Below are 121,896 nucleotides of genomic sequence, written 5' to 3' on the forward strand. Positions count from 1 at the left end.
GGAAGAAACACACAACACTATGTGTGGAGAAAAAGAGGCACAGCACACCAACATCAAAACCTCATCCAAACTGTGAAGTATGATGGTGGGGGCATCATGGTTTGGGGCTGCTTTGCTGCATCAGGGCCTGGACGGATTGCTATCATCGAAGGAAAAATGAATTCCCAAGTTTATCAAGATATTTTTCAGGAGAACTTAAAGGGAACCTGTCACCAGTTTTATGGTGTCCTAACTAAGGGCAACATAAATAAGTGACAGATTCGCTTAGCAAAATGCTGGGTCACTTTCTTTAATTGACCCAGTCAATCTGCCAACATCTTGTATTGAAAAGCTCCAGCTGATAATGATGAGTAATGAATATTCATGAGCTCCTGACTCTCCCCGCCCACCTGCTGCTGAATGACAGTTTGTTTCCATATGAACCAGCAGCAGGTGGGCAGGGGAGTGGCTATAGCTCTGAATTATATATACACTGGACTCCATGACATCACGCTGGACTCAAATCAGCTCATTAGCATGCAGCATCTTTGTGTGTATATTATGAGGTAACCATCTGTCACACCAGTAAGTGAATACATCTAAGGCACTTTTTAGTAGTTAATGATTGTATATAATTAGTTAGATTATAATCAAATATCCACATGACAGGTTCCCTTTAAGGCCATCTGTCCACCAACTGAAGCTCAACAGAAGATGGGTGTTGCAACAGGACAACGACCCAAAGCATAGAAGTAAATCAACAACAGAATGGCTTAAACAGAAGAAAATACGCCTTCTGGAGTGGCCAAGTCAGACTCCTGACCTCAACCCGATTGAGATGCTGTGGCATGACCTCAAGAAAACGATTCACACCAGACATCCCAAGAATATTGCTGAACTGAACAGTTTTGTAAAGAGGAATGGTGTCACGGATGGTGTTGCAGAAAGCTGGAACTTATAAATAAACATCCGACTGGCTTGATCCCAAACTAAGGAGCATATGGGTGAGCCCTATAAAACCCCTGGAGCTCTCCCCGACTGCTATGCCCATGCAAAGGTCTTTATGGTAGACGATTGCATGCCCACGTACCTAATACTATGTGACACCTGAAAACCCTATAATAGTGAGGGGACACGACCACCGGCTCCCTGCACTTAATATGGACGGAGTCAGGGTCACCTAGAATCAAGGCAGCAAGGAAACACAAATAAAGGAAAAGGACTTATCTGAGAAATCAGCAGTAGCAGCCTCCAGCAGTGAACAACTCATCCAGGAAGAAGTATAAACCGCAAAGTGAGGCAGTATGGGAGGGAATATGAAGGGAGACAATTAGTGTAAATAGGTGACAGCTGGGAGAAGGAAAGGAGATGACAAAGTGAAACCAAAACAAAGAACGTCATGCAAGAGGTAGAGAAGAATGTCTAACAGACCTTCTCATAGTACTGACGGTGACAAATGGTCAAGAATTACTCCTGATCGTTGTGCACGTCTGATCTGCAACTACAGGAAACGTTTGGTTGAAGTTATTGCTGCCAAAGGAGGTTCAACCAGTTATTAAATCTAAGGGTTCAAATACTTTTTCCACCTGCACTGTGAATGTTTACATGGTGTGCTCAATAAAAACATGGTAACATTTAATTCTTTGTGTGCTATTAGTTTAAGCAGACTGTGATTGTCTATTGTTGTGACTTAGATGAAGATCAGATCACATTTTATGACCAATTTGTGCAGAAATCCATATAATTCCAAAGGGTTCACATACTTTCTCTTGCAACTGCATATATTTAGAAATGAGTTACTGTCTGTCTGTTCTTTATGCGTGACTGAACCGATCTTCTCCAAATTTAGCACACAGGTACAGTACAGACCAAAAGTTTGGACACACCTTCTCATTCAAAGAGTATTTTTTATTTTCATGACTATGAAAATTGTAGATTCACACTAAAGGCATCAAAACTATGAATTAACACATGTGGAATTATATACATAACAAACAAGTGTGAAACAACTGAAAATACACTGTTTAAAAAAAATATAGGGAACACAAAAATAACACATCCTAGATCTGAATTAATTAAATATTCTTCTGAAATACTTTGTTCTTTACATAGTTGAATGTGCTGACAACAAAATCACACAACAAAAAAAATATGGAAATCAAATTTTTTAACCCATGGAGGTCTGGATTTGGAGTCACCCTCAAAATTAAAGTGGAAAAACACACTACAGGCTGATCCAACTTTGATGTAATGTCCTTAAAACAAGTCAAAATGAGGCTCAGTAGTGTGTGTGGCCTCCACGTGCCTGTATGACCTCCCTACAACGCCTGTGCATGCTCCTGATGAGGTGGCGGACGGTCTCCTGAGGGATCTCCTCCCAGACCTGGACTAAAGCATCTGCCAACTCCTGGACAGTCTGTGGTGCAACGTGACGTTGGTGGATAGAGCGAGACGTGATGTCCCAGATGTGCTCAATTGGATTCAGGTCTGGGGAACGGGCGGGCCAGTCCATAGCATCAATGCCTTCGTCTTGCAGGAACTGCTGACACACTCCAGCCACATGAGGTCTAGCATTGTCTTGCATTAGGAGGAACCCAGGGCCAACCGCACCAGCATATGGTCTCACAAGGGGTCTAAGGATCTCATCTCGGTACCTAATGGCAGTCAGGCTACCTCTGGCGAGCACATGGAGGCCTGTGTGGCCCTCCAAAGAAATGCCACCCCACACCATTACTGACCCAATGCCAAACCGGTCATGCTGGAGGATGTTGCAGGCAGCAGAACGTTCTCCACGGCGTCTCCAGACTCTGTCACGTCTGTCACATGTGCTCAGTGTGAACCTGCTTTCATCTGTGAAGAGCACAGGGCGCCAGTGGCGAATTTGCCAATCTAGGTGTTTTCTGCAAATGCCAAACGTCCTGCACGGTGTTGGGCTGTAAGCACAACCCCCACCTGTGGACGTCGGGCCCTCATATCACCCTCATGGAGTCTGTTTCTGACCGTTTGAGCAGACACATGCACATTTGTGGCCTGCTGGAGGTCATTTTGCAGGGCTCTGGCAGTGCTCCTCCTGTTCCTCCTTGCACAAAGGCGGAGGTAGTGGTCCTGCTGCTGGGTTGTTGCCCTCCTACGGCCTCCTCCACGTCTCCTGATGTACTGGCCTGTCTCCTGGTAGCGCCTCCATGCTCTGAACACTACGCTGACAGACACAGCAAACCTTCTTGGCACAGCTCGCATTGATGTGCCATCCTGGATAAGCTGCACTACCTGAGCCACTTGTGTGGGTTGTAGACTCCGTCTCATGCTACCACTAGAGTGAAAGCACCGGCAGCATTCAAAAGTGACCAAAACATCAGCCAGGAAGCATAGGAACTGAGAAGTGGTCAGGTCACCACCTGCAGAACCACTCCTTTATTGGGGGTGTCTTGCTAATTGCCTATAATTTCCACCTGTTGTCTATCCCATTTGCACAACAGCATGTGAAATTGATTGTCACTCAGTGTTGCTTCCTAAGTGGACAGTTTGATTTCACAGAAGTGTGATTGACTTGGAGTTACATTGTGTTGTTTAAGTGTTCCCTTTATTTTTTTGAGCAGTTTATGTCATATTCTAGGTTCTTCAAAGTAGCCACCTTTTGCTTTGATTACTGCTTTGCACACTCTTGGCATTCTCTTGATGAGCTTCAAGAGGTAGACCCCTGAAATGATTTTCACTTCACAGGTGTACCCTGTCAGGTTTAATAAGTGGGATTTCTTGCCTTATAACTGGGGTTGGGACCATCAGTTGCGTTGAGGAGAAGTCAGGTGGATACACAGCTGATAGTCCTACTGAATAGACTGTTAGAATTTGTATTATGGCAAGAAAAAAGCAGCTAAGTATAGAAAAACGAGTGGCCATCATTACTTTAAGAAATGAAGGTCAGTCAGTCAGCCGAAAAATTGGGAAAACTTTGAAAGTAAGGGCTATTTGACCATGAAGGAGAGTGATGGGGTGCTGCGCCAGATGACCTGGCCTCCACAGTCACCCAATCGAGATGGTTTGGGGTGAGCTGGACCGCAGAGTGAAGGCAAAAGGGCCAACAAGTGCTAAGCATCTCTGGGAACTCTTTCAAGACTGTTGGAAGACCATTTTAGGGGACTACCTCTTGAAGCTCCTCAAGAGAATGCCAAGAGTGTGCAAAGCAGTAATCAAAGCAAAAGGTGGCTACTTTGAAGAACCTAGAATATGACATATTTTCAGTTGTTTCACACTTGTTTGTTATGTATATAATTCCACATGTGTTCATTCATAGTTTTGATGCCTTCATAGTCATGAAAATAAAGAAAACTCTTTGAATGAGAAGGTGTGTCCAAACTTTTGGTCTGTACTGTACATCAGGTGTTCGGGTCTCAGCTATCTATGATGTTCCGTTCCTGAGATATTCCCCAAAAATGACCTGCATTAGCAAATACAAGCCTGCAAGTCTTTCTCTTCAAAGCCCAACTGCCATACACACAGTTTTACTCCAGGTTTCCATAACAACCCAGCCATTTTTCTTCACTGTTGTAGGTCAGCTTTAGGCTAGGAGGGCTACAGGACGACACATAGGGCACAACTACGCTGCTACATGCATCCATCTTGGATGGATTTTTTGCAACTGTCGTGTCTCAGTCGTAGCATGTCGCATGTCGCAGTGCGACACCATAGCCTATCATTCTAAAAATTGTTGACACAAAATTTTGCGCGACACATGTCGTCGTGTAGCCCTAGCATTAAAGAGGCAGGGCGCTGTGGAGGTCACTGTTAAATGGGCGGGCACTGTGGAGGTCACTGTTAAAGGACCGGGCACTGTGGAATTTCACTGTTAAAGGGGCAGGCTCTGTGGAGGGCGTTGTTAAAGAGGCGGGCACTGTGGAGGTCACTGTTAAAGGGTCAGGGCGCTGTGGAGGTCGCTGTTAAATGGGCGGGCACTGTGAAGGTCACTGTTAAATGGGCGGGCACTGTGGAGGTCACTGTTAAAGGTGCGTTCACTGTGGATGTTACTGTTAGGGGGGTGGGCACTGCGGAGGTCACTGTTAAGGGGGCAGGGTACTGTGAGGTCACTGTTAAGGGAGTGGGGTACTGTGAGGTCACTGTTAAGGGAGCGGTGTACTGTGGAGGTAACTTTTATAGGGATGAGTGCTGTGAGGTCTCTGTTAGGGGGGCAGGGAATAGTGGAGGTCACAGATAAGGGGAAGGTCCCCTATGGAGGTCAGTGTTAAGGGGCGGGGTGCTGTATAGGTCACTGTTAAGGGGGCGGAACCCTGAGGAGGTCACTGTCAAGGGAGTGGGTGGGCTGCTGTGAAGGTCAAAGTTAAGGGGATGGGCTGTTGTGGAGATCCCATTTTAAGGAAGCGGGGCACTGTGTGGGGCTCAGTGTTAAGGGGTGGGGGGCTGTGGAGTTAACATAGTATATTAGATACTACTGATAAGCTATTTTTTTTGATTAGGCTTCATGCACATGACCGTGTCTGTAGTGCGGGCTGCAAACGACGGAATCACAAAATACGGAAACCTTTTGTGTGCAATCTGCATTTTTCTCACTCCCATTACTTGAAACTACTATTCTAGTCCACAATATAGACAAGAATAGGACATGTTCTATAAGTTGAAGAATGGACTCACGGATGCGGGCAGCACATGAATGACATCTGTGCTGTCCCGTTTTTTTTGTTTTTTGCAAACCCATAGAAATGAATGGGTCTATGTGCAATCTGTGAAAAATGCAGATTGGACACAGATATAAAACACGGTTGTATGCATGAGGCCTTAGACTGGGGCTAGATGGCGATCTTGGCCGCTACACAGACTGCAGAACCAATGATAGCCGTGTAGCAGTGCAGCCATTGAACTGAATGTGGTCGCAACGCAACTCGCCATGACCCCTGAATTTTAAAAAGTCCAGCGCTTTTCTCTAAAGAACCCTATATCTGAATATCTAAAATATCTAAAACCTTTATAAAGATTTGAGTTCTACTGAGTAATAGTGAATGATCCTGTTTAAAAGAACAAAGTGGACTGTTAGGGCGTATTTACACCTCCATGTCCGTTTTGAGGACGCAAACACTTGAACTGTATTGCTTCAGAATTTTGCATCTGTAACGTTTTGAGGTCAGAACATGTCTCAATGTTTTCTCACCATGATTGATCTGTCTGCAAAAAAAAATTAATTTCACATTTATTAATTTTCTATGCAGTGGATCAGCGAAAAACAGACAGAACATGGATGCTATCCATAGACTCATAGTGTAGTGCCAGTATATAATGCACACCCCTCCTCCCTGTAATGCCAGTATATATGCAACCCCCTCCCCCCTGTAGTGCCAGTATATAATGCATCCCCCTCCCTCTTGTAGTGCCAGGTATACATTATGCTCCTCAACACCCTTCCTTTGTGCTCCCAGTACTGCTTAGAGGGGGGAAAAAACACTTACCTCACTCCCGTTCCCCGCCGCTGCCTGAGATGGATGCAGGCCACAGGCGGAGCTGTGGCCTGAGTTGCCGCTCCTGCGTCGGGTCTCATACAATGACGTGATCACGCGCGACCTGGAGGTTGCGGTGATGTCATCGTGACCTCTTGTGCCACTCTACTGTCTCATAGGCTTCAGGCCCAGCAGCCTGAAGTCTATGAGATTGAAGGACCGCAGATGTGACCATAATAGCACCCCCTCATATAGGTATCGAGGTGGAACCCTAGGAAGGCACCTACCCTCACCTACCCCTCGTCCTGGCGCTGGGATCCTAGGTTCGAATCTGACCAAGGAAAACATCTGCATGGAGTTTGTATGTGGTTTGTATGTTTGTATGTTTGCGTGGGTTTCCTCCGGGTACTCCGGTTTCCTCCCACATTCCAAAGACATACTGATAGGGATTGTGAGCCCTATTGGGGGACAGCTTGATGCTAATGTCTGTAAAGTGCTGCAGAATATGTCAGCGCTATATAAGAGCATAAATAAATACATATTATACCTGTGGTTCTAGGCAGGTTTTATTTCTAATAAAAGAGACGGATGAACTGTCACAGATCTCCACTTTCTGGCACATTAAGGGCTCATGCACACGAACGTATTTTTCTTCCATTTCCATTCTGTTTTTTTACAGGTCCATATGCGAAACCATTCATTTCAATGGGTCCGCAAAAAAAAAACAACTGAAATGACTTCTGTTTCCGTATATATCCGCATGTCCATTCCACAAAAAAAATAGAACATGTCCTATTCTTGTCCGTTTTGCGGACAAGGACAAGCATTGTTACAATGGATCCGCAAAAAAAACGGATGCAATACAGATGTCACTCGGATGTCATCCGTTTTTTTGGCAGATCGGTGTTTTGAGGACTGCAAAATACATATGGTCGTGTGCATGAGCCCTTATAGAGGTCATCTATCGAGAAAGATTTACTATTTCTAGTTCCTATGAATTACAATATTTAGGCCCCTTGCAGACAAGCGTTCCTCCCGCAGCGAGTCCGCATCCCAGCACCCAGCCTGACCTCCCAGCAGTGACGGATTCACATAGCATTATATTGATTTATGATGCTATGTAACCCTTACAGTTCTGGAATGTATTGAATAACACTGGCAGCATTATGCCAGTGTTATCCAATACATTCCAGAACTGTAAGGGTTACAAAGCATCATAAATCAATATAATGCTATGTGACCCCCGGCAGCGGTGGGAGGTCAGGCCGTGAGCTGCGTGGCGGACTCACTGTGGGAGGAAAGCTTGTCTGCAAGGGGCCTTAGTAGTTTAATAAGTTGCACTACCTTTGTCATGGTGGCTTGTGACAAACGTTTTCCTTAGACACTAATGCAACAGCACCCCCCACCTGTGATCTAAGGGTACTTTCACACTTGTGGCAGAGGATTCTGCATCAGTTTGCATACAAATGGCATCAGTTTGCATACGTTTTGACGGATCCGGCAGGCAGTTCCGGCGATGGAACTGCCTGCCAGATCAATCAAAACGTATGCAAACTGATGCCATTTGTCAGACGGATCAGGATCCTGATCCGTATGACAAATGCATTGAAATGCCGGATCCGTCTCTCCGGTGTCATCCGGAAAAACGGGTCCGGCATTTATTTTTTTCACATTTTTTGCGGTCTGAGCATGCACAGACCGCAATGCCGGATCCGTTTTGCCGGAACAATCGGGCCAGATCCGGAATTAGTGCATGTCAATGGGAAAAAATGCCGGATCAGGCATTCTGGCAAGTGTTCTGGAATTTTGGATGGAGATAAAACCGTAGTAGGCTGCGGTATTATCTCTGTCCTAAAAAGGCAAAAAGACTGAACTGAAGACATCCTGATTAGTGTTGAGCGAACTTGTGTTTTAAGTTCGGCGTCTAAAGTCCGGGTTTGGGTTTTTGAAGACCGCTACCACGGACCATAACGGAATTTAGAATCGATAACGCGATTTTTTCGATAACCCAAACTTTAGACGCCGAACTTAAAACACAAGTTCGCTCAACACTAATCCTGATGCATCCTGAACGGATTGCTCTCCATTGAGAATGCATGGGGATAAAACGTATCAGTTCTTTTCCGGTATTGAGCCCCTAGGACGGAAAAGAATAACGGTAGTGTGAAAGTACCCTAACTCATCTTCAAAGTATTCCATAGTACCATACGTTTGGAATTGAAATTAAAAAGCAGAGAAAATCAGTAGCACAGTCAGTATAAGTAGAGTAGGTGCAATCCCCCGGGACCAAAAGTGAGAGGTCCACTAGATAATCCAAAGTAGCAAAAAAAACTAAATAAATGACACAGCACCCCAAAGTTAGGTGAAAGCCCACTTTATTGCCTGCATTTGCATAGGGAATCTTAAGCACCCCTTTTCACCTGATTTTGGAATGCTGCCTCATTTTTAACTACTTTGGATTGAAATAGGCTTTCCTGCTTCTACAAAATCAAAAGAAATTAACAAAGGTACCATTACATTCATGTATAGGTGTGCTACAGGACAATGTAAGCGCTGTATATGGTCATATAGTGGTGACAGACTCCCTTTAATTACTGATAGCACACGGGTAGTAAAAATCTATGTGCTGTCCGCATCCGCACTTCCGTTCCACGGCTCCGAACTTCTGTTCCGTGGCTCCGCCAAAAAATAGAACATGTCCTATTCTTGTCTGCAATAGCGGACAAATAGGCATTTTCTATTATAGTGCAAAACACTTATGGACGTGTGAATATACACTAATGGGATCCATCCGCTTTCCCTCAAAATGCCTGTTTTTGGACAGACAATAAATTGTAGATGCCAGACAATCCTGCCAGATTTGTAAATGCCTATTTGAATGTAGCATAAGCTGAATTCTGATCAAATCAAATCAACTTTTATTTGATCAGAACTCAGCTTAGGCCTTGTTCACATCTCAGGTGAACGTTTCGGCAAGCTGTCCTGGCAGTGGACATCCTGCCGGAGTACAGCGGATCTGGCATTGCCGAATTCTACAGATCATCGCCAGATCTATAATGGGATTGGGGGTGATCAGCCCATTTTTCGACATAAATACTGGGTTTCAGCTGGACAACAACCAATGCATGCAACGGTTTTTGGTCCGTCCAGCTCCCGTGCCTTTAGATGACTCTTCAGATCAAGACAGGAGGGGCTGAAGACTGAGCCGGCCTGTCATAATAGTGAACAGCATCAAGCAGCTTGCAATATATTGATTAACATGCAGGCTACAGGAGCCGATCAGTGCAAAATTTAAAATAAAAAAACGTTTTAGTTCCTTATACAGGCAATAAAATAAAAAAATTTACCCAAAGATGAAACGCCCAACCAGTAAGTCTATGGAGAAGATTTATCAAACTGGTGTAAAGTAGAACTGATTTAGTTGCCCATAGCAACCAATCAGATTCCACTTTTTATTTTTCAGAGCTCCTTTGGAAAATGAAAGGTGGAATCTGATTGGTTGCTTTGGCAACTAAACCAGTTCTACTTTACACCAGTTTGAAAAAGCTCCACCTATGTTCCTCAAATACACAGACAGGAATCTGAATGGAGCAAAATCGCAAATGTACACCGTTTTCTGATATTGCCTTTATGCACCAATTGTAAAGTATGCATGGGGCCATGGTTGGACCAAATGTCATCTGAGCTCCCACAATGCCCTTCTTTCTGGTAACAGGAAATCAACAGAATTAAAAACAGTAAAGAATAGTATTTGCAAAGCCATTCAACCTTTTATGTAGGTTTTAACAGTGAATAATTGTAAATTGCTCTTCAGAAAAGGAATTTCTCTTTAAACCACATTAATCTGATGATAAGAATCCTGCAACCAATATTGCTTTAATAATGATATCATTATAAAAACCTAAACATAGTGACTAAAAAATAAGATGGGTATCTTACACTTCCAGAGAACCAGCAGCACAACAATGGTCCCCTACATCACCTGCACCTCCAGAAGTGATGTCGCTCTCCTGTCAATCCAGCAAGGCCCGGGGCAACAGGTAATACACGTGAGGGATGCAAACTGGATTCCAGGGATTATTAGATCACTTTTTTAAACCTTGGTTGTTATATGCTTTTAAAATAGCAAGAGCACCCCCTAGTGGAAACTACAGGATGTATTTCCTTTTTTAAACTTTTTACACTGTGTGCCCTCACCTCCAGTCCTCAGGACCACCTGCCGGTCATGACATTGAGCAACTAATATAATTAGTGTCCATCCATCAGCACTTACCACAGGTATTCATTCTGTGGGATATTCTCAAATCATGACCGGCAGGTGGGCCCTCAGGACTGGAGTTGGGGAACCCTGCCCTATAGGTTAGGGGCAAAAATAAAATCTAACCAAACAAGTTTATATAGCATTTGCTGAATATGTTTAAATTGAAGCTGTCACCTGTACTATGCTAGCATAGTATAGTGGCAGACCCACTCATTTCAGTGGTCACTACAGTGATGGCAGTCAGTACTTTTACAGCTGAACCCCACAATGCGCACCAGCGATGTAGGGAGTTGAGTCCGATGAGACTAGCTGCTGAGTGACAGGACAACAGGAAAGAAACCTGTTACTCATTGTCTGGAGGCAAGGGAGGGCAGGGAGCAGCATTGGACTCATTTCCCTTACAGCACTGGCATATACTGCGGAGTAATGCTAAGAACTGCCTTAAAGGGAGTCTTTCACCTATGCTGACCATTATAGAACACTAACACCATTATCAGCATTATAGTCCCCATATTGGAATGCTACTTACTGTTTAGCTGTCCGTCGCTTATTTTCTTAAAAAAACACTTTTATTCAATATGCAAATTAGGTCTGAAGGTGCCCAGGGGGCAGTGTTCAAGCGGCCGGTGCCCAGACCCCTCGTCGCTATTCATATGAAGCCCCTCCCTTTTCACCCCTCTGGCCTGCCCTAGGTTTCTCAGAAATCCAGCGCCAGCGTCGTTTACAAGATTTGCCGCGCCTGCGCACTTCATTCCCCATTATGGGCAGAGACACAAGAACGTTTAAAGGGTTTCTACCATCAGAATTACTGTTATGTAGCTGACTGACATTAGCGATGTGCTAATCTCAGCACTACATAACAGTGTGTTTTTTACATTTGTCCCTGCAGCCGTTTTGCTAAAATACACACTTTTATAATATGCTAATGAGCCTCTAGGTGCTATGTGGGCGTAGATTCAGCACCTAGAGGCTCCGTCCACTCACCCTTTATCCCACCCAGGTCCTCCGTTCTGCCCGCCCCGCTCCTCTTGATTGATGTCCAAGTTCCATGCATCGTTGAGGAAATCCCACGCCTGCGCCGTTCACTTCTGTATTCGGCGCAGGCGCAGTGAGTGAAGACCGCGCTCCTGGTGCGGTCAGCTACATAACAGTAATTCTGATGGTAGAAACCCTTTAATGCGCATGTGCCAGAATGGGGAATGAAGTGCGCAGGCACGGCGAATCTTGTGAATGGCGCTGGCGCTGGATTTCTGAAGAACCTAGGGCGGACCAGAGGGATGAAAGGGGAGGGGCTTCATATGAATAGCGACGAGGGGTCTGGGCATCGGCCGCTTAAATGCTGCCCCTGGGCCACCTTGAGACCTAATTTGCATTTTGAATAAAACTGTTTTTTTTTAAGAAAATAAGCGACGGACAGATAAACAGTAAGTAGCATTCCAATAGGGGAATATAATGCTGATAATGGTGTTAGTGTTCTATAATGGTCAGTATAGGTGAAAGACTCCCTTTAAGGAGTCTTAGTAAATTGTCCATTTAACCACCTCAGCCCCCAGTGCTTAAACACCCTGAAAGACCAGGCCACTTTTTACACTTCTGACCTACACTACTTTCACCGTTTATTGCTCGGTCATGCAACTTACCACCCAAATGAATTTTACCTCCTTTTCTTCTCACTAATAGAGCTTTCATTTGGTGGTATTTCATTGCTGCTGACATTTTTACTTTTTTTGTTATTAATTGAAATTTAACGATTTTTTTGCAAAAATTTTTTTGCAATTTCAGTTGTAAAATTTTGCAAAAAAAACGAGATCCATATATAAATTTTGCTCTAAATTTATTGTTCTACATGTCTTTGATAAAAAAAAAATGTTTGGGTAAAAAAAAATGGTTTGGGTAAAAGTTATAGCGTTTACAAACTATGGTACAAAAATGTGAATTTCCGCTTTTTGAAGCAGCTCTGACTTTCTGAGCACCTGTCATGTTTCCTGAGGTTCTACAATGGCCAGACAGTACAAACACCCCACAAATGACCCCATTTCGGAAAGTACACACCCTAAGGTATTCGCTGATGGGCATAGTGAGTTCATAGAACTTTTTATTTTTTGTCACAAGTTAGCGGAAAATGATGATTTTTTATTTTTTATTTTTTTTTCTTACAAAGTCTCATATTCCACTAACTTGTGACAAAAAATAAAAAGTTCTATGAACTCACTATGCCCATCATGAAATACCTTGGGGTCTCTTCTTTCCAAAATGGGGTCACTTGTGGGGTAGTTATACTGCCCTGGCATTCTAGGGGCCCAAATGTGTGGTAAGGAGTTTAAAATCAAATTCTGTAAAAAATGACCTGTGAAATCCGAAAGGTGCTCTTTGGAATATGGGCCCCTTTGCCCACCTAGGCTGCAAAAAAGTGTCACACATCTGGTATCTCCGTATTCAGGAGAAGTTGGGGAATGTGTTTTGGGGTGTCATTTTACATATACCCATGCTGGGTATATGTAAAATGGAATAGTGGAATATGAGACTTTGTATGAAAAAAATAAAAATAAAATAAAAATCAGCATTTTCCACTAACTTGTGACAAAAAATAAAAAATTCTAGGAACTCGCCATGCCCCTCACGGAATACCTTGGGATGTCTTCTTTCCAAAATGGGGTCACTTGTGGGGTAGTTATACTGCTCTGGCATTTTCCAGGGGCCCTAATGTGTGGTAAGTAGGTAAATGACCTGTGAAATCCTAAAGGTGCTCTTTGGAATATGGGCCCCTTTGCCCACCTAGGCTGCAAAAAAGTGTCACACATGTGGTATCGCCGTATTCAGGAGAAGTTGGGGAATGTGTTTTGGGGTGTCATTTTACATATACCCTTGCTGGGTGAGATGCAGAAGAAGAAAAAAAGATGAACCTTTGGATGGCGCTGTCAGCAGGAGTCAGGAGCCGGTATGTATTGGTAACACAATACTTTTTTTATTTTTAGTCAACGCGTTTCAGGGGCGGAGAGCCCCCTTCATCAGGACAGTATACAACATAAAACAGCATTCACATGTGGCGGTTATTTAAACACAAAAAAGGCGCGTGAGGCCAAACAGAGGTGGAGCAAGGGGAGGGGGAGGGGGGCGGGGAGTAAGTATGTATCAACAACTATAGAGAGCTGATGTCGGGCATCACGCTACTTGCTGATCCTTTTAGATATATATATAAAAAAATGGACCCAATTTGTTTTTGAAAAAAGAAAAAGGATATAATTTCTTTTAAGTTGCTATGGGATAGGGCATTACTGTAGTGGTTAAAAATTTGGCCGTATTTACATTGCTTATGTTAAAATTTGGCCGTATTTACATTGCTTATGGATTGATCAGTCTAGTATTAATGATTATTGGGAAAGAGACTGGGCATGGAGTGGTATAAAGCATGGTAGCAAAGGCTACCCAAGGAAACTTATAAAAAATGCCTACAGCAGAACCATCACCGACACACAAGAAAACTGTCTACAGCCAACAAACAGACAAGGGACACACACAGAAATGAATACAAACTTTGTCACACAATTCAATACATCAAATAATAATATACACACAATTTTCTCAAAATACTGGTATATCCTACTACAGGATCCATACCTTGCAAAACATCTGCCCCCTAGGCCTAGAATGATTTACAGGAGAGCCCCGACGGTTAAGAACCTCCTTGCCCCTAGCAAGCCGAAACAACATAAAAAAGCTAGTTCGGCTGGCCCACCGTTACCACCCAAAAAACTAGGCAGCTACAAATGTGAAAAGAGTCGGTGCCTATGCTGTAAAACTATAACAAACAAATGCACACATTTTTCGTCTAATAAAAATGGGACCACATTCATGATAAAACATCATCTTACATGCCAGTCTAGCTATGTAATTTATTTGATTGAGTGCAGCTGCGGGCTTCAATATGTAGGCCGCACCACCCAGGAGTTACACTGCAGGCTTAACCAACATAGGCACAACATCCGAAAACACTATCAAAAACATAGCCTCTCCAGACATTGTGCCTCCACATCAGAGAAAGAAGAACATCCTATCAAAATCACACCAATTGATTATATACCAGAAAACCCATACAATCGGTTCAGTACATTACAGCGAAGAGAAGTCTACTGGATGTACCAATTGGATACCCTTGCGCCCCAAGGGCTGAATGAAATAAATGAGACCATCCTCTAGTATAAACTTTTTCAAAGGACATCCATGAAAAACTTCTAACATCCCGCCATTTGGTATTCCATCTTGAATATTAAAAGATTTTTTATGCAAGGGGCCCATACAGCCGAATACTCTAAAATTTAGGTTATTATATCTATATATCCCTCTGAATGTTTGGAGTTGACCGGGGCATAGGGCGGCCTCAGTTTTATATCCCAAATACTATCTTTATGTGGCCTCAGTTTTATATCCCAAATACGACCCCCATGTAACAAACATCTGCAGTCCTACAGTATGCCCAAAAAATCTCTGCTAGCTACATTTGTGAAACTGTGTCTATAATGAACAATTGATACAGCCTCATGAAATAACTACAACATTGTATCAGTAGCCATTTCCCTTGGATTCGAATCAGGTTAATCTCCTGATATTGCCCCCCCCCCTATTCTCTTGAAAAAAATCAGCCACCAACCCTTTTCCCCCTCCTCCATTTTTATCTACCAATATATGAAATTTTATTTACAGTAGGATTTTTATATATATTCTTATATAAATCATGGTAAAAGTTCATGTATGTGCTGATGTATATGTGTGTATGGGCTCGTGTATATAGGTGCATACATACATGTATATATATAATATAATTTATTTATTTATCTATTAAGATGTACGTATTTTATATATAAAAATTCTTTTTATCTTTAATCAATGTAACCACCATGCTTTACACCACCCCCTGTACTATTTATTACATTTCATCCATTCATTTTGGATATAGGATGTATATTATCATATATATGTATTTTTTTATATTCCCCTTTTTATTTTTATTTTTTTTATTTTTTTTTATTTTTTTATATACATATGCTTTTGTATTTTTATATACTATATATGTTTATTTTTATATGTATATATATATATATATATATATATACACACTTTTGTTTATCGGTATCCTATTATATATATTTTTACTTTCAATAATACCACCATGCTTTATACCACTCCATGCCCAGTCTCTTTCCCAATAATCATTAATACTAGACTGATCAATCCATAAGCAATGTAAATACGGCCAAATTTTAACATAAGCAATGTAAATACGGCCAAATTTTTAACCACTACAGTAATGCCCTATCCCATAGCAACTTAAAAGAAATTATATCCTTTTTCTTTTTTCAAAAACAAATTGGGTCCATTTTTTTATATATATATCTAAAAGGATCAGCAAGTAGCGTGATGCCCGACATCAGCTCTCTATAGTTGTTGATACATACTTACTCCCCGCCCCCCTCCCCCTCCCCTTGCTCCACCTCTGTTTGGCCTCACGCGCCTTTTTTGTGTTTAAATAACCGCCACATGTGAATGCTGTTTTATGTTGTATACTGTCCTGATGAAGGGGGCTCTCCGCCCCTGAAACGCGTTGACTAAAAATAAAAAAAGTATTGTGTTACCAATACATACCGGCTCCTGACTCCTGCTGACAGCGCCATCCAAAGGTTCATCTTTTTTTCTTCTTCTGCAACGTACTTCTCCCCGACGAATGCTTCCAAGGCACGGGGCTGGAACCTAGGCAGCAGCGCAGGCACCCCGCACGCTGATCGGGAAAATCAGCACAAGCTTCATATAGATGTTGTGACTCTTCACAACATCTTCTGGTAAGAGTTTTCACTTTACCTTTTTGTACCTATCATTAGACTACACCACACATGAGGCGCTGCCTCCTATCTCTCTTTTATCTTGCTGGGTGAGAGAAATATCTTGGCAAAGGACAACTTTTCCCATTTTTTTATACAAAGTTGGCATTTGACCAAGATATTTCTCTCACCCAGCATGGGTATATGTAAAATGACACCCCAAAACACATTCCCCAACTTCTCCTGAGTACGGCGATACCAGATGTGTGACACTTTTTTGCAGCCTAGATGCGCAAAGGTGCCCAAATTCCTTTTAGGAGGGCATTTTTAGACATTTGGATACCAGACTTCTTCTCACGCTTTGGGGCCCCTAGAATGCTAGGGCAGTATAAATACCCCACATGTGACCCCATTTTGGAAAGAAGACACCCCAAGGTATTCAATGAGGGGCATGGCGAGTTCATAGAATTTTTTTTTTTTTGGCACAAGTTAGCGGAAATTTATATTTTCATTTTTTTTCTCACAAAGTCTCCCGTTCCGCTAACTTGGGACAAAAATTTCAATCTTTCATGGACTCAATATGCCCCTCACGGAATACCTGGGGGTGTCTTCTTTCCGAAATGGGGTCACATGTGGGGTATTTATACTGCCCTGGCATTCTAGGGGCCCTAAAGCGTGAGAAGAAGTCTGGAATATAAATGTCTAAAAAATTTTACGCATTTGGATTCCGTGAGGGGTATGGTGAGTTTATGTGAGATTTTATTTTTTGACACAAGTTAGTGGAATATGAGACTTTGTAAGAAAAAAAAATAATAATTCCGCTAACTTGGGCCAAAAAAATGTCTGAATGGAGCCTTACAGAGGGTGATCAATGACAGGGGGGTGATTAATGACAGGGGGAGTGATCAATGACAGGGGTGGTGATCAATGACAGGGGGGTGATCAGGGAGTCTATATGGGGTGATCACCACAGTCATTGATCACGCCCCCTGGAAGGCTCCAGGGAGACGCCTGTATGTGTTTTGCGGATCCGATCCATCTATCAGTGGATCCGTAAAAATCATGCGGACATCTGAATGGAGCTTTACAGGGGGTTGATCAATGACAGGGGTGTAATCAATGACAGGGGGGTGATCAGGGAGTCTATATGGGGTGATAACCACAGTCATTGATCACGCCCCTGTAAGGCTTCATTCAGACGTCCGTATGCGTTTTGCGGATCCGATCCATCTATCAGTGGATCCGTAAAAATCATGCAAACATCTGAATGGAGCTTTACAGGGGGTTGATCAATGACAGGGGTGTAATCAATGACAGGGGGGTGATCAGGGAGTCTATATGGGGTGATAACCACAGTCATTGATCACGCCCCTGTAAGGCTTCATTCAGACGTCCGTATGCGTTTTGCGGATCCGATCCATCTATCAGTGCATCCGTAAAAATCATGCGGACATCTGAATGGAGCTTTACAGGGGGGTAATCAATGACAGGGGGGTGATCAGGGAGTCTATATGGGGTGATAACCACAGTCATTGATCATGCCCCTGTAAGGCTTCATTCAGACGTCCGGATGCGTTTTGCGGATCCGATCCATCTATCAGTGCATCCATAAAAATCATGCGGACATCTGAATGGAGCTTTACAGGGGGGTAATCAATGACAGGGGGGTGATCAGGGAGTCTATATGGGGTGATAACCACAGTCATTGATCATGCCCCTGTAAGGCTTCATTCAGGCGTCCGGATGCGTTTTGCGGATCCGATCCATCTATCAGTGGATCCGTAAAAATCATGCGGACGTCTGAATGGAGCTTTACAGGGGGTTGATCAATGACAGGGGGGTAATCAATGACAGGGGGGTGATCAGGGAGTCTATATGGGGTGATCAGGGGTGATCAGGGGCTAATAAGGGGTTAATAAGTGACAGGGCGGGGGGGTGTAGTGTAGTGGTGCTTGGTGCTACTTTACTGAGCTACCTGTGTCCTCTGGTGGTCGATCCAAACAAAGGGGACCACCAGAGGACCAGGTAGCAGGTATATTAGACGCTGTTATCAAAACAGCGTCTAATATACCTGTTAGGGGTTAAAAAAAACACATCTCCAGCCTGCCAGCGAACGATCGCCGCTGGCAGGCTGGAGATCAACTCTCTTACCTTCCGTTCCTGTGAGCGCGCGCCTGTGTGCGCGCGTTCACAGGAAATCTCGCGTCTCGCGAGATGACGCATATATGCGTGACTGTGCGCAGCGCTGCCACCTCCGGAACGCGATCCTGCGTTAGGCGGTCCGGAGGTGGTTAAAGGAGTTATCCCACTGCATACACTTTTTTTTTATTAACTTATCTGATTATGTGTTGTACCTTCTTCCCTATCTGTAGGTGGGGAGAAGCTCATTAAAGAACTGCATTTCTTAGGATACCTTGCATATAAAATAGTCATATATAGCTTCAGGAATACATATGGTATGCAGTACCCCCACAATTTTCCTCTAGACTGTCTAGGGATATCTAATATATAAAGCCGAGTGTATGTGTGTATGTCCGCTAAAGGAATCCGCAGCGTCGCATTTACAATCACAACATTTGATACACAGGTACATCAGGTGTCCGGGAAGGTTTTAGACTGGGTCTCAGCTCTCTAGCACGTACCATTCCTGAGGAGCCTGGTCACATGACCCTTATCAGCCAATAAAAGCTTGCAGGCCCTTAGTCTCCACACAGTTTTACACCAGGTTTCCATAACAACCCAGCCATTTTTCTTCACTGCTGTAGGTCAGCTTTAAAGGGGCAGGGCGCTGTGGATGACACTGGTAAGGGAGCGGAGTGCTGTGGAGGCCACATTTAAGGGGGCAGGTAGGGTGGCCATTCAGGCCACCCTCAAAAGACAGACTTAAAAACCCCGCCCCCAGGTTTGCTAAGCCACGCCCTGACCCAGTTAGGCCATGCCCCCTCCCACTCCACAGCTGACAGGGATTGAAAAAATGAAGGTAAAAATCAACATCTGTCAGCTGCAGGGGTGGGAGGGACGGTGACTTTCTCCCTGCAGCTCACGCTCAGACAGCACAGTGCTGCTGCCTGAGAGTGAGCTGTTCAAAAGGATATCAGTCCAGGCCCTGCGCCGGATGGAGGACAGGGAGTCTGAAAGCTCGACTTTCCAGCCTACAACCGGACCTCTGGCCACCCTAGGGGCAGGCTGCTGTGGAGGTCGCTGTTAAGGGGACGGGGTGTTGTGTTAATCTCTGCTAAGGAGATGGGGTACTGTGGAGGTCACTGTTAAAGGGGCGGGCTGCTGTGAAGGTCACTGTTAAGGGGGCGGGATGCTGTGGAGGTCACTCTTAAGGGAGCAGGGAATGGTGGAGGTCACAGTTAAGGGGACGGTCCGCTATGGAGGTCAGTGTTAAGGGGCGGGATGCTGTAGAGGTCACTGTTAGGGGGCGGGGTGTTGTGGAGGTCACATTTTAAGAGAACGGAGCTCTGTGGAGGTCACTGTTAAAGGGGGCGGATTATTGTGGAAATCAGTTAACGAGACAGGGTACTGTGGAGGTCACTAATAAAGGGGCGACCGCTGTGGAGGTCACTGTTAAAAAGGAGGGCGCTGTGGATGTTACTGTTAAGGGAGCAGGCCGCTGTGGAGGTGTTAAAGGGGCGGGATACTGTAGATGTCACTGTTATAGTGGATGCTGTCGATATCTTTTAACGACACACACAAACATTAAATGAAATAGATGAAATATACCCATGCGAAGCCGGGTCCTTCTGCTAGTATATATATATATATATATATATATATATTCCTATGAATTTAGAATTAAAGAGGTGTTCTGGGTTCAGAGCTGAACCCGGACATCCCTCCATTTTCACCCCGGCAGCCCCCCTGACATGAGCATCGGAGCAGTTCATGCTCCGATGCTCTCCTTTGCCCTGTGCTAAATTGCGCAGGGCAAAGGCATTTTTAGGAGTTCCGGTGACTACTAGGAGTACCGGGCTCTCCATGGGGCTGACAGGAACCCCGGTGACGTCACCGGCACTGATGGGCGGGATTTAGCTCTGCCCTAGCCAGTAAAATGGCTAGGGCAGAGCTAAAGCCCGCCCCTCAGAGCTGGTGACGTCACCGAACACAATGCCCGGCGGAAGTTACCACCCGGCAGTGTATTATTGAAAACAAAAAGCCTGTGCCTTGCGCGATTTAGCGCAAGGCACGGGAGCGCATCGGAGCATGAGATGCTCCGATGCTAGCCTCAGGGGGGCTGTCTGGGTGAAAATAGGGGTATGTTCGGGTTCAGCTCTGAACCCGGACAACCCCTTTAAGAATGAATGAATGTCAGGTGTCTGGGTCACATAATCTACTTCACTATAATACCACTATACCAGCACTGAGGAGAGGGGGAGCAAGCAGGGAAACTACTTTTTAGTCCACCTCTGAATGCAGGAGAAGGTGAACAAGAAGGATAAACAGCAGGGGCGCTACCAAAGAGGAAAAGTAAAGTACATATTTTTATTGTATGTATACTGCAATAGTAATTCATCTGTATCAGAGAAAAGGTGGCTTCACACAATGTTTTGTTAGGCTTTAGCATAAAAAACGGCAATGGATTTAAAAAATAAATGTGCGTGTGTGAAACACACAAAGGTAAGGAGTTTTCAAACGTCTAATTATACTTTTATACTTTTATTCAAATCTAGAGTGGTATTGTCTAGTTCAAGGTGCTCACAAGTTTTTCTAGGGGACATTCACACGACCGTATCTGTTTTGCAGTCCACAAATTGTGGATCTGCAAATCACCGATACATGCCATGGGAGTTACGTATTTTGCGGATCAGCACATTCCTCCCTTTGTTATAAATGTCTATTCTTGCCTGCAAAACAGACAAAAATTGGACATGTTCTATGTTTTTTGCGGGGCTGCGCAACAGACATATAGATGCGGACAGCACACGGTATGCTGTCCGCGGCTTTTGCAGCCCCATTGAAATGAGTGGGTCCACATCTAATCCGCAAAAATGCGGATAGGATGAGGACAGAAAATATGGTCTTGTGAATGCCCCCTTAAGCTGTATCAACACAGAGCCCTTTATGTGCTCAGTTCAATAGAACCATAAGTTGGGTCCAAGGGTTTGTGTCCATAACTAGGATTCTGAAATGAAGCTGTAAAGCAACAATGTGCAATTAACCTTAGGGCTCATGCACATGGTGCTATTCTAGCTCTATACAACCAATGATTTGTATAGACCCTTACGGATACACTATAGACCTTTGAGCTCTACTCTACCTCAGTATTCCTCCAATTCCTTTCTTTATAAATCTGACATAAATAATAATTGAGCCATCGGAAGTCTTTTTCTTACTGAGGCAGGGGCGGACTGGGAACTTAAAGTGGCCCTGGAAAAAATACTAAAAGTCACCCCGTTTTGTAGTTGGGTCCAAACTGATAGAAGGCAGGGCCAGCAATACCATTCTGTGGCACATTATACCACCCCAACAGAGCCAAATACCACAGCCCATCACAAAATACTGCCAGCAGCACAAAATACATCACCTAAATCTTCCACTTGCCAGCCACGAGGAAGGGCCAGGTGCCCCGGTGGGCATTGGCCCACCGGGAAATTCCTATGTAAGGTTTATGGCCAATCCACCCCAGCCCAGAGCTATTCTCTTCTAGAAGAATAGATGGAGACTAAATTCGTAATATGATGCATTACACCACAGCACAAGGAATGCCTATAGCTCCACGGTACTGAGCCACAGGGCTGCATAAGGGCTATGATACGGAATGAAGCAGTGGGGATCCAGGGCACATGCAATGTGTTTTACAATGTGATCTCACATTAGAGTGTACTGCAAAATCATATGCTAGAACAGGGATCAGCAACGTCCGGCACTCCAGCTGTTGTGAAACTACAATTCCCAGCATGCTCCATTCATTTCTATGAGAGTTCTGAGAAGAGCAGTGCAAGTATGCATGCTGGGAGTTGTAGTTTCACAACACCTGGAGTGCCGGAGGTTGCCTACCCCTGTGCTAGAAGAACATCACAATTTGCTGCAATTTAGGAGGAGTCTTCTTTCTGAAAGTAAAAATAAAAATTTGCATTATTTTGTACTATTGCAGTTCCATATTACTGCATACACTTTCAGTCAGGGTGATTTGTGATTATTGCAAAAGACGCACATAATTTCATGCAACCCTATAGAGATAATCCATGTCTGTTTAGTAGACCTGGGCTAAATGTGATCTATGCTCTCCTTGGTGGTCACACTGTTTATTCAAGGCCAAGCATGATGGGGATAATGTAAATATGTGGTTTGCTTCACTGGGTCTTCTTTTTCTTGTCCTAGTGATCTATTTTAACGGGTTATCTCACTGACGACATAGAGCTAGGGTATGCCGCCAGTGTCTGACTGCTGGGGGGCATATCCTGTCGATATACCATCAGTGTCTTGAGTAATAAAAAAAGACTTAAAGGGGTTGTGTCATAAACTTCTTTTTACTCTAAAGTGTATTTTCATCAATTTCTCTAGCTCCCAGTGCTCAGATGTTTTTTCCAACTTTACCTCATTTGCAGTTTTCTCTTATCCTCCATGCTTGAATCCTAGTTCCTGGTTTGTCATGTGACTGCTGTTCCATCATGCCTTAGAGCAGTGAAATGAGTCCTGACATCAGATTATGTGACACTGACCACACCCCTTGTCTCGTCTCCAATGCAGGACGTAACCAATAGCAACTGAAAATCTAACTGATTTGCGCAATGGTAGGCTAATAACTTTACAATAAGGCAGTTTTGATAAATGGTGGCATTTGGGGAAGGTGATATAATGCAATATCTGTTGGACAGGATACATTTATATTAGTGGCACTACCCCTTTAAAGCAAACCTTTCAGGAGATTTCTGCTGTCCTGTCAGGAGCAGGATTTATATAATGATGCCAGCTATTTGGAAGACTGCAGAACTTGATGAGGCATATATCAGAAACAAATACAGAATAATAAAGTCACCGACAGAAAACTGGATGATGATGGCAATAGATAAGGAAGTCTGGTAATTGATCAGATGGCAATGTTGTACAGGAGGAGAGCAAACCTAGCAGAAACTGACCCTGAACGTACAAGTCCAGCAAGACAACCAGAAAATCAAAACCCTAACAGCAAACAAAAAGTTGAACCCACAGCAAACACAGCTATAATACAGACAACAATAAGACCCTGAAACCACAAATCCCAGGGTGCACTGAAAGAAAGCCAGCGGACTAGGATTAAAGACTCTGGAAACAAACTGCACAGAGCTTTTCCTATATCCGGCAAAGAGGCACATAACCTAAACGTATTTAAAGGTATAAAAATCCTCCAAGCAAATGTCAGACTTAGGCCTCATGCACACGACCGTTGAGTGCATCCGTGGCCGTTGTGCCGTTTTCCGTTTTTTTTCGTGGACCCATTGACTTTCAATGGGTCCGTGGAAAAATCGGAAAATGCACCGTTTTGCAGCCGCATCCGTGATCCGGGTTTCCTGTCCGTCAAAAAAATAGTTTATATCAAAAAACCACGGCACTCTATAGCTGCTTTTAAGTTGCTTGTTTTATTTCATTATTTCATTATATATCTTTTTAGTATCCATCCAAAAATAAGCCACTGGCCAACGTTTCGGTCTAGTCTTAGACCTTGTTCACGGCCTTAGTCTGCATAGTAGGGAAGTCCCAGAGACTTCCCTACTATGCAGACTAAGGGTCCATTCACACGTCCGTTGTTTCTTTCCTGATCTGTTCCGTTTTTTGCTGAACAGATCTGGACCAGATCTGGACCCATTCATTTTCAATGGGTCCTGAAAAAAATCAGACATTGAGCTGTCCGTTTTTTTCCAGGACCCATTGAAAATGAATGGGTCCAGATCTGGTCCAGATCTGTTCAGCAAAAAACGGAACAGATCAGGAAAGAAAAAACGGACGTGTGAATGGACCCTTAGGCCGTGAACAAGGTCTAAGACTAGTAAGAGTTAAGTTAGATGCACAGGGAGGTTGATGCACCAAGTAGGGTGCTCTCAGTTTTAGCAGCGTCACCCCGCTGCTAGAGTGGGAAAAATGTAGAAAAGAGATAACTGGGCACACCTAGGATATTGGTAATTGGTATTTAATAGTTAGTTATATAAGTTATTAAAAGTTTATTAAAGGTACTTGCGATAGTTTAGAATGTAAAATCACTGACACACTATTAGGTAACATACAAAATATCAATTCTGCGTCCCAGTGGCCGGAGTGGAGCCGCAACAGTCACTGCCGGCAATTGAGCAGCCTCACTCCAATCCCTGCGCAAGCAGAACGAATATGGAACATATAGGTTACATGCGCCAAAATAACATTAAGTTGGCGGATTACTGTAGTAATGACATATAGAGGTGATAAAAGTGATAAGATAAATGCAATCTAAAAGGAATAATGTCCCGGTAACGTTATAAATAGAAATTCGTTTCTCCTGAAGGTTAGCAAAAATGTCCAAATGTGCCAGAGGTACCAACAGGTGGTGGTGTGTAGTCTATTCACAATGGTGCGGTAGTTTGGTTCATTCAATCATTAGGCCAGCGGCGTCCCGCTTATGGTCTAAAGTTAATCCGACAGTTGGACAAAAGGACATAGAGGAACAGTCTTACCGGTGATGGAGGGTTCTCACAATAAGGAGAAACCTCTGCCGTCTAACGAAACTCAATCCTGGTTTTTGTGCAGTCGGGTAGGGCTCGCGGTAGATGCTGTAAATCACCTGTTCGCAGTCGAATCACTGCACGAGGTCCCGCTTGTTTGAGTCCTAATAGAATATCCCAACCTTTCAGATGGATGTTTCAGATCGGCTGTGCGTGACGAGTCGGCTCAAGATTGTTCCTTTCTTCAGTCGATGCGGTGCACTCGCATATGCTTGAATTTGGGGGGTCAGACCAGACGCGTTTCGGGGTTAAAGTATACTAAGACTAGACCGAAACGTTGGCCAGTGGCTTATTTTTGGATGGATACTAAAAAGATATATAATGAAATAATGAAATAAAACAAGCAACTTAAAAGCAGCTATAGAGTGCCGTGTTTTTTTTATATAAATTATATGCACCTTTACCACTGAGCACCGCCAACTATCTAAAGGAGTGCCGCTCAACCACCTTTTCTCGTCAAAAAAATAGGACCTGTCCTATTTTTTTGACGGACAACGGTTCACGGACCCATTCAAGTCAATGGGTCCGTGAAAAAACACGGATGCACACAAGATTGGCATCCACGTCCGTGGTCCGTGGCGTAGGCTACTTTCACACAGACTGATCCGCAGATCCGTCTGCATAAAAGCTTTTTCAGAGCTGAGTTTTCACTTTGTGAAAACTCAGATCCAACTGTATATTCTAACACAGAGGCGTCCCCATAGTGATGGGGACGCTTCTAGTTAGAATATACTTTGAACTGTGTACATGATTGCCCCTTGCTGCCTGGCAGCACCCGATCTCTTACAGGGGGCTGTGATCCGCACAATTAACCCCTCAGGTGCTGCACCTGAGGGGTTAATTGTGCGTATCATAGCCCCCTGTAAGAGATGATGTGCTGCCAGGCAGGAGGGGGCACACCCCCCTCCCTCCCCAGTTTTAAATTCATTGGTGGCCAGTGGGCCCCCCCTTCCTCCCCTGTATTACTGTCCATTCATTGGTGGCCAGTGGGCCCCCCTCCCTCCCCTGTAGTACTGTAGATTCATTGGTGGCCAGTGGGCCCCCCCTCCCTCCCCTGTATTACTGTCCATTCATTGGTGGCCAGTGGGAGCCCCCTCCCTCTCCTAATTAAAATCTCCCCCCCTATCATTGGTGGCAGCGGAGAGTTCCGATCGGAGTCCCAGTTTAATCGTTGGGGCTCCGATCTGTAACCATGGCAACCAGGACGCTACTGCAGTCCTGGTTGCCATGGTTACTTAGCAATTTTTAGAAGCATTATACTTACCTGCGAGCTGCGATGTCTGTGACCGGCCGGGCGCTCCTCCTACTGGTAAGCGAAAGGTCTGTACGGCGCATTGCTTATAGCACAGACCTGTCACTTATCAGTAGGAGGAGCGCCCGGCCGGTCACAGACATCCCAGCTCGCAGGTAAGTATAATGCTTCTAAAAATTGCAAAGTAACCATGGCAACCAGGACTGCAGTAGCGTCCTGGTTGCCATGGTTACCGATCGGAGCCCCAGCGATTAAACTGGGACTCCGATCGGAACTCTCCGCTCCCTTCAATGATGGGGGGTCGGTCATCTTAATTAGGGGGGGGGGCGGCCGCACTGGCCACCAATGTGTTAAATACAAGGGAGGGGGGGCCGGCCGCACTGGCCACCAATGTGTTAAATACAAGGGAGGGAGGGGGGGCCGGCCACACTGGCCACCAATGTCTTAAATACAAGGGAGGGAGGGGGGGCCGGCCGCACTGGCCACCAATGAGTTAAATACAGGGGAGGGGGGGAGAGAGGGGGGTATTCTGCCCCCTGCTGCCTGGCAGCACCTGCCAGGCAGCAGGGGGCAGTCATGTACACAGTTCTTTTAATATATTCTAACCTGAAGCGTCCCCATCACCATGGGAACGCCTCTGTGTTAGAATATACTGTCGGATCTGAGTTTCACGATCTAACTCAAATCCGATGGTATATTCTAACATAGAGGCGTTCCCATGGTGATGGGGACGCTTCAAGTTTAAATATACCATCGGATTGGAGAAAACTCTGATCCGATGGTATAAAAGTGACTCCTGACTTTACATTGAAAGTCAATGGGGGACGGATCAGTTTGCAATTGCACCATATTGTGTCAACGTCAAACGGATCCGTCCCCATTGACTTGCATTGTAATTCAGGACGGATCCGTTTGGCTCCGCACGGCCAGGTGGACACCAAAACGATTGGATCCTCCAACGATTGGATCCTCCAAAAATCAAGGAAGACCTACGGATGAAAAAACGGTCACGGATCACGGACCTACGGACCCCGTTTTTGCGGACCTTAAAAAAAAACGGTCGTGTGCATGAGGCCTTAGTAAGTTGATAACCAGATTCAGGTGTAAGGCTAGGGCTACACGGCAATACTGGTCACGGTCACGATCGATGAGTACTGCTGATCCTATAGAAATGCATGGGATCGCCGTGGCAGTTGCAAGAAATCCAACACGGCTGGATTTCTTACGACTGCCGCGGTGATCCCATCAATTTCTATGGGATCACCGCTACTCAGCAATCCTGGCTGTAACAGCTGTCGAGCGACCAGTGTCTCCATGTAACCTACAGCCACTGCATCAACAAACTTAGTGAAAATCAGACAAGAGAAGCTGAGCTCTGTGATATATTAGTTTATCTGATTTGGAGCAGGATTTCTGAGTAAATCCTGAAAGGACTCTAAGAAGACAGTGAGAGTCCTGATTATCCTACCCATACATGACGATTGGCAGCTTCCACTGTACACAGAAGACTGTCAATCATTATATGTGGGTGTGGCAAGCAGGACTCTCAGTGTCTCTCCTAGGAGTCCTGCAGGGATTTACACTGCTTTTTACTCAGAAGTCCTGATCCAAATCATATAAACATTTGTATCACAAAGCTTAGCATCTCTCCCTCGTTTATATTCCAATCTCAGATTGGGCATCAGAAATCATATGACCCGTTCCGTACAAAACATAGACATTAATGTTTTGACGGCTCCTGTAGAAATCCATAGCCTATGGGGACAAAAATGTATGGTCTATGGCTAGCTCTAGTTAAAGGGGTTGTCCGGGTTCAGAGCTGAACCCGGACATACTCTTATTTTCACCCAGGCAGCCCCGCTGAGGCTAGCATCGGAGCATCTCATGCTCCGATGTGCTCCCTTGCCTGCGCTGGGCACGGGCTCTTTTGTTTATCATAACACACTAACGCCCAGCAGTGTGTTCGGTGACGTCACCGGCTCTGATGGGTGGGCTTTAACGCTGCCCTAGCCGTTTTACTGGGCTTCCTGGCACCGGTACATCACCGGATCTCCAGAAAAATGCTTTTTCCCTGCACAGGGCAAAGGAGAGCATTGGAGCATGAACTGCTCCGATGCTCAAGTCAGGGGGGCTGCCGGGGTGAAAATGGAGGTATGTCTGGGTTCAGCTCTGAACCCGGACAACCCCTTTAAAGAGGGCCTGTCAGTTCTCCTGACATGTTTGTTTTAGTAACTACTTGCATTCCCAATGTAAGAACAATTCTAGAGCATCTATTCACAGAACTCTATACTGTTATTTCTTCATTATTCCTGCTAGATTTATAGGAATAAGGGCCCATTCACACGGCCATATCCGTTTTTGCGGACTGCAAATTGCGGATCTGCAAAACACGGATACAGGTAGTGTGCATTCCGCATTTTTTGGATCGGAATGTCCTTCTTCATGATTGAAATGCTTATTCTTGTCAGCAAATACGGACAAGAATAGGACATTTTCTATCTTTTTTGCCCCATTGAAATGAATGGGTCCGCATCCTCGTCATTACACTACGTCTCTTCTCCTGTGGAGTGGTGGCATAGTGTAATTACAAGCACTCGCTCCATTCAAGTGAATGGAGCAAGTACTTATATTACACTGCACTTCTGAGACGAAGTGCAGTGTAATGTTGAGGAAGCGGCGCTCGCATGGAGAACCGCCTCCTTGTCAAAGAGCTGATCGGCGATCAGCTATTGATGACCTATCCTTACGATAACTGAGGTGTAAAAAAAATGCATCATGCTACAGACTGTCCACCAGAGGGAGCTAATGATCCACATAGCACTAACCATCAATGTACCAAATACAAATTGTGATCCTTGCATTGTACCATAGAACCATTGATAAGTGTGCCTTCTGCGTGTGCACCTTTTACAGCTTCTCCTTCACAAACTTCTTGTTCCATTTTACTTCTAAATTGATCTATATTATCGTCTGTCCATCTGTCATCGTCTGTGCAGGCTACAAATTTGATCTTTATAGTTCTTTACATTTGAATAGGTTTTCTGGTACTGTAAAATGAATGATGATAGATCATCGATATTTAACCACCTCCGGACCGCCTAACGCAGGATCGCGTTCCGGAGGTGGCAGAGCTGCGCAGAGTCATGCATATACGCGTCATCTCGCGAGACGCGAGATTTCGCTCAAAGCCGGCCCGCGCATGCGCATCGCGGGCCGGCAAAAGTTAAAGAACAAGTTCGTCACCAGCCTGCCAGCAACGATCACTGGCTGGCAGGCTGGCGATTTTCAAAAAATCCAATCACAAGCCATATAACAGATCATATTAGTAAATATGATCTGTTATATGGCTTCTCTGCTCCTCTGCTGGTCCTTTTCGTCGGTTGGATCCAGCAGAGGAGCAGACTGAACTGTGAGTACACCAAACACTTCACTGTAGCCCCAGATCACCCCCCTGCACCCCAATTAACCCTTTGATCACCCCTTTGATCGCCCCTGTCAATCACTAGTGAAAGACAAAAAGTGATCAGTGTAAACTGTCACTTTTTTTTTGCACTAGTATTGGCTGTTAGGTTTTAGGGATAGTTTAGGCCCCTTGGTTAGGTAGTTAGCGTCAGTTAGCGCCCACCCCACCGCACCGCAGTCACTTTTATTCGCTGAATAGCGTATCGCTAATCAGCATTTGTACTTTTATAGTATCTGTAAGTGATCAAAACTGATCACGGTCAGATCTATAATAGTATTAGTGTCACTTTAGTTCGCCCTCCACCCAAAACGCAGTGTTTGCCCGATCAGGCCTGATCGGTCGCCCACACGTGCGTTCACCCACGCCGCCCCACCGCAGTGACAAAAAATTATTATTTTTTGATCACTGCACATTCACTTTACACGCACTGCGGCGATAAAAAAATCAGTTTTGATATTTTTTATCAACCGCAGCGGCCTCCGGTACTTCGCTAGCCTCCCCTTTGTAAGACAGGCTTGCTTTTTTTCTTGGGTAGTCTCAGGGAATACCCCTAAATTTAGTAGTCCAAAATGTCAAACAGGGGGTATTCTTCTGAAGAGGCCTACAGGATTCTGACCCAGTCGGATGAGGAGTGGGAACCCTCATCTGACGAATCTAGCGGGTCAGAATATGAACCTGTGGAAAGCAGTGGCTCTCTGACCCAAAGTTCGGACGAGATGGTGGAGGTCCCTGATAGCACCAGGCGTACCAGGCCCTGTGTCGCTAGACCACAGGTTGCGCAGGATCCGCTTCAAGAGCAGCAGAGTGGGGCTGTCGCTGCCGGATCACGTGGTGAGGCATACACCAGCAGCGCAGCCCTTCTGGACCTAGTACCAACACTGCCGTACAACCTGGTGAAGTAGCGAGCACCAGAAGGGCAGTTGAAGCTGGTACGGTGGCACGTGCAATAGTTACCCCGTCGCAGCCACCGCACAGACAGGCCCGTAGAGCCCCTAGAATCCCTGAGGTGCTGGCAAACCCTGATTGGCAGTCACCAACTTCAGCCGCACCAGTAGTTCCCCCTTTCACCGCCCAGTCTGAAGTTTGGGTTGAGACGGCTCAAATCGGTTCGGCCCTGGGATTTTTTGAGCTGTTCTTGACTGCGGAGCTCTTGGACTTAGTCGTGGCAGAGACAAACCGGTATGCCACTCAATTTATAACCGCAAACCCGGGAAGCTATTATGCCCAGCCTTTCCGGTGGAAACCAGTCCAAGTTTCCGAACTTAAAATTTTTCTGGGCCTTCTCCTCAACATGGGCCTGACAAAAAAGCATGAATTGCGGTCATATTGGTCCACGCACCCGATTCATCACATGCCCATGTTCTCGGCTGCTATGTCCAGGACACGATTTGAGACCATCCTGCGTTTTCTGCATTTTAGCGACAACACCACCTCCCGTCCCAGAGGCCACCCTGCTTTTGACCGGCTCCACAAAATTCGGCCCCTCATAGACCATTTCAACCAGAAATTTGCAGATTTGTATACCCCTGAGCAAAACATCTGCGTAGACGAGTCCCTAATACATTTTACCGGGCGCCTTGGCTTCAAACAATACATCCCAAGCAAGCGTGCCCGGTATGGGGTCAAATTGTATAAGCTCTGTGAAAGGGCCACAGGCTATACCCACAAATTTCAGATCTATGAGGGAAAAGATCAGACCCTGGAGCCGGTCGGTTGCCCTGACTACCTGGGGAGCAGTGGGAAGACAGTCTGGGACTTGGTGTCACCCTTATTCGGCAAGGGGTACCATCTTTATGTGGACAATTTCTACACAAGTGTGGCCCTCTTTAGGCATTTGTTTCTAGAACGGATTTGTGCCTGTGGCACCGCGCGAACTAGTCGCGTGGGCTTCCCCCAACGGATTGTAACCACCCGTCTTGCAAGGGGGGAGAGGGCTGCCTTGTGTAACAAAGAACTGCTCGCGGTGAAATGGAGAGACAAGCGTGACGTTTACATGCTCTCCTCCATTCACGCAGACACAACAATCCAAATTGAGCGAGCAACCCGTGTCATTGAAAAGCCCCTCTGTGTCCACGACTATAATGCGCTCATGGGAGGGGTGGACTTCAATGACCAGATGTTGTCTCCGTATTTAGTTTCCCGCAGAACCAGACGCTGGTATAAGAAGGTGTCTGTATATTTAATTCAATTGGCGCTGTATAATAGTTTTGTTCTCTACAGTAAGGCTGGGAGAACACGATCCTTCCTCAAATTCCAGGAAGAGATCATCGAGAACCTCCTGTATCCAGAAGGTTCCGTGGCCCCATCCACCAGTGTAGTTAGCCGTCTACACGAGCGACATTTCCCCAGTGTCGTTCCTGGTACCTCAACCCAACCGTCACCCTGAAAAAGATGTTGTGTCTGTAGCAGGAGTGGAATAAGGCGTGACACCCGCTATTTCTGTCCTGACTGTGCTGACCACCCTGCCCTATGCTATGGAGAGTGTTTCCGGAAGTACCACACACAGGTACACTTAGCATAGGGATTGCATCTCACAGGACAGGCACACAGGGCTATTAGGGCCCTTTTACTCACAGCTGCTGCAAACCTCTCCTTTCACCTGGGATAAAGTGCATAACATACTTTGCCACATCTTTGGGCGATTTGCGCTTTGCACATTGTCCCAAGGGGAAGGAGAGGTTTGTTCTATAAAGGTAAAAAAAACTAAACAAAAAAAAAATTACCGGTAAGTAAAAAAGTTAAAAAAGTTAAAAAAAGTTAATATGTTCTGTTCTAAAGTTAATAAAGTTATTGCGTTGCGGCCTGTTTTTTTTTTTTTTTTTTTACCTTCCAGGTGGACCAACCGATCGACTAGCTGCAGCACTGATGTGCATTCAGACAGAAGCATTGCGCTGCTGTCAGATTACACGCAAGTCGGTGTATGCGGCGCTGCAAGACGAGATTTCTCCTCTGCAGTAAAAGATACGTTTGCCGAGGCATATGAGCTGAGGAGGTGGCGGTGTTCATATACTTTGGCAAACACTTTGTATATATAAAAAAAAAAAAATCCCGGCAATGATTTATTCATCCACATCGATTGATGTGAATGGAGAAATCTGGTTTGCCAGGGCATACGAGCTAAGTGGGTATGGATGTTGGGCGGAGCTCCTATGTCCTGGCAGACCCCTTTCCCCTCCTTTTTCTTTTTTTGGCAGAGATTTTTTCATCCACATTGATCGATGCGAATGAAGAAATCTGTGCCGTTCATTTTTTTCTTTCAGCCCAGAGGCTGAACGGAAAAAAAAAATCTCATTACCTGTATGCTCAATATAAGGAGAATAGCAGAAACTCCTAATGCTGGGCATACATGTAATGATTGCGGAGACCCTCAAATGCCAGGGCAGTACAAACACCCCACAAATAACACCATTTTGGAAAGAAGACACCCCAAGGTATTCGCTGAGGGGCATATTAAGTCCATGAAAGATTGAAATTTTTGTCCCAAGTTAGCGGAAAGGGAGACTTTGTGAGAACAAAATCTAAAAAATCAATTTCCGCTAACTTGTGCCAAAATTTTTTTTTTTCTATGAACTCGCCATGCCCCTTATTGAATACCTTGGGGTGTCTTCTTTCCAAAATGGGGTCACATGTGGGGTATTTATACTGCCCTGGCATTTTAGGGGCCCCAAAGCGTGAGAAGAAGTCTGGTATCCAAATGTCTAAAAATGCCCTCCTAAAAGTAATTTGGGCACCTTTGCCCACCTAGGCTGCAAAAAAGTGTCACACATGTGGTATCTCCGTATTCAGGAGAAGTTGGGGAATGTGTTTTGGGGTGTCATTTTACATATACCCATGCTGGGTGAGATAAATATCTTGGTCAAATGCCAACTTTGTATAAAAAAATGGGAAAAGTTGTCTTTTGCCAAGATATTTCTCTCACCCAGCATGGGTATATGTAAAATGACACCACAAAACACATTCCCCAACTTCTCCTGAATACGGCGATACCACATGTGTGACACTTTTTTGCAGCCTAGGTGGGCAAAGGGGCCCACATTCCAAAGAGCACCTTTCGGATTTCACAGGTCATTTACCTACTTACCACACATTAGGGCCCCTGGAAAATGCCAGGGCAGTATAACTACCCCACAAGTGACCCCATTTTGGAAAGAAGACACCCCAAGGTATTCCGTGAGGGGCATGGCAAGTTCCTAGAATTTTTTATTTTTTGTCACAAGTTAGTGGAAAATGATGATTTTTTTATTTATTTTTTTCATACAAAGTCTCATATTCCACTAACTTGTGACAAAAAATAAAAACTTCCATGAACTCATTATGCCCATCAGCGAATACCTTGGGGTCTCTTCTTTCCAAAATGGGGTCACTTGTGGGGTAGTTATACTGCCCTGGCATTCTAGGGGCCCAAATGTGTGGTAAGGAGTTTGAAATCAAATTCTGTAAAAAATGGCCTGTGAAATCCGAAAGGTGCTCTTTGGAATATGGGCCCCTTTGCCCACCTAGGCTGCAAAAAAGTGTCACACATCTGGTATCTCTGTATTCAGGAGAAGTTGAGGAATGTGTTTTGGGGTGTCTTTTTACATATACCTATGCTGGGTGAGATAAATATCTTGGTCAAATGCCAACTTTGTATAAAAAAATGGGAAAAGTTGTCTTTTGCCAAGATATTTTTCTCACCCAGCATGGGTATATGTAAAATGACACCCCAAAACACATTCCCCAACTTCTCCTGAGTACGGAGATACCAGATGTGTGACACTTTTTTGCAGCCTAGGTGGGCAAAGGGGCCCATATTCCAAAGAGCACCTTTCGGATTTCACTGATCATTTTTTTACAGAATTTGATTTCAAACTCCTCACTACACATTTGGGCCCCTAGAATGCTAGGGCAGTATAACTACCCCACAAGTGACCCCATTTTGGAAAGAAGACACCCCAAGGTATTCCGTGAGGGGCATGGCGAGTTCCTAGAATTTTTTATTTTTTGTCACAAGTTAGTGGAAAATGATGATTTTTTTTTTTTTCATACAAAGTCTCATATTCCACTAACTTGTGACAAAAAATAAAAACTTCCATGAACTCACTATGCCCATCAGCGAATACCTTGGGGTCTCTTCTTTCCAAAATGGGGTCACTTGTGGGGTAGTTATACTGCCCTGGCTTTCTAGGGGCCCAAATGTGTGGTAAGGAGTTTGAAATCAAATTCTGTAAAAAATGACCAGTGAAATCCGAAAGGTGCTCTTTGGAATATGGGCCCCTTTGCCCACCTAGGCTGCAAAAAAGTGTCACACATCTGGTATCTCCGTACTCAGGAGAAGTTGGGGAATGTGTTTTGGGGTGTCATTTTACATATACCCATGCTGGGTGAGAGAAATATCTTGGCAAAAGACAACTTTTCCCATTTTTTTATACAAAGTTGGCATTTGACCAAGATATTTATCTCACCCAGCATGGGTATATGTAAAAAGACACCCCAAAACACATTCCTCAACTTCTCCTGAATACAGAGATACCAGATGTGTGACACTTTTTTGCAGCCTAGGTGGGCAAAGGGGCCCATATTCCAAAGAGCACCTTTCGGATTTCACTGGTCATTTTTTACAGAATTTGATTTCAAACTCCTTACCACACATTTGGGCCCCTAGAATGCCAGGGCAGTATAACTACCCCACAAGTGACCCCATTTTGGAAAGAAGACACCCCAAGGTATTCCGTGAGGGGCATGGCGAGTTCCTAGAATTTTTTATTTTTTGTCACAAGTTAGTGGAAAATGATGATTTTTTTTTTTTTTTTTTCATACAAAGTCTCATATTCCACTAACTTGTGACAAAAAATAAAAACTTCCATGAACTCACTATGCCCATCAGCGAATACCTTTGGGTCTCTTCTTTCCAAAATGGGGTCACTTGTGGGGTAGTTATACTGCCCTGGCATTCTAGGGGCCCAAATGTGTGGTAAGGAGTTTGAAATCAAATTCTGTAAAAAATGACCAGTGAAATCCGAAAGGTGCTCTTTGGAATATGGGCCCCTTTGCCCACCTAGGCTGCAAAAAAGTGTCACACATCTGGTATCTCTGTATTCAGGAGAAGTTGAGGAATGTGTTTTGGGGTGTCTTTTTACATATACCCATGCTGGGTGAAATAAATATCTTGGTCAAATGCCAACTTTGTATAAAAAAATGGGAAAAGTTGTCTTTTGCCAAGATATTTCTCTCACCCAGCATGGGTATATGTAAAAAGACACCCCAAAACACATTCCTCAACTTCTCCTGAATACAGAGATACCAGATGTGTGACACTTTTTTGCAGCCTAGGTGGGCAAAGGGGCCCATATTCCAAAGAGCACCTTTCGGATTTCACTGGTCATTTTTTACAGAATTTGATTTCAAACTCCTTACCACACATTTGGGCCCCTAGAATGCCAGGGCAGTATAACTACCCGACAAGTGACCCTATTTTGGAAAGAAGAGGCCCCAAGGTATTTCGTGATGGGCATAGTGAGTTCATAGAACTTTTTATTTTTTGTCACAAGTTAGTGGAATATGAGACTTTGTAAGAAAAAAATAAAAATAAAAAAATCATCATTTTCCGCTAACTTGTGACAAAAAATAAAAAGTTCTATGAACTCACTATGCCCATCAGCGAATACCTTAGGGTGTGTACTTTCCGAAATGGGGTCATTTGTGGGGTGTTTGTACTGTCTGGGCATTGTAGAACCTCAGGAAACATGACAGGTGCTCAGAAAGTCAGAGCTGCTTCAAAAAGCGGAAATTCACATTTTTGTACCATAGTTTGTAAACGCTATAACTTTTACCCAAACCATTTTTTTTTTTACCCAAACATTTTTTTTTATCAAAGGCATGTAGAACAATAAATTTAGAGCAAAATGTATATATGGATCTCGTTTTTTTTGCAAAATTTTACAACTGAAAGTAAAAAATGTCATTTTTTGCAAAAAAATCGTTAAATTTCGATTAATAACAAAAAAAGTAAAAATGTCAGCAGCAATGAAATACCACCAAATGAAAGCTCTATTAGTGAGAAGAAAAGGAGGTAAAATTCATTTGGGTGGTAAGTTGCATGACCGAGCAATAAACGGTGAAAGTAGTGTAGGTCAGAAGTATAAAAAGTGGCCTGGTCTTTCAGGGTGTTTAAGCACTGGGGGCTGAGGTGGTTAAAGGGGTTGTGCCAAGTTTTGAAGTTATCCCCTATTCACAGGATAGGGGATAATTAACTGACCGGTGGGGTCTGACTGCTGGAATCCCCACTGATACTAAAAACAGGGGTGTCTACAATCTGATGAAGCGGCAGGTTGAGCATGTGCCATGCTGCTCTATAAATTCTCCATGGGCCTGCAAAAGATAGCTGGCAGTTTCATAAAGAATGAATGAAGCACATTTCTTTGCATCGCCATATTCTGACCCGCATAAATTTTTTTTGTTATGTCTGCAGGGCTGTGTGAGGGCTAATTTTTGGCGGGGCAATCTGTAATTTGTATTGATACCATTTTGGGTGCGTATCACTTTTTGATCACTTCTTATAAAAAATTTTGGGCAGGTGAAGAGACGAAAAAAAACAGCAAATTGGCCACATATATTTTATAATAGTACGGGCGTATGGTGGCGCAAATGATAATTATTTTTAATGTGGAGAAGGTGATTTGAATTTTTAACCACTTTTTTAAAGCCTCCCTGTCCACCCAGGGGACTTTAAGGTGCGATCATTAGATCGTTTCTCCGATAGATTGCAGAAAACTGCAGCCTATGGGAGATTTAAAAATATTTCTATTGAGCACTGCCACCTGCAGGCCTCCATAGGAATCTTTACTGTGGTAGGCATGGCAGTCTTGAGCAGGCTCCAGGGTACCACCACCAATGAACAGCTTCCCCTATCTCAACGCGAGGCAGTAATTCATGCCCCTGGAGAAAAGCCGACTCAGTTGACGGCATCTGATTGGTGATAACACTGATCGCAGACGTTTAACCAATCACAGACAATAGCCCTGGGTGCCTGCTGTTTAAAACAGCAAAAACCTGATGGCTATGGAGCCCGCTGCGCTTGTGAACAGAGGCCATTGTTAAAGACCAGACTTCCGCTGTACATGTACAATGGAGGTCCAAAAAGGATTAAAGGAGTTGTCTCACTAGAGAGACAGTTTAGCTGTGGGCAAACGGTTTGGTGGGTGAATGCTGCGACCAAGCCATGCTCTAAAGCAGCGGTCTCCAACTGCCGGGCCGCGGCCCAGGACCGGGTCATGGAAGACTGTTTGCCGGGCTGCGGCAATCAGGGCCGTCTTTAACGAGGTACTAATTAAGCGCTTCCATTATGGAAGCGCTTTATTAGTACTGGAGGACCAAGAAGCGGTGAAGGATCTGAACTCACCGCTTCCTGGTCCTCGGCTCAGCTGTCGGCTTTGCAGGGCTGCGCACAGCATGAGGGTGCACTGTGACCTCACACTGTGCGCTGCGATACACAGCTGACAGCAGGATGAAGAGGATCGCGATGGTGAGGAGCGGTGGCATCCAGGAGCAGGAGAGGTGTTTTTTTTTTTTTTATTTGCGCTGCAGGCTGACATAAGGGCTGATGGCTGACATGAGGGCTGGGGGCTGACATGGGGGGCTGATGGCTGACATGGGGGGCTGATGGATGACATGGGGGCTGATGGCTGACATGGGGGTCTGATGGCTGACATGAGGGCTTGGGGCTGACATAAGGGCTGGGGGCTGACATGGGGGGCTTATGGCTGACATGGGGGGCTGATGGCTGGCTGACATGGGGCTGATGGCTGACATGAGGGCTAATGGCTGACATGAGGGCTGACATAAGGGCTGGGGGCTGACATGGGGGGCTGATGGCTGACATGGGGGGGCTAATGGCTGGCTGGTAGATAGTTAAAGGTTGGGAAGTTGATCTGAGGCATTGGGGGTCTGATCTGAGGTCTGACATTGGGGTCTGTTTAGGGCTGTCAGAGGTCTAATTAACATTGCTGGTCTGATCTAAGGTGTTATGGAAAATATTTTTTTCTTATTGTTCTCCTCTAAAACCTATGTGCGTCTTATAGGGTGAAAAATACGGACCAGTGCAGCAGAGACCCTAGTCAGTTTATATAGTCGTTATATAGTGTTATATATTTTAATATGCACCTTGTGTTTTGTTATGCACGTGAATCAGTCAGCGTTGACTAGCACCCCTAAGCCCCACCCACCACCTAAGCCCAGAATCCCTTCCTCTACCTTTTATTATACAGCTAATTGTACACCTTTATTTGTATCCTTTGGTATATACAACAGGATTTGACTATTTTGGCAGTGGCTGGCGCCCTCATGCACTTTTTTTTCCTGCTCTCTTTACTCCCTGGCACACAGATAGCAGAAAATGTGACAAATTTGTTAAGAGGCAAAAATTGGTAGGATCTTCCAGCAATGGGGTATTTACTAAGAGCAGCGTGTAAAGCAACAGTCTTTAGTAAATGACCACCACTTTGTACAGCTCTGGAGACCTCACCCACAAAAAAACATTGGTAAATGGGTCTAAAGGTGGGCCACTTAAATGTTAGGGGGTCTTAAACACTGTGGACAACTTTGGGGAAATTTTTTTATTATTGCATTCTCTTATTTTGGGCTAAAAATGATTTCTCGCTCGTATCATTGGGGGACACAGGACCGTGGGTATAGCTGCTTGCTGCCACTAGGAGGCGACACTAGGCTGAAAAGTGTTAGCTCCTCCCCTGCAGGCTATACCCCCTCCAGCCTGGAGAGAGCATGTCAGTTTTTAGCTTAGTGACTGTAGGAGGCAGACCTCCCTGCTTAATGCAGGGCGGCTTACGTTTATTTTTATTTTTTTTTGCCTTTTAGGTTTTGGGAAAGATTGTCGCCTAGCCACTCTGTCTACCCGGAGTGCGGCCGCTGTCGGTTTCCCTCACCGCCCAACCTCTCCTAAGAAGAAAAAGAGGACCAGGGCAGCCTCGCTCCCCTGCTTCCCGCCAGCCAAGGGGTCACCTGAATCTGACGAGACCCCCCCCCGCCATTCCAGTCTGCTGCCACTTCGGGTGCCAGCTGCTGAAGAGGTGACCCTGCTGGAAATCTGAGGAGGGTTGAAGAGAAGAGGATGAAGATGGGGTGAGTAGTCCGGATTGGGTGAGTATTCTTGGCACCATCCCCTCCCCACTACGGTTTTGGGCCTCTGCGAGTCCATGTCTGAGGGGAAGCAAACACAGGGCCTGGGTCCCCTATCTGTGTCCTAAGTCCACTTGCTCCTTAAGCACGCGCCGATTCTTCCCGGCCTGCGTGGTGGGCTCCCGCGTCCAGTAACTGCAAGAGGACACCTTCCGCACTCCATTCCGGGTCCCCCCCATTCTCCGGCCGACCGAGCTTGCTCCCCGGTTGGCCGGGCGCTGCACTTTATTCGGCCCGCAGGGTGGGCACCCGCGGCCAGTATGCACACCCGGGCGCCGCTCTGGGTCCTTCCATTCCCCGGCTGGCTGAACGGACATCCGGGCGCCCCAAAACTTTAGGCCCCGACCTACTAGGCCGCAACTTTCATTCTCAGGTATGGGGAAGCAGGTTCATCTCTCTAGCGCAAATTCTTCCTGCCTAGCTGTCCCCCTCCCCCAGGAGCCTGCTGAGCTTCGCACCCGGTCCTCAAGGCAGTTTTAACCCTTCCTGGCCAGCCACCTCTTTGAGGCCAGCACCAGTTTATCTGGGGTTTTTATCTGCAGGCAATGTGCCTTAATATTGAAGAATTCAACCCCTTCCTGCCTCTTGTCCACTTGAGGCTGGGGCATCACCATTTCATAAAAAATAAAAAAAATGTGCGCCCATACAGGTCCTGCCCCCCTCACCGCAGGACCACCCTGACTGTGTGGTACCAGACTGGGCCCATGCCCTATCCCGGACAGTGGAGGATCTCTCACAGTTTCCCAATCTGCCCTCCGGGGCCGTTTGGTTGATAATGCTCCACCTGCGCAAATCCAGTGGAGGACAGCGGAAGGATTCCCAATCCACCCTCCTGGGTCGTTTGGTTGATATTTCTCCACCTGCGCAATCCAATGGCGGACCTCTGGAAGTTCCCAATCCACCCTCCTGGGTCGTTTGTTTGATAAAGCACCGCCTGCGCAATCCAGTGAGTGGACCTTTAGAAGTTCCTGTTCCACCCCCTGAGTAGTTTGGTTGATAACTCCCCACTGGCGCAGCCTGCAACTGCCATGGGCAAGATTCTGAGGGGTAAAACTGCGCACAAGCGGGCCAGAGCAGGACATATTCCTCCTCGGTCACCTCTGCTCCCACACCCTTCCTCCCTAGGGTCATGCTCAGATGCACCCTCCCTCCCTGGAGAGGTTCGGTCCGAGGGGGAAGGGGAGATCAGCAATTCGGACTCTGACATAAATCCGGTAAAATCTTCCAAGATTGCGTCCATGGTAGCCAGCAGTACTTGTCGTATGCATTCCCCCCTTCCATAGGTGGAATATTTGAACTACTGCTGGATACAGTACTTACCTTATGCATTACCTCCTTTAATAGGTGAACTAACTGCACTAGCACTGGTTTTAGTGTCGGCCGTAGGCATTCCCCCTTCCGTAGGTGCCGGAATTGCATTTCCACTGGGTACAGTACTTTCCGTATGCATTAGCCTCTTCCATAGGTGGCGTTATCACTGGTTACAGTGTTTACCGTATGCATTACCCCCTTTCTTAGGTGGAGTAATTGCACTCCCACCGGGTACAGGACCCGCCAGAGGCATTACCTCCTTCCATAAACTGCGTAATTTCTCTACCATTGGATTCAGTTCCTGCCATATGCATTACCCCCTTCCATAGGTGGTGTACTTGCACTACCTCTGGATACAGTACTTGCCGTATGCGTTACCTCCCTTCATAGGTGGAGTAATTGCACTACCACTGAGTGCTGTGCTTGCCGTAGGCATTACCCCCTTTTATAAGTGGGGTAATTACACTACTGTTGGATACGGTTCTGACTGCTGCGCTACCCCCTTCCTTAAGCGGACTATTGCCCTACCACTGGATGCTATTTCATCAGTCGCATTGCCACCACCAGGCTTCCTGTTGCATTACCCCCTTCACCAGTTTTTTGTCACTTCACCTCCCCAAAAAAATTTAAGAAAATGTGCAACAGATCGCCCTGCAAAAAATGATCCCCCACACATGTAGACTAGGAGGCTGCCATAGATTTAAAGGGGTTATTCAATACTATAAACTTCCCCCCCATATGCCAGGCCCCTCACAGGGAATATACTTACCCTGCTCCCCGCACCGCCGCTTCTTCCGGTGCGCGGATGAAAACATCCAGTGTCAGGGGGGAGCAGTCAATGGCAGGCGGTGATGGGGACGAGCCTCCATAGCATCGCGGATGACACTAGGGAGGCTCATCCCCCATCCCCGCCTGCCATTGGCTGCTCCCCCCCCGATAACGGATGTTTTCATCCGTGTACGGAAAGAAGCAGCAGCGGCAGTGTGGAGACCAGGATCGGAGTAAGTATATTCCCTGTGAGGGCCCCGGCATATGGGGGGACAGTTTATAGGATTGGATAACCACTTTAAAGAGGACCTTTCATTACAATACAAAAACTAAACTAAGTATACAGACATGGAGAGCGGCGCCCAGGGATCTCACTGCACTTACTATTACCCCTGGGCGCCGCTCTGCTCTCCCGGTATAGGCTCCGGTATCTTCAGATTTTCAGCTCAACTGGGAAGAGCCTGCCGGCGTCTCCTTCTCCCAGGCTGTAGTGCTGGCCAATCGCAGCGCTCAGCTCATAGCCTGGGAGAAGGAGACGCCGGCAGGCTCCTCCCAGTTGAGCCGAAAATCTGAAGATACCGGAGCCTATAGGGGGAGAACGGAGCGGCGCCCAGGGATAATAGTAAGTGCAGGGAGATCCCTGGGCGCCGCTCTCCATGTCTGTATGCTTAGTTTAGATTTTTTATTGTAATGAAAGGTCCTCTTTAAGTCTGTTGCACGACCTGCTGGAGGATGCCACAAACCTATGAGAGGCCCGCTTCTCTGCATAAATTCGGTGCATCCTCTGGCTACAAATGCCAGCCTTTATAATTGTCCCCCTGTTCTTTAAGGGCTCTTTCAGACAAGCGTGTCCTGTGTGCGTGTGATTCCTTGTTATAGACACTGCTGGTTTCTCAGGAGCCCACAGCATTATACAGGGTGGGCCATTTATATGGATACACCTTAATAAAATGGGAATGGTTGGTGATATTAACTTACTGTTTGTGGCACATTAGTATATGTGAGGGGGGAAACTTTTCAAGATGGGTGGTGACCATGGCGGCCATTTTGAAGTCAGCCATTTTGAATCCAACTTTTGTTTTTTCAATAGGAAGAGGGTCATTTGACACATCAAACTTATTGGGAATTTCACAAGAAAAACAATGGTGTGCTTGGTTTTAACGTAACTTTATTCTTTCATGAGTTATTTACAAGTTTCTGACCACTTACAAAATGTGTTCAATGTGCTGCCCATTGTGTTGGATTTCTCAATGCAACCCTCTTCTCCCACTCTTCACACACTGATAGCAACACCGCAGGAGAAATGCTAGCACAGGCTTCCAGTATCCGTAGTTTCAGATGCTGCACATCTTGTATCATCTGAAGGCAATCGTCTATACTGTGAAGATACGAGATGTGCAGCACCCGAAACTACGGATACTGGAAGCCTGTGCTATCATTTCTCCTGCGGTGTTGCTATCAGTGTGTGAAGAGTGGGAGAAGAGGGTTGCATTGACAATCCAACACAATGGGCAGCACATTGGACACATTTTATAAGTGGTCAGAAACTTGTAAATAACTCATAAAGAATAAAGTTATGTTAAAACCAAGCACACCATTGTTTTTCTTGTGAAATTCCCAATAAGTTTGATGTGTCAAATGACCCTCTTCCTATTGAAAAAACAAAAGTTGGATTCAAAATGGCTGACTTCAAAATGGCCGCCATGGTCACCACCCATCTTGAAAAGTTTCCCCCATCACATATTAACTTCCTGTTTGTGGCACATTAGTATATGTGAGGGGGGGAAACTTTTCAAGATGGGTGGTGACCATGGCGGCCATTTTGAAGTCAGCCATTTTGAATCCAACTTTTGTTTTTTCAATAGGAAGAGGGTCATTTGACACATCAAACTTATTGGGAATTTCACAAGAAAAACAATGGTGTGCTTGGTTTTAACATAACTTTATTCTTTATGAGTTATTTACAAGTTTCTGACCACTTATAAAATGTGTCCAATGTGCTGCCCATTGTGTTGGATTGTCAATGCAACCCTCTTCTCCCACTCTTCACACACTGATAGCAACACCGCAGGAGAAATGCTAGCACAGGCTTCCAGTATCCGTAGTTTCGGGTGCTGCACATCTCGTATCTTCACAGTATAGACGATTGCCTTCAGATGATACAAGATGTGCAGCATCTGAAACTACGGATACTGGAAGCCTGTGCTATCATTTCTCCTGCGGTGTTGCTATCAGTGTGTGAAGAGTGGGAGAAGAGGGTTGCATTGACAATCCAACACAATGGGCAGCACATTGGACACATTTTATAAGTGGTCAGAAACTTGTAAATAACTCATAAAGAATAAAGTTATGTTAAAACCAAGCACACCATTGTTTTTCTTGTGAAATTCCCAATAAGTTTGATGTGTCAAATGACCCTCTTCCTATTGAAAAAACAAAAGTTGGATTCAAAATGGCTGACTTCAAAATGGCCACCATGGTCACCACCCATCTTGAAAAGTTTCCCCCCTCACATATACTAATGTGCCACAAACAGGAAGTTAATATCACCAACCATTCCCATTTTATTAAGGTGTATCCATATAAATGGCCCACCCTGTACTAATTTATAATACTGTGTGTCTCTGACTGACTTTACTTACAGCATTGTGTCAGTATAATTCAGTAGAAGTAAGGTAATGCAGAGACACACAGCATTATAAATCCGTGTAATGCCATGGGCTCATGTGAAACGAGCAGTGTCCATAACGGGGAATTCCCGCACAGGACACGCTCTGGTGTGAATAAAGAGTAATGTTTAAGACTTGCTGGCCCGCTCCATTTTCTCATCACTTTAGGAAAATGTCTTGAAGTGCAAAAAGTCACAAATGTTGTTGTATGCACTATTGTGGTGTACAAGATTTAATAGATGCCCCCCTTCATTTATATAGCCTGCAGGAAAGAAAAGAAATGGGCAACATGATCAAAACCTTTAAATATTAAAGGGGTAAATAAGGATCAGGAGGGAAGTGTTTTTTTAATACAAGAAGGGGCACAATCCGAAATTACTTTGGGGCATGAGCAGGAAGCAGTCTCAGAACATATTTTACTGAAAGAGTGGTTGAGGCTTCGAACAAACTTCCAGAAGATGTGGTTGGGAAATCCAGTGGGGGCAATGTGCTGCCAAGGATGCACTGAATTTATATAGTTACATACTTAATACGGTGTAAGGGACATCCGATACGTGGTTTTATGTGTGCTGTCCACATCCATAAGTCCGTTCTGCGGCCCTGCAAAAAATAGAACATGCCCTATTCTTGTCTGTTTTGAAGACAAAAGGACATTTCTGCAGGAGAAAAAAAACAAACATGGCGGCATGCACTTGAGAACCGCAAAAATTGATACAGTGGTGTGCAGGAGGCCTAATCAAAGGATAGGTGGGAATGTGAATTTTAGAAAAGGGGAGTGAGACTCAGATTTCTACACGTTTTCATAAGCATTAATGTTGTTTACTTTTAAGAATTCATCTAAACCCTTTTTTGAAACTGTCCACTGTTCCTGCTGTGACCACGTCCTGAGGAAGTCTATTCCACAGATTCACCGTTCTTACAGTAAAGAAGCTTTGACGCTTCTGGAGACTGAACTTTTTCTTCTTCAGTCGGAGGCAGTGCCCCCTTGTCTTTTGAGGGCATTTTACATGGAACAGTTTTTCACCGTATTTTTTGTATGGCCCATTTATATACTTGTACAGGTTAATCATGTCCCCCCTTAGACGTCTCTTCTCAAGACTAAATAAATTCAATTATTTTAATCTTTCTTCATAACTAAGACCCTCCATGCCCTTATCAGTTAAGTCGCTCTCCTGTGTACTTTTTCCAGCTGCAGTGCATCCTTTCTATGGACTGGTGCCCAGAACTGAACTGCATATTCCAGATGAGGCCGCACCAACGCTTTGTAAAGTGGTAGTATTATATCCCTGCCCCGCGAGTCCATGCCTTGTTTAATGCATGACAATATCCTGGTGGCCTTAGAAGCAGCTGATTGACGTTGTATGCTGTTATTTAATCTATGATCTTTAAGTACACCCAAATCCTTCTCTATAAGGGACTCGACCAGTGTTACTTGCTCTCATAGGACATATGAACCACAAAGATTATTACTAGGGATGAGCGAATCGACTTCGGATGAAACATCCGAAGCCGATTCGCATAAAACTTCGTTTTGATACTGTACCGTACAGTATTAGAATGTATTGGCTCTGATGTGCTGAAGTTATTGCTTCGCGAAGTCTCCGTCATAACTTAATTTGTACTGTAAAAAAAAAACATTTCCCGAACTCGGGTTTGGTTCCAAGGTACCATAACTTTACATTTATCCACATTGAACCTCATTTGCCAATTTAATGCCCAAACACTCTTCCATAGATGAGGCGCATGCCTTGTCATAAATCAGGCTAATCCTCCACCAGTCCATGTGCCTGGAGTAGATTTCAAGCTTCATTTATGCCATGTTCGTGAATTTGCCTGGGCCCCGGCTACTCCCCAGTGTCAACGGCGGTGTGAAAACACGTGCGTTTGAAGTATCCACCAGAAATATCCTGCCAGAGTTCATTGTATAAGGCCAGAAGCACTGCTAGACCCCCACTGACTATAATGGGACCTGGCAAGGATTCAGCCTGTTTGCACTAGTCTTTGTCTGGCTAAATCCCAGCATGAAACCGTCTGGATCCTCGCCAGGTCCCATTATAGTCAATGGGCATTGGCAGTATCCAGCCCCATTGTAGTCAGTCGGGTCTTTTAAAGGGGTTGTTTAAAGTTTTTAATGGGGACCCCATTCTAGAAGCCAGTGGGAGTCCCAGTGGTTCGCCCACCACCAGTCTATCCATGGAGAACCCCATACACATTATGCCAAGTGGACCTCTGTGAAGGAGACTCCCTTGGGAGCTACTACATCCTGCGCTATAATCCCATAAAAGGACAGGCAGCAGGACGGCACCCTGACAAATTCCATTATAGATGCGACGGACGAAATCCGCTGATGTGCCCTCGTCACATTATTATACATTCTGGATTATCGGACGCCGGACTAAAGCAATGTCCTCGCACGACTATGATCGGGCATAGAACGCTCAGCACTGAGCCCCGCATCTACAAACGTTCCGAACGCTCCAAGTCCAATGTCACGTCCAGCAGCCGGTGGGCGGGGCCTAGCCATACGTATGACATGGGTAGAACTAGTACGTGCTGCCGTCGCGTGGGCGTGGCTAATCTTGTGCGTCTTGCGGGGGAGTGGGCGGAGTTTCGGAGAGGCGACACTCGTTCCCGCAGACGCAGGAAGATGGCCGCGGATAGATTCTCCCGATTTAACGAAGACCGAGACTTCCAGGTACGCGGTTTGTTGGGGTGGATGGCAGCGAGTGTGAGAGTGGTAGCAGGCGGTGGCGGAGCAGCGTTGAGCACCGGGCGGCATTACAGGCGTCTCTCGTCAGCTGTTTTTATACGGGAGTCCTGCCCCAGCAGCGCCCCGTATAACCGGGTCTCCTTTCCGTACCTCCGTGTCTGCGTTACCTTATATGAACTCAGGCTATCAGCTTCCTGTATGGCTCCTCCCCCGGTCCCCAGCCCCCTCCTAGTCTCTGTCCTCCATTGCCCGATACACCCCCTCCCAGCCCCCACTGATCTCACCCTCCATGGTTGTCCTCCATCATTGCCATGGAAAGCAGTGTATACAATGTAGTGCCCACCAGAATCCGCCAGCCCCATGGTTTTGGTATGTGGGTTCTGGCTATGGCAGACCTTGGCAACACAGGTTGTTTTCTGCGTCCTCTAAGGTCATTGCTATAGGATGTGATTGCAGGAATGGTCTTGTGTGCCACTTTCCTCAGGACTTGATGCTGTGGAGGCGCGGGCACCGTCCTCTTCCATGTCTGCTTGTCCTCTGCAGCCCTCAGTCTCCTCACATTACTCCTTGGTCCCATTCCTGGGAATCTTACAGAACTTCTCAGACTCTGCCGCATATGGCGGTTTATGACACGCTGCGGTGTATACATTGTACGGGTTTTATTCCCTGAGCCTAGTCTAGATTATGCAGCATCTGGTAATGAGATTTAGCCCTCATGCACACGACTGTACTTCTTTCCGCATCCAATCAGCATTATTTGCGGATCCGATGTGGCCCCATGCATTTAAATGGAGCCGCAAAAAATGTGGACAGCACCGCCGTGTGCTGTCTGTACCCATCAAAAAATAGAATGTCTTATTCTTAGGCATTTTGACAATGGCAGTCGGCTGGTATCTGTATTTTGTGCATCCGCAGTTTGCGGACTGCAAATCACATGCAGTCGTGTATGAGGCCTAAGCACTTTGGGATACATTTATCTTGGGGGTGTTTAGAGCCACTTTTGCTTGAGTCTGTGTTAGCGAAATATGAGCCAAATTTTAAGTGCGATTTAATACATTTTGCACTTTAAAGGGAACCGGTCAGCTGCCCCCACTGAGACTTCAGTGGTCTGTCACTGCTGTGATGGCCGTCAAGAGTTTTACAGTGCTGACATGCTGAACCCCCGCAGCTCGTGCCGGCAGTGCGGGATGTATTAATCGTATGCTGCTCAATGCTCCCCCACACCTTCAGATGACTGACAGATTTCTTTCCTATGCGCGGCAGTAAAGGAACCTGCTGCTTACTGTCTGGCGGGGCAAGGCGGCGCTGCTGGATCCCATTATAGTCAATAGGGATGAGGTGGGGATCTGTTGAATCTGGCAATGCTGGATCCAGTGAATGCCAGCAGGCTCTTCTGTGCCAGAACAACGGTCACCGGAGATGCGAACATGGCTTTAGGCTACCTGCCTGTTGTGTATTCTGGCTACATGGCTTTAGGCTACATGCACACAACCGTATGTGACTTGCGGTCCACAAATTGCGGATCCGCAAAAAAAAGGATGCCATCCGTTTTTTAGTTTTTTTTCTGTGGATCCATTGTCAAAATGCCTAAAATGGACAAGAATAGGACATGTTCTATTTTTTTTTTTTTTTTGTGGGGCTACGGAACGGCCATACTGATGCGGACAGCACACGGTGAAATGAATGGGTCCACATCCTATCCGCAAAAAAATTTGAACGCAAACAAACAATGTTCTTGTGCATGTAGCTTAAGGCCTCACGCACCCAGCCGTTGCCAATATGCCACAGGACCCATTCACTTGTTCTGTTTATTTGCGGTGCGGACGGATCACGGACCCATTCAAGTTGAACGGCTGAGCAACGACCGTGTGCAAGAGACAAACATCTGCTGTCAGCAATCCCATTGAAGTCTGTGGATAACCGCCATATATAAAGTTTGGAATTGCACAAACAATTGACGTGCTGCATGCCTTAAAATACGCAATGTCTACATGAGATTTGGAAAATGTCTTTCACGTTGCTGGTAAAGTTATATATTTTTTTTCTGCGCTAAAATCCATACGGAAAAACCTCATGTAATCCGCATCTTGTGCAGTTATCTGTGACAGCAGAGTGCAACTGATAGGTTCCCTTTAAAAATAGCGCTTTTGTCTAGTGACGTTACTCCATCTTTTAGGCCACCTGCACACGGGTGCGGGTGAACGCGCGTAAGATCCACCTTCCGTGCGGATTGATTTGCAATTCTGCAGCTTATCTGCAATGTCTATCAGCAGTTTTTGGTTTAGATTCAATACAGATTTCCCACAGATCTCACCCTTCCATTGAAAAGCGTGAAATCCGCAGCTAAAACCGCAAACGTAATTGACATGATATTTGATTTGAAATCCGCGTGGCAAATCTGCAAAGTGTCCATGAGATCAGTGTAATATCATACTTTGTTCGTACTGGGATATGCAGCTTTTTTTCCACGTAGTAAAACTGCACGTATTCCGCAGCGTGTGCAGGTGTCCTTAGTACTCGGGACAGTGAGAGATGCACAAAACGTAACTCCTAAGGGTGCCCTCACACGTTGATGAATTTTCTGCAGGTACGTATTTAACAAATATAGAATACAAAGTCGCGTTTTTCGTTGCAGATTATGCTGTGGCTTTTATTGTGTGTGTTTTTTATTTATTATTATAATGGAATAGAATGGATATTTGGTGAATAATTCTGCGGATTTCTATGCAGATTGCATCTGCACTGAAATGAATGGAGACAATTAGCTACCGAAAATCAGCAACAAAACATCATTTTCCCTTCCCCCACGACAGCACCACAGATAGAGGATCTGCCTCCAGGGACAGGAAACCTACAGAATAAAAGGTGGAACCTCTCTCCACCCGTCAGTGGTTTCCTGTCCCTGGAGTAGGAGATCTATAGTTTTATTCAGGTCACCTACCGCTGGTCTTTGCTTCCTAGGGGGTCCCGAGAGGACTAGCGGTATCCTGCCGGGGTCCATCGCGCTGAGGTTCAGGCTGTCAGGACCCTAGGATACAGGGGAGCTCCGGGGGCTCCCCTGCTTCTTGCGGCAGGTGCGTGGGCATCTTCATTGAAGTAATGCCACTCCATGTGTTGGACGCTGGAGCCGGTCTCTTCCAGTGGGGGTGGAGCTTTGGTGCGTACTTCCGGAATCACGTGATGACGTGCTTCGGGCCTTCAGCGTGTAAGGAAGCCTGCACCGCTGCAAACACTGAAGCAGTGGAGCAGGCGTGTGCCCCATTCTGAGGACAAATCATTGCAGAAGGACTGCAACGCTTCAAGCTTCCAGGTTACGGAAGCATGAGTTTCTGTGCCATATTCCTTCCCCTCTCTTACTCTCTGCAATGAGGGGCCCCATGTCATAGTTTGACCCCTGGGATAAATCTAATATTTTAACCCCTTATAGCAGGCTTGCTTTTATGCGAAAATTGCCTGCTCCACTTTCATGATGGAGGAAGACAGGACGCAGGAATCCATAGAGAGGAAGAATGTGACACCGGTTCTGGTACTTTGGGCACAGAGGAAGCGGTTGGGTGAGTTATCATGCAGCTGCATTTTCCATTCCATCCACCATGATTGCCACAATGAGAGAGAACCCTTAACCTCTGTAGGGGCAGGAATACACAGAGAAAGTTTAAATTGCCCCCACCCCTCCTCCCCCTCAGTGTTTTTCTTGTCCCTATGGGGTTAGCTCACAGAGAGAGTCCTCCCAGTGGGGAGGTGAAATTTTGCAAGTATTTGCCTTCCCGCGGCAGGAGCTAAGGCTGGGCAGCAGTGGGCAACGTGGACACCCGCCCTGGCTTAAGCTGGGACCTGTGCTCCTTTCTGTTTCGCGGTCTCCCTTCCACTTTGTGTCGGAAGCAGACCGCTGACGCGAGCTGGTGAGCGCGGCGTCCCTCTGATCTTACGGCCGGTGGGGGGGAGGGGGAGCCTGGGCGCAGAGCTGATGACGCGTCCAGATGAAACCAGGAAGTGTTTAAAAAGTGGCGCTCATGCAGCATGAAGCTGTGCATCACCGCCAGTATGTCCACTCCTGAGACTCCAGCATCCCGTCAGGAGGGTTCTGACCCCTCTCCGGCTGCTCCTACTAGGAGTTCCCCTAAGGGGAGTATGGTTATTCTTATTTCTACATATATTATGTTATAAATATGCTGATATTTGGTTGCTCTTCTTCACTCATCAGGGTACAAGAGATACTAAATCTAAGTCTAAATCCCTAAAGTGTGCAACCTGTGCCAGGAGACTTCCTGATAACTATAAAAAGAAGTTGTGCAAACAATGCATTTCTGACGTCTTAAAAGAGGAGCAACCATCTATCCTGTCTGAGATTAAATCGTTTATCCAGGATGAGATTAAATCGTCCCTAGCATCTGACTACTTCTAGTAAGCCTATCCCACCTGCCAAAAAACCTAGGTTATCCATTCAATCCTCCCCTGAGGCCGAGGACATTGATGAGTATACCTCTCCCTCTAGACGGGTACTTGAGGAAGAACTCTTGTCAGAGGGTGAAATCATAGAGGATGATAAAAAATACTTTTTTTCCTCGGATGAAATGGAAGATTTACTGAAAGCAGTTAGGTCTACCATGGGCATAGAGGATATTCCCAATCCTCGTACAGGACGAGATGTTCGGGGGTTTACGTACAAAAAGAACAAAAGTATTTCCCATCAATGAAAATATCAAAGAAATGATATTGGATGAGTGGATTGATCCTGAAAAAAAGACTAGGGGTGACCAAAGAATTCAGGAACAGACTACGATTCGATCAAGCTAAATGTAAGATCTTTGATAAAATACATAAAATTGATATTCAGATGGCAAAGGTAGTCAAAAAGACGGCCTTACCATTCAAAGACGTATCACAACTTAGCGATCCAATGGAGCGCAAAGCAGATTTGTTACTATTGAAACCTTGGGAGGCATCTATGTTTGGGGTAAAGGCCAACATTGATGCTACATCCGTGGCAAGGGCCATGTACTTCTGGTTATCAGAATTAGAAGATCACCTAAAAAACAAAACCCCCAGAGAAGATATCATAAATTCCTGACCATTGTTAAAATCAGCAACTGCTTTTTTATCAGATGCCTCAGCTGAATCAGTACGCTTTGCCGCAAGAGATGCAGCCCTTTCCAATGCAGCTAGAATTTATGAATGAAGGCATGGTCAGAGGATTAAAAGTCCAAGTCTAAACTATGCTCTATTCCCTTCTCAAGGGAATTTGTTTTTGGGCCAGTGTTAGATAAAATACTGGAAAAAGCAGCTGATAAAAAGAAGGGGTTTCTGGAGGAAAAAGAAATAAAGAAAAGGCCCTTTCGTCAATTCCCTTTACAATCCAGGCCGTACAGGGGTAAAGATAAAACGGCTTGCTGGAGCTACCAAAAAGGAGGAAAGGGTAGAGGATTCTTTCTTCATCCCCAAAACAAACAGAAAAATAAACAATGACTCCAAAGTGGGAGGCAGGTTGAAGAGTTTTCTAACCCAGTGGAATCGGGTTAAAGAGGACCTTTCACCGATTCTTACCCTATGAACTAAGTATACAGACATGTGGAGCGGCGCCCGGGGATCTCTCTGCACTTACTATTATCCCCGGGCGCCACTCCGTTCTCCTGCTATGCCCTCCGGTATCTCCGTTCCCTAAGTTATGGTAGGCGGAGTCTGCCCTTGTTCTTCTGTAGCGCTGGCCAATCGCATTGCAGAGCTCACAGCCTGGGAGAAAATAACCTCCCAGGCTGTGAGCTCTGCGCTGCGATTGTCCAGCGCTAGGGCAGACTCCGCCTACCATAACTTAGGGACTGGTATCTCCGCCTACTATAACTTAGTGAGCGGAGATACCGGAGGGCATAGCGGGAGAACGGAGCGGCGCCCGGGGATAATAGTAAGTGCAGTGAGATCCCCGGGCGCCGCTCTACATATCTGTATAGTTAGTTCATAGGGTAAGAATCGGTGAAAGGTCCTCTTTAAGTCAAACCCATGGGCACTAAATATCATAGCTCAGGGATACAGAATAGAATTCTCTTCAACACCTCCAGAAAGATTTTCCCTTACCATCCAAAACAGAAGTGTGGGAGAAAAAATTTGGCAAGGTACTCAGGACCTATTTAGATCAGGAGTAGTCATAGAATTGCCAGACTCCAAAAAGGGAAAGGGATTCTACTTAGGTCTCTCTAGTCAAAAAACCTGACGACACATTACGCACAATAATAAACCTAAAGCCCTTAAACAGATCCATAATATACAAAAGATTCAAGATGGAGTCAATCGCATCTACGATTCCGTTGATTACAAAGGGTCCCTTTATGACGTCAATAGATCTAAAAGACGCCTACTATCACATACCGATTCATCAGGCCTCCCAGAAATACCTAAGATTTGCAATAAGAGATCCTGGGGGACTCCTCCATCACTTTCAGTACATAGCCCTCCCCTTTGGTATCTCATCAGCTCCCAAACTTGTGCTGGAAATTATCGCTTTTCTGCGCAGGAATGGAACCAATATCATCCCCTACCTAGACTATTTCCTAATAATTGGCAATTCAAAAGAAGAAACCTTCAGGACTACAGAAGAAGTTATAAGTACCCTTTCAGATTTAGGAAGGGTGATAAATCGAAAAAAAATCAATACTCACCCCATCTACAAAAATAAGGTTCCTGGGCGTAGAGTTAGATTCAGTATCCCAAACAACCTATTTACCCCAGGACAAAGTTAAGATCTCTCAAAAACAAAATACGCTGCTTTTAAAAATTCCACAGGTGTTCCATTCGGGGGGGGGGGGGGGGGGGCCGAAACGAGCCTTTTAGGAAACTTAGCTGCATGCATAAACTCTGTTCCATGGAGTCAGTCCCATACAAGAATCATACAGTCATGGATCTTGAAAGAATGGGACAGGAAGCAGACGTCCTTAGACGGGATGACACGGGTACCATTAACAGTCAAAATAAATCTGAACTGGTGGAAGGTAGAGAAAAAGCTGCTCCATGGCATAAAATGGCTCAAGATCCCAGAGGCTCAGGTCATAACAGATGCCAGCTCTTCAAGCTGGGGTGCAATGATGGGCCACCATTTTTCAAAGGGAGACTGGCCAAACAGCCTAAAAGGAAGATCCTCAAACTTCAGAGAACTGAATGCAGTCCTTATGACACTCACAGAAGCAGTAGACCTATTAAAGAACAGAACAGGCATCTGAAGGTCCTTTCGGACAACATCACTACAGTGGCGTACCGGAAACACTAAGGGGGCACAAGGTCCGATTCACTGGGGGAGTAGCAAAAAGAATATTTTCCTCGGCAGAAACAAATATTCTCTCCTTAAAGCAGTTGTCCGGGTTCAGAGCTGAACCCGGACATCCCTCCATTTGCAACCCGGCAGCCCCCCTGACTTGAGCATCGGAGCAGTAAATCGCGCAGGGCAAAGGCATTTTTTGGAGATCCGGTGACGTACCGGGGCTCTCCATGTGGCTGCCAGGAACCCCGGTGACGTCACTGGCACTGATGGGCAGGATTTAGCGCTGTCCTAGCCAGTAAAACGGCTAGGGCATCGCTAAAGCCCACCCATCAGAGCCGGTGACATCACCGAACACACTGCCGGGTGGAAGTTTCATCCTGGCAGTGTGTTATTGAAAACAAAAGAACCTGTGCCCTGCACTATCTAGCACAGGGCAAGAGAGCGCATCGGAGCATGAGATGCTCCAATGCTAGCCTCAGGTGGGCTGCCTGGGTGAAAATAAGGCTATGTCCGGTTTCAGCTCTGAACCCGGACAACCCCTTTAACAGCAGTCCATCTAAAAGGGTCGGAGAACCTAGAGGCGGACTTCCTAAGTCGAAAAAAAAATTGATCCAGGAGAATGGACATTTAACAACAAAATTTTTCACGAGGTCACTGCCAGGTGGGGTCTACCAAAGATAGACCTGTTTGCCTCCAGGGAAAATGCCCAGATCCGACGCTTCTGTTCAATAAATCCAAGGGACAGACCATGAGCAATAGATGCCTTATCAATAAGATGGGGGACCTAGTCTATGCGTTCCCACCCTTTCCGCTGATTCCTCGCTTACTGCAGAAATTACAAGAAGAAACCACAATGATGATCTAGGTAGCTCCCCACTGGCCAAAAAGAAGCTGGTTCTCAATCCTGAGACAGTGGGCATTAGAAGAACCATGGCTGAAAGGGCATGTTTTCCCTGTAGGGTATCAGGGCCCGATAAACCACCCAAACCCCCAGATCTACAATTTGGCGGTCTGGATCCTGAAAGTGAATCACTAAGAAGACAAGCCCTTTAAGACAAAGTAATCCTTACCCTTAAAGCTAGTAGGAAGAAAAGTACATCAGCCATTTATCTCAAAGTCTGGAAAAGATTTTGCAGTTGGCTGGGGGAGGAGCATCCGAACACTTCTCCGCCGATTAATAAAATACTAGACTTTCTGCAAAATGGGCTAGAAATAGACCTGAGGCCAAGTACCCATAAAGTCCAAATATTGGCCTTAAGCACCTTTTTATGATGCTAGTCTTGCAGAGCACAGATGGATAAGGAGATTTATTAGAGCAGCTTCTAGGTTAAGGCCAACCTTAAGATTTAGGATTCCTCAGTGGGACCTTTAATACAGTATTAGAGAGGCTAATTAACCCTCCTTTCTCTCCCTTATCTGAAATCTCTATAAAACATCTGTCGTTCAAAACAGCTTTTCTGATGGCAAGACGTCTAAGTGAGATACAAGCACTCTCCTGTAAAGAACCATATCTTAGAATTTTCGAGGATCAAATTGTGCTAAGACTAGATCCAGGTTTTCTCCCCAAGGTGGTTTCTAATTTTCATCGTGAACAAGAGATAGTATTACCATCTGTCACCACCCAGGAGAGGAGGTAGAAGAGAAGATGCAACTCCTGGATGTTAGAAACACCATAATGCTGTATCTAGACGCAACAAAAAGTTTCAGAATATATGATAATCTCCTAATCCAGTTTGGTGGCCGAAAAAAGGGGAAAAAAACTTCCAAAGCTTCGATAGCTAGGTGGATCAAATCCACTATAGAATGTAGCTACTCTCTTCTTGGGCAGAAAGAGCTGGTGTCTCGCTAGACCGGATTTGCAAAGCGGCTACCTGGTCAAGTCTAAACCCCTTTGTAAAACATTATCGCCTCTGCAGATTTAGTTTTTGGCTGAAAGATTCTGCAGGCTGCTTCCCACTTTATTTAAAGTATTTGTTAGTTCTCATTGTGGCCGTCATGGTGGATGGAATGGAAAACCTTAATTAGACTTACTGGTAATCCTGTTTCCTTGAATCCACAATGACGGCCCATATATTTTCTTCCCCGAAAAAAAAAAAATATATATATATTTCTTTTTTGTATGTGTGTGTGTGTATGTATGTATGTATGTGTGTGTGTATATCATCCAATATAAGTCTCTATTTTGGTATGAAGTCATACTCAAAGGGGACACACATAATATTGCTCACCTACGGGGTAATTTGTAAAAGCACTGAGGGGGAGGAGGGGTGGGGGCAATTTAAACTCTGTGTATTCCTGCCCGTACAGAGGTCAAGGGTTATCTCTCATTGTGGCAGTCATGGTGGAATCAAGGAAACAGAATTACCGGTAAGTATAAATACGTTTTTTTTTCTCACTGGAAGATTTTTTCTTGTTTGTTTAGAGCAAGCCTAAGAAGGTGCTGGTCAAGAGAGAGAACAAGGAATGTGCCTTATGTAGGATATCTTTCATCCTCCTATGAGAAAAAACTCTGCCAAATGTATTGATAGAACGGTGGCGGAGGAGTCCCCTTCTTTTTTTTAAAGAATATCAAAACTTTGATTAGATAAGAAGTAAAGAATACTCTTAAAACCAATAAGAAGAAAAAGGGGGCAGATAATGTATCTGAGGGCAAGTCGTCTGCTAACAGTGACTCCCCTCAGGAGAATTTTCCCTCTGTTTGTTCATCCTCATCTGAAGAAGTTGAGAGTAGATCTTACTTTGCCATAGAGGACACGGAAAAATTACTCAAAGCAATTAGGTCCACTATGAACATTGAAGAGGTTAAAGAAGATAAGTCAGTAGTAGATTCCATGTTTGAGGGTCTGCAGGAAAGGAAGCGTAGATGTTTTCCAGTCCACAAGAGCGTTTCAGCACTAATTAATAAGGAATGGAAAAAACCCGACAGGAAGGTGTTTATCCCTAAGAGCTTTAAATGGAAATATTTTAATGAGGAGGTTTCATCATCCTGGAATAAGGCCCCCAGGATTGATGTTGCCATCTCTAAAATTTCTAAAGTCATCTCTGCCCTTTGAGGATACAGGTATTCTTAAAGACCCTCTAGATAAAAAAGCCGAATCCTTCCTTAAAGGGGCTTGGATAGAAACCGCTTCGCTTTTCGCCCTAGTATAGTGGCCACAGTGACTGCTAGATCATTGGCAGTATGGTTAGAGCAGCTAGAAGTCCAACTAAGGGAAAGATGTCCTCTCTGCCCACCTAGCAGAAAGCGGCTGACTTTCTGTCAGACGCTTCAGTGGATGCAGTTAGACTTGGCGCTCAGGCTGCCTCATTGGCTAACTCTGCTCGGAGAGCGCTTTGGCTTATGAGCTGCAGGGGTGGTGATGTAGCCTCAAAGCAAAAATTGTGCTGCATCACTTGTCAAGGGGAGTTTCTTTTTGGCCTGATCTGGACGATCTGCTGGAAAAAGCTGCAGATAGAAGAGGTTCCCTACCACCTTCCCTCCTTTCCCTCTCTTGGGTCTAGGCGACCCTTTCGGCCTTCTGGGGGGACGGGAGGGAAAAGACAATTTAGGGATAAAGACCAGAGATTCAGATCTAGGAACTTTGCGGGGAAGGGATTTCTATTCAGGAATTCTTCCTCAGCAGATAAAAAAACCCTCTCAACAATGATGCCAGTCCAAAGGTGGGAAGAAGATTGCTGTTTTGCCTCTCCGACTGGGAAAAATGGCGGGGCAATGGGTACTGAATATTATCCGTTCAGTGTTAAAACCAGAATTCCTTTCCTCTCTACCAAAAAGATTTGTGATTGCAAAGACTCATGCTGTAAACCAAACACTTTCTCCAATAATAAAAGGCGTGCAAGAATTGTTGGTCAAGGGTGTTTTGATTCTAGTTCCTGTTCCTGAGCTATCGGAGGGTTTTTTCTCCCCTCTTTTTAGTACCCAAACCAGACGGTCTTTCAGGGTCATAATCAATTTAAAAGATCTAAACAAATTCCTGGTATACAAGAGGTTCAAAATGGAAACGATGAGGTCAACAATTCAGCTTCTATTTCCTCACTGTTACATGGTAGTATTAGACTTGAAAGATGCCTACTTCCATATCCCTATCCATCCAGAGTTTCAGAAATATCTCAGTATAGCTGTGTTCATGCAGGACTGTCTATGCTAGTTTCTGGCCCTTCCGTTCGGTCTGTCTATGGCCCCAAGTTTTATTTTTACTAAAGTAGTGTCGGAGATGGTATCATTCATAAGGTTAAGAGACACTATGCTGGTAACATACCTTGATGATTTCTTAATATTTGCAAAGACCCATCAGAGTTGCAAAGAGGCAGTTCAAGTAGTGATGAAGACCATTCAGGAGCTAGGATGGTTGGTCCACCAGAAAAAGTCCAGACCAATACCACAGAAATGTCGAAGATTTCTGGGTCTTACTCTGGACTCAAAGGGTTTTTCTACCAGAGGAGAAGATCGGCAAGATCAGATACGATCCCTAGCCTTCCGGATCGTCAATACAGGGAATGTTATGTCAGTCCTCGGGTCCCTAGTGTCCTGTATTCCGGCAGTAGAATGGGCCCAACTGCATTCTCGGCAACTGCAGATGGAAATTTTAGAGGCATTCAAGAAAAGCAATGGGTTCCTGGATTCCAGACTCCGAATTCCAAGCGGGACAATAAAAAGTCTTGCATGGTGGAAAGACAGAAAAAAATCGTATACAAGGGGTTCCATGGACATATCCAGATCCAATAGTTCTCACTACGATGCAAGCACTTGGGGGTGGGGGGCTCATATTCTGGGTCATAGCTTTCAAGGTCAATGGTCCCAAATTCAAAAGTCCTTCTCCGACAGGAAAGAGCTGGTAGCAGTAAGACTAGCGATATTGGCTTCCCAGTCCCTGGTGGGTTCGAGTCATCTTAGGGTGTTTTCAGGCAATGAGACGACTGTAGCATATATCAATCACCAGGGGGGTACAAGGTCAGCCCCCCTCTGGTTAGAGGCAAAACGTATGTTGCAGGTTTTAGAGGGGAAAGTAGGCCACATCTCGGCGCTCCATATAAAGGGGAAAGAAACTACCCAGGCCGATTTCCTGAGCAGATGTCGTCTGAGGAAGGGGGAATAGTCTCTGAACCAGTCAGTTTTTTTTTTTTTTGAAGATTACAAAGCTCTGGGGGATGCCGGTAATAGACCTGTTTGCCTCCCATTTCAACAAGAAGAAAAATCTGTTCTGCTTTCTAAACCCTAGGGAATTCCCTTATGGAGTGGATGCCTCTTCCTAAATTGGGATTTTCCTCTAGTCTATGCTTTCCCTCCCCATTTCAATTATTGCCAGTAGTACTGAGAAAAATCAGAAGGGACAGAGCGAGAGTGATATTAATCGCTCCATTTGGGCCGAGAAGGGCATGGTTTACTCTTCTCTGACTGATGTCTGTTTTAGATCCCTGGGGGCTCCCAGAGGTCCCGGATCTGTTGTCCCAGGGTCCAGTCTACCATCCAGCAGTTCGAGGTCTTCGCTAGACAGCGTGGAGTTTGAAAGGGTCCTTTAAGGCCTCCTGCACACAACCGTTTTTTTCCCCCCGTTTAGGCTCCATTCACACGTCCGTGGTGTGTTGCTGACCGCAAATTGCAGATCCGCAACACACTCGCCCGGCACCCCTATAGAAATGCCTATTGTCCGCAAGTTGCGTTCAAGAATAGGACATGTTCTATCTTTTGCGGAGCTGCGGACCTGAAGATTGGGGCCGCGCTTCGCAAATGTGGATGCTGACAGCACACTGTGTGCTGTCCGCATCCATTCCATCCCCATAAAAAATGAATGGGTCCGCACCCGTTCCGCAAAATTGCGGAACGAATGCGGACCCATTTGCGGACGTGTGAATGGAGCCTTACTGGCCGTTTTTTGTGTTCCGTATACAGAACCATTCATTTCAATGGTTCCGCAAAAAAAACGGAATGTACTCCGTATGGATTCCGTTTCCGTATTTCCGTTTTTCTATTCCGTTTAAAGATGGAACATATCCTATTATTGCCCGCAAATCACGTTCCATGGGTCCACAAAAAAAACGGAACACATACGGAAATGCATCCGTATGTCTTCTGTTTCCGTTCCGTTTCTTTTTTTGCTGAACCATCTATTAAAAATGTTATGCCCAGCCCAATTTTATCTATGTAATTACTGTATACTGTATATGCCATATGGAAAAACGGAAACACAACGGAAACAAAAAACGGAACAACGGATCCGTGAAAAACGGACCGCAAAACACTGAAAAAGCCATACGGTCGGGTGCAATAGGCCTAAGCCAAAAAAGGGTTTTCTCAGGAACTTATTGCCACTTTTTTTAAAGGTAAGGCTACTTTCACACTGGCGTTTCTGGGTCCGCTTGTGAGATCCGTTTTAGTGACCCAGCATTGTGTCCTTCCGTCTGAATCTTTCTTCTCACTCTATCATTACCGCTATCCCTGTATTTGAGTCCCCACCTTTTTTGTGGTTATACTACAGTTCAAGATACTCATGCAGTTGTTTTCAATGCAACATTTTTTTAATTTCAAGGGCCTATTATTTTATTTGAGACTATTAAATGTTACGTTTTATTAAGCTACCCACTATTTGGGAAATATATAGGGTCATTATACAACCTGATCCTGCCTTTTTTCCAAAAGTTTCATCACAGTTCCATAGATCCCAAGAAATAGTGGTTCCTTCCTTTTGTGACAATCCCAAGTCCCCTAAGGAAGAACAGTTTCATACCGTAGATGTTAGACGTTGCCTGTTGCACGATCTTCAATCGACTAAGGATTGGCGTAAGTCTTCTGCCTTGTTTGTCCTATTCTCGGGACTAAACAAGGGTAAGAAGGCTGCTAAGAGTTTCCTGGCTAGGTGGATAAGACTCTCTGCATTTCTCTGTCCTATTTGGAATCTGGTTTGTCTCCTCCTGTTTCGGTGAAGGCTCATTCCACGCGTTAAATTTCTATTTCTTGGGCGGAATGTTCTGGTACATCCATTGAGCAAATTTGTAGAGCTGCCACGTGGTCTTCTCTCTCTACCTTTTTTCGACACTATCGTTTGGATCTCAACTCTTCCTCTGATCTCTCCTTTGGTAGAAAGGTTCTTCAAGCGGTGGTCCCTCCCTAGGAAGGGTTCTGTTCTCTGTAATTCTCTGTTGTGCAGTCGTGGGGGAAGGGAAAAATGATGGTTACTTACTGGTAATCGGATTTTCGAGACCCCACGACAGCACCCTTCCTTATTCCCTCCCTGGGTTTCCTTGAGATTTTGGTTATCACTGGGTGTTGCAAAAAAAAAAAAGTGTGTGTTTGTTGTATAGGATGAGCTGGATTTATTTAGGTTGGAGTTCCTCTCTTGCTCTGTAAACCACTGACTGGTGGAGAGAGGCTCCACCTTTTATTCTGTAGGTTTCCTGTCCCTGGAGGCAGATCCTCTGTGTCTGCTGTCGTGGGGTCTGGAAAATCTGATTACCGATAAGTGCAATCGTCATTTTCTTTTCAGTTCCGCAGAAGATCACAATTAGGGCTGCAACGATTAATCGACGTTATTGATAATATTCGATAACTGGATTCGTTGTCAACGAATCCAGTTATCGAATAATCGGCCGATTCGTTGCTATGCGGGCGGTCAGGCGCTATGCCTGCGAGCCCTTGAACTTTATATCACTGCATCTTTTATTACCTTACAATGAAGCTCCAGTAACAGGCAGAGCGGACGGTGGCGTAACGTCACTTACTCACGTGACGCGCATGCTCCACCTGCTTCATTCATAAAGTAGGTGGAGCAGGCGCGTCACGTGAGTAAGTGACGTAACGCCGCCGCCCGCTCTGCCTGTTACTGGAGCTTCATTGTAAGGTAAAAGAAGATGCGGTGATTTAAAGTAAAAGTTACTGCAGGTTAAGGAATACTGCTGTGAGTGGCGGGGTCAGGGCTGTTATGGGGAGGGGGATCTGTGTATGGCACTGTTATGGTGAGGGGTATCTGTGGATGACACTGCTATTGGGGGAGATCTGTGGATGACACAGCATAAGATGCTATATAGTGTCATCCATAGATCTCTCCCCCCCCCCCCTCCATAGCATAGTCATCCACATATCCCCCTCCCATAACAGTGCCATCCACAGATCCCGCTCCCCATAACAGTGCCATCCACAGATCCCCCTCCCCATAACAGTGCCATCCACAGATCCCCCTCCCCATAACAGTGCCATCCACAGATCCCCCTCCCCATAACAGTGCCATCCACAGATCCCCCTCCCCATAACAGTGCCATCCACAGATCCCCCTCCCCATAACAGTGCCACCCACAGATCCCCCTCCCCATAACAGTGCCACCCACAGATCCCCCTCCCCATAACAGTGCCATCCACAGATCCCCCCTCCCCATAACAGTGCCATCCACAGATCCCCCTCCCCATAACAGCGCCATCCACAGATCCCCCTCCCCATAACAGCGCCATCCACAGATCCCCCTCCCCTTAACAGCGCCATCCACAGATCCCCCTCCCCATAACAGCGCCATCCACAGATCCCCCTCCCCATAACAGCGCCATCCACAGATCCCCCTCCCCATAACAGCGCCATCCACAGATCCCCCTCCCCATAACAGCGCCATCCACAGATCCCCCTCCCCATAACAGCGCCATCCACAATTTGTTTTAATATGGCCTTTGAACTTAATTTTTCAAGTAAAATCATATAAACCCCTTTTTTTTGTCATTTTGGTGTTTTTTCCCGATTAATCAATGAAATTATCGACAACTAATCGATTATTCAAATAATCGTTAGCTGCAGCCCTAATCACAATAGACAATTTTCAGCCCCGTAGGATAAGGCTACTTTCACACTAGTGTTTTTGCTGGATCTGGCAGGGTTCAGCAAAAACACTTCCGTTAATGATAATACAACCCTCTGCATCCGTTATGAACGGATCCGGTTGTATTATCTTTACCATAGCAATGACGGATCCGTCATGAACTCCATTGAAAGTCAATGGAGGACGGATCCGTTTTCTATTGTCAGAGAAAACTGATCCGTCCCTATTGACTTGCATTGTGGGTCATGACGGATCCGTCTTGCTCCGCTGCGGTTTGCTCTCCGGTATGAGAACGGAATGCATTTTGGAGCATTCCTCTCTGTTCAGTTACCTTTTGTTCCCATTGACAATGAATGGGGACAAAATGGAAGCGCTTTTTTTCTTTCGCCTATGACAGCACCCCTGGAGAGACCGCCTCCACCTCATCAGGACAGAAAACTAGAATCAGAACTGGCTGTTTTTTTTTTTTTTTATTCAGATAATTTTTATTACTTTTCAGTTTTTTAGCATCATCATGTTATGCTTTAAACAATAAGTAGATTCATTGTAAAATACATACAGCAATTGTAGTATGGAACACGTAGATACATATTAAAGTTATATATCCAAGTATAGAGTATTGCAATACACAAGCACATAAACCGGTCAATAAAACCTCCCAACAGCAAGTAACTCCCCCCCCCCTCCCCCTCCACCAATACCAGAGCAGGACAGAGCGACAATAATCCCAATGAGTTTCCTCCTATAAGAATTAAAGATGTGTATCGTAGATAACACAAGGCCCTCCACTAATATTATGAATTTATTTTATTTCATCCTCCGGGGCGTCGACACCACAAACCCCAATTGTAAACCATCACGCAGCACTGTTTCCCATATGCACATATAAACACAATGTATCTCAAGCAAGCATCCATGCAAACTGTGAAGAACTGCCTTTTAAAAGAGGGACCATCCCCTCTACCTCCATTTGTTTTCTGTCCTAAGGGACAGGTGGGATGTCTCCTTGGCTTACTCCTCTAGGGGGGTTGTTCCGCCCTGGGGATTTGGGGCTCACTCTACTAGATCGGTCTCCACTTCATGGGCAGAGAGCTTCAACTTCCATAGAGCAGTTTTGTAGAGCTCTCCACATACTTTTTTTTTTAAGCACTATAGACTTCATATACCTACTAATGAGGGTCTTACCTTTGGCGGTAATGTGCTTTATGCTGTTGTCCCACCCTAGATAGAGTATCTTGCCTATTCTCCAGGGGTGGTGTCATAGGCGAAAGAGAAATATTGGATTACACTTACCGGTAATCAGTTTTCTTTGAGCCTATGACAGCACCCGATTAATTACCTTCCCAAAAAAAAGACAAATATTGTTTTAGGTTTATTAAATGTTATGTTTCTTAGTTCCTGGAAAAGGACTGGAGGTAGAGGGGATGGTCCATTTTTTAAAAGGCGGTTCTGATTCTGGTTTCCTGTCCTGAGGAAGTGGAGGCGCTCTTCTCCAGGGGTGCTGTCATATGCTCAAAGAAAACAGATTACCGGTAAGTGTAATCTAATATTTCCAGTATTGAGACCCTATGACTGATCTCTATACAGGAAAACATTAACACTAGTGTGAAAATAGCCTAACATGGAGGAAGTCTTGATGTTAAGGTTTTTCTGATGGAAAATTGCGCTGTGTGAGGGCACCCTAATAATGCTGCCAATGAAATAGTCACACAAGTACAACAGTGATGGGGATAGGTGCCACCCCTCTGCTGATGAGCAAGGGACTTAAAGGGGTATTCCACAGGATAGGGGATAACTATCAGATCAATGGGGGTCCTATTGTGCGGGCCTCCACCATTCACAAGAATGGGGGCCCTGTACCCCTTGGAACTTCCCTGAAAGAGACGGAGCGGTTGAATGGAAAAGCACGCCACTACTCCATTCATTTCTATGGAAGTGCTGGAGATGGCCAAAAACAGAACCGTATATATACAACGCAAACTTCTAGCCCATGGTGGAAGCAAAGCCTAGGGTGACCAAACACATGAGATACCTGACCACCGAACACTTGTTCAGCCGACGGCTCTTCCTGCACACTTGGCCAAGCAGACCTCTCTGGGGTTGTCCGAACTCCCCAAGAACAGTAGGATCGAGCAGCTGCTCCTCATCTCCCACAGCATATTTTATCGGCAGGCCACTATGCACATTACATGGTCAGTTCGTCCTGCCAAAATTAGCAGGGTTTATTGCCAGCTTAAAGCGGTTGTCCAGGCTATTGAGGGCCATCCTCAGGAACAGGTCATCTGTTACCTTATATCTCTGCATAAGATAGAGCTCTTCAAAATTAGAAAATGTTTTAAGTGTTGTAATAACCATTAATTGATGGATGTTGCTGAATGGTCCCCAAAATCCTGTTTCAGGGGCATAAAAAGAAAGCTCCCCAAGCTGCGAATGTGCCTCTGAGACCCTGCACCCCTGGCAATCAGATGTTCTGAAGTAGTGCTGGAACTACACAGCTCCGTCCATTGTGCAGTGGTCAGGGCTGGTAACTGCAGTGTTGCTACCTTTCAGTGGAAATTATGCTGCAGTCACAATAGAAAGGTCCATTCCAGTTTGTGGCATTAAAAGGGTTGTCGCTAAACATTTTTCAATCCAGCACCTGGATCTGAACACTTTTGTAATTGCACGTAATTAAACATTTATTATAGCCAGTGAGCTGTTCAATAAAATGTATCTGTAAAGCGCCACCCCCTGTTTTGTTCTTTTCCTTTATTATTTTTAATTTTTTTTGTCCATCTCACTGAGCAGGTCGAACATGCTCAGTTTCATCCTTCAACTGCCACCAGCCATATCTTCTATTAGAAGCTGTGGCAGTTATAGAGAGAGAGCTGCAGTTTTATTCCGGCCGTGTCACTGCATGTAACAGGCTGCCGCTAATGTAAAAGTAGCCTTACACCGCCAGATCGCTAACGTGTGTTCCTGTGAACGCTTGTTAGCGATTATCTGGCCGCGAATTGTCCCGTGTAAAGTCGCCTTAAAGTGTAACTGTCATGTTTCCATAAAAAAAATCTATTTCAGCAAATGTTATTCTTCGTAAAGAAATCTTTAGTTTCTTTATACCACTGTTTTCCTTCAGTTTTTCTCTTGGTTATGGCTGTTTTAACCCCTACAAAATGAGGTCTTCACAAGATGGCTTCTCTGCCTATTCTCTGAGGCCAAAACTGCCTTCCTTCCTTCACATACACACACTGTCTGTAGCCAGCAGCTTCCTGCCAGCCAATCAGTTTGGATTGGGGCTCATGCACACGAACATATTTTCTTTCCGTGTCTGTTCAATTTTTTATTATTTTTTGCAGACCGTATGCGGAACCGTTCATTTCAATGGGTACGCGAAAAAAAAAGGCAGAAGTTACTTAGTGTGCATTCCGTTTCCGTATGTCATTTTCGCAGAAGAATAGAACATGTCCTATTATTGTCTGCATTACGGACAAGGATAGTACTGTTCTATCAGCTGTTTCGTTCCGCAAAATATGGAATGCACACGGACGTCATCTGTATTTTTTGCTGATCCGTGTTTGGCCTCATACACACGACAGTTGTTTTTCTCGGCCTCCGTTTCGGTTTTTTTGCGGATAGGATGGGGACCCATTCATTTCAATGGGTCAGCAAAAAAAATGCTGATAGTTCATCCGTTTGTGTTCCGCATCCGTTGTCCGTGTTTCCCTTCAGCAAAAAAATAGTGCATGTCCTACTTTTTTCACATTTGCGGACAAGGATAGGCATTTATTACAAGGGATCTGTGGAAAAAAACAGATCCTTAAAAAAAAAAAACAGATACCGCATCCGTTTTTTTGGCGGACACAAAAAACAACTGTCGTGTGCATGTAACCTTTTGCAAACACTCTTCCTCACTCTGAAGTCTAATGCAGTCATGCAATGCTCCTCTGTGTTCCATTTATACAAAGGGAAGACAGACGAGCCATAGCAACGGTCTTTTAAGGGACCAGTGGAAAGGAACAGGGGACATTAACCCCTTCATGACCGGCGCCGTATTAGTATGGCACAGTGGGACGTGACTTGCAGCCCAGCTCCGTACTATTATGGCCCGCTGATCGGGCGGGTGCAGGAGCTGCGCCCGCCCGATCAGCTGCAGGGGACCGGCTGTTCCCATTAGCCGGACCCCTGCTGTATGTATCGGCGAAAACACAGATGCCGGCGCATTAATCCCTTCTATGCCACGGTCAAGAAGGGGTTTGCTGCAGATGAGGGAGCCCATCGGGTCCCTGCGCTGCTGTGGCGGGGACCCGATGGGTGAGAAGGCTGCCCAATGCCTTGCACAGCATTGGAACCTGCTTTCTACAGGATTCCAGGAGATCCAGCCTCAGACTGGGTCTCCTAGGCAACCTGTTAGTGTATTACTCAGTGTAATACACGAACAGGCAATGCATTACAATGCAGATGTATTGTAATGCATTGCAGAGGGGCTCAAACCCCCAAAAGTTAGTCAGAAACAAAGTAAAAATAAATAAATAAAATAAAATAAATAAAAAAAGTTTCAAGTAAAAAAAATGTCCCTTTTTCTTTGCTTTTATAATAAAAAAAATTTAAAAAATAAAACATATTAGGCATCACCGTGTCCGTAACAACCGGCTCTATAAATATATCACATGATCCACCCTGTCCGATAAACACCATAAAAAATAAAATAAAAAAAACTGTAAAAAAAAAAAGCCATTTTTGTCAGCTTACATCACAAGTGCAATACCAAGCGATCAAAAAGGCATGTCCCACTAGATGATACCAATAAAACCGTCACCTCATCCCACAAAAAATAAGCCCATACATAAGAAAATCGCTAAAAAATAAATAAAAAATATAGCTCTCAGAACATGGAGAAACTAAAACATTATTTTTTTTGTTTCAAATATGCTATTGTGTTTAACTGAAATAAAAAAAAAAGTATACATATTGGGTATCGCCGCATCAATAACAACCAGCTCTATAAAAATATCACCTGATCTAACCCCTCAGGTGAACACCGTAAAAAATAAAAACTATCAAAAAAAGCCATTTTAGTCACCTTACATCACAAAAATTGCAACACTAAGCGATCAAAAAGGCATATGCCCCCCAAAATAGTCACCTCATCCCACAAAAAAAAAGGAGACTCTACATAAGACAATCTGTCAAAAAATAAAAAAGCTATGGCTCTCAGACTATGGAGACACTAAAACATCATTTTTTTGGGGTTTAAAAAATGCTATTATTGTGTAAAACTTAAATAAGAAAAAGTATACATATTAGGTATTGCCACGTCCGTAACGATCTGCTCTATAAAAATATCACATGACCTAACCCCCTCAGGTGAACGCTGGAAAAATAGATAAAAACTGTGCCAGAATTACCAATTTTTTGGTCACCTTGCCCCATTAAGTGTAATAATGAATGATCAAAAATGGTACCAATAAAAACGTCAACTCTTCCTGCAAAAAACGAGCCCCTGCACAGGACGATCGGCAGAAAAGTAAAGAAAATAAGGCGTTCAGAAAATGGAGACAAAGAAAGTAGACATATTTGATATCATTGCATCCGTAACCTGCTCTATAAAAATAGCACATGATCTACTGTCAGATGAGTGTTGTAAAAAATATAAAAATAAAAACTGTGCCAAAACGGCTATTTTTTGGTTACCTTGCCTCACAAAAAACATAATATAGAGCAATTAAAAATCATATGTACCCCAAAATAGTACTAATAAAACTGGCACCTTATCCCCTAGTTTCCAAAATGGGGTCACTTTTTGGGAGTTTCTACTGTAAGGGTGCATCATGGGGGCTTAAAATGGGATATGGCATCTAAAAACCAGTCCAGCAAAATCTGCCTTCCAAAAACCATATGGCGCTCCTTTTCTTCTGCGCCCTGCCGTGTGCCCTTAAATCACTTTACGACCACATGTGGGGTGTTTCTGTCAACCGCAGAATCGGGGTAATAAATATTGAGTTTTGATTGGCTGGTAACCCTTGATGTGTTGAAGAAAAAAAATGGATTAAAATGGAAAATCTGCTGAAGTGAAATTTTGAAATTTCATCTCCATTTTCCTTTAATTCTTGTGGAACACCTAAAGGGTTAACAAAGTTTGTAAAATCAGTTTTGAGTAGCTTGAGGGGTGTAGTTTCTACAATGGGGTAATTTATGGAGGTTTCCACTATGTAAGCCCTACAAAGTGACTTCAGACCTGAACTGGTCCTTAAAAAGTGGGTTTTGGAAATGTTGTTCTAATTGCTTCTAAAATTCTAAGCCTTCTAACGTCCTAAAAAAATAAAATGACATTTACAAAATGATGCCAACATAAAGTAGACATATGGGGAATGTTAAGTAATATTTTATGAGGTATCCCTTTCTGTTATAAAAGCAAGAGAAATTGAAATTTTGAAAATTACGAATTGTCTCCAAATCTTTGGTAAATTTGGTATTTTTTTTCAAAAATAAAGTTGAAATATATTGACTCAAACTCATGACTATCATGAAGTACAATGTCGTGTTCCAAAGTCATTACCACATAAAGTGACATGTTGGATTTGCAAAAAATGACCCTGGGCAGGAAGGTGAAAACTGGCCCGTGGTAGAAAGGGTTAATGAAAGCTGTTATTATAAGGTAATTACAGATCATTTGGCAATCATTGACAGTTTAAGGGCTTGTTCACACGAACGTATGGGTTCCGTTGCCGTATTGCGGATCCGCAATAAACGGACATTGTTCTGTGTACATTCTGCATCACGGATGCGGACCCATTCACTTGAATGGGTCCGCAAATCCGGAGATGCGGAACGGAAGCACTACGTAGTGCTTCTGTGCCGGTTCCGTTCCGCACAAATATAGAACATGTCCTATCTTTTTGCGGAACGGAGGGATGTGGACCCATTCAAGTTGAATGGGTCTGGATCCGTCCCGGAGGCCTCACAAACTTTCTCCGTGCATTGCGGACCGCAAATTGCAGCCTCAATGCACGGAACAGAACCCATACGTTTGTGTGAACAAGCCCTTACTCGGGTATACATGCCTAGCTCTAATAAACTAGCAAATTTTAAAAAAATTAGTTACACTTTAAGGCCTCATGCACACAGCCGTTGGGCGGCCGTGGCCATATTGCGGGTCAGCAATCCACGGCCGCCGGCCGTTTTCAGCCCGCATCGCGGACCCATTCACTTGAACGGAGTCACAGAACACCAGAAGCACTACGGAGTGCTTCTGTGGTGTTTCTTTCCATTGTTCCACACCGCAAAAAGATGACGTCATATTTTTTTGCGGTGCGGACTGACCACTGATCCATTCAAGTTGAATGGGTCCGGCCTGCCGCATTTGCAATGACTGGGGGTCAGAAAGGACGCGGCTACTGGTGGGATTTTGATGAAATTTTGGTGTGGCTGTCGGCGCTAAAGTTCTGCTGGTAAAAACACTGTGAACGGCCCCTACGAGATATTCCAGCTATCTTTCATTGTGGATTTTTCCTCTTATGGACCCTTGAGGCTCAGTGGCAGCTTATGTGTTAATATACTTCACATTCACTTGGCTGCAGGTGCCCATTTTGCTTCTATTTGAGGCGCTCAGCCCTCAGCTGTTCGCGGGTATGTCCCCTTTACCAGTAATAGTTTTGTACTTTGACTTGTCAAGTAAATGAATGTGACAAGAGCACATGATATGTACGGTAAGCTTCTCCGCTGTTTGTCGTCTTGTAAAGAAAAGTGTAAACATAAACTGCAGAGCCACCTTCATGGGTACTTCTGCTCCACAGAACTTCTGCTGGTCTATGGTGCTCCAGGGGCCACAGATATAACTAAGCAGTGCCTTCTATTCCTAGGGAACAGCTGGAGAACATTTGAGTAATGCCTAGAACACCCAACATCCTCCAAAATTATGTACAAGGGAATAACATGCTTTTTTACTGCTTTGCACACTCTTGGAATTCTCTTGATGAGCTTCAAGAGGTAGACCCCTGAAATGGTTTTCACTTCACAGGTGTGCCCTGTCAGGTTTAATAAGTGGGATTTCTTGCCTTATAAATGGGGTTGGGACCATCAGTGGCATTGAGAAGTCAGGTGGATACACAGCTGATAGTCCTACTGAATAGACTGTTAGCTGCTTTTTTCTTGCCATAATACAAGTTCTAAGTAAAGAAAAACTAGTGGCCATCATTACTTTAAGAAATGAAGGTCAGTCAGTCAGCCGAAAAATTGGGAAAACTTTGAAAGTAAGCGCTATTTGACCATGAAGGAGAGTGATTGGGTGCTGCGCCAGATGACCTGTCCTCCACAGTCACCGGAACTGAACACAATCGAGATGGTTTGGGGTGAGCTGGACCGCAGAGTGAAGGCAAAAGGGCCAACAAGTGCTAAGCATCTCTGGGAACTCCTTCAAGACTGTTGGAAGACCATTTCAGGGGACTACCTCTTGAAGCTCATCAAGAGAATGCCAAGAGTGTGCAAAGCAGTAATCAAAGCAAAAGGTGGCTACTTTGAAGAACCTAGAATATGACATATTTTCAGTTGTTTCACACTTGTTTGTTATGTATATAAAGCGCATGTGTTAATTCATAGTTTTGATGCCTTCATAGTCATGAAAATAAAGAAAACTCTTTGAATGAGAAGGTGTGTCCAAACTTTTGGTCTGTACTGTATGTGTGTGTGTGTGTGTATGTGTGTATATATATATATATATATATATATATATATATATATATATATATATATATATATATATTTTTAGAGATTCCTAATCTGTATATATAATTTTTTTTTCTCTTTAGGCCACAATCGCGCATCATTTTTGTTGTGTGTGTTTTTTTAACTGTATACTTACTACACCAATAGAGATTCCTAAACGCCCTTAAAGAGGACCTTTCACCGATTCTTACCCTATGAACTAACTATACAGATATGTAGAGCGGCGCCCGGGGATCTCACTGCACTTACTATTATCCCCGGGCGCCGCTCCGTTCTCCTGCTATGCCCTCCGGTATCTCCGCTCACTAAGTTATAGTAGGCGGAGATACCAGTCCCTAAGTTATGGTAGGCGGAGTCTGCCCTAGCGCTGGCCAATCGCAGCGCAGAGCTCACAGCCTGGGAGGTTATTTTCTCCCAGGCTGTGAGCTCTGCAATGCGATTGGCCAGCGCTAGGGCAGACTCCGCCTACCATAACTTAGTGAGCGGAGATACCGGAGGACATAGCAGGAGAACGGAGCGGCGCCCGGGGATAATAGTAAGTGCAGAGAGATCCCCGGGCGCCGCTCCACATGTATGTATACTTAGTTCATAGGGTAAGAATCGGTGAAAGGTCCTCTTTAACACTGAATTCTGAATGGCTCCTAGAAGAGCAGCGGATGGCAGAAGTGTATCGGCAAATCACTCATGTACGCGGCCATTTTGGTCTGCATCCGATCCGTGTTTTTTGCGGATCGGAAACTGACCTAATCATCATAATGGAGGCACAAAAGATGCAGACAGCACACCCATAAGTCTGTTCCATGACCCTGCAAAACAATAGAACATGAGCTATTCTTACCCGTTTTGCAGACAAGGATAGGAAATTTCTGCAGGAGTAAAAAAAAAGAAAAAAAATCAGCATGCATTCGTCCGGTATCCGGGTTTTGCGTATCTGCGATTTGCAGACCACAAAACACGGTTGTGTGTATGAGCCCTAGGGCAGTACAGTACCCTAATGTCGAGTGTCTTCAGAAGTGGGGCTTCTTTGCATGTTAGGGCCTTCATTACCCCAGTAACAACCTGCGGTTCAGAAAGGGACACTGGCATCCGATTGCTACCTGTCATGGCCCCCGGGCTACCTTGTTTTATGTGGGCCGCATGGTGTAATAAAAGGCTTGCCCCCATAGGAAGTAGTGGAGCTCACTCTGCATTTTAGGTGCACACTGGCTGCAGCAGTTGTTGCCTCTAAGGGACACGTAACCATTATGATATTGCAGTTTTACAGCGGAGCCCCAGCTTGAGATGTGGGACGTTTATATCAGGGGATGCAGTAATCCTTTGGATTATATGAGCTTGCTTATCGAGCAGATATGCCTGCTGCCGGATCTTAATATGCTGCAAAGCTTCTGGATTTTTGTGAGAGGCCGTCCTTTAGAGACTATACACAACCTTTGTTAGCTGCTGCGCTATGTGCGTCATGCTAGAGATTGGTGGAGGTCCCAGGCCATAGACCCTCACTGATGGCTTATTCTGTCATGTCAAAAGGGAATGATCATTTTCAAATATCTTCTATGTGCTGGTTTACAGTTTAATTTATTTTTATTTTATTTTTTTACAGTAAAATATTAGGCAAATGCTTGACTAACAACCCCCTTGTATATTCTTATGACTAGTAGCTTTACAGGTATATGATGTGCTGCTGACAACTATTCAGGTTGACTATGAAGAATTTAGGGTCCCCGCAGCCCTGAGAGCTTACAGTGGTTGTCCGCTTGCAAAAAGATTTATTTTGATGCTTGTTTTGCAAACTTTTTATCTATTTTCTATGCAGTGGATTACTGAAAAGCAGACCACACTGTGCTTCTCAATGACCCACTGCATAAAATGGGTGCCTTCTGTCAAAACAGGCCAAACTAGTGCATCCCTTTGTTCTTTTCCAGTGGTCGATTGGACTGCAGAATAAGGCATCTCATGCACAAGACCGTGAATGTTTTCAGGTCTGCAAACCACGGACATGCAAAATCCGGATATACGTCACATGTGTCCCACGATTTCGCAGGACAAATTGTACAAATGTATATTCTTGTCCATAAGACGGACAAGGTTGGGATATATGTTCTGTCTTTTTTGTGGCACGGACATGCGGACAGATAAATGCTGTCTGCAGTTTTTTGCAGCCCCATAGAAATAAATAGGTGTGCGTATGATCCGCAAAAAAAAAAAGCGTATAGGAAGTGGAGTGAATATACGTTTGTGCGCATTAGCCCCAAGGGTACGTTCACATCGGCATCTGAAATCCAGCAGGCAGTTCTGGCAGAAGAACAGCCTGCTGATGTTCACCATATCTGACATGGCCAGATAAGGATGGAAAATGCCGGATCGTCTGATTACACGTATAGAATATGTTATGGGGAACATGGACGTGAATCACTGACCTGTTAACAGGCCCTTATACTAGCAGACCTGTCATCCAGCCACAACAGTCGTGCTTCTCTTACCTACCTCTGTTACTCGCATACTAGGTCCAGTACCCAACCTAGGTTGTCACCAGTCACCTTCATGTGTCTGTTCAGCACTGGGCACTCACTGGTCTCTATCCACAGTATCTTCTCTAATTTACAGGTGTGAGGAAATTTCTCTGATCATTAGTTTGTGCCATTACTTTATTATCAGGGGAACTTCCACCTCTGGGATCTACAGAGATCCTAAAAATGAAGCGGCATCTCCTTTGTTCTGAGTTGGTGGGGGTCTCAGAGGTTGGACATTTGGTGGCATATTGTCCTATCACAGTGGATGGATCTGGTTGGTAGAACAAAGTGGCAAAGGTGGTCTGAAAAAGCTGAGCAGAGCCCACAGGCGAAGACGTGGCACAGGACGTTCCTAGCACTGCTGCCTCTTTGCTTCGTCCCCAACACTACTGATTGGACATTGGTGGCATATCCTAGGGAGATGCCACCAATGCCTGTAAGGCACCAACCTTTTTAAAGACCGAATCTTGATGAGTTGGTGCAAAATCAAGCCTTATGTGCTGAAGTGTTTGCTCCCAATATGTTTCTTGTGTTATCACTCCAGACCCTAAAGATAGCAGTTCTGAGAAGAGGAATCCATGGGGGAATGCTGTGCATGCAGCTCCTGTAATAGCCTGTTTATCTTCAGCATGTGATTTTTTCAGCATTCGTTCCTCTGCCCTTCCTGTTCTGCTTTCTAACCCTCCCTTGGTTTGATATCATTTTTCTTGTCACTGTGCACATCGGGGCCAAGTAGTTGGGCGTATCCCCGATCATGAGTGTTTGGACACCACTGACCTAGTTATTTGTTGGAGTAGCGTTGAGCCAAATCTCTTGCACACAGCCATGTATAGTGTTGGTCAGATCTGGTTTCAGATCTTTCCCTACTCAAGAGTCTTACAAAATAAGCTGCTGCTTTTGTATGTGATAATATACCGTGACTTTTGGATGCTGTGACACATGTTCTATCATACTTCTGTCTGTTCTGATTTAGTTTTGCAGAATTCGTCAAATTTCTTAGAGCTGTGTCTTCATAGGGGAAGAGACACCTGCAGCAGCCTCCTGTCCACCAGTTTTACCTACAAAAACCACCTGAATATATGAGGGTATATCGTATATAGCAGTGTAGTTTAGGCCTCATACACCCAACCGTGTATGATTTGCGGTCTGTGTACTGTCAGCATTTTATTTTCTGACCGTGTGCTTTGCGCATTCATATAAAGCGATACAGGGATGAACAGCACTCCTTGACATCGATATAGTGGGTGCACGTCTCCGGGCGGTGGTAAGAGCCCCCAAAAAATAGCGTACATTCAACCAAAACAAAATAAATGCTTTGTGCATCCATATGTCTGTTTTGCAAAAGGGTAAAATAAAACATGTCCTATACTTGTCCGCAAAATGTGGACTGCGGACACTTTGAAGTCAGTGGATCAGCAAAAAAAAAAAAAAAAAGCAGATGCAACACCGACCGCATCAGTAGTTGTTTGTGGATCTGCAATTTGCAGCCTGTAAAACAGATACGGCAGTGTGCTTGAGACCTTATGTGGATTTTGCTTTAATTCTGCCCGAAAATCTGCTTGTCTGTCTGGTGGATTTTATCACCGGCAAAGGGTGAAATCTGCACTCAAAATCCGCCGTTTTTGTTTGACCTGCCGCACCACAGGTCAGTTTCCGCCCAGTGTACATGAGATTTTGAAAATGTCATCTACTTGGTTGGCGCTGTATGACGCTGCAGGTTTTCTGCACGAGAATCTGTATGTAATACACGCCGTGTACATATACCCCAACATTGGTAATACTGTGAGCGTAGTGCTGGAGTATTTTGTGATGCGGTCTTTTACACTGCGCGGGCTGACACTGGATGACGTGTCAAAACATCTGTTCTTTGTGGTGCAGATCCTTGATAAATGTGTCTAAAACATTTGTGCCAGAATACTGGCGTAAATTGTGCCACCAGAGTGGTGCAACTCCATTAGGCTACTTTCACACCTGCGTTTTCTATTCCGGTCTTGAGAGCCAAGAAAAAGGAGACAAGTGGAGCGCCAAAGTGTAGGGAATAGATAGAAAGAGGCGACGTCAACAACAACCGTCACTACTTTTAGGTTTTAGGGAGCTTGAGGTGCCACCCCACAATTCACTCAGACGAAAAGTGCGCGTCAAGGATAAATCAATTAAAGGATGTAGGTGTGGTATGAAGCCACATGAATAGAGAATATATAAAAAGAATTAGCACACCCTTTGTAATGGTGAATTCAATATACTGTTGTGGTCTTCATTAAAATAAAATACACACAAACTTGTGTGCTACTCACGTCACCAGGGAGGGTGGTGCAAGATAAGCTCAAGACACCGGACCCTCCCTCGCCGAGGTTGCCTGTAGAATGATAGTCCCTTCAACGATGATCCAGAGGACTTCTCAAGTAATACAAGGTGACTTTTCGGGGCTGTCATAAACCACTTCCTCCGGAGCATAGCATAGTGTACATACATTCAGTGTTTTATGCATACCCAACACATGAAAACAGTTAGGTTCACGTGGTGGGAGGCTAACCTCCGGTCACATGACCCGGAAGTGCGTTTCATCCTAGGAAAACTCATACACTCAAATTAAATTAAAATACATCTAGGGATTATTGGGGGGATTAGTTGTAGTCCAATATAAACTAATAAGAGTACAATATAATAAAAATTAATTAAATTATAGGGCCGGAGCTTGGAGGAGAGCCTCATGTATTTCTGGTCACATGATACTGGAAGTGCGTTCCACCGGTGGAACCCACCGCAGACAAGTTATTGTTAAGTCCGTCCGGGTTCCGGTCACAAGGCGCTAGAAACTGGATGTGCGTTCCACCAGTGGAACGCATCATGGGCGGAGAGGCGTCGGGACCATTTAGGAGGGCCCCAGATTTTCAATGTAATCAGTGTGCTTCACAAGCGGAGCGGACCACGGCCAGGATAGTGCTGGGGTCATTTAAATACCCAGACTGGCGCTGTATCAAATGTATATAGGAAATGATAAATCCTTAATGAAACTATTGAATAAAAATATGCATAATTGTACTGTATCGATCATTGTATGTGCTATATTGCTATATGTACAATACTGTCAAATGCCCGATCTAAATAAAATTTTGTTTTAAAAATATGCATAAATATGTTTTACATTCAAGTTGAGCCACATAAGATTGACATTTGAAAAAGTATATATAAAAAATTTTTGGGGTAAAAACACACAGTGGATCCATATAAAAATATATAAATATCAAATATAAAAACCTAATATATCAGTGAATTTACATATTTTATGGTCAAAGGTAATGACTGCTGGGAGGGGGATGGGGAAAGGGGAATTAAAATGAAACGCATGGAGGATATCATCCAAATAGTGTAAGTTTTCATGTTCCACTATGGGAAGCGAGGGGGATTCTACCCGGAAAAATAAAGGTTCAGAAGGACAGGGTGTATGGCCACTAACATTGGTACATAGATCAGACCGTATATAAGTATTTGTCCAACTGATGGATAAAATAAATGATGGTGGGTTAATTAAGGGCCCCTTAGAGAAACGGATTCAAGTAGATGTGTAAAACGGTGTGGGAGGGGTTCATGTCACTCCTACCTTTGCCCCGTATTTCTCACTCCGTAATGGGAACTTGTTGGGAATGATAATCGGGGGATTAAATGGTAATTGGCATCCTATTAATCATATGGAAAATCGCAACAGAAATGGGATGGTGAATTGTTGAAATATATTATGGGGTCTGTTGGGTCAACACCACAAGTATCTGGTAGCATGAATAGATGTCTGGTTGGAAAAAGGGATTTTATTTCTAGTGGCTATACTCCAAAGTTTCGTTCAGGCCAAAATGGGTAAGGATGTTAAACCTATAGATCCAGTACATTTCTCTTTTGCAAAGCTGGGAGTAGGATTGGGGAACCGAATCTATGGGGGTCAGCTTTAGGCCAAAAGGGTTGCCCCCATGTACCTCAGAAAAGTGTTTTGACACCCCATGCTTCAAATATTCTCGCTGGATGTTAGAACGATGTTGGTTAAGTCTCTCCCTCACTCTTTAGGTAGTACGGCCAATATATTGTAACCCACAGGGGCACTCCAACATATACACAACGTACCTGGAATTGCAATTCCCCATATTGTGTTTAAGCGGAATGGATTCACCCGTGTTGTAAACAATCACTGTGTCAACACATACCGCATCTGGAGCCACACCGGAAGGAGCCTTTAGGTAATGCATTAAGATCATTATTCAGGGAACCCAAATTGTGGCCAGTGTATGTAGGGCAGGAGGGTGCTAGTATATTTTTCAGGGTGTGGGCCCGTCCATAGGTAACAAGGTTCTAGCTAAACAATTAGCAGTACTACAGAAGAGACCTGCCTGATTGGTCCCGACGCCTCTCCGCCCATGGTGGAACGCACAACCGATTTTTAGCACCACGTGACCGGAACCCGGGCGGACTTAACAATACCTCGTCCACGGTGTGTTGCACCGGTGGAACGTGCTTCCGGTATCATGTGACCGGAAGTACATGTATGAGGCGCTCCTCCAAGCTCCAGCCCTATAAATTATTTTTATTATATTGTACTCGTATTAGTTTTATATTGGACTACAACTAATCCCCCCAATAATCCCAAGATGTATTTTAATATAATTTGAGTGTATGAGTTTTCCTAGGGTGGAACGCACTTCCGGTTCCGGGTCATGTGACCGGAGGTTAGCCTCCCACAACGTGAACCAAATTTTTTTCATGTGTTGGGTATGTATAAAACACTGTGTGCACTATGCTTTGCTCCTGAGGAAAGGGTTTATAACGGCCCCGAAACGCGTCAAGCTATTTTTTTTTTTTTATATAGAAAGTCACCTCGTATTACTTGAGAAGTCCTCTAGGTCATCTAACAATAGGACGTTGAAGGGACTACCATTCTTCAGGCGACCTCGGCGATGTCCTTGCACAGTCTGACACTGCATAGTTTGCCACCACTGATTGGACAGAGTCTCATCTCGAAATGGTAACGCCCAATTGGACCTGGCAATTCAATCCTAAACTTCTAATAGGTATGCTAGAGGAATGGGACAACATAGTCATAAGAATAGAGGCTCCAGAATTGCAGAATGTCTAGAGAAGTGTCAAGTCCTCTTTAAATCAATAAGAAGCTTGTAGACGCTTCTGTATGATACGGTGCTATGGTTGCTCCCCCTCTCATGCAGAGCCTCCAGTTATTCATCCTTTTCTGTCAGAACTGGATTTCCCCAAGGATGATCTCTCGCTGCTCAGGATTGTAATAAGTGTATGCCCGGGAATTACTGGGAATGCAGCGTACAGGAGAACGCTCAGTCTGCACCTCCCATACATTGTAATGTTAATAAGGCTACTTTCACACTCGTGTTTTGGCTTTCCGTTTGTGAGATCCGTTCAGGGCTCTCACAAGCGGTCCAAAACGGATCAGTTTTGCACTTAATGCATTCTGAATGGAAAAGGATCCGCTCAGATTGCATCAGTTTGGCTCCGTTCCGTCTCCATTCCGCTTTGGAGGCGCACACCAAAACGCTGAGCCAAACGGACACACAATGTAAGGCTACTTTCACACTAGCGTTCAGAGCGGATCCGTCTGATGTTTCATCAGACGGATCCGCTCCTATAATGCAGACGTTTGCATCTGTTCAGAACGGATCCTTCTGAAAGTAGCCTGAGCGGATCCGTTCAGACTTTACATTGAAAGTCAATGGGGGACGGATCCGCTTGAAGATTGAGCCATATGGTGTCATCTTCAAGCGGATCCGTCCCCATTGACTTCCATTATAAGTCTGGACGGATCCGCACGGCCAGGCGGACACCCGAACGCTGCAAGCAGCGTTCAGGTGTCCGCTCACTGAGCGGAGCGGAGGCTGAACGCTGGCAGACGGATGCATTCTCAGCGGATCCGCCTCCACTGAGAATGCATTAGGGCCGGACGGCTGCGTTCAGGACCGCTCGTGAGCCCCTTCAAACGGAGCTCACGAGCGGACACCTGAACGCAGGTGTAAAAGTAGCCTTAGTCAATGGGGACGGATCCGTTTTCACTGACACAATATGGCACAAAAGAAAACTGATCCGTCCCCCATTGACTTTCAATGGTGTTCAAGACTGATCCGTTTTGGCTATGTTAAAGATAATACAAACTAGGGCTGCACGATATATCGCAAAATTAATAGAATCGCGATAATCGGCAAATGCGATATGGCGATTTGGCCGACCCAAAAATGCAGCGATTTATATATGAAGGGGCCCCGCGCACATAACTGGCTTTTACTAGTGTGTGAAACACTCTCTCTCCTATTGATAACAGGTCCAGCCTCTATACTCAGTCACGATGAATGCACTGCAGCGAGCGGCAGAGAGCTGGCCGGCCGGCGCGTGACTGACGTCACTTAGTAACGCTCCTGCTTCCTGAAGTGCCGGCTCGCTGCAGTGCATTCATAGTGACAGTGAGTACAGAGGCTGGCCATGTTATCAATAGGAGAGAGATTGTTTTACACACTAGTAAAATACTTTACACACAAATCCAGTTATGTGCGCAGTTTAGGGCACATAGGGCCATGAGGGGGATCAGCATAAGATGCTATATGTCTTATGCTGGCCCCCCTCATGGCCCTATGTGTCATAGCACACATCCCCTATAACAGCGCGTCCTCCACAGATCCACCCCATAACAGCGCGTCCTCCACAGATCCACCCCATAACAGCGCGTCCTCCACAGATCCACCCCATAACAGCGCGTCCTCCACAGATCCACCCCATAACAGCGCGTCCTCCACAGATCCACCCCATAACTGTCATACCCAGCCGCGTCAGCGGCTCATATGGGAAAATCCAAGCAAATAGACCTCTAGCACAATTCCCTTAAAATATCGCATATCGTTATCGCAATTTTTAGGGCCCTAATCGCAATCGCACAAAATTCCTATATCGTGCAGCCCTAATACAAACTGATCCGTTCTGAACGGATGCATGCGGTTGTATTATCTGAACGGATGCGTTTGTGCAGATCCATGACGGATCTGCACCAAACGTGAGTGTGAAAGTAGCCTAATTACTATAGTTTGTGTAAATATTACTTTCTGTAGTGCTGTATACCATTTATGATGTGTTTTCTCATATCTCCTGTAGTTGCTTTTCTAATGGTCAGTCATAGCATAAAGAAATCAATGTACTAATGTGTCTGCGCCACGAGACCTGTCTAAAAAGTGGCACAGATTGGTGCATCTAGGATTCCTACACTCTTTTAATATGCTTGATAGGAGATTAGGGCTTAGCGGAAAGGGGGTGGAGCCTAAAATGCAACATTTTGCCACGTGGCGCTTGTGGCACAATTCACGCCTAAAATACTGGCGTAAATGCAGATATGTCTGGCCCGCTGGCCCCACTCTCCCCTTGCCCACTTTTTGGAAAGTGGCAAAGGGCAGCACAAACACCACTTGTGACAATTTTGTGACAGTGGCATTAAAAAAAGTTGCAAACAGAGGGTTTGCAACTTTCTGTACGGGTTGAATGCTACATTTCACCCTTTATTGCTTCTTGGGAACTAGAAGCCCCATCAGCACTTGGTGAAACTGATTATATTCCCGAATGAGAAGAATGTGATGGTAGAACAGACCCCATAATGAAATGATGACCCTGATGATGTATTTCCTGATTTATACCTTTTCTCCTATCTCATGTGGTTGCCTTTCTGGGTGCTCATTCGACTCCAGATTGTGAGCATGCTGAAACCATCTGCAGATTCTTGTCCTGAACGTCATTTGGAAAAATAGCCTCCTTCGCTTGTGTTTTTAATTGCTGAGTAGGAGGCTGAGATCACATGCTGTGCGCTGACAAAATATCCCTGCGAAAAGTCATCCCAGCTGCTTCGTCCTCGCAGTGATCCCACTGGTGGCGCACACACAAGCATTCCCCTTTCGTTTGCGCCTGTGGCTCTTGAGGTTGTCCCATTGGTAATGGTCGGTTATAGCAGAAAATAAATCTCTAACCAAGACTCTTGGTATTATCTTCCCTCTAGAAGAATGAGGTAGAACAGCCCTCATAATGAAATCATGGAGCGGAGACTATATGGAAGATTCCCACCAAGAGCATGTGACATCGAGTTGTGTCTGCAGCTCATTGGGCAGAATACAGACCACCCTAAATCTGGCCATACATGTTTAGTAGCTGTCGGCAGCTATCTCTCCCATCTCCCTCCCGACTTCCCCATACACATGGACACTTGGCTCGGCCAAACGGGTCTGTGTATGCTATGGGGAGAGTGGAGAAAGCTGCTGCCACACAGTTCTACTGACGACTAATCTACTACTTGAGCAAAAATAATCATTTTGCCCGGTCCTTGTCTCCTGACATCATCTGATACTTTCACATCTGCGTTTTTGCTGCATCAGTCATGGATTAGCCAACCGTTTGCATCCATTATGAACGGATCCAGTTGTATTATCCTTAACATAGCAATAACGAATCAGTTTCTAAAACCATTGTAAGTCAATGGGGGACGGATGCGTTTTCTTTTGTGTCAGAGAAAACGGATCCATCACCATTGACTTACATTGTGAGTCATGACGGACCCGTCTTGCTCCGCATCCCAGGATGCACTCAGAAACGCTGCTGGCAGTGCTTTTGTGTGCGTCATGGGAACGCAATGAAACGGAATGGACTGCTTTCTGGTGCACTCCGTTCCCTTCAGTTCAGTTTTGTCCCCAATGACAATCAATGGGGACAAAACAAGCGTTTTCCTCCGCTATTGAGATCCTATGATGGAACTCAATAGCGGAAAGGGGAAACGCTGGTGTGAAAGTAGCCTTAGGCCTAGTTCACACGAACGTATGGCTTTTATAGTTTTTTGCGGTCCGTTTTTCACGGATCCGTTGTTCCGTTTTTGAGTTCCATTGTGTTTCCGTTTTTACGTTCCGTTTTTTCGTATGCCATGTACAGTAATTACATAGAAAAATTGGGCTGGGCATAACATTTTCAATAGATGGTTCAGCAAAAACGGAACGGATACGGAAGACATACGGATGGATTTTCCGTATGTGTTCCGTTTTTTTTTGCGGAACCATTGACTTGAATGGAGCCACGGAACGTGATTTCTGGCCAAATATAGGACATGTTCTATCTTTGAACGGAAACGGAATGTTTACGGAACACATTCAGTTTTTAATGCGGAACCATTGAAATGAATGGTTCCGTATAGGGACCACAAAAAAACGGCCTGTACACTCGCACAAAAAACGTTCGTGTGAACTTGGCCTTAGTGTGTCGGCCAAACCTGCAGTTCTCGGCCGAGAAAGTGTGTGAATGGTGAGCTTTAGGGTATAACCACGTGGTGCGGTTGTGTGACATGGCCATGCTCCTTTCCAGTACCATGCAGCCAAAAGGGCCACACAGTAGCCTCTAATTACAATAATGAGACCCCACTGTACTGACAATGGCTGTGTGGCCATTAACAATACAGATCCACTGAACAGTTTGGTCTCGGTTTAATCAGAGGACGCTGTGGCGCTTTCAGCAGCATGGCCGTGTCACAAGACACGCATAACCATGCCGTGTGGTCGTACCCTAATGATATTGGACGATTAAGCTATATCAATATGCCATAAGTCTATGATCAGAAATCCTTTTGTGGAAACATTAAAAGAAAAAAGTGAATTTCTTGTGACATTGTCCTGTTTTTGTCTTTTAGGGTAACCATTTTGACCAGTACGAGGATGGACATCTGGAGATTGAACAAGCCTCTCTGGACAAGCCCATTGAATCGGTAAGAAAAGGCACTTTGGGCAGGCGTTTTCTACCATTGTTCCTTTCTGTTTGCCCAACAAGATAAGAGCTAGAGTTTAGGAGATGTAGGTTTTCAGCCTTTTAAACAGGCATTGGTGGTTTTTCTTTTTTTTTCTTTTGTGATTTGGCCCTTCAGTATTGAAAGAGCTCTGCATTATTCTCAAAAGGTTAGGGCATGCTTCATTTTTTTAATTTAGGATAGCCCAGGAAAAAATGGGTATATTTAGCCCAGTCTGGCAAATTCCACCTATATATGGCTGTGTCACTTATACATGGTGGATGCAGACCGTGTGCGAGCTTTAAGGTGGCCATACATTTCTAGATAGAAATTGGGTGATGGTTGAACGATGGTTGCGCACACGCAGCCATACACATTTTACTCCAGACAGGCCATTCATTCTCAGTGACAGCAGGTGAAGGAAAGATCACTCGTGAACTAGCAACTATAAAAGGAAAATGTTAAGCTTCCCAGATGATGGCGGTCTGTGACCGGTTCATTTTTAAATTTCATCTAATGAACCATTGTTCTGGTTGAAGTTGCACCATTTGATCATCAGCTTTATACTAATGTGTATGGGCATCTTAACAGTACTCCACATGTCACCCTCTTGCTGGAGGAGCCTTGAGATACTTCTCCTTCACACACCCCTCCCCCGCCCCAAAACAAGAAAGTCTGCTTCCACTATGTGTATGTGATGAGTCTAATGCAGGTAAAATGCACATTGAACCTCAGCTGGACCATGCAGTCTGAACCAGTGATTTATTCTTGCCCCCTTGGGTGCTGGCCCAAATGACAGCTCGGTTTCCCATAAGACATGTACTATGATTGGAAAGCTCATGGATCTCTGGTTCTGCCTGACGCCTCATCCTCTTATGCTCCAATGCTTGTATTTTCAGCTTGGTGTACGGGCTTGATCCCGGTTTTGTGTTTTTCATGTGGACAGGTCTTTGTGTATAACCGGTCTGCTTTTAAAAGCACAACTTCTTGACGAATGAGGCTGGGGCAGCACGTGCTCTAGTCGCAAAAAAGGCTTCCCCGAGCGCTGCAAACCTGGCTAAGGAGCATTGTGCATCTGCCTGCCGAAGTGTAGGTCTGTGTTGTGTTTGTGCGTGTGTCTGTGTGTAGATGGTAATACAGAACTTTACACAACTTTGGCCCTATCTGGCCTTTCTCTTCCACAGCAGTTGATCCCAATATTAGCTAAGCTGCTCATGACCTGGTTTGTATTGCACGCTCTGCCTTTTTTTTATTTTTTTATCTTTTTATTTTTTATATATATATTTATACATTTCCTTTATTTTTATTTTTTTTCTTCTATCCGCTCACTGCTAGAGGGTCTGGCAATGTGCGGTGTTGCTGCTCCCACCAGCAGTGAAGGGGTTAATACTCTAGGACTACTTTCCTCTACCCTTCTCCTTTCTGTTATGGTCCAGTGAACACCACTGTATATATATATATATATATGTGTGTGTGTATATAGTATATTCCCTTTCTCTGCTATGTGCTGGCATGTTGCTAGCTACAGTACGCACAAGGTAATGCTGCAGAGGAGGACACCGCTTCACACATGGACAGGCAGCACGTAGCAGACTAGCCATACAGTATACAGTTAGCTACTGGGTAGTGATGAGTTCTGCCTGTACCCTTGGTTGGCATTGTATCGTATACTTCCCTGCTACACTAGCCGATTGGCGTCCTGCAGGTGAAAAAGGGTCATATAATGTTTGAAAGCTGTTCGTAATTTTATTACGAAGCATACATGACAGCTTAGGCTACTTTCACACTCGCGTTTTGTGCGTATCCGTCATGGTCGGATCCGTTCAGATAATGCGGCCATCTGCATTCGTTCTGAACGGATCCGTTTGTATTATCTTTAACATAGCCAAGCCGGATCCGTCTTGAACACCATTGAAAGTCAATGGACGGATCCGTTTTCTATTGTGCCAGATTGTGTCAGTGAAAACGGATCCGTCCCCATTGACTTACATTGTGTGCCAGGACGGATCCGTTTGGCTCAATTTCATCAGACAGACACCACCAAAGCGGAATGGAGACAAAACGGAGGTACACTGATGCATTCTGAGCGGACCCTTTTCCTTTCAGAATGCATTAGAATGCAAACTGATCCGTTTTGGACCACTTATGAGAGCCCTGAACAGATCTCACAAACAGAAAGCCAAAACGCGAGTGTGAAAGTAGACTTTCCTGTTATCGGGGTCTTGATTAAGGGCGTATTCACACGTTACATTTCTTGAAGAAGTTTCTATGACTCAAAAATCTGTTCCATTGATTTGAATGGGTTTGTTTCAGCAGCAAGCACTTGGAATTCTGCATGACCCATTCGCATAAATATGAGAGTCGCATAAATTTCTGCAATAAATCTGCCGCATACACCCTAAGCCAGTAGTGGGAAACCTCTGGCTCTCAAACTGTTGTGAAAGTACAACTCCCAGCATGCCCTCTTGCTCGAATGTTCCTGGAACTCCCACAGAAGTGAATGGAGCATGTCGGGAGTTGTAATTTCACAGCAGGTGGTGTAGTGTAGGTCACACAGACATCTCCCGATCCCTACAAGCCTTACGTTGCTTGTCTCATAGTTAGGCCTCGTGCACATAACCGTATCAGTTTTGCTGTCCCTAAAACACCGATGACATCCGTATGTGGTCTTATTTTTTGCAGACCCATTGAAATGAATGGGTCTGTGTGCAGTCCGCAAAAAATGAGGATTAGACACTGATACTTGGTCTTGTGCATGAGGCCTTAGGGCTCATGCGCACAGCCATAGCTTCAGTCCATAACTGATCCCTGTTTTTTGCAGATTGGATACGGACCCGTTCATTTCAGTGGGTCTGCAAAAGTCCATTCCACAGCCCCGCAAAAAAATAGAACATGCCCTAATCTTGTCTGACCAGGGGGGGGCCTGCCTCCGGGGTCTGTGTTTTGCAGCGCCACACCAAGGTTACACCGGATCACTGTACCCCCTTAATGCACCCCTCCTAATGGCCTGACAATGTTATAAGTGGAAATAATATATGATATCAGTATCAAAAAAATCAGACACTCTCATGTGCCAAATCTATCTGAAACCCAAATAACCACAACAGGCATGTAAACATGTAATGGGGGACAAACCTTAGAGCCTAGGTGAGCGCACCCCAACGCGCGTTTCGCTCGGCTTCTTCAAAGGGACGAGGTAACAAATACCTGACCTCCAAATGTTATTCTCTAACCAACCCCCCTCCCCTTCCCGAAAAAAAAAAAAAAGGAAAGTAATCAAATCTCAAGTCAAGTTCATGTCTGGGACTTCTCATAGATATCCACATCTAGAGACTAAAACATCGTACTGTATTCAGCTGTCTGACTCCTTACTGTTACTCCTCATCTCTACCAGGCTCTAAAAGCAGTCAGCAGTCATACCTTAGTCTTCCCTAGGGTACCTACCTTGTCACAGTTAGAGACATATGTAGATGCTCAGGCAGAGAGAGTTTGTGGAAGTGTTAGCCGACCTCTGCAGCAATACCTGTGAGGAAGAGTTCAGGGTTGGGCTATGGCTCTTCTACTCCATGAGTCTACAGATCCTAGTCTTGGGCTCTCAGACCTAATGCATATGTCCGAGGCCTCCATGCCCGTCCTCCTTATGATGCCTGGAGCCTCCTTGCCCATTTTTGCTGTGCACATTTTAGTTATGGATTTACTATGCGATTTCTGCAGGCCTAAAATCACCCCTGGTTTGTAAAGGGTTCACCTAGGTTACTATGTATCTTGATAATAGCAGAAAGCTGGTAAAGTAGATCTGATTGGGCTAAATGCATTGAGCCAGTGGCACATCCCCATCCCTTTCAGAGTAGCTTCCTAGAGGAACTGGTGTTGTATCTGCTCAGCTGAAGGGATTACAAGGGAAGTCTTCAATTCACTGCTGAGTGCAGCTGGCAGGATCTGTGGACTCTGGGACCGTCTGGCCTCAGCTTGACCGGCATTCACCCTTCCACTGCCAGAGGCCCCTACCAACACTTGCAACAAGCAGAGGGCCAGCCGGCAGTAAGAAAGGTTGTTGCCCGGCAAGTTGGGCGCCATTTGGCATAGCCTAACTCCACTGCTTCCTCTCTGTCCGGCCTTGGTGGTGTCAACTTGTAGTGAGCTGCAGGGTTTGGTTTTCGAGGGGCTGATCAGGGTCTCTCAGCCCTGCATTGTGCATGAGAATCCCACAGTGAACATTTAGTTCTTAATGCAGAGCACGCTGAGCTGAACTTATCACCCACTCAAGAGCTGGTGAGGTGGAGTGGGGAGCGCAGGATAGAGGTGGCATCTGTTCACTTGCAGTCTGATGGCTCCTTCCAGCACTTGGCCGACACACATGTCCACACAGCTGTCAGTCATCTGATGGCCACAGTGCCTTTAGTCACAGCTGCCCTACATGTTCTCCATCCAGAAGCATTCCCTTCACTGTACAGCATTGTCAGAGACATTCCCGGCCACTATATTGTGTTACAGTAGGTTTATTGTGCAGAAGAGCTCCATGTATCAGGGCAGTGCACACAATGCTGCCCCATTGTATCTGCTGTGAGAGCAGTTGCCAAGAAGGCATAATGTCAGCGACCGTACCACCGCCCTGTCCTTCACACAGTGCAGACCTCACATCAGCCTTGCTGCTGAACAGATTCATGCTCTCCGGCTGGGTTGAGAACAAAGTAGCCTAGTGGTTGGGATGAGGCTGTACGTTAGTAAGAGGTGTAAACGGCTGGATTCTTTTTTTTTTTCCCCAGCAGCCATTGCTCTTGACTGGCTCTGTAAGTGACGCAAATGTCTGCCCGGTGCATCCATCACCCCTCCGTGCCATCCTTCCTTTTCTTTTAACTCCTCCATTCTCCTGTCTTTCTTTCAAACCCCTCTCCTCTGTTCTCCCCAGCACTCAGTCCATCCCTCAGAATTACCAATTTTTGTTATTTTTTATTTTTAACTTTTATTTTGTCTGCCTTTTCATTTCACATTCCTGCTTTCACCTATCTTTTATATTAAGCCTTTAACTTGCAAGCAGTGGCTTGGTGACAATGCAAGAAAAAATACATAAAAAATACAAAAAAAAAAAATCTGTGTTTCTTACTGTGTTACATTTAATTGTTCCTTTGACAGCCCTGTTTTTAAAGCCAGGTTCGTATTTTCCACTCCACTTGTATTATCTTTTGGAAACTAGCAATGCTTCCCCCATTTTGTCTGTCTTTTTTAACCTACCTTGTAGAAAATTCATAGTGACCTTTCCTGTGTCCAAGCAGAGTGCCTCCCCTCCTCCCAGCAGACTGTCTTTTGGTGCCACACTTTTGCCAGTGTTGCTCTGAAATACCTGTTACGGGTTACGATTGCTTATTTCCCCTAGATTTCTAGGCCCTGGATTAAAAGTGGCCCCTTCATACATCTCTGGTCCTTAGTTATCTTATTGTAAGATCTGTTCAGACTGCAGCCGGTTTTCTAATCCAGTTGTAACCTGCAGGCAACGAGATGCGTCTCAAGTTTGCAACTAGTGTTGGGCGAACTTATGTTTTAAGTTCGGCGTCTAAAATTCGGCTTATCGAAGAATCACATTATGGATTCTAAATTCCGTTATGGTCCGTGGTAGCGGAATCCATAACGCGACTTTAGACGCCGAACTTAAAAAAACAAGTTCGCTCAACACTAGTTGCAACCCAAAAGTTGAAGGCCCTTTTTCTCTACCAGATAGAGAATAGCCCAATGATCTCTCCCAACTACGTCCCAACATTCCCCATACACTTTCGGTTTGGCCGAACGCCTATGTTTAATCAGTGGGGAGAAAGCCACTGTCAAACGCCTCTGACCCTCTGGGGAGGATAAAAGGATTGGGTGAACTTTGCCCAATCCTCCCCCCCTCCCCCCCAACTTTATCTGCCGGGAGCTCCCCATACACTTTAGATGGGGCCTTAACGTTCTGTACAGATTAATGGTAGAATATATCATGGTATGCAATGAGCAGCAGATCGTCAGGAAGGAACCTTCCCGTCAATCGGCTGCTCGCTCAGCGGAGGAGAAAGCTGCATTTACATGCGGCGATCACCTCCACAGTATGAGGACGAGTGGTCATTTGTCCCCATACGGCTGCATTCTTTCTGGGCAGCAGATCACTGTTTAGATGGCACAATCTGCTGCCCAGAAACGATTATTTAGGTGCCTGCGTGAACGACAGGATCACCCGATGAACCAGCGTATCGCTGGGTGATTGGCGGCACATTTAGACTGGCAGATTTGTTCCCGTCAATCTGCCCGATGATTGTAACATCTAAATCCACTTTAAGGGCTCACTGTTTTTCTGTTAGAGCTGTAAATTCCCTGCCTAGAGTTAAAGGGGCCGACCAGTTTGTGAACATATTTGCAGATAACCCCTGATCTGTTTCTTGTGTGTTATAACTTACACGCTGTGCAACAGAAGGCCCCCGGGTCGCCATCTTCCAGTGCAGACGCCAAAGCCAAATGGTGTGAATTATGTTCCACAATTCATAGCATTTTTGCCGCAGAGTTCGCCCTATGCTTTGCAAAGTGTGAAGTCCGCAGGATAAATTGTCATGCAGTGGAATTAATTGCAGATTCTGTCTGAGAAACTTTTCTCAGTGTGGATGAGATTGTCTTCAAATGTCTCCGTGTGAAGTTGGCTCCTCAGCTCCCCCTAGTGGCTATGCACTGCGTTTGAAATTGTGTGGTACAAACTCTAAAAAGAGGTTTTTAGAATTGGATATGTAGCTATATGCTGCCTGCAGAGAAGCCTGTCACCTTCTGAGCACCAGTAACTAGTCAAAACCTTGCCAAACAGCTGGAGCTCCAACCTGTAGATGAGACCAGATGAAAAAAGAACGAGCACAGAACTTGAGTTTCTTCCCTAAAATGGGCAGATCCTCTTTAAGGAGGGGTCAGGTGCTATGTTTTGCAGGACTGACAGTCGGATGTGACTTTCTTAGTTTTCTCAGGCCTTTTGTACTGTCTCGTGTAGTTTTAGCCAAGTGTCATCTAGTGGTCATTCCACGGACATTGCCCGTGGTTGTGCATTTTTCTTGAGCCATTATTAATACCTGCAAAGAGCTGAGCCATATGCCGGCAGGAGGGTTATAAAGTGCCTAATAATACCTATAGGTTACCGAGGGATTTCCCTCTTTATTGCTGCCCTTTCTAGATTTCCTGATTCAGACGTTCTCCGGTCATGTGGAATGAGCGCTGTGTTCCTTTTCTTGGCAGACTTGGTGTTTTTGTAATAAATTGGCAGCGTACACTATTTTCTATCGCTGTGCACCATATTGGTCTCCTTTTATAGGATTTCTGCTTCATTTTCTGTGCAGTGGGAATTGTTTTTGAAGGGTCTGTGGATTAGGATCACCATCAAGCCCGGTAGTAGCAGTTCTTAGTGGGTACTTATCAACACCTCCTTACCGTGCCAGTCTGCAATGCGCCTTTGTGCATAGGAATGCCGAACAAGACTCCCTTCTATGTCCTGCTATGTTCCACCCCGCAGTATGAGTCACGCCGCTCCCCCTCCCTCGGCCTTTCTCTATTGTCCCCCCCCCCCTTCCCTGTGCCGTGTAAAGCCTCCCCATCATCATTGCTCAGAAGTATTGTCTCTGCTGCAGTCTGCAGACTCAATGTGCGGAGTCATGTATGCCGAATGTATAAAGAAGTAACCGGCATGCAGTCGTCCTCTCATTAATCACCGGTAGCCTCACACCTATACTTAGGTTTCAAGGAGACGCGTTCTCCCGATAGGCTTTGTTCACTCCGTTTTGTGCATCTCCGCTCAAGGTCACTTCAAGCTCACCCATCTTCTAGCGATCAATTAATAGTGTAAAGGGGAGATGAGACACTCTGCTGGGACCCCCCACCCCTCTCCTCTTGCCTCTGTTTTGCCTTATCATTTGCACTTGAACATCCTTGGCTGTTAACCCTGTTCTAGTCCTGTCTCACCCGATGCATTAGATGCTATGCAATCATTCATGATCCTCATCTCATAATGCCAGACCTGCAGGTGTATATCTCCTGTTTACTTCTATCCCCCTCCCCATGATTATTATTCCTCTACCTAAATAACACTAACACAATGGTTTCTTCCGAAATAAAAAAAGAATATATATAACATTTTGCTGCATGCTTTTAGTTACGTCTGGGTTAAAGAGAATGTAATGAAGGAAGCTTGTTGGAAGCCAGCGGGTATCTACCTCCGTAATCTACTTTGCTACTATGGCTTCTCCCACAATCTTGATGTTTGAAAATGTCCCAGAAAATTGGGTGTGCTGTCCCATCGAGAGCTAATGAGACCCCCACCCTGCTCCGCCCATGATCCCGGCAATCATTAGGTTTACCTTCTCACTTTATCATCCGCTAAAATGATTGTACAGCAGCGCCTATGGTGCCGGGGAGTTCATTGGTTGCATATCTCTAATTTTGCATAGATCCAAGCATATATTTCAGTAGTAAAGAATGATTCATTTAATAACCCCCCCACCCCCCACCCTGTCCTCTTGTTGGCTCTCTGTGGGAAGGCATCTGCCTTGCGCTCCAGGTGATGGATAGATGTTTGTCCTTTGCTCTGTGTTTTCTCCGTTTCATATTGGACTCATATCCACGTATGTTCCCACCACACACCACAGCATTTTAAGAAGTGTTCTTCAGATGACTTGCCCCCGGAGGGCCACTAGGCGTGCCACCATTTTATGAGAAGCCCATAGTATAGGGAGCACAGTGTTTTATGTCACCATACACTAGATTTTATTTCTTTTATTTATTTTTTCTTACTTCCTTGGAGATGGTCAAGCTACCGGTTTATTATATATATATATATATATACTTTTTATCGCATGACTCAGTTTTCACAAAACTTGATCACTGGTGGATATTCAGTAACAGAGGGGAGGGAGGGCCAATTTTATTACTGGAATATTTTCGTGTTTTTTTTTTTCTCCCACTCCTTCTCTCCCCAATCCATCAGGATAACATCGGACATCGCTTGCTGCAGAAGCATGGGTGGAAACTCGGCCAGGGCCTGGGGAAAACTCTCCAGGGTAAGTGAAATGCCAGCTTAGATTTCAATGTCTTCTGAAATGTTTTTTATTCTGTCTTCATGTGCTTCCTGCTCTCTCCTCTTCTCACTTTTTTTTTTTTTTGCTTTTCCACTTTCTCCTTCACTTTTTAACGACAAGAAGAGGCAAATAATACAGACAAGGGACTTCACATGAACCCCCACATGCCTTATACATTGTAGAACAAGAGCAAGTGGGGAATGAAGTAGTGTTTTCTAGCCTGTTGTCGCTCTGTGCTAGATCAGTGAATCTGAAGGATGGCAGATAAATCCAATTTCCTGTTACTTTCCTGGTAGCCATTAAAGGGCGTCTGTCAGCAGATTTGTACCTATTTGACAGGCTAACCTGCTGCATGTTCGCTTGGCAGCTGAAGGCATCTGTGTTGGTCCCATGTTCATATGTGCTCGTATTGCTGAGAAAAATGATGTTTTAATATATGCAAATTAGCCTCTAGGAGCAACATTGGGGCATTGCCTTTACACCTAGAGGCTCTGCTCTCTCTGCAACTACCTCACTTTGACTGTAGGAGAAGTCCGGGTCAGACATAATCACGGCCTGGCCCTGTCAATCAAAATGCATAGGGCACGAGTTGCAGAGAGAGCTGAGCCTCTAGGAGTAAAGACGACGCCCCCGTTGCTCCAAATGGCTCATTTGCATATATTAGAACTTTATTTTTCTCAGCAATGCAGACACATATGAACACGGGACCAACACAGATGCCATCAGCTGCCAAGCGCACATGTAACAGGTCCACCAGTTTCATAGGTACAAATCTGCTGACTGATGCCCTTTTAAACGGTCACTTAGTTTTGAGAAAGTTTTACTACGTCTTATGACATATCAAAAGTTATGATCAGTGGGGGGCTGAGTTCTAAAACTCTCATTGATCCCTAGAATGAGGAGGGAGAAGAGCTTGCATATTGTGCTCTCTCTCCTCGCTGCAGGAGGGGAAGCAGGATGGACTCAGTAAAAAGTCAGAGGGGGAGAGAGAGCGAAGATATGCAAGTGCATCTTCTCATTCTAGGGATCTGTGGGGGTCTCATCACTCAGACCCCCACTGATCATAATTTTTGATATGTCTGTATGACATATCAAAAGTTTTCTCAAAACGGAGTCACCTTTAATGGTGGCTTGTCTTTAGTCTTTGGAGTTCTTACAGAGGCTGGTGATGTGCAACACCCTCTTGGAGGTCCCTGATCAGAGTAAAGTTTGACTTATTCATTGCCCTTCAAGTTTATTACTGGGATTGTTCTGCAACGGGTTAAAAAGTGGGATTAGTTGTTACAATGAGTGAATCCAAGTGCCTCATGGTTTCTTAAGCTTTCCTGGCAGCTCTAGTTTAATTGCGAAGTACGCATCACCTTTGCACAGCGAAGCTATTATCCTTGTGGATAAGAGAAGTTGGTGGTTTTATTGCGCAAGTCTTCTCGAGCCCTCCAGCTAAGAAGCAGCTGAGTAGAAGACATTTCATAGCATAACTAATAGAATCATGTGACATCTTTCCTGGCATAGTGTCGACCAGGCTCATGGCAGCTATCCAGCACTGTATCTCTTCACATGCTGTTCTTGTGAAGGCAAACCGATCACTTATGGTTCTGTAAAGGCAAACCATTAGGATAAGTCCCCACATAGCAATAGTGGTGTAGGACTTCTCACCACATACATAAGCAGCAATGTAATCCTGATTGACCCTATTCACTATTAAATGTAGAATAGGTCTGACAGTCCGCATGTGCTAAAATACCCGAATCTTTAAAGAGGTTATCCAGGAATACATGATTTCTAACGGGTGCCGGCAGCCTGCCTCCCCTACTGAAAGGATCATAATTACCTGTCACCAGCCGCTCTTCTACTCCACTCTGGCTCCCGCATCTTCATCCTCTGGTTCGGGAGTTTGTTTTCTATCTCTGCGGCACCTGATCCTCTTCAGCCAACCACTGGCTTCAGCGGTGACATCTCTTGTGGACACATTACTGCTGAAGCCAGCGGTTGTCTGAAGAGGATCAGGTGATTATGTTGTGGAAAAAAAAAAAAATCAAACCCTGGACCAGAAGATGGAGAAGTTGGAGTCCGCACAAAGGACCGTAGCAGCAAGGAGCAGGTAATTATGATCCTTTCAGTCAGGAAGGCAGGGTGCCGGAACCTATTAGAAATCATGTATTCCTGCACAACCGCTTTAAAGGGTTACTTCAATCTTGGCCTTTCATTCAAGTTACAGAAACAGTGGAGTGCCAGCCACAAATTTTTCAGCATGTCGGCTACTCCTGCCTGGAGTTTACTTTGGTTATTCCCATCTTGGCTCTGAAAGGCCGAAATGGAAATACCCATTTAAAGAAAACCTGATAGTGCCAGTGTGTACAGAGCCAAAGATCTGGCTAAACACGTAAGATGCTTGTCTCTCCTAGTCGTGTATATGCATGTTTTGTGAATATGGAGAGAGGAGTAAGCCACTGTTAGAATGAAGCATTTTGGAAGTCCAAGAGGCCGATTCTTATATTCCCCAACATGTGGTGTCACAGGAGAGCTGGGATGCCTCCATACACGTTAGACGATCGACCAGTCCAAGGATTCAGCCTATATACATTTAATGTGTATGGCCAGCTTAACATCTAGCCTTTGCGAAAAGCTACCACAGTGGCAAAAATGCAGCATGTGAGTGTATATTCAGTGGGACACACCCTATATCTTCTATCCACAGGATAAGGGATAAGTGTCTGATCAGTGGGGTCTGACCACTGTGAGACCTCCGAGTCATTGCAGCAAAAATTTGAAAGAAAGCTCCTAATTGCTTCTCTAAGGCCCAAGAAGTCATGTTTTCCCCCCTGAAGCTGATGTCACTACAAGGTCCTTGGATCCTTCCGTGGATCAAAGATCTTCTCTCCCAGGGACCCGTTTTTCACCCATGAGTAGAGATTCTACTTTTAGCAGGTTGGAATCTGAAAGGGTAACCCTCAGAGCTAAGGACCTTTCAGATAAAGTAATGCCATATCAGCAAGCAGGAAGGGGATCACTTCTAGAATTTATTCTAAGGTTTGGCATAGATACTGCTTGTGGTACTCATAGTCCCAGCTTTCTCCAGAAGCATTTTCTATTCTGTCAATTTTTTTTTTTCTTTTTTCAGACAGGTTTAGCCAAAGGTTTGCGTCCTAATACCTTGGGTGTTCAGATTGCGGCTTTGAGTTATGTATTTGATGACAGCATCGCTGATCATCCTTGGATAATCAGGTTTTTGAAAGGGGAAGATAGATTGTTCCTCCTTGGAATTTAAACCTGGTACCATAAGGTCTTATGGGTTCTCCTTTTGAACCTTTGACGGATATATCTCTTAAGTTGCATTTTAGGACGTTGCGTTTTACAATATTTTGAGGCTACTAAGGGTACTTTCCCACTAGCGTTATTCTTTTGCGCTATTAAAATCCGGTAAAGGGTCTCAATACCGAAAAAAATGCACCAGTCTTGTCCCAATGCATTCTGAATGGAAAGCAATCAGAATGTCTTCCGTTCTGTCCCTTGTACAGTATTTGACCGGACAAAATACCGCAACTTGCTGGATCCGGCATTTATTTCCATTGAAATGTATTAATGCCGCATCCGGTACCAAGTGTTCCGGAAATTGCCGGATCCGGTTTTCCGGTCTGTGCATGCGCAGATCTTTCTAGCTTTAAAATTTTTTTAGACCGGATCCGTTATTCCGGATGATACTGGAAAGACGGATCTGGTATTTCAATGAATAAGTCTACCGAATCCGTAAAAAAGATATGTTTGCATACGGATTTCTGCATCTGGCAGGCAGTTCCATCAACGGAACTGCCTGCCGGATCTTCACAACGCTAGTGTGGAAGTACCCTAAGGTATGCAGGAACCCTGATTATCTTTCTGTTCAGTTCCAGGGAGCTAATAAAGAATTCGGAGCCTGAAAGAGTTGGATAACTCTGTGTATTTGAGAAGCCTATAAATCAATTGATAAAGATCCTCCAGAAAAGCTAAGGGCTCATTCCACTAGAGCAGTGTCAGCCTCTTGGGCGGAGATCACTTGCACATAGAACAAATCTGCAAGGCTGGAACATGGTCAAATCCACATACGTTTGTAAAACAGTACAGGATTAATGATAATTTATAACAGGACTTGGCGTTTCACAAGAAGGTTCTGCAGGCTATAGTCCCACCCTAGTTAGGTAATCTGGTATATTTCACTGCAGTGCCGTCAGAGGGTGAAATGGAAAAACTCGATTACACTTACTGGTAATTTCCCACCCCAAAATATATCAATATATATATATACCATATTTTTTGCCCTATAAGACACATCAGGTCACAGCACAGAAGAAGACAAGGGAGCGGTGAGTAATTGCAGCAGAAGGAGCACTGTATTCACCGTTCCCCGATCCTACTGTACTAATGAGAGCTTCCATGGAAGCACTCATTAGTATTTGCCCTATAAGACGTACTGCCATTTTCCCCCACTTTCTCCACTTTTGGGGAGAAAAAAGTGCATCTTATAGGATGAAAAATGCAGTATATATACTAGGCTGTCGGTCAAATTTATTCTTCCTGTTCCTGCCTGGATGAAGGAGAGTCATCTCGCTATAGTGCCATCGTGGAGGACTCACGAAAAGGAAATTACCGTTGGGTGTAATCCAGTTACTAAAACAACATATAAACCCGGTCACACACTTGCTGCAGCCATGCCTGACCCTTGTGAAATATTCATGGCCTGTATGTAACTCAACACTTCAAATGGATATTTAAAGCTACAGTCTTCTTCACAGACCTCACAGGTTTCGGTTACCTTGTATCTCTAGGCATTGGATGTTGCCAGCTGTAAAACTTTTGGAAGCTTTGCTGTGTAGGTGAAGATTCAGTCTTGCAACAGACATCTGAGCTTTTCACATGTTTAAATAAAGACTGTACATATGAGGTCACATATCACATTAATGCCATGTGGAAGTTACTACTTTCTGAAGTTCTCATGCTAAAAGGTTCATAGTTTGTGCATTAAACTTAGAGGCCAGCCGCCCTGTCTTTATTGTCACACATAATGTAAATGGCACAGAGAGCCACTGACTAATATAGTGTCTGTCTGTAGAAGATCTGCACCGACATCCCCAAGCTTTTATGCTCCAATCGCCATCTCTGATTGTACAGGGTCATGTGTACCTCCATGAGCAGCCATGTTCAGAAAGGGAGTACTGTATAGTGGGAAATTGGGGTCAGGATGCCAAGGATGGAGGTGGAGATCTACAGACCCTATAATAGTGGGTGGCTTTATTTGCTATTTCCATCACATAATATGAAAGTAAAGAGTGGCCTACCCCTTTAATATTGTCACTGAAATAATACTTCTCCACATATTTTTTATTTTCTACTGGAATAAACCTATGATGGCCCTGGAATGGTTATAAAAAAAAACAAAAACATTGCTTATACTCTCCTTACTGTTTCCCCAGTGCCCATTGCATCACTCCTTCCTACTGTCGCGACATGGCTGGGAATACCGCCCAGCCAATCACTGGATTAGGCGGGTCATTGCTACAGCCTGTGATTGGCTGAGCAGCATTCCCAGGCATTTCCTGCTGTGTCCAGACAGGTGCAGGAAGTGGAGTGCAGCGGGACCAAGGCATTATTGGGCAGTGCTGAGGGTCATTAAGGTAAATATAAGCTGTTTTTTAAACTCTTTCATGACATCTAACATTTTTTTTCTACTACAGTGCCCCTTCACGGCCAGATTTACACATTACGACTGTATTCCAGCAGTGTGTTTGGGTCAGTAAACCTACATTCGAGCTGGTACACACGTCCAGAATCCATACCCAACTGAACCCATTAACATTCATCACATCCGTTCTTTTTGTGGAACGGACATGATGATCCGTGTGCTTTCCGCATCCGTATGTCCGTTTCGCAAAAAGATAGAACATGTCCTATACTTGACCGCAAAATGAGGTCCATGGACCCATTTAAGTCGATGGGTCCTCAAACAATGTGGATACAACACAGACAGTATCTGTATTTTGTAGATCCACAATTTGCAGACCACAAAATACAGATGGTCATGTGCATGAGGCCTTAAAGGGGTTCTGCACTTTGTTTTAGCTGATGATCTATCCTCTGGATAGATCACGAGCTTCTAATCGGCGGGGGTCCGACACCCGGGACCCCCGCCGATCAGCTGTTTGAGAAGGCAGCGGCGCTCCAGCAGTGCCGAGGCCTTCTCACTGTTTACCACTGGCCGAGTGACGTCACGACTAGTATCAACTAGCGTGGGCGGGGCTAAGCTCTGTTCACTTGAATGTAGCTTAGCCCTGCCCACACTAGTTGATACTAGTCGTGACGTCACTGGGCCAACGGTAAACAGTCAGAAGGCCGCGGCACTACTGCCAGCGCCGCTGCCTTCTCAAACAGCTGATCGGCGGGGGTCCCGGGTGTCGGACCCCCGCCGATTAGAAGCTGATGATCTATCCAGAGGATAGATCATCAGTTAAAACAAAGTGTAGAACCTCTTTAAGTGAGAATAGTAGCTATCAGTGATGTCCTAGAAAACCCAGCAGTTTACCTTACACGTATATACATGTTCACTGCCTAAATAGTGATATCGTGCGTACACGGATGGAAACAGGAGGATTACCACATGCTGCTTTCTGGCAGTTTTTGTCCCATTTGAACAGAAAGCCTTAAAGGGATTCTGTCATGAGATTTGAGGCCTATAACCTTAACATATGGCCAGGTCCCTACTAATACCCTGAATCCGAAACAGACCTGATTAAATGTGCCTGTGGCTCTATTAGCATATAAAACAGGTTTTTATAACCTGTCATTCACCTACCTAATGTGTCCAAGGGGACGTCTCATCATGCAGGGTGCCCGGCTGCAGCCATCTCCGTCTGGTGCCCAGCGCCGCCTTCCCAATTGAAATCGCCGCCTTCCTAACCTCAGCCCCGCCTCCGCAATCGTCCGGTCCCTCTGCCAGATCCCACTCGTGCGCACTAGGCATAACCTGAGGGACCGGAGGATTGCGGAGGTGAGGAAGGCGGCGCTGGGCACCAGACGGAGATGGCTGCAGCCGGGCACCCTGCATGATGAGACGTCCCCTTGGACACATTAGGTAGGGGAATGACAGGTTATAAAAACCTGTTTTATATGCTAATAGAGCCACAGGCACATTTAATAAGGTCTGTTTCGGATTCAGGGTATTAGTAGGGACCTGGCCATATGTTTAGGTTATAGGCCTCAAATCTCATGACAGAATCCCTTTAATTCTATATTGTTTGTTGGAACACATCCTCCTTTGTCATGACCTACCTCACCGAGCAAAAAGTAGATCCGTGGCTTCAAGTTATTTTTATTTGCAAGGAAAACACTGTTTTCATCCTTTAGTAGAAAGTTGGCCATGCAAGATTTGTTGACCAAGCCCTCAGATTTTGGTTGGAGCAGCTGACCGTCTAATGTATATGGAGAGAATTTCAGCTTTCAGCAAATATGGGGTTGAAAAGAAGGATTGAGCTGTTGAATTTCATCTTGTCCGATCGTTTCGTTCTCAATGTATATAAGCTACTGCCAGTGGCTTTCTCCTCTCCCCATTCAGAATACATGCATGCTCAGTGTGCATGTCCATGGTGTGTTAGTGTTGGTCCCATACTAGTTAGATCCTCAGCCCATGCTGCTGTAATTGCGGGTTCAGCTCAGTTTTCTCTGCTATGTAGGCGATACAAGTCTCTTCATGCCTAGATTTGTCCCTGGCACATTGCCTCTAGCACTAATGTGCTGACAGTATCTCACCACTTAGTTTCTTCTTTTATTTTGGTTGACTTTTAGTTATCATTTATGGTTTGTTGACTTGACTTTTTATAAACTTTTTTTTAAAGGGATTTACCCTTTATACACCATAAAGTTGTGATTGTGGAGGTCTGATTGCCGGGACGCTCCTTGATTCTGAGGACAGTGGTGCCAGGTCCACATTCCTTGTGGAGTAGTTCCCACCAGTAGACTGTCACACTCCATTAAAGTGAATGATTTACCGAATCCTACTTTCTTGGGATCGGCTGTCCTAGTGGTCAGATCACAATTTTATAACGTATCTAGCTCATATAGCCATAGCAATGGGTCATCCAGAGTGGTTTTTGTAGAGCAGCTCTCGGTTCTGGATCATAGTGAGGGACCCTCCTCTAATACTTAATTATGGTCTAGTAGGGAGTATGGACTGGGATTGTGTATTATGTCTGTTTTCTTGATTATGTAGCGGATGATCATCATGGTACTATTTAGGTGTAACTATGAAAGGCAGTGATGCCTAGGTGGTTGTTGACCTTGTGGGTGCAGGAACTTATGACATCTGTCCTGTTTCCTTCTCTCCATCATTCTGTGGCTTTCCTCCCCCATCCTCTGATGAAGAGAACAAGTTGTAGAGACCTCTTGCCTTTCTTCCCTTTCTTCCCTGAAGAAGCCTTCTCTTCCTGCTCGCCACCTCCCACCCTCTCACCTCGTGATTGCTGCCTAACCAACCGTGTTTCTTTTTTACAGCATAATACCCCTGGACTTGTTGTGGTGATGGTAAACTTAGCCGTGGTAATTGAAACTTTCTGTTCAGACTGACTACCTTTTTGTCATCAGTGCACCAATGTTAGGCTTCCTCTCTTTCTGTTCTGTCGTAGCGTTCATATATTGCTTGGATCGTCCTTTCTTCCTCTGTCTTTCCATGCACACGTGTCTGGTCCTCGTCCATTATAAGGGACATGTCGAAGGGGGCGTTGTTTTTATTTTATTTTGTGTTTCCATTAAAATAATTGCAGCCTGCCCTTCCCGACCTTTCCTCCTCTTCCCTTCTCCCTTCAGTTTTTCTCAACATAAGCCTGAAGCCTCTGGGAAATAAATGATGAATGAATCTTCAGAAATTCTAACACTTTTCAATGTGGATTTTGATCATTTTTTGTTCATTTATTTTTTTTTTGTTTGCGCCACACGATTTAATACTAGCATTTGCAATAACTGGGTAATGATAGGATGCAGGTTGTGGCTCGGAGCTGAGGAAAAGGACTTAAGGTGTTTGGAAAGCAGGCTTCAAAATTGAGGGACAGTAAGGAGTCTTGCATTAAGATATTGACCAGGAAAGAAATGTTCAGCTTTCTTTTCTTTTTAAGTTTGTTTGAATACCATAGATTGAATTGTATTACCCAAACAATGGTAGTTTAGGAACTAATCAGCAGGTATTCAGAATTTTTAACATGTAATAAGACCAGTCATCCCAGTAAAAATCAACATTTTAAATGTAGCTCTGTATAATCCTACATAATTCATAGTGGAAAAGATGAAGGGCGCAAAGAGCTCCCAGAACCTGAGTTTGGAGGGTTATGTCCTGTAGGAGGCGATGTCCGTCGGCTATGCTGAGGAAATTCTTACTGATACGGACTAGCTGAATGTATTACATGAACTGTAGATTACACCTCCCTTTTCACTTGCAGTACTAGATCATGTGGGTGTAGGAGGGTTGCTCAACAGCTGGTCATGCATGAGAGATTTTGGACATTGGAGTAGGCTGTTTTAGGCTATTTTCTGCTGACCATTGTCCTCTTTTCATGACATGAACGAGCACAACAGATGGCAAGCGATGTCAGATGTCATCAAAGTTTGGTCGTTGTTGGGTGCTATAGTTAAATTTTTTTTTAAAAATGTTGAGAGGCAGATCTGCATCCCATCAATGGAAGCCCGGAGAGACTGCACAGAGCAGTCGATCATTTGGGCGTTTTAACGTATGGCGGTGCCCTCCGAGACTACCTTCACAGACAAACCATGAACAAGCGGTGCAGAAAGCGACCGTCTGGAATCTATGTACAGCCTGCTTTACCGATGTAACGTTTTTACATGCAAGACTTTTATATTAATCTAGCTCGGGAACCATGACTAGGTGTTTGACGTCTCATTTTCTGTACTTCACTGAATTTAAAAATAAAGAAAGTTGAACATTTCCACTAAAATGTAATATTCAAAACAGCCTAGAGGGATTGTCTCATCAAAGATGACCCCTTTTTAGGATGCTGCTGTTGGCGATTAGCTTATCACTCTGGATCGCTCCCAGCACCCCCCAGCTGCTTCCCTCTGCTGCATGGAAGCCATTCAGAGGAATGACTGTCCATACGAGACAACCCAAATGTGTCAGAGCAGGAGCCTCATGTACATGCTGGCCATCCGTTCTGGCTCTTAGAGTTGTGGCTTTGAGCAGAGGGACCTCTATGATGTCTGTATACCCCTACAGGGTATGTGGACAGGGAGAAGTCTTCATGAGACAACCCTTTTTTAATATGGGAAACTGGTGGGTGTAAGAATTGGTTATCATAGGGGATGATGGTCAGATATTTGGAAAGCTTGCTATTTGTCTAAAAATGGTATTGCACAAGAAACCATCTTTAGACATGGTAGACTCTTCAGTCCTTTTCCTTACGATGTGGCCACTGCTTTTTTCTATATTATACCATTGGGCTTCTGAGCTGCTATCCTAATAGTCTGTCAATCTACAGAATACCATGCTGGCAAATGGTTACTCCAGACCATCCACCTCTGAACCAAGAGATATGGGGCTCTCATCCAGGATAACACTGTTTTTATGGTGCATGTCCCCAATGGTAATTGGCTCCATTTTATATGGTCCTATGCCCAGGTTAGTTTATTACTGGATGAAGGAGTTTCCTTAGTAATGGCCAACCAGAATCACTATATTCTTAATCTGCTTAGTCATTACAGCCGTAAAATATTGATTTCTCTTTAAGTGCAGTTTGCTTATACTGCTCTTCATCTGTATTCAATCATGTCATAAACAGCAAAGTGCCTGGCTTTGTTCCGTGTTGGTATATGTGGCAAATTTTAAAGTACTACATCTGGTGTCTAGTGCGAAATTGCCGTTATTACATTGTCAGATGTTGACCTGTGCCCACGTTTATAAAATTATTAAAGAGCTGTTCCAGGAGATCCCGGACACAGGATTAACACATTAATTCACCTGTTTTTCTGTGCCCCCCCCACTACAGAATTTTTGGACAGTCATACTGTCAGAAATGGATTCGGCCACTGCTGTATATGGGTGTCTCCTGTGAAATACATTTCCCATAGTCATGCTTATTGTGCTATAGAAAAATTGGTGAGGGGAAAAAAACCACCTCTGTTGCATTACCTCATGGATCATCTTCCAACTCAACCGAGGTGGTGGGACAAGTCTGGAGAGTGGTTTTACTAGCTGGGTCTATTCGCTTACCCAATGCTGAAGTCTAATTAATGATGCCTAGCACATACCCCATACCTAGCGAGGAACGGTTTCAAGGCTGACAGTCACTTTTAAACTCATTGGTACTGCACCATAGACTATGAAAGCTCCTTCTATCCAAGGCTTATGCACTACGTACAGCCTTTTGCCAGTGGAACTGAAAGGAAATTGCGCCATAATGTTTGACTGAGAGAACAAGCTCAATGGTATAATGTTGAGGTGTGTGTCACGTACATACCAGGTACCTGGGCAACCACATTAACAGTCTGTCTTTTTACTCAAGGGGGTGACAAACACAGGTAAGTGCCCGCCTTCTCTGTGTCCTGGACTTACATCCCATTGTGATGTAATCTAATTGGAATCTGCACCAGTCTGAGATCAGATGTGGTAGTGAATTGCCTGTCTGCTCTTCCCCATTTTATCCCCGTTACCCTATTCCCAACCCTGCTTTGGCTGGTTCTGAGTGGATTTCAGATACTCTTCGAAGCGAAAAAACCAAACAAAATTCAATCTGCTGCTAGTTTGATTTAGTTGAGTCAATTCTTTATTTGCATCTAGTCATTTTCCCAGCTTACCGAGCATGCCGTGGGCTGTTCAGATGGAGATATTTGGGTCCGTTACTCCTTCCATTATATCATGCACTTGTAGTGTTTGTTATTTTGCATTTCTCTTCATATATCAGAGTAATGTGAATCCAGTAGTTCATTGCGGTAAATATCAGAAGGGAATGGCCATCCCTTGCTTGAACTATGTGCAGTCGTGGGTGCGTGAAGGGGTAAGCTGTGAGAATGACTCTCGTTTGGTCCACTGTAGCTTTCTGCACTTCAAGGCAAAATTGTCTAACCACCCAAACCCATTGAATAACCAGTTCATCTCTCCTTATTTGCCGTTTTTAACCTTCACCCTAATCTGTTTCTTCTCCAGGCAGAACAGACCCTATCCCAATCGTGCTTAAATATGATGTTATGGGAATGGGACGTATGGAAATGGAGGTGGGTCTGCTTGTCAATGGAAACTAATCAATGCACTTTGTAATGGAGCAAATGAATTGAACAAACATGTAGCTTTAATCTTCTGCTCAGTCACTACTTGAAACAACTGAGATGGGGTAGTAAGAAAAAAAAAATATATATATATAAATGTCTAATGCCTATATGCCATGAATCCACTTAAAGGGGTTATCCCATGACTGATGTAAAAAAAAATCAGACATCATATAGTACATGACAATCTTTCTAACAAAGCTAGAACCAGCCCTGTACCTCACATGGATCCAGAGATCTCCCCATTTATTGCTCTGCTAGATTTATAGAGACGTGTCTTTTCTGCTGCAGTTAAGGGGGCGTGTCCATGCTCACCCTATCACAGCTCAGGGGGCGTGTCCATGCTCTCTCCCTATCACAGCTCAGGAGGCAGTTGAAGCATGAAACTGAGCATGTGCGGCCTCCTCAGTGAACCTGACAAAAAAATAATAAGGAAAAAAAAACAGCAGTTGGCGCTATACAGATACTTTTTATTGAATAACTCAGAGGCTATGCTAAATTTTTAATTACCTGCAATTACAAAAGTTTTCAGATCCAGGTGCTGGTTTGAAAGCTGTAGAATATTTTTGTGGGGCAACCCCTTTAATTAAAAGTAGCTTTGGTTCCCATGAGATTATCGGACCACTGAGACTGTATGTAATCTGTTGGGGCACTAGGCAGAAAGTATTAAATTCCCTCCAGTGCTGCCATAGGGCAAAATAAGCATCAGAGCTCATGCACACGAACGTGTGCGCCCTGTGCCCATATTGCGACCCTCATACAACGGGTCCGCAATATATAGGCACCAGCCCTGTCCACTCCGTATCACAGATGCAAAAACATTAGCTTGAATGGGTCCATAATCCACAAGATGGGAAGCGGAGGCACGGGCTACAAAGCGCTTCTGTGGATTTCGGTTCCTGCCTCCGCACCTTTAAAAAAATAGAACATGTCCTATTTTTTTGCGGTGCAGATTCTCTTGCGGATCGCGGACCCATTCTACTGAATGGCTCCACATCCACAAACTGTGTGCACATAAACCGCGCCAGTGCATTGCAGACCGCTGTTTGCTATCCACGGGCACACACGTTCGTGTGCATGAGCCCTTACTTGTCTCTATTAAGATCAGTGAGATGTATCCCAGGTCCTGCAGAGCAAGACACCCTTTGAAGAAGCTCTCTGTGTTGAGTGTCCTAAACAGGGGATCCATCTCTCAAATCTTAAAAATGAGTTTTCTGAACAGTACAACCTCTAATCTTATTTAATTTGGGGGGGGGGGGGGGACAAAAACTTATAGCCAAAAAACTGTATTGTAGTGCCGCTGTGAAATATGCTGTAAGCAGAGAAAAATCATGGTTGTCATGGCCATTTCTATGAGACAGAATTTGGACAAGATTCACATGTCGCTCCTCCTATTCAGTTTAGTTTGTAAGATCTTACAGGCAGGCACATTTATTGCCTTTCCATACGATAGGAGATACATTTTACAAGTTGGTGGGGGTAAGTTACCATAAAATTAAGCAATGCTACAGCTGGCAGGGTATTTTTTAGTTGCTTCCAGGTTGTTACATATCTGCTCATATGTTTCAGTTGGACTATGCAGAAGATGCCACAGAACGAAGACGTGTCCTGGAGGTAGAGAAAGAAGACACTGAGGAACTGAGACAAAAATATAAAGTGAGTCTCTATTCCTAATGTTCAAAAGACTGTGGCCAAGAGTTACTAATCCTAAAGATGGCGTAAGCTTAGACAGGCTGTCTAGACCTGCACCAGATTTATCACAGGCCTCGGGATGGATGATAACTCTGATGAAGGAATAGACACTTTTCTCTAACTTAATACCAACTATTGAATGACCTACATTGAGACACATTTTTATGGCAAAATTTTTATGCAAAAGGTGCTTCTTAGGCCCTGCTCACTTTCCTACAAAGGGACCACCTTTCCGCTAAACTATCCCCCTTCCCCCGTCAGCCATGTCTGAAAAAACAGTATAGACCCTAGATGCGCAAATTCTAGCAACTTTTTAGACATTTTTGCAAGGACACATTAGTAAACTGTCTTTCTCACTAAATACATTTTCAACCCATGCACAGGATATGCAATAAACGAATAATTGTTGGGGGCCCACCGAATGGATCAGAGGTCAAGCATGTGTGGTTAGGTAATACGTGTATTTCATGGGAAGCAAATGCTCTACAATACAGAAAAGATAACAACCATACTCTCCCTTTCAATCCCCCAATGATCCAGTGCTGACCCTCTAGCGGTGTCCTTACAGTGTTGGTTTATAAGCTGCTGACTTTGACATGCCTTACTGGCTTGTAACTGCTATGGCCAACGCGTGAGCGGTCACATGCCTTCCTCACTGACTGGTGGTGCCGCATGTAACCACAGAAGCAACTTATTGGTTATCATTTGCTGGCATTGTAAAATAAAATGAGGATAAAAATGAGCACTGCTGAAATGAATAATTTTTTTTAAAATTTAAAATAAAAAAAGTGCAATGTGTGATTCTTTTCGAGAGTCAAACCACAATCTTTCTCAAGCACATATCGCAATGGCAAATAAATACAGTTTAAATAGCACAGAACAGAAAGTGGCATAAACAGTTACACAAAATAAGACCGGTAAATGGTCCAATAGATTTTATTAGGAGGACTTTTTCCACAGATAAAAAGTTACAACAAATAAAAAATATTATTGTAAACAATATAAAAGAAATACTGTCTAAAAGTAAATTGCAAAAGACCCCCAGTTACAGGCAGAGCTGATCAGGTTCTGCCCCAAAGGCGCCAGGTTCAACAGAGGAAGTAGTGCAGCTCATTGAGAGCTATGAACGGAGCAGAAGAAAAATCTAAATTCTAACCCCCCCTAAATACCCAGGCCCCTTGTATGCATTATATTTACTTGCTCCCCGGCACCTGTGTCGCTCCTGATCCCTGCACGGCCGCCGCTGAATCTCCACATCGCTCAGATCAAAGCATCCGGAGACAGGGGGAGCAGCCAATAGCAGGTCGTGACGGGGATGAGCCCCCTCGAGGCCCTCGCCGTTGTGGCCAGCTGTTGGCTGCTCCGCCCAAGCCTGGAGAACCTCTTTAATATAAATAAAAAGAGCGTTAACAGGGCGCTGCACTGAAAAACGCAAGTATTTTTATTTAAAAACAAATAAAATAAAGGTATAGAACGGCTATACAATGCATTAGGGTGACATACCACCGCCTTCCTTTAGGTAAAACAGTCTCCGGATCCTCGTAGTGGTATAAATGCTGGTGACCTAGCGCTGTAATATGGAATATACATGAGTAATACTCAAAAATATACATAACTAGAATCCAGAAATATACAATAAACACACAACATCCATAAAAATGTAATGTACTCTAGAATATTATAAATACAGTGATATTTACTAGGAGCATAGCGATCCAGGTTACTTGGCAACATATAAACAACCAGAGACAGGAGATGGGGACGAAACTTGCACCGCCAGGTAAGTCCAGGTTACCTAGCAGTAACTGTCACGTTTTCATCAAAAAATCTATTTTAGCATATGTTACTGCTGCAGCAGCATTATGCATAAAGCAATCTTTAGTTTCTTCACATACCACTGTTTTTCTTGAGTTTTTCCATTAGTTACGGCTGTTTAAATATTTACCATATGAGGACTTTCTCAAGATGGCTCCTCTGCCAGTTCTCTGAGGCCAAAACCGCTTTCCCTCACTCAGATTGGATAACTGAGACACGCCTCCTCACTTTTTAGCCAGAGACAGATAAGCCCCTAGCAACTGTCTTTTAAGGGAGCAGTGGAAAGGGACAGGGGACATTAATGAAAGCTGCTATTATAAGGTAATTACAGATCTTTTGACAATCATTGACAGACTAACTCAGGTATCCAGCTCTAATAAACTAGCAAATAATAAAAAATATGACAGTTACCCTTTAAAGGAGGGATGTGTGAGTGACATACTGATTACGTGCATGTCCCATGATTTGGTCATGTTGCAAGCGCTAGACCTAATTGTTAACGGCAGATAAGCAGAAGTGGATAGATGGCCCGATCAACTGATCCCAGTTGCCTAGTGACATATTAACAAACCAAGAAGAAATAAATGATAGGTTGGATCGCATGCTGCTAATAATGGTGGAGAGAAGAAGATGGCAATGGGGACAAAACTTAACATATAAGCGAAAAATAAGTTATGATATTCACTGCATACTTCACTAATTAGAGAGGAAAGGAGAGCAACGCATTAATACTGCGTCACTCAAAGCAAGAGGAAAATAGACTGGACGTATGCAGACACTGGGCTGGCCAGAGAGTTGTGTAGGTTCTCATAAGAGATTACAGGACTAGTAATATCAAATAATAAACTATGACAATAGATAACAGGCATAAGACAAAGAGAATGAGCCAATGACGTGAGGAAAATAGAATAAACACCAAATTCAATGAAGGGACAGGATAATGCTTTATGGCATCACTAGACACCATTTTGACATCACAGTGCACTGATTATGACCTCATTAGGCTTCATTATAAGTTATGCCTCTTTCACACGGGCATCGTGTGTGAGGGCTGGAGAGGAAGCAGGTGCGTTGCAGGAAAATGCGCGATTCTTCCGCGCAAGTGCAAAACGTTTGAATGCGTTTTGGACGCGCGTGAGAAAAATCAACATGTTTGGTACCCAGACCCGAACCCGGACTTTTTCACAGAAGTTCGGGTTTGGGGTATTTGTTGTCTAGATTTTATTATTTTACCTTATAACATGGTTATAAGGGAAAATAATAGCATTCTTAATACAGAATGCTTAGTAAATTAGGCATGGAGGGGTTAAAAAAAATATTAAGCTCACCTCATCCACTTGTTTGCGCAGCCTGGCTTGTCTTCTTTCTTCTTCTTTGAGGACCTGGGAGGAAAAGGACCTTTGGTGACGTCACTGCGCTCATCACATGGTCCATCACCATGGTGATGGACCATGTGATGAGCGCAGTGACGTCACCAAAGGTCCTTTTCCTCCCAGGTCATCAAAGAAGAAAGAAGACGAGCCGGGCAGCGCGAAAAAGTGGGGTGAGGTGAGTTAAATTTTTTTATTTTTAACCCCTCCATCCCATGTTATAAGGTAAAATAATAATGATCGGGTCCCCATCCCCATCGTCACCTAGAAACCATGCATGAAAATTGCACTGCATCCGTACTTGCTTGCGGATGCTTGCGATTTTCACGCAGCCCCATTCACTTCTATGGGGCCTGCGTTGCGTTAAAAACGCACAATATAGAGCATGCTGCGATTTAATTTTATTTTATTTTTTTCACGCAACGCACAAGTCATGTGTGAAAATCACCGCTCGTGCACAGCCCCATAGAAATAAATGGGTCCGGGTGCAATGCGTTCACCTCATGCATTGCACCCGCGCGGAAAACTCGCCCGCGTGAAAGGGGCCTTACAACACAATTCAGTAATTACAACTTCATAAATGTAATTCATAATGGTGTCTGATATCATATTGAATTGTGATGTCATAATGGTGTTATGTCATAATACATTTTGACGTCATAGCGGGTGACTGGTGGTGTCATCATGAACTACGGTCATAATTGAGTCGCGTGATGGCTTAATTATTAAAATTGTGAGGTCATAATTACCTGTGATGTCTAATTCATGCAGTCGTAATTATGGCATTGTGGTGTCTTTTATGATGTCATAATTGAACCATAATGATATCATAATGGTGACCTATTATGTCTTAATGCATTATGATATAATGGAATCGTATATCATATTGTGGTGTCATAAGTAAGTGCCTTATGATGTCATATTGGTGTCTTGTAATGACATAATTGCATTGTCATAGTTGGTTTCCTGTGATTGAGTTCAATGATGACTTAATTAAAGAGGCAGTCTCACTTCAACAAATGGCATTTTTCATGTAGAGGAAGTTAATACAAGACACTAACATGTTTTGATTGTCCATATTGCTTCCCTTGCTGGCTGGATTCATTTTTTTCCCCATCACATTACACACTGCTCGTTTCCATAGTTACGACCACCCTGTAATCCATTGGCGGTGGTCGTGCTTGCACACTATAGGAAAAAGTGCTGGACTATTTAGTGGCCAAGACCGTAGGAGCGCACATAGGCTAGTGCTTTTTCCTTAAGTGTGCAAGCACGGCCACTGCTGCTGGATTGCTGGGTGGTCGTAACCATGGAAACAAGCAGTGTATAATTTGGTAAAATGAATGAAGCCAGCAAAGGAGGCAATATGGATAATAATACATTAGTAAGTGCCTTGTATTAACGTTCTCTACATGATAAATGCCATTTGCTGAAGTGAGACAACCCCCTGTTGTCATACTGGTGGCTTCTGAGGCCTGCAGAGTGGCCCCTTCACATGTATTCCTGCCTCCTAGTGCAGCTTTGTCGATAGGGGTTTCTGTTTTCTTTTCTTTTTTACTTTAGATCATTTTCTGTGTTTTGAATGCAGATGAGGTGAAACCCTTGAAGCGGTGTTTTGTGTTTCCAGGTTAAGTACTCAGCAATGATACATCTCAGAATCCGAGCACTTGTCAAGCTTTCCACAAACATTGCATCACATGGCTGCTGCTGTTGATGATGTGCTCGTGGCAGAACTGTGGGAGGATAGACTGGCTTAGTTGCCCATAGCAACCTGTCAGATACCACCATATATTTTTCAGCGCTTCTTGGGAAAATGAAAGGTGGAATCTGGTTGTTATGAGGAACTAAGGCAGTTTTCTTTTGTATCAGTTTTGATCAATCCCCCCCCCTATGTGCGCATAACCTGCAGCACTCTGTATACTGCGTGTCATCCCAGTTTGTCACTGTCTTACTCAGGTTTATTTGTAGTAGTATTGATACGTCTCTGTAATACAGCTTCCAATCAACTAAGTTGCTAAGCCATAATACAACCGTGTGTTTTTATTACTTTTTGGCCACTAGAATTTTACAATCACACATTTTTTTGAATGCCTTCTCCCACTCATGCCCTCTCCTCCTTCAGGAGCCAAGGTTGCTGCCGTATAACACTTTTCTGCTATAGCCGTTCATTTAAAGGGGTTTTCCGAGCCTTATAAAAGGGGCTGAGCTGCAATACCAAACACAGCCGCTATACAATGTACGGCACTGTGCTTGGTGAGCCCGGAGAAGGCTTCGGCACTCGCAGAAGCCCCAGTTCCTTCTCAAACAGCTGATCTATGGGGGCCCTGAGTGTCGGACCCCCACCGATCAGATACTGATGACCTATCCAGAAGGTAGTTCCTCAGTATAAAAGACCTGGAAAAGTTCATGAAAGTGTTCATTTATATATTTTTTCTCCGTGTCTCTGCGTGGTTTTAACACACTTTTCACACAGATCCATGCCAAAAACCATCGGCTGAAAATGCAGTTTTTTTTTATTGAAGTAAAACACACACTGGTTTAAAAAAAAAAGTCGAAAAACCACAAAAAAAAGTGTGGTTTCTGCTATGAATTTTGTGGATGGGTTTTCAAAAAGTGAAGTTCTGTTTGTAGTTGTCAGTTCACTTCCTCCACAAAGAATTTAGGGGAGTCCCATCTAGTGACTAGAATTTTTTGTATTATTCCAAAGAATGATGCATTAAAGACACTTTCATACATATGCAGTGTAGAGAATGATTTTGCCATGTTGGTAGTCTGAAGCTGGTGGAGAATACTTACTATAGATACGTTTTTTTTACCTGTACAGGATTTTGTGGATAAGGAGAAAGCCATTGCAAAAGCCCTGGAAGAGCTGCGGGCTAACTTCTACTGTGAGTTGTGCGACAAGCAGTATCAGAAGCACCAGGAGTTTGACAACCACATAAACTCTTATGACCACGCACACAAACAGGTGAGGAAAGGCGTGCTTTATTGAGATGTTGACAATGATCTTCCCTGACTGCCCCATAGCCCCATGAGCTTTAGGGCAAGGCATAGGTCACCTTCAGACTTCCCTGGCGGCGGCGGCTTCTCTCCTAGGGGAACGAAGGATGGGGGTAAGTTGAAATCCAGTAGTCAAGCTTCCCTCCTACAGATTAGGCTGGCAATCAACTCGCCATGTACATTTTAAAGTGCAGGCGCGGGCCTTTATCTCGAGTTGGAAAGTAATTTTATTGGTTCATATGTATTAGGTGGAGTTTTTGTAGATCTTAATCTTAAAGGGGTTTTCCGAGATGCAAAAGGTTAACAAAATAATTGTTTAAAAGGGTTTTGTGAGATATTTTTAATGATGACTTGACTTATCTCTGGATAAGTCATCAGTATCTGATCAGTGGGGTCTGACACTCATGCTGATCAGCTGTTTGAGAAGCCACCAGCACTCGCAGTAGTGCAGCGGCCTTTTCTCAGCTCACCAAGCACAGCGCCGTCCATTTGATAGCGACTGTGCTTGGTATCGCGCTCAGCCCCATTCACTACAATGGGGCTGAGCTGCACCTAGGCCATGTGACCAATGAACATGATGTCACATGTTGTAGGGAAAGCTGCGAGAAGGCTGTGGCGCTACTGCGAGGGCCGCTGCTTTCTCAAACAGTTGATCAGCAGGGATCCCAGGTGTCAGACTCCCACCAATCAGATACTGATGACCTATCTGGAGGATAGGTCATCGGTAAGGCTAGGGCTACACGACGACATTTATCGCGCCACATTTTGTCGCACTAATGTCGTGCGGCAATTTTTGTAATGATAGTCTGTGGTGACGCACTGCGACACGACAGTCGCAAAAAACTCTATTCAAAATGGATTTTTCAGCAACTGTCGCAGTGCGACACCGTAGACTATCAATATAAAAATTGTCACGCAACATATGTTGCAGTGTAGTTGTACCCTATGTGTCGCGCGATACATGTCGTTGTGTAGCCCTAGCCTAAAAGTATCTCACAAACCCTTTATACAATTGTTTGGTTAACCTTTTTTTATTTTATTGTATTACTATGTCTGCCAAGCTTGAAATCTGAGGCACAGGTTAAACCACTGGAAATCACCTTATCTGTAATTGTGTAGCAGTGCTTTACCACTGCTCCCTTTATAATCAGAAATATAAGGCTATTAAAAAAGAAATTCTGCACGGGTTTCTGTGCGTTTCTGCACCAAATCTGCCCTGAAATCCTCATGTGTTACTTGCGCTTTTTGTTGTGGATTTGATGCGGTTTTGCCGCAGATCTGACCCTTTGTATTCCAAAGGGTAAAATATGCACCAAAATAAAATCTCACAAACAATTGGCATGCTGCGGATTTCTAAATCCACACAGCAAGTCAATTTCTGTACGGGAAGAAAAGGAACATAAACATGAGATTTGTCTAATCCCATTCTCTTTACTGCAGCTTTTCTGCACAGAAAAAAACGTAATCCGCAGCGTGTGCAGGTGCCCTTACAAAGTCCTTGTTTTACAGCAGCTTGTATTGTGACTGGAGCTTTGCCGCTTCTTGTCCACTTCTACCATTCACAAGATGCAGTTTGCCTTTGTTGCTGTGCTTTTTACAGTGGGCTTCACTCTCTTGTGATGGGGTCAATAATAACATATAGCGATTTGTATTATTAGTTGTGTGTGAAATGATTTCTTTGATTTGCTTAAACGTTTTGTTACATGTTAAAATGTTGTTTTTTTGTAATTCCCTTACCTACCTGCCGCTCCATCAGATTGGGTGAAAAGGAACCCCGTTTTTGGGATTATTAGAGGTCCCAGCAGTCAGACTTTCGGCGATCAGCTAGTTATCCCATATCCTGAGGATAACTTGCAAACATCTGACAGCAATTTAAAGAACTTTTTAAGATCACATTCAGACCTGGCAGAATTGTTGTAGAGATCTGCATCAAAATTGACTACATAACTAGTGGACAGAGCTTTGCACAGCCCCATTCACATATGGTGGCCAATATTAGAGCATGCTATGGTTTTTCAATCTCTCTATTTCTATATTTGACCCTTGCAACAAATGGATTCCCTTTTGTGATGGGCACATTTCTTAATAATTTATTTTTGTTCACGCATGGTGTTTTCATTGTCCTAGAATAACTCGCAGACATCAGACAGCTTAGTAGATAAGCCAATGAAGATTAAACCTAGCTTTACATGCCTAAATCTGTGTACCAAGAGGCCTTTAGCCTATCAGAGGGCCATAACAAGTATTTCTCTATGAGGACCGCTAGCTGAGGAAAATGGCAAGTAAAGAGATTTACCTTCTCTTTTACATAGGTGGTAAATACATTAAAGCATGGAGTGTCTATTAATGTAAAGCATTATAAGTAGCATCGCTTTTCTGCGGTGTGCTATGGTAATAGTTATTACATTACACTAGTTTTCCTACATTCAATTGGAAAGATTTTTTCCCCAAACACAGCACTGACCCCCACTGTCTTCACCAACCATAGGACCACTGCAGTCAGGGAGTCTTATGGCTGAAAATCCTCCTCACATATCTCACTTTCTACATGCAGAGATTGAAGGAGCTTAAACAGAGAGAGTACGCCCGAAATGTTTCTTCTCGATCACGGAAAGATGAGCGCAAGCAGGAGAAGGCTTTGCGAAGACTTCTTGAATTGGCAGAGCAGAGAAAGCAGTCTGAAAGGTGAATAAAAGGGATTGAAATTCTCCTGGAATGATAAAAAAAAATATTATTATTACACGTGTATTTAATGTATTTTTTTTTTTATTAGACCTTGTCATCTGTCCTGACATGTCAGTTTTATCTAATATTTGTTTTCCCCATTAAATAATTCTGTAGCATCTTAGCATTGTGTCATTCTTCTGTTATTCCTCATAAAATTATATGACTAAACTAACAGCTGGATGTTGCACCCTATTAAGTGGAGAATAGATTCCTAGTAGGAATAACCAAAACGGCGCAATAAAAGATGAGACCCAATATTGTTATATTATGTGTAATACAGTTACAGAAAGCCAGGAGAACTGACAAGTTCTCTTTAAAGAGCTTGTGCAGTACAAAGATATTGATGACCTATCCTCAGGGATCTGACTCCCAGCATCCCCACGGATCAGCTGTTTGAAGGGGTAGCAGCGCTTGTGCAAGAGTTCCTTCCGCTTCAAAATTACGTATGCATAGTCTCCCTTGTAGAGGCGGCATAGTTAATGGGACGAGCAGTTGTAATTACACAGCGTGGCTGCTGGGAAGGAGACGGTGGACAGGTAATTTTGAAGTTGGAAGTGCGGCTACCCCTTCAAACAGCTGATTAGTGGTGGTGCCAGGAGTCGGACCCCCACCATCTGAAAATTATGGCCTATTCTGAGGATAGATCATCAGTATCTTTACATTACACAACCCCTTTAAGCCCTGATGGATCATTTTATATACATTGATTGAAAAGTTAATCACATCTTTCAAACTTATAATTATCGTTAAAGGGAACCTGCCACATTAAATTTGCTGTCTGATCTGCCAGCAGTATGTGTTAGAGAGTAGTTGAACAGTTCAGATGTGAAAGATTCAGTATCTGTAATTCATTTGAGTTATTACTCATTCGTGTGCTTAATGAGTTCAGTGTTTCATCCTAAGCAACGATTGACGGATATCTCTGTATGTACGCTAATATGGGAAAGGCTGTCAGTCATCGGGTAGTCATGGACTGGATTCCCATAATGAGCAGGTATCTAAATAATGAAATGTGGATCCTGAATCTTTTACTAGATCTAGAATTAGATCTGTTTGCACATTTCTCTAACACATGTTGGCATGTTCACTTGAAATAAGTATGTAGACTTCTCGCAGTTGCAGACATACATTTTATTATTTTCTTCTTTTTATTCCAACCTTTCCTGCAGTGCTCCTGGCAGTGGTCCCATGTTCAAGGCAACTACAGTTGTTGTGGATGAGGAAGCCGTGGAAGATGATGATTTGCCAGTCAGTACATTTTCAACGGTGCAAGACAGTCCTAAGCCTGTTCAGGAGGAGAAGTTGTCTCAAGCTGTCGTCTGTGTTCCTACACAACCCACTTCCCCAGCTATAAATTTTAGTTTTAAAAACACCTCTGGCCCGTCCTCTCTTCAGAAAGTAGGTTTCTCCTTCTCTTTTGCCAAGAAAACGTCTTTAAAGTTAGAGTCCTCAGCGGCTGTCTTCAAGGATAATATTGAAGAGGTAGGATTAACAGAGGAGGAAAAGGAAGAGGACAAGGCATCTGCTGATCTCATATCCCCTATAAAGTCAATAGAAGAGGAGAACAGCAAAGACAATGAAAGTAAAGTGGAAGAAGAGGAAGATCAAGAAGATAATGGCGCCTCCCTCGCAAGCACTTTATCAAAACTGAAGAAGATGAAACGTGAAGAAAGGGGGACACATGCTGGTGAACCAGAGTACTATCATTACATGCCACCAGCACACTGTAAGGTAAAACCAAATTTCCAGTTTTTACTTTTCATGAGATCCACTGAACAAATGCAGGTGGAGAATGTCCCTCAGAAGAATGAGAAGAAACCAACTGCCATTACCAAGAACAAGGCTGTCAAACAGACTGAAAACAGAAGTGAAAAGAATATTGTTGGTGATGGCAAGCCTTCTGTGCCTCAACCAGTTAGCAATTCCCCTCCAGTTTTACCCAAAGTTGACAAGAAAGAGGATCCAGCAGACAAAGAAACATCTAACACTGCAAATGAAGAACCTCCCAAAAGTTCTCCTGCACTGGTGAAAGAACCGCAGGAAAGGCCCAAGCACCCAACTGGTCCTTTTTTTCCAGTGCTGAGCAAAGATGAGAGCACAACACTGCAGTGGCCCTCTGAGCTTTTGATATTCTCTCAGGCAGAACCTTCCATCTCCTATAGTTGTAACCCATTATATTTTGACTTCAAGCTTTATCGAAACAAAGATGGAAAGGCCAAAGCTGTAGAAAAAACTAAAGATAACCCAGGTTTGAACAAAGAAGGTGCAACAGATGCTGATTCAAGCAAAGACCTGAATGTAACAGTTAAGAAGGAATCTGTCCCAGTGGTACATACTTGTGCAATACAACCTAAAATCGCCACTGCACTTTCTAGTGATGTAAAACCTGAAAGCCTTGAGGAAGGGAACAGAAGTGAAGCTACGCGGAAATCCCACAAGCCGAAAAAAAAGAAAAAGCACAAGAAGAGTGGCAAGCGAAAACGGAAACACAAAGAAGGAGACGAGGGTACTGAACAAAAAATAAAGAAAAGGAAGAAGCATAAGCACAAGAAGTCAAAAAGTTCTTCCAAAACAGTGTTGAAGGCAGAAGAAGCAGAGCAAAGTACATCTCCTGCATTGGGAGGTTGCTCAAAAGACACTGCACCAGGAAAGTTGCTGACTAAAGAAGACAGTGGAGGGAATTCAAATAATAAACAGGACCTTCATACATCTTCCAAAGAGCCAGAGAACAAAAAGGCTAAAATGGAGTCCAAGCAATCGCTTCCTCCTCCCTCACAATCAACTTCCGCCTCAAATCACCGAAATACACCCACCAAGGCTAAAAACCCACGTAGTAGTGCAGAGTATGATAGTGAGGATGATGCCAGTAGAAAAAAATCCCCATCAAGGTACAGCGACGAGTATGAAACTGCAAGTGACCGATCCAGAAGTCGATCAAGATCTGGAAAGCGGCGGCGGTCTTACTCTTCCAGTTCTGGAGAGTCTTCAGATAGAAGCCAATATAGTCGTGACCGAAGTTATTCTGATAGTGACTACAGTGACTATAGCAGTGGATCTAGGGGGCGATCCAAGCGGCGGGCACCAGGCTCAGATTCGGACTCTGTGACATCTAAGAGGCATTCCACTAGACATAAATACTCCTCCTCTGATTACAGCCGTAGTCGTTCTAGGAGCAGAAGTCGCTCAAGAAGGAGGAGTCGGGATAGAGGTAGGTCTAGTAGCAGTAGTCGGAGTCGGAGCAAAAGAAGGAGCCGCAGTTTAACTGGTCGTAGCTGGAAGCGCAGCCGTAGTTACAGTAGGGATCGTAGTACAAGTGTTCGTAGTCATTCTGGAAAAGGATCTCATGGGAGAGATAGTGTTGATAGTCGTAGAAGTGGTAGACGGGACTTTAACCGCTCTAAGGTTTATCGATCACATTCCCCACATTATTATCGTTCTGGCAGCCGAAGAGAGAGCAGTCGAGGGTCTGAAACGAGAGGCGCAAGCAGCACTAACCTGCCCCGCAGTAGCACTGAGAAAGATACAGGCAGATGTTCCTTAACAGCAAAACAACTCCTAGAAAAGATCCAGTCTCGACGTTTAGAAAAGGCAGCAAGCACAACAAATGATCGCAACTCCAAGTCAGGATCAAAAGTAAAAGACCCACCTCAGGGATACTTTGGGCCAAAATTGCCACCTGTTCTTGGTAATAAAACTGCTCAACTCCCATTAATAGGCAAACTGCCAGCAGGGTCCAAAGGCACAGTGCCTTACAAAGGTGAGAATGAGTCGGTAGAAACATTGGTCACTGTAGATGGAGCACAGGAGAAAGAAAAGACCTCTTCCAAGGTAGATAATGTCCCAGAGTCTGAACCTCCTGCATCTGTTGCAGAACCAGTGGCCCAAGACGAATCTGTTTGCTTCCAGCCACCTGCTGAAGGGTTTGGAGAGGGACTCTCACCCAACTCTTTGGGTAATGGAAGTCTTCCATTGCCACCAGTCCATGGCCCATTGATGCCTCCACCACCTGATTCAGAATTTTTTCATTCTTCGACTTACCCTCCTGTAACAGCTGAACCGAGTTCTATTCGGCCAGATGGGGAAGAAGAGGAAGAAGAGGAGGAGGAAGAGGAAGATTCATTAGCACCTCTGGAAAGCCAGCCCATCACTTTTACCCCTGAAGAAATGGAAAAATACAGCAAGCTACAGCAGGCTGCTCAGCAACATATACAACAACAGCTGTTGGCCAAGCAAGTTAAGAATTTCCCAGCCGGAGCTCTCCCACATGCACTGCAGCCTTCAACACCAGCCCTCCAGCCTATACATATTCAACAGGCACCACCCCCAGTTTCTGCTGCCTCCATCACCACTGTACAACATGCTATCCTCCAGCATGCTGCAGCTGCAGCAGCTATGGGTATGCAACATCACCCGCAATCTCTGGCACAGGTCCACCACATCCCTCAGCCACATTTGGCACCCATTTCCCTTTCTCACCTTACACACTCTCTTATCCCAGCCCACCATGCTGCATTCTTAGCTGGCCATCCCATACACATAATTCCTGCCTCTGCCCTTCACCATGCTGGGCCTCTGACCCTTCATCATCTCCCTCATGCTGCCCTATACCCAACTCTGTTTGCTCCACGTTCTGCCTCAGCTGCAGCAGCCACAGCGTTACACCTCCATCCTCTTCTTCATCCTATCTTCTCAGGCCAAGACCTGCAACATCCTCCAAACCATGGGACTTGAAATTATCCTAATATGCACACTTCTACCTGACAGACCATAGTTCAATGGAAGGAGATTCAAGCCAGAGACAATGGTAGAGAAGGGGCCCTGGATGGAAGACATCCACAACTACTGGGTCGTTATCATAACCCTGTCCCAGTTCTTCTATGCTTCAGTTGACCTTCCAGGTCCAGTTTTGTTTTACATTTATTGTCTTGGAGACCTGGAGTTATAAACTAAACGTTCAAGTGGTATGAAAGAAAGACACATGAAGGTGAACATTTACTCTTTTATACTCTGCCCGAAATTCTGTATAATGAGATCTATATATAATCCACCCCATACCACAAGCAGAAATAAGACTAGCCTTTCCCCACATTTGAGGAACACAAAGATGTCAACACAACTGATAACGATGTGGACACCATGTCCACAATGACGTATAGTATAATACGACATCTGCACTCTGTATCATAATTTTTTCTTGCTGTAGTTGTATAATAATCTGAAGGGCAAAACTATAGTTTTCAGCTAGTTTGCAACAAAACGTATTTCTGCTGCTGTGGCATGTATATTTTATCAGACTCATTTTTGTTCAGATTTATGTATGATATAATGTATAAAGTAATAAAGAGAAAACCTTTCAGGATTGCGGAGAACATGT

The 121,896-nt window shown here is 44.6% G+C and overlaps 1 protein-coding gene across 3 annotated transcripts; it reads left to right on the top strand.

Annotated features, from left to right (window-relative positions):
* Positions 1–47,375: 47,375 nt before the first annotated feature.
* On the top strand, positions 47,376–121,569 carry GPATCH8 (G-patch domain containing 8). Of its 3 annotated transcripts, none has more exons than XM_040435879.1 (8): positions 47,376–47,499; positions 84,467–84,541; positions 93,537–93,609; positions 105,800–105,867; positions 107,488–107,574; positions 113,620–113,763; positions 116,350–116,480; positions 117,692–121,253. In XM_040435879.1, the coding sequence occupies exons 1-8, from the start codon at positions 47,452–47,454 to the stop codon at positions 121,251–121,253; spliced, it is 4,188 nt and encodes a 1,395-aa protein (XP_040291813.1). In that variant the 5' UTR covers positions 47,376–47,451. The 3 variants fall into 3 exon arrangements, with proteins under 3 accessions (XP_040291813.1, XP_040291814.1, XP_040291812.1); XM_040435880.1 differs by lacking the exon at positions 47,376–47,499 and adding an exon at positions 102,145–102,189 and having other exon boundaries at positions 84,465–84,541; positions 117,692–121,569; XM_040435878.1 differs by lacking the exons at positions 47,376–47,499; positions 84,467–84,541 and having other exon boundaries at positions 91,497–93,609; positions 117,692–121,569.
* The last annotated feature ends 327 nt before the right edge of the window (positions 121,570–121,896 follow it).

Source organism: Bufo bufo, chromosome 6, assembly GCF_905171765.1.
Source record: "Bufo bufo chromosome 6, aBufBuf1.1, whole genome shotgun sequence".
NCBI lineage: Eukaryota > Metazoa > Chordata > Amphibia > Anura > Bufonidae > Bufo > Bufo bufo.

What these genes read in the sequence shown, in the direction of transcription:
- GPATCH8 (XM_040435878.1), top strand. Translation starts at nt 93,297, where the DNA reads ATGTCACCATACACTAGATTTTATTTCTTTTATTTATTTTTTCTTACT. An exon ending in AACTGAGACAAAAATATAAA is followed by an intron (nt 107,575 to 113,619) that starts GTGAGTCTCTAT and finishes TTACCTGTACAG; the next exon opens with GATTTTGTGGATAAGGAGAA. An exon ending in CAGAGAAAGCAGTCTGAAAG is followed by an intron (nt 116,481 to 117,691) that starts GTGAATAAAAGG and finishes CCTTTCCTGCAG; the next exon opens with TGCTCCTGGCAGTGGTCCCA.